This window comes from Dermochelys coriacea, chromosome 3 (genome assembly GCF_009764565.3).
Source record: "Dermochelys coriacea isolate rDerCor1 chromosome 3, rDerCor1.pri.v4, whole genome shotgun sequence".
Taxonomy (NCBI): Eukaryota; Metazoa; Chordata; order Testudines; family Dermochelyidae; genus Dermochelys; species Dermochelys coriacea.
Genome location: NC_050070.1, coordinates 70,485,408 through 70,629,586, shown reverse-complemented (window position 1 = coordinate 70,629,586; position 144,179 = coordinate 70,485,408). Strand labels below are relative to the sequence as shown.

General features: G+C 40.9%; 1 protein-coding gene across 10 annotated transcripts; it reads left to right on the top strand.

The window, feature by feature from the left end:
• The first annotated feature begins 46,995 nt into the window (after positions 1-46,995).
• MAP3K7 (mitogen-activated protein kinase kinase kinase 7) lies at positions 46,996-118,871 on the top strand. 10 transcript variants are annotated; one of them, XM_038394696.2, is made up of 17 exons: positions 46,996-47,630; positions 67,398-67,508; positions 69,753-69,818; positions 70,674-70,719; positions 71,308-71,446; positions 72,355-72,479; positions 75,873-76,001; positions 77,971-78,101; positions 79,401-79,482; positions 80,849-81,000; positions 86,621-86,780; positions 90,752-90,832; positions 99,368-99,432; positions 109,694-109,808; positions 111,810-111,871; positions 112,454-112,569; positions 115,738-118,871. In XM_038394696.2, exons 1-17 carry the CDS (start codon positions 47,541-47,543, stop codon positions 115,916-115,918), a joined length of 1,851 nt encoding a protein of 616 aa, XP_038250624.1. In that variant the 5' UTR covers positions 46,996-47,540; the 3' UTR covers positions 115,919-118,871. The 10 variants fall into 10 exon arrangements, with proteins under 10 accessions (XP_038250624.1, XP_038250623.1, XP_038250626.1 ...); XM_038394695.2 differs by having other exon boundaries at positions 46,997-47,630; positions 99,365-99,432; XM_043510660.1 differs by lacking the exon at positions 46,996-47,630 and adding an exon at positions 70,155-70,254 and having other exon boundaries at positions 67,433-67,508; positions 99,365-99,432.
• Positions 118,872-144,179: the final 25,308 nt, after the last annotated feature.

Genomic DNA, 144,179 nt, shown 5'->3' with positions numbered 1-144,179 from the left:
GAGCCCAGGCTCCCGCCTGACACCAGAAATCTACACAGCAATGAAACAGCCCCAATGCCTGAGCACTATGAGCCCGAGTCAGCTGGCACAGGCCAGCCATAGGTGTCTAGTTGCTGTGTAGACACAGTCTGAGTATCTCTACGAATTATGACAATATTAGGGAATTTATGCTAATTGCTACAATTTCTTATGTAATTGATTTTCTCAAAGAAAAATATTCCCAAAGCAGTTCTGCTGCTTTTGTAAGATGTTGAGCACCTCAGGTGAGTTGCTCACTGCCTGGACCACCCATTGACTTCAATAAATGCTCAGCATCAACCAGGATCAAGGCCCCACAGGATGCATTTTTGTTTGTTTTTCCCCTCATAATCCTCAGAAGCTGAAGCTTTTGTAGAAAAAAATTAACCTGAACTTGGTAACTTAACCTCTGACTTTGTCTCTCAGAACTTAAAGGAAACAAGAATGAGGTAATAAAACCTGTGCTGATTAGCTGAACAATTCAAACTCAGTTATTGTTTCCATTATATCGCTAATGGTTTCTTGTGAACAGACTTGTTTTTTTTCTCTGTTTGTATTACAGCCAATTTGCAGTATAAGATTGGTATTGTTTATTGAATGCTACACCCTGCTGCAAAGGTAAAAGTCTGGCATGCCTGTAAAAATGTAATTAAGCTACTTTGAACATAAGGATGTATGGATGCTGTAAATTAGATTTAGCAGGTGTTAGTAGCCTGGAGAATGGTCAAATGAATGCTCCTGTTCCATGAAGCTGCCTTGTTCCCCTCGTGGTGGTTGAGTATATTTGTGGCCTGAGTCCTGCTAACAGTTATTTTTTTAAAAAAAGAAAAGGAGTACTTGGGGCACCTTAGAGACTAACAAATTTATTTGAGCATAAGCTTTCGTGAGTTACAGCTCACTGCAGCTCACAAAAGCTTATGCTCAAATAAATTTGTTAGTCTCTAGGGTGCCCCAAGTACTCCTTTTCTTTTTGTGGGTACAGACTAACATGGCTGCTACTCTGAAACCAGTTATTTTTAGATATGTGAGTACTCCAAATAAAGTCAATGGCACAACCCACATGTGTAAAATTAAGCATGGGCAAAAAATGTTTTCAGGATTGGGGCCTATTGAACTACCTCGTTAGGATTTTATGTCATTGACCCACCTGACTATGCCTTCCTGAAGCATGTATGGGCTCAGGAGCAATAGAAAGTTTTTCTGTGCTAAAGAAATAACTGAAAGTTCTGTCCAGTGATGGAGTAAACTTGATGTAAAGTTATTCCTTTTTCTTTTTCTCAAAATCTTTTTGTCTTAAGTGCCATCCTCAATTTCTCTACTTTTTTTGTTAAGATTTTTTATGGACAACTCTGTCCAATGTCCTCTTTGACCATTTGATTTTTCCGCAGGCTGCTAATAGCATACACCATTTGATACAGTCACAGGCCATAACTAACCTACCTGACCTTTTGAGGTGCTGTACACCTCCCTAGAAGGTGAAGAGTGCCTCAGTTCTCATTGATTTCACTCAGAATTACAGTCACTCAACACCTTCCATAAGGGCAGGTACGACTGTTCATTAGGGGCTAGTGAAACTAATAATACCAGAGCTGTCAACTACTCTACAGCCACTGTGAAGTGAGGCTGATGTACTGCTGGGGGTAGTACCACCAGCTGTCAGGAATAGATGCTTGGGATATGTCTACAGAGCATCTGTTAGCAAGCATCCCAACCTGGTCCACAGACTTGTGCTCGCAGGGCTCATGTTAGCACTCTAAAAATAGCTTTGTTGGCATTGTGGCTGGGGCTGAAGCTCAGACTCCAAAGGTTAGGGGAGAGGATGGGCTTGAGAGCCCAACCTGCAACATCAAAGCACCAGCTACACAGCTATTTTTAGAATGCTAGCTTGAGCCCTGCTAGCATGAGTTTGTGGACCCAGGCTCGGAGGATCACTCTCAGGAGCAGTGTAGACATGCCCTTGGTGGAGCTGAAGCTGCTCCAGCTTCTGGAGGCTGAAGTACACCTAGTTGCCAGCAGGGTGTCTTGGCCCTGGAGCACAGGGAGGAAGTACAGGGTAGGACATACAGGCTTCTGTGAGGCTTTTATGCATTAGCCTACAATGGCAGAATACGGGGTACCTGGCAGCCACAATCCTTCTCTGCCGCTTCTGCTCCTTCTTCTCCACATCCAGTAACAACGGGGGGAGGGCGGGAGTGCAACAGAATGCACCCCTGTATTCACACCCTACACACTGCTGAAATAATCTTTGAGCAATATATGCCTTGTGAGGTAAAATTTAAAAGCTAATAACTCACTGGCCAATGTTATCACGGTGAACTATATGTAGCAACATCGTAGATTAAGATATAAAATTCTCCTGTACAATGTTATTAGCATATGTTCAAAACCCCACAACCCTGCCCAGGCAGGAGTCGGCGAACTGGCCTCTCCTGAACAAAGGAGTGTATGCTTGCCTTAATTTACATTTAAGCGGTAAACAGAGTCGTCAGATAGAAAGGGGGAAGGGAGGAAACAAAGGGAAACCTACATATGAGCATACACTGGTGAAAGAATCCACCAGGAAGCCTCCTTCCACATCAGGCACACTGTGTCCTTATTCTCAGTTGGAAAAGCTTCTCGAAAGGGGGACTGAAAAAGGAGGGCAAACACCCCAAATTACTCTCTCACCCTCTCCATATCATTCTCACTCTGAGAAGATCAAACAGCTATTGGACTCTGAGGGGAGGGTCAGTAATGCTGTTGGGAACATGTGGGTAAAAGCTATGCCTTTAAGTAAGTTTAGTTTGTCAAGTTTAGCATTAGAAAGCATTTTATCTTTATCTTGTAACTTTTTCTGACTGTATTGCCTATGCTTATTCTCACTTAAAATCTATCTCTTTGTAGTACATAAATTTGTTTTATCCAATCCATTTTGTTTAAATTAAAGAGTTTGGGTAACCCCATTTTAGGTGGCAAACTGTTGTGTATTATTCCCTTAAAGGAATAACAGACTATATATTTGGACGGTCCAGGACAGGGCTGGGCAGAACAAGACATACATTTCTGGAGGAAAATCTGGGATGGGAGTATGTTGGGATCACCCTGCAGTATAATCAAGGCTGGTGAGAGCCAGGGTGTGATTGGCAGGCCACAGTTACACAATCACGTCTGGGAATGAGCTGCATGCTGGCAAGCTGTTTGTGAAAAATCCAGGTTGGGAGCTATAACAGTAAGGCATTGCAAGGCACCCCAGGTTGCAGGGCAAGGGTGACAGCCCACCACTGATCTGAATTGCACCCAATATATCACAGGGAGGTTCTGAACCTGGGGGTCTGTTTTATAAATGAGTGGTTGTGGAGGAGGAGTATATACAATCTCTTTTCCTTTTTTTTTAAGTCTAAGAACCTTTTATAAAGATTTTCCCCTTTTTAATAATACTGCAATGAAGGAGTGTAAATAGAAAAGACCAGTGTTAGCAGAAGCTTTTCTTTCAGGTCCACTGAAACCTGCAATGTAAATGAGAATTAAACAATCTGGACAAATAGAAGGCTGATTTTCCATAACTACAGCTGTGAATCCAAGGTAGCAAAATAAAAGTGCCTCCTTAATTTCAAAGGTATCCAATTAAATTGCTGTTGATAATGATTGTTTTATCCAAAAGCCTATTATAAAACATGTCATGCTTCTTGAAAGGGAAGATGTTGCTGAGCAATAGTCCCCATAATTGAAAGAATCATAAATGGAACAATAATTTTTCTATGACTATAACTTGCACAATTTCTTCTTCTCTGCAGGGACTTTATTTTAAAAGATCATTTGAACAATCAAGCTATTATAGTGTGATTCATATTTAAGTCTACAGTCAGTGGGCTAACCTCAGCCCTGGTGTAACTCCACTGAAGTTAACTGAAATTACACCAGGAATGAATTTGGCACTGGTTTGTCTCCTGTGGCACTATAGTTCAAGATGCCTATGCTCTCCACTCTGATAAGATATCTTTCTATAATCAATCAACATTTTTGACAGAGGGTTAAATATTAATTGTAATATTGCTTTTATCACTGAAAGCTGCTTCTTTATTTTTGTGTTTCAGTCATATCTTTGTCTCCTAGCAGCAAACAATAGTAAATGTGATAAGCTTCTATTTAGGATGAAAATATGTGATGTGTACAAACTCTTAGAATAATCAAAGACTGAATTGTATTAATTATGATTTATGCTGATTAGATATGAATGGTATTCATATTTAAGCTTAACAAGATGCCAGGAAATCCATTTTACTCTAAAAATTCTACTGGAAAAGTCTTAAATTAGCCCCTATCTTCAAAGAATAAATTCATATCACAATGATATTCTTATTGTGGGGGAAATTTAGTTTCATCTGTCTATGGGGTGCTATTTATTGTGTGAAAATGTTGCAATTTTGTTACTCTGCATCCCTTATACTCCAACGTGGCTAATTTTTGATTTCTTACTTGCAGATAATACAGTACTTAAACAGCAAAAAGGGGGAGCATTTCTAGCTCTAAATGCTTTGAAATGTTATATGTAAAGAAAGAGAATATGTTGTTACACCCCAGACACAGCAATATTTCCCATGTCATTGAGTTACAAAGGGGTAACATGTACTTGTTTATTCTTTTTGGTATTTCATAAGAAACACAAGACCTGCATTGCATTATTCATTACCAGAGCTGAACTCTGAGATATAGAGGCCCTGAGGAAAAGTAGAAGAATATTGTCACAGTCCAATATTTTTGTACATTTATGTATGTCTTAAAAATTTTTGTATCCACTGTTGTTGTAGCCATGTTGGTCCCAGGATATTGGAGAGACAAGGTAGGTGGGGTAATATCTTTTATTGGACCAGACCTGAAGAAGAGCTCTGTTTAAATCAAAAGCTTGTCTCTTGCACCAACAGAAGTTGGTTCAATAAAAGATATTTCCTTACCTGTCTTATAGAATCATAGAAGATTAGGGTTGGAAGAGACCTCAGGAGGTCATCTAGTCCAACCCCCTGCTCAAATCAGGACCAATCCCCAATTTTTGCCCCGATCCCTAAATGGCCCCCTCAAGGGTTTGAGAGGGCCATTTGAGGTTGCCATTTAAACACAACCCTGGGTTTAGCAGGCCAATGCTCAAACCACTGAGCTATCCCTCCTCCCCTTGTCTCTTGAAATAATTTTGTCCATTGTGAAAAAAGTTAAAGAAACACAACATAGAATAATTTCTGTAGACCCTGCATTGCCCTACATGGAATAGAACCGGTAGCATAAGGTGTTTTGCATATCACATCAGGAATTACTACATGTGTGGAAATGACTGTCTGCCTCCTGTATGGCATGCACATCCTTGTTCTGCTCCCTATACACCCCAAGTACACTATATCATGATATGAGGGAAAGAGGGCAAGGTGTGGCAAGACAGTGTACTGTCCATGTGTTGATCACCTTACTCGTCATTCTAGAGCTGAAACTCTGGTATGCAGTAGCCATTTTGTTTAGAGCATGTTACTCCGGTATCTTTTGTAACTGTACATACACACCTGAGCTGTGGTTAATGTCAACTGAAACAGGAGAGGGCGGGCTCTCTTGTCACATCAGCCAAGGAGGAGGGGGAGTGAACACTATTTAACTGAGCCTGGGAGAGGAGGCAAGCTCCTGTCTGCCTTTAGCAGAGGGACCAGAGCTGTGCTCTGCCTGGTCTGCTTTATTTTAGCCTTGCACCTGAGGCAGCCAGCATGGAGTGAGTGAAGAGAGGAGCTTCCACTTGTTCCAGGAGGTTGTATAGTTCCCATGCATATATGAACATCTTCTCACCATCCCTTATGTTTGGCCAATGAAGGATCTGGCCCCATATAAATAATATTTATGGGGTCATCAAATAAGTTATTTTCTCTGTCCCCTTTTTTGCTTTAAGTTAAAACAACCTCTGTGTAATATATTCAAGTATGAACAAATGAGTAGATCTGTAGGTTGTGCATCTTGATGATGCATCAACAAGGATCTACAACCTATCCTGAAGGACGACCCATCACTCTCACAGATCTTGGGAGACAGGCCAGTCCTTGCTTACAGACAGCCCCCCAACCTGAAGCAAATACTCACCAGCAACCACACACCATAACCGCTAACCCAGGAACCTATCCTTGCAACAAAGCCCGTTGCCAACTCTGTCCACATATCTATTCAGGGGACACCATCATAGGGCCTAATCACATCAGCCACACTATCAGAGGCTCGTTCACCTGCGCATCTACCAATGTGATATATGCCATCATGGGCCAGCAATGCCCCTCTGCCATGTACATTGGTCAAACTGGACAGTCTCTAGGTAAAAGAATAAATGGACACAAATCAGACGTCAAGAATTATAACATTCAAAAACCAGTCGGAGAACACTTCAATCTCTCTGGTCACTCGATTACAGACCTGAGGGTGGCTATCCTTCAACAAAAAAACTTCAAAAACAGACTCCAAGAAGAGACTGCTGAATTGGAATTAATTTGCAAACTGGATACAATTAATTTAGGCTTGAATAGAGACTGGGAATGGATGAGTCATTACACAAAGTAAAACTATTTCCCCATGTGATTTCTCCCCCCTCCACCCTACCCCCCACTGTTCCTCAGATGTTCTTGTTAACTGCTGGAAATAGCCTACCTTGCTTGTCACCATGAAAGGTTTTCCTCCTTTCCTCCCGCCCCGCTGCTGGTGATGGCTTATCTTAAGTGATCACTTTCCTTACAGTATGTATGATAAAACCCATTGTTTCATGTTCTCTGTGTGTGTATATAAATCTCCCCACTGTATTTTCCACCAAATGCATCCAATGAAGTGAGCTGTAGCTCTCGAAAGCTTATGCTCAAATAAATTTGTTAGTCTCTAAGGTGCCACAAGTACTCCTTTTCTTTTTACAAAAAGGGATGAAACTGCATAGGAAAATGTACTTTGTAAACAATATTAATCCTACTGTACATGGGGGTGTATCTAATTTTAGTGCTATTTGCATAATGATTCTTGCAATTCAACCATTAAAGGACACATACGTTCAAATCAAAGTTTAAAAAAAGTCAAAATTGTGGAGAGGGAAAGAAAATCAGTATATGCAGTAACTACACTATCTCATTTCCATTTTCCATGTGATTTTGCAAAAGTTTTTTCAATTTCAAAAGAAAAAAAAGACAAAAGCATTACAGATACAATTTGTATAAAACTTATTTCTCCCCATTTTTAAAGTCCTTATTTTAAATCTCTGGGGAAGGATGTAGCAGGCTCAATTGGAACTGATAAAATAGAGTTTTGTGCAGCAAAGGAAACTAGCATAAATCTCAGCATTCAGACTACATTTGTGTTTGAAAACCCGTACATGTGCAATCATGTTATTATGAAGTGCCATGCCTTAGATTTACAGTTAGTAAAAATAGCACAAGTGTAGTTAAATACACCTTCAACTTCAGTAAATAGATACTCCTGAAAACATCTATTACCCTTAAAATTTGATACAAATTATACAGAGGCCAATTGACGGCTCCATAATGAATATAAGACTTAATTTCACTGGAACAGCTCAACTGGAGTCATAAGCTATGAGAGCTGAGTGCATGTGGTTTAGAAATGGCAGCAGAGAGCTAGGCATGAGTTCATTTGTTTTCAGTTTGGGGCCAGCTGTTATTTCTAACATATACTTTTTAACTTTAACCTTGTGATCTTTGATATTTTCAGATTTTTTTTAACTTTTACAGGTGAAACATCAAGTTTTTAACAGCTCCTGATTATAAATTTCTATGATATCAGCAAAAGATTATCATCACTTTCAGCAACATTAATGAGGATTTATTAATTTATGACATGAGGTTTACACAGAAATAAACCGGGACATTATGGAAAGATGGTAGTTTCTCCATAGCTAAGGTTGTGACTAGCTGTCTATTGCAAACCTGATTCTGACCTCACCTCCCCACCCTCCATGTAAGTTCACCAAACCCAAACCAAATCAATCTGTCTGAAATGTCATATATGTTGTGCTTTGCTAGAAGTTAATTCATTGGGAAAGTTTGTGGGTAATCAGACAAAGTTAATGTGAAATAAGGCAATTTGAAAAATGAGGGGTGTTTCACATGGCAAACATCATTCTGTTTTAGTTTTCTTGGAATGTTATAACTGAAAAACAGTTTTGTTAAGAAACTCCAAGTCCTAACCAGTGAGGAGCTGAGCCCTCCCTGCAGGGATTAAAGCTAGATTAAAGAGCTGTCTACCATCAGAAATTTCCTCCCCATGTAGGTACATGTAGACCATGATCAAGTCACCTCTTAATGTTTTCTTGAATAAATGAAATAAATTGAGCTTAAGTCTCTCTCTATAAGGTATGATTTCCAGGCCTAGAATCATTCTGGAAGCTCTTTTCTTTACTCTTTCCAATTTTTCAATATCCTTTTTGAACTGGGAACACTAGAAATGGACACAGTATTCCAGTAATGATCTGACACCATATACAGAGATAATACCACCTAATTGATATTCCTTTGCTAAAACACCCAGGATTGCATTAGTCCTCTGACCTACAGCATGACACTGGGAACTCATGTTCAATTGCTTACAGCATCTCCTGTGACCCCTAAATCTTTTTCAGTATCACTGCATTGCAGTATACCATCTTCCATCATAATGATCACTACTGGCTCAACTTTGTCACCCTTGTTCATAGTGAGCAACCCCTTGGTGCACAAAAAGTTCCATAATACAGTATTACAGAGTGAGAGAGGCAGTGTTTCCAAATGGATAGAACAACAGACAGGGACTCGGGAAACCTGGGTTCTATTCCCAGCTCTGACCTGCTGGGTGACCTTAGGCAAGTCACTTCATTCCTCTGTGCCTCAGTTTCTCCATCTGTAAAATGGAAATAATCGTACTGACCTCCTTTGTAAAGCATTGTGAGATCTACTGATGAAACATTATATAAGAGCAATTATTATTCAAAGGTCCAGATTACCAGCTGGTCTAAATGGGCATATCTCTATTCAAATTAATGGAGCTACACCAGTTTAAACAAGCTGAGAATCTGACCCAGTGTGAGGGAGGGTGGCAAAAATAGGCCTTTTATATCCATATGTAAATATAATGTTCTTGATTCTCCTCTGTCTACTTCATTCTGCTGTCACATAACACAATCCTTTCTATCAGACAATGGAGAAGGGTGAGCAAGGGTACAAAGGGATGTCTTGAGACCATACTAGAAATGTAGTAAATGTAGGTGGGAGTTCTCATCCTATAGTTAAATTATGCTCCGTATATATGGATAAAGGGAAAGGAGAGAGAAATGGGAGCCTATTCCCCACAGTGTACTCAAGCTGTAGCAGAATAGGATACTCAGCACTGCTCAAGAGAGCAGTAAGCAGGACCTACCTACCAAAGCCTCCCTGTGGGATTTAGTCTGCCAGTTCAAACCTCGACTATCTCATCAAGTCAGCACCACAAAGTGACAAACTAATCATCCTAGGAGATTTTAGTGCAAGAGTAGGTAATGATAACAACAACTAGCAAGGTGTCATTGGGAAAAATGGGATAGGAAAAATGAACAAAAATGCTCTCCTACTCCTAAGCAAGTGTGCTAAACATAGCCTGCCAATTACAAATACCATCTTCAGACAGGAAGACAAATATAAAACTACATGGAGGCACCCCAGATTCAAACAATGGCATCTAATAGATTACATCATTGTCGGACAATATGACCTAAAGGACATCAGGATCATCAGAACCATGTGTGGAGCAGAATGTTGGACGGATCATAGAATGATTAGGTCAATACTGAATCTACACATTGTACCCATACGCCTGAAACACCCCAAAACAATCAAGACGTGCCCTGATATTGTTAAACTAAATTATTCCTATCAAGACAAGCTACAAAGTGCACTAGAAGCCAACCTTGGTGATAACCCTGTCTCATGGGAGGAATTTAGAGAAACACTACAAAAAACTGCAACTGACATCCTTGGCTGGAAGAAAAAGGCTCACCATGACTGGTTTGATGAAAATGATGAAGAAATCTCAGTACTCTTGAAAGAAAAAAATTAGGCTTTCCAAATCTGGCAAAATGATATTCAGTCCTCCTCAAAGAAAGACAGATTTAAACACCTGCAAATCAAGGCACAAAGACAACTACGCTTGATACAAGATAAATGATGGGACAAGGTAGCAGAAGACACCCAAATGTACGCAGAAACAAATGAAACAAAGAAGTTCTTTGATTCCTTGAAGCTAGTTTATGGATGTTAAAATGTGGGCACAGGTTCGCTCATGATGGCTGATGGCAGGACAGTCATCAAAGACAAACATAGCATGGAACAGAGATGGGTTGAACATTTCAGCCAACTACTGAACAGACCATCCTCAATTGAAACAAGTGCTATTAATCTGATACCTCAAAAGCCTATTCAGCACCACCTTGACCCACCACCCTCACTTGAAGAAATAGAAAAGGGAATCAGTTTGATGAGCTCAGGAAAGTCCTCAGATGGAATACTGGCAGAAATATATCAATCTGTGGGTCCAAAAGTGTACAAAACTCCAGAAGATCCTTACTGTCATCTGGGATAGTGAAGAAAGGCCAGAAGACTTTAAAGATGCCTCAATTATTCCTTTATTTAAAATTAAAGGCAGCAAAATGGTCTGTGATAACTATCATGGGATATCTCTCCTATTGGTCGCTGGAAAAATCTTTGCTTGTGTCCTCCTGAACTGACTGATTTCATCTGTCTCAGAAGCCAATCTATCTGAGATCAGTGCAGATTCAGACCTTGTCGTAGCACCATAGACAGTATCAGGCAAATACAAGAAAAATGTATCGAACAAAACATGAATCTGTTCAGTGTTTTCATTGATCTGACAAAAGCATTTAATACAGTCAATAAAGAAGGATTATGAATGATCCCCAGCAAACTTGATTACCCACCAAAACTGGTAAAGATCATTTGTTTATTTCATGAAGGGATTCAAGGTCAGGTGCTTTTGAATGGAGATCTCACTGACTCCTTTCCCATTTCAAATGTAGCCAAACTAGGCTGTGTCCTTTCCCCTGTATTGTTCAACCGCTTCTTCACCCAAATTCTCAACCATGCTACAGATGAGCTCAACAGAGGCATATACATCAGATACAGACACGACGGGTCAGTCTTCAATCTTACAAGACTTAAAGCAAAAACAAAAGTAATGGAACCACTAATAAGAGAAGCACTCTTTGCAAATGATTGTGCTCTCCTAGCACACACAGAGGGAGATGTCCAGTGCATTGTAGATCACTTTGCTGAAGTATCAAAATTGTTTGGCCTCACAATGAACCTGGAGAAAATTGTGGTGTTGTACCAATCATCTTCACCGCTCTGTGCCATATCCCCTAGCATATCCATTAGTGGAAACCAACTAAAGTAAGTTGACAGTCGACAGCAACATCTCCCATGCTGGATCTCATGACAAAGAGATCAAGAACAGGATACAGAAAGCTTCTCAGTCATTAGGAAAATTATGTAACAAAGTCCTGAAATCCCACAAAAAAAATAAAACTTCATAATTCTTTTGCGCTCACATCTCTCCTCTACAGCTGTGAGACCTAGACACTGTACAAATGGCATATCAAACAGCTAGAGGCCTTCCATATTTGGACTCTACACACCATTATAGGGATCCACTTGCAGGACAAAATTACCAACCTAGGGGTTCTCCAAAAGTCAAATACCATAAGCATCGAGGCCATGTTGATTAAAGTCCAACTACGCTGGGTTGGATACGTCATTAGAATGCCTGAAAATCAACTTCCCAGAAAAAAAATTCTATGGAGAATTGGCACAAGGACACCAGAATCAAGGCCACCCCAGAAAGCTTTACAAGGACAGCATCAAAAACAGCATACACTGTGGTGCAATAAAACCAATGATATTGAGAAGGCTGCGTTAAATAGATCAGCAGGGCAACACACAGCATTCAGAGCTTTTCAAGCCTTTGAAGAGGACAGAAATAATCTATTTTAGCGGCAAGGGAAAAGCATCACATTATGGCTATAGCTACCAAGACGCTCACCAATGCCTTTGTCTGCCCAGTGAGCTCACGAGCATGCAAGTCACGCTTTGGACTTCAGAGTCACTCCAGAATCCACAAAAAGAGAGAGCATGAAAACGTCATTGTCGAACAGTCAGACTACACACACACATTAGTTTTCATATGATGAGGTACCTCAAGGCATATTTTGTACAAATATAATTGCAGTAGTGTGTAGGATGTGAATACAGGGGTGCTTAGAATCCTGCTCTGCTTCACCTGAAAGAACTGTCAGACTTGGAAGGGTCAGTTAACAAGAGAGAGCCAGACAGCTCAGCTGAAAGGAGACTTCGAAGAAAGGTAAATCTCTTGTGCTAGCTCCTTGAAGGAAAGTCTGGTTGAGGCCAGGACCAACCCAGAAACTGCTAGATGCCAGAGCCTCCCTCAGGGAAGGTAGGTCTGACATGTTACTGTTAGGTTCACTTTGTTACCCAAGACTATTTTGATCAGGGGGATTTTGTTTCCTGTTCTACCCAGGACCTGTTTATGGACAACCGCAGTTGATGTCCTCACTCCTCCCACCCTACCCAAAGGGGATGACTGCCTTAATAAATCTCTGGTGGTTTTCCCCTCTTGGAGCCCATGCAGTGACATGACATGAGCTCTGAAGTAATGTAGTCACAAGAAGGGATGCTTTTTTGTAGAGTAGCAGTAGGGTTCATCCCACCAAATGTTCTTTTCACACCATCATGATAGCAGTACTCAAAAATGATTATCTACCTTATAAAATACTTACTTACATTTTCATGTAGCTCAGCTGAACACAATGTGCTTTTATGCCTCCTTATAGTTTCCCTGAGTTCCTACAAAGAAACAGTTTTGTAAAGCTCACCTTTAACTGTTACTTTATAATCTGAGGTGGTTATCTGCTCTCAATCCTTGTGCTTAATAAGGGTCATTAGCAGACTAAGGAGTGACTAAGAGGTGGTTTAATGCAAAATCAGAGACATCCCTGAAAAGCAGGGACACTTGAGAGGTCTGCCAGGACCATGCCATAGAAAATAATGGACCCACCTTTAAAAGTTATGGCCCTGTTAAAGCATGAAGATATTGCACTGAAGGTGTTAAAATAACTAATTAAACATGCAGCTCTAGTCCTGCAAAAATACCAGGCACTTCTGTGGAAAAATTACTATCGACAAGAATGTGCCATAACTACTAGAAATCAAAATAAATAAATACCTTTAATTGGAAAAGGAATACTTCAGACCACAGTGCATAGTTTTGTGGGCAACATGAAACCATTAGCCAATCTTTTTATAAGCCTACATTGTGCTGGATTCAGTGTAGCTTTTCTGTGAGCATGGACATACCTATTAAAAATTTAATATACTTCTAGCAGAGCCAGAATGGTATAAAGAAATTATAAGCAAAGACAAAACCAAAAAAAATTGTTTTATTTTTGCAGCTAGGTCGTAAATTAATGGAAAAAACCTCTGTCACCATCACGCTAAGTCTGAAAACATTAAACACACAGAATTCAAGCCAGGTTTCCAGAGTAATGCTAACTTTGCTATACTGCACAACACATCTTACATGTTTCATTTTGGATTATTCTTTATGTTAAAGACCCATATGCAGGCTGATTAAATGCATTGCATCTTCAGAATTTTTTTACTTTTGTTCATCTACTTTTAATTTTTTTATAATGATTTTAAAAAAATAAAGGGAAAAAGGTTGGCACAGTTATTTAAGCAATTGCATGTTGTGAGTATGTGGGCTAGTGGTCACATATGATAGATCACCATTGAAGTTGGGGTGGGGAGAAGACCTTTGCACTGTCTAGTCCATCCCTGTGTCAATGCAGGTGATAGTCTCTGATTAGTCCAGATTTTCCACTAAGTGTAGGCTATGGATTCCATGGTACTTAGGGTAAAACTTTCAAAAGTGCCTACATGACTTAGGAGCACAAATGCCATTTTCAAAAGTTACTTTTACACAATAAGAAATTTACATCTTATTGCAAGTCAATAGCACTAAAACTTATAAGTGCCTAAGTAAGTTTTGAAAATACGACTTAGGCTCCTGAGTCATTTAGGCATTTTTGAAAGTGTTACTCCTAGCCTACTGGGTTGGGCTTCCCCATGTCTGGCCTTCATTGATAATAACTGTGATGTGATAAAGAGGATCATAGCATATTTGTTCCCTATGGACCTAGTCCTAAGGTACTTAGTTTGATTTTACTCAGTGATACAATGAGAGTTTGCCTGAGTAAATAACTGAGTAAGAAGTTTGCTTATTTACTTTTATTCTTATTCATAGCATGATAGTGCCCACAGAACTCTATCCAGTTCTGCTATAAAAATACCTTAGTAAGAGGCAGTGCATGGCCCCAAAGAGTTTACAGTCTAGGTAAACAATATGAAATGTGCCCAATTACTCCAGTAATGAGCTCTATATAAATTTATATCATAATAATAAATAGTAAAAATTGCAAGTGCTTTGCCAGACATATAAACCATACTCCTCTCTTCAGTTTCTCTCTCATTTAATTATGTGTTGATAGTTTCCCTGATTTCAGATGCTTTTGATACAAGACTGGCTTTTGGAATTTGGCATGTCATATTGCCTGACTCTCTTTTTCCTTCCCCTCAAGATCCCCTAAAATCACCTCATCTTCTCTTCCCCGCTCCTCTGTTTTTCAGCCTAAGACTAGACACAGCTAGTAGAGATCCAGTGTGCTCAGATGGCAGTACACTTTTCAGTTCTACATTACATTTGACACACTCATCCAAAATTGGAGGTTTTGTAGATACCAATAGACAGCTCTGGACATAGGCCGAGCTCCACCTCTGATAGAGGCAGTGGTTACTGGAGGGATTTGGGGATCACCACTGAGGTTATTCTTGGAGTTAATCCCATTCTGTCAGCTCTCCTTCTACCCCTTCCACAAATCTCCCAAGCCTCCTCTCCATGTATGTGCAACAAACACAGGAATGCCTCACCAGGTGAGAAGCTGCTGTTGAGAACATTACTGCCTGCCCTTCTCATTGAACTTCCATTCTTTTTCTTAGCACATGTGCAACATGCCTCAGGTGGCATGCGACCAGGATTCATCACCAAATTTGTCCGCTGATTGGATCATTAGCTTCCCCGGCCCGGGTACTGATGAGGAGTGCAACGTGAACACTGATCAATGCTCAGCATTGAACTTCCATTGAAGGGTAGGAAAACATAAAGTCAGTTTGCATCCTTCAGGTCATGTAGATGGGAAAAGAGAAGGATATGGATGGTAAATGGAGCTCTATGAGCTGCTGTTGTGTAAGGGTGGAATTGATCCATTCCTGAGGCCTTATCACCACCTTTCTCATCCAGCATTCCTTGCATGACCATAAGTCCACATTAAGCAGACTGAGGCAGCAAAGCCAGTCTGCCCTTCCCAGATTATTTATTCAATACCCTCCACCATAACTGAGAGGATCCCATTCCTTCCTGAGATGCACTGGTGGAAACAATGACAGAAAGACAGAGAATTGTACCACTAAGTCTCTTCCCCAGCTATTTCATTAACTTTCTCATTAATCAACAGACTGATGGAATTTCTTGCTTTTCTTTTTTACACCAGTATATTTATAAAATATTTATTTTTTGCTACCAGTTCCTTTGGGCTGTCTCCTTTAATTTTTATAGCTGATATTATGACAAACAGTATGTTCTTGCTGCTGCTTTCTTCATTATTAATTTGTATTTTGATGCTGCTTTCAATTAATAATAATAATAATGCACTTTTCACCCATACTGTACTTATCCTCCATTTTGGACCAAAGTCTCACAAAATTAGTTTGTGAGATTTCAGAGCCAGCAAATTAGTAGTAGTAGATTTTTATCTTATGGTAGTACCCAAAGGTTATATACATGTAGAAAAGAGATGATCCCGACTGTGACACTCTATACTTCGGGGGAGCACCTTTTAACCTCCATATTCCTCATTTATATATAATTGTGATCTTGCATATAAAGCATGCCATGTCAGGTATCGGGGAACGGTTATGATCTGTTGAAAGTCACTGTTCTATCTAAATATGTGTATCATCAGTGCATATGAAGTTATGAAATTGTGTTGTATGGATGTCAGTAAAACATGCTGTAAATTGGGGAATTGGCCAGATATTAGCTCCCCAGAGACATCAACAAGGAAAGTAACCAATGCCTGGGTGGGTATCAAACAACCATCAACAACCATTGTCCAACAAGGGAGTTACAATTCAATGACTCACCTGCACAAGGCCACACCAGGGGAATTGTTCAACCTTGCCTGGGTCTTCAGTAATGCCCACCAGACATGCCTGGACTTGTGGTCTCCCAAGCACATGGACTAAGCATATAAAACAGAACACAGGGGCCCCATACTTGGCCTTTTCTCCTTCGCCACCTATGCTGCAAGAAACAAAGACACTCAGAAGACTGAAGATTCCAACAGAAGGGACTGGTTGAGGTTTCAAGGGTGAAACCTGTGTACTATTAACTGCAATATCCAGTGGGGTGAGAAAATCTTTTTAATCCAGATGTTGCCCAGTCTAATCGGGGGTTGAGAGTTTAGACTGCATGTTTGTATTTTATTTTCTTTTGGTAACCACTCTGACTTTTTGCCTATCACTTATAATCACTTAAAATCTATCTTTGGTAGTCAATAAACGTGTTTTATTGTTTATCTTTACCAGTGAGTTTGCCTGAAGTGTTTGGCAAATTTTCACAGTTTTACACAGGCTGGTATATATCCACTTTCCATTGATGAAGTGGGGAACCAATTAATAATCATCTTGAGCAGTACAAGACAGTATATCCCTTAGGTACAAGGCTGGGAGCGGGGGGGATTTGGCTGATGCCTTTCTCTGTGGGATTCATGAGTGGATCTGGGAGTATTATTGCAATCTAGCTGTTTGTGGGGCTCCACATGAAGTTGTGCTGAGTGATAACAGCGCCTGGAGGGGTTTGGTGTTTGTCACTAGCGAAACATTGTGAGAGACAGCCCAGGCTGGAGAGTTTAGGGGTCACAGCAGTCCCACAGTCCCAGGCTGCACCCTGGGGATCCTGTCACACTGATTTTAAAGCATTTCAAACCCTAGACCTGTTTGGGCCTCTAACCCACACCCTATGAACACCTCCCTCAGTCAGCTCTACCTCTGATACAACCAGCACACTCAGTATTAATATTTGAGTCCTGTGATTTACTCCACCTAGTTTCTCTAATGTCAGCATGTCCGCTAGGTTTTACTCCCCCCAGTGCTATCACATCATAATCCTCTTATTTGTTTCTCATGAACATTTGTATATGGAGTAAGATGTTTGAATCCTTCTCTGATGGAATAATGTCCCTTCCTTTTGCTGCTCTTCATTCTTTACTTTTATCTTTTGGACCATCACAATTTTTATCCAATTTCTCTGCCTGAACTTTGATGGTCTGATTATTAAAAGCAATTGACATTTTTTCTTCCTCACACATCTAGCCTAGTTTAAATAGCCATATCCCTCCATAAAATGAAAACAAAAGTCGTAAAAGCAGCTCTTACCTAATCTTTGCCACTCACCATATTAGATAAAAGCAATAACTCCAATCTAAACAATAAAAAGCTTTCATTGTTTTTTAAACTCTACTATATGATGTTTCAGTTCCCAGGACGGAGTGGGCAGGCAGGGATGGATGGGCTAGCACTATCAGGGTCTAGTCAAGCTCAGACCACAGCATGCTTTCCACAAATCGAAAGAGAAAGACAATAAAAAACATTTCTGTCAAGTGTCTCTAAACAACTTGGGCCAGATATTGTCATTTTTAACCATGGCCAGTACTGGAGAGGATGCAGAGGTCGTGGGCTGCAATGAGAAGTTACCAGGAGAATATCTGGCTACTGGGATCTCCAAGAAGCACATATTACAGCAGCAGCTCCACCATCCCTTCAATGGATGCAGTGCATGCTCCCCTTTCCACCATGACACTTTTCTCACTGTCCCTCCCTGCCCTCTTTCAGGTCACTGGCATCTGTGGGAGCGCAAGCATGGAATAATGCCTGAACTCCACAGTATATTGTGACTTGAGCTGTTCAGGGATGCAAAGAGTATAAAAGATTTGGTGCACCCTCTCCATCACCCTTTGAGCATTTTATTAGTAGCAATATTTTATTATTATTGGTATTATGGCAGTGCCTAGCAGCCCACAGTTGTGGACCAGGACCCCTGTGCTGTGCACAGAACAAAAGGATGGCCCCTGTCCCAAAGAATTTACAATCTAAGGGGTTCTCTACACAGCTAGTTAGTTCATGGCAAGCTTGAGTGTGAATGTATACTATACTAGCCTACTGCACACTAACTGCCATGTAGACCCTGCTGCCGTGCACTGAAAGTTCCATGATGCACTTTGACCTACTGCTGTTTGAAACGGGAGTAGGTCAAAGCACACTACAGAACTTTTAGTGCATGGTAGCAGGGTCCACACAACCTGCAGTCAGACTAGTGCATTGTACATTCATACCCCAGCTTGCCACACACTAATAGGTCTTGTCTATATGGCCAAAGTATCAAGAGACAACAGGTGGGTACAGCTAGGCTGACAAAGGGTGCAAAAACCAATGAGTCCATATTGGTCAGCATGAGAGGCAACCAAACCATTGTCAAGGTGCACTGATGCAACACCACTCAAAATACAGCATTTAGGATTGGAATTACCCCAGCTGTGCTATGTCAGATGAGTGCCCTCAGCATCTAAATATGGCCTGCCTTGATTAGGCACATTTCACCGCTGAGAAGAAGCAGGTAGGTTCAGGGGAAGTTTTTGGAAATGGAAGATAAAAGGAAGTTGTGAGTCTTGTTTCACTTTCACTGCTGTAAATTGTAACTATCTCCATTCTAAGTCCATTGTGCTACACTGATGTAAAACTGGTATAAGTGAGAAGACCTCGGAGAAGTAAGGGGCCAGAGGACAGTTATCTTGTTTGGAAATTACTATTTGTCTACACTAGGGGCTAAGTGGTGTTAGTTAACATATTTTAAAGCACCACTCATTTTCCTAATGTACAGAAACCCTAAAGATATTGGTATTTGAAGTACAGGGACTAAGAACTAAAGAATGAGGTTGAAAATATTTGTCTGTGGTTTAGTCAGTGTCAATGCCATCACTGTTGTTACTTTTGTGCAGGGATTCATGATCATGAACATGATCAAGAACAAATGATACCAAAGTACCTAATTTCCTTTTTTGAGAGGGTTACAGAAATTAGGTTGCTCTGGCATGATTTGAGAGGGTTACTGAGTGAGGTTTGGTGGCTGAGTGATTAAGCACTCCTGAAGATTGGGGCTTGAGACTTGCTTGATCTCATGCTGAAAGGCTGCTGTGAAATGGGTATTTGTCTCTGTCTCTTGCTCACTCACTTTTTCAGTTGAGAAGAGAAAGGAACCAGCCTTTAGACTTTGGGAGGGATTCTGACTTTAGAATTTGGTCCGCTCTATTGCTGAGAACATGGGATAAGGATTTTATCTTGAACCAAGTCTAGCTTGTTAAGTTTTAGTTTACTGGAAAGCATTTTAGCTTTATTTCTCTTGTAACCATTTCTGACTTTAGTGCCTTTGATGAGTACTCACTTAAAACATATCTCTTTGTAGTTAAATACACTAGTTTTATTCTTTAAACAAAACTAATCCAGTGCTGTCTTTAAACTGAATTGTTTGGTAGCAAAGAGGAGAGGACTGGACAGGCAGAACACATGATTTTGGGGGTGGAAATTGGGACTGGGGGTGTGTTGGGGTCATCCTGGAAGTAGTAAGCCAGGCTGGAGGAAGCCAGAGAGTGACTGATGTGTGGCTGGCAGGCTGCAGCTATACACACACACACAGGGTGTTACCTGAATGCTGGAGGTCTGTTTGTGAATGTCCCAAGTAGGAGCTATAGCACCAAAGCATTCTGAGGCACCCAAGGTTGCAGGGCAGGTGGTGACACAATCCCTTACTAGTCTGGATTGCACTCCGGAATGTCATAGTGGGTACACAACTAGTTGAAAGACCACAATCAAAGAGTACGTTTCAGAGTAGCAGCTGTGTTAGTCTGTATCCACAAAAAGATAAGGAGTACTTGTGGCACCTTAAAGACTAACAAATTTATTTGAGCATAAGCTTTCGTGAGCTACAGCTCACTTCGTTGGATGCATTCAGTGGAAAATACAGTGGGGAGATTTATATACATAGAGAACATGAAACAATGGGTGTTACCATACATACTGTAATGAGAGTGATCAGGTAAGGTGAGCTATTACCAGCAGGAGAGCGGGGAGGGGGGGAAACCTTTTGTAGTGATAATCAAGGTGGGCCATTTCCAGCAGTTGACAAAAAAGTCTGAGGAACAGTGGCGGGGGGGGGGAATAAACATGGGGAAATAGTTTTACTTTGTGTAATGACCTATCCACTCCCAGTCTTTATTCAAGACTTAGTTAATTGTATCCAGTTTGCAAATTAATTCCAATTCAGCAGTCTCTCCTTGGAGTCTGTTTTTGAAGTTTTTTTGTTGAAGAATTGCCACTTTTAGGTCTGTAATCGAGTGGCCAAAGAGACTGAAGTGTTCTCCAACTGGTTTTTGAATGTTATAATTCTTGACGTCTGATTTGTGTCCATTTATTCTTTTACATAGAGACTGTGCAGTTTGGCCAATGTACATGGCAGAAGGGCATTGCTGGCACATGATGGCATATATCACATTGGTAGATGGGCAGGTGAATGAGCCTCTGATAGTGTGGCTGATGTGATTAGGCCCTATGATGATGTTCCCTGAATAGATATGTGGACACAGTTAGCAACGGGCTTTGTTGCAAGGATAGGTTCCTGGGTTAGTGGTTCTGTTGTGTGGTGTGTGGTTGCTGGTGAGTATTTGCTTCAGGTTGGAGGGCCGTCTGTAAGCAAGGACTGGCCTGTCTCCCAAGATCTGTGAGAGTGATGGGTTGTCCTTCAGGATAAGTTGTAGATCCTTGATGATGCGTTGGAGAGGTTTTAGTTGGGGGCTGAAGGTGATGGGTAGTGGCATTCTGTTATTTTCTTTGTTGGGCCTGTCCTGTAGTAGGTAACTTCTGGGTACTCTTCTGGCTCTGTCAATTTGTTTCTTCACTTCAGCAGGTGGGTATTGTCATTGTAAGAATGCTTGATAGAGATCTTGTAGGTGTTTGTCTCTGTCGGAGGGGTTGGAGCAAATGCGGTTGTATTGTAGAGCTTGGTTGTAGACAATGGATCATGTGGTGTGATCTGGATGAAAGCTGGAGGCATGTAGGTAGGCATAGCAGTCATTAGGTTTCCGATATAGGGTGGTATTTATGTGACCATCGCTTATTAGCACCATAATGTCCAGGAAGTGGATCTCTTGTGTGGACTGATCCAGGCTGAGGTTGATGGTGGGATGGAAATTGTTGAAATCATGGTGGAATTCCTCAAGGGCTTCTTTTCCATGGGTCCAGATGATGAAGATGTTATCAGTGTAGCACAAGTAGAGTAGGGGCATTAGGGGACGAGAGCTGAGGAAGCGTTGTTCTAAGTCAGCCATAAAAATGTTGGCATACTGTGGGGCCATGCGGGTACCCATAGCAGTGCTACCAATTTGAAGGTATACATTGTCCTCATATGTGAAATAGTTATGGGTGAGGACAAAGTCACAAAGTTCAGCCACCAGGTTTGCTGTGACATTATCAGGGATACTGTTCTTGATGACTTGTAGTCCATATTTGTGTGGAATGTTGGTGTAGAGGGCTTCTACATCCATAGTGGCTAGGATGGTATTTTCAGGAAGATTACCAATGGATTGTAGTTTCCTCAGGAAGTCAGTGGTGTCTCGAAGATAGCTGGGAGTGCTGGTAGCGTAGGGCCTGAGGAGGGAGTCTATATAGCCAGAGAATCCTGCTGTCAGGGTGCCAATGCCTGAGATGATGGGGCGTCCAGGATTTACAGATTTATGGATCTTGGGTAGCAGATAGAATACCCCTGATCGGAGTTCCAGGGGAGTGTCTGTGCAGATTTGTTCTTGTGCTTTTTCAGGGAGTTTCTTGAGCAAATGCTATAGTTTCTTTTGGTAACCCTCAGTGGAATCAGCGGGTAATGGCTTGTAGAAAGTGGTGTTGGAGAGCTGCCTAGCAGCCTCTTGTTCATATTCCGATGACGACAGCACCTCCTTTGTCAGCCTTTTTGATTATGATATCAGAGTTGTTTCTGAGGCTGTGGATGGCATTGTGATCTGCACGGCTGAGGTTATGGGGGAAATGATGCTGCTTTTCCACAATTTCTGCCCATGCACATCGGCAGAAGCACTCTATGTAGAAGTCCAGTCTGTTCTTTCGACCTTGAGGAGGAGTCCACCCAGAATCCTTCTTTTTGTAGTGTTGGTAGGAAGGTCTCTGTGGGTTAGTATGTTGTTCAGAGGTGTGTTGGAAATATTCCTTGAGTCGGAGAAGTCGAAAATAGGATTCTAGGTCACCACAGAACTGTATCATGTTCGTGGGGGTGGAGGGGCAGAAGGGAGACACCCCGAGATAGGACAGATTCTTCTGCTGGGCTAAGAGTATTACATTGGAGTAGATTACATTGGCCAAACTGGACAGTCTCTACTTAAAAGAATAATTGGACACAAATCAGAAATCAAGAATTATAACATTCAAAAACCTGTCGGAGAACACTTCAATCTCTTTGGTCACTCGATTACAGATCTAAGAGTGGCTATTCTTCAACAAAAAAACATCAAAAACAGACTCCAACGAGAGACTACTTAATTGGAATTAATTTGCAAACTGGATACAATTAACTTAGGCTTGAATAAAGACTGGGAGTGGATGGGTCATTACACAAAGTAAAAGTATTTCCCATGTTTATTCCCCATCCCCACCCCACCACTGTTCCTCACACGTTCTTATCAACTGCTGGAAATGCCCACCTTGATTATCACTACAAAAGGTCCCTCCCACCCCCCATTCTCCTGATGGTAATAGCTCACCTTAACTGATCATTCTCATTACAGTGTGTATGGTAACACCCATTGTTTTATGTTCTCTGTGTATATAAATCTCCCCCACTGTATTTTCCACTGAATGCATCCAACGAAGTGAGCTGTAGCTCACAAAAGCTTATGCTCAAATAAATTTGTTAGTCTCCAAGGTGCCACAAGTAATCAAAGAGTAGTTATCAATGGTTTGCTGTCAAACTGGGAGGATGTATCCAGTGAGGTCCCACAGGGGTCTGTACTACATCCAGTACTATTTTCATTAAATGACTTGGCTCATGGAGCGGACTGTATGCTTATAAATTTGCAGATGACACCAAGCTGGGAATGGTGCGAGCACTTTGAAGGACAGGATTAGAATTCTTGATAAATTGGAGAATTGGTCTGAAAGCAACAAGATGAAACTCAGTAAAGATCAGTGAAAAGTATTACATTTAGGAAGGAAAAATCAAATGTACAAATACAAAATGGGGAATAACTGGCTAGGAGGTAGTACTGCTGAAAAAGATCAGGAGTTATCATGTATCACAACTGAATATGCGCGAACAATGTGATGCACTTGCAAAAAAGGCGAATAGCATTAACAGGAGTAAGTCACAGGAGGTAATTCTCCCACTCCACTTGGCACTGGTGAGGTCCCAGCTGGAGTACTGTGTCCAGTTTTGGCCACCACTAGTTCTAGACAAATTAGAGATCAATTGTTCTCCATATACACTGAAAATAAGACAAGCCCTAAATAATCTCCTTAATCTGCAGCAAGTGAGATTTAGGTTAGATATTAGGAAAAAATGTCTAACTATAATGATACTTAAGAACTGGAATAGGCCTGCAAGGGAGGTTGGGGAATCCCCATAATTGGAGATTTTTAAGAACAGGTTGGACAAACACCAGTCAGGGATGGTCTAGGCATGTTTGGTCCTGCCTCAGCAAGAGGGAGCTGTACTAGATGACCTCCCAAGTTCTCTTTCAGCCCTATGTTTCTGTGATAATATCATTGTCAGAGCTCGTGGATGTAGATCCAAAAGCTGACTACAAGAGAATTTATTTTATAATTTCAGAAAGAAAATTGAACGAATCACACTGTCTTGATAAAATGACCATTTCATTTATAGACAGTGGTCCAAATGATCCCTCTAAAGATAACATGTTTCTTTCCCTCTAGCAAATGCTTTGAGAGAAGTCACATTAGGTTGAGCTTCCCTCCTTCCTGATAATTATTATCAGCAGATACAAACGATGTACATACACTAGCAATAATGGTACCAAATATCCAACAATGGTGTTATCTCAAGTGTTGCCTGGATACAGACATTTTTACCACCATGTCATCAGTTTAAAAGAGATATAAATCCTCCTGTAGAATTTGCTGCTGTAGGAATCTAGTGAATGATTTAAAACCTAAAGAAACTCTATTATTAAATTCTATAGTTTTTTTTAATAATACTATTAAATTCTGTTACATTTTTATAGAACCTGCTTGGTTTCTTCATAGAGTCTTAGATTTTAAGGCCATAAGGAACCATTAAATCATCTAATCCAGGGGTTCTCACAACAAATTTTTGAGTGGCCTCAGAGTGCGGCCACTGTTGCTGGTGACCACTCTGACTATTTGTCCTAAAATACTTAATTAAATTTAGGAAAAACAAATAAATATGTACATAGACATGTCCAGATCACTGTTATTTATTTATGTGGGTTTTTTATTGCAAACTCAGTAATAAAAATAATGTACAGTTGTCTCTATTCTTTACTGGACTTAAACAGAACAGAAAACCTGAGAGGGCTTGGAAGAGGTGATATTACTGGCACGGACAGTTATAAGAAAACTTTCTAAAATGGAAACAAATATATTGAGAGCTTCAAAGGAATTCAGTGTAAAGGTGGGAGGGAAATAAGGGAAGAAGAAAAATTAAATTTATTAAAATTATTAACAACAATCTGATGATGCTGATCATCCAAGAATAGAACCAAGGGTAGCGGGTGCATGTTACTACTATGCCGCCCCAACTGGTGTTTATGCGCCATCTACTGGTGAGAGAGTTTCTTTTGCCACATCCATTAATATCTGAGAACCCCATCCTGAAACTGGCTCTGGGAGCAAGGGGGACTCCTTTGCCTGCATGGCTCTAGTTGCAGTATCATGACCTAACACTGAGCATTAGTTCCAAAAGTGGTGTACTATTTTATAGAAATTTTGAAAATATAATAGCCATATACAGCCCTCAGATATGTTCCTTGGAAATGTGTATCTCTAAATAATATTTATAGAAAAGACTAGTGAAAAACACTAGAATAGTGCAGAAGTCACTATTTCCTAAAAATGTTTTCAAAAATAGCAACTAAATTTAAATCTGAATTTGTGTAAGTGGAGTCACTTTGATCCTTTGTCCCTGCTTTCTAATAAGGGCCACACCTGGTCTTGTAAAATCAGCATCTGAACAATAGCTGTTCCAACAAGATACGCTATAATACATGGCTGGATACTAGGTGTCAGGATTAAGTCCTTAACATTACGGTGAATAAAAGTAGTAGAAAAAGCAGGAATGTTACAGATGCTAATTTACGGAAAATAAAGCTCAACCCTGAAAGGAGCATTCTGGGTCAGATCCAGAAAATCTCTTAAGCACATTTGAACTTTAAGCATGTGTATAGTTCCATTGGCTTCAATGGGATTGTGCATGTCCTTAAGTGCTTTGCTTTGAATCAGGGCCAGAGTGCTCCATACCTTGCAGAATCAAACCACAAGGGTCTGATTCAAAGGCTATATAAGTCAATAGAAGGACTCCCATTGATTTCCATGGGGTTTGGATCAGCCAATATTGGTTTTGATATCATAATTGGCAGGGGATCTGTTGTGGGGAGAGAAGGTTGTGTTCTGCTGGCTGTTCAATTTGATTTAATTTTTTGTTGTTTGTTTTTGGAATTAATGTCAGGTTTTTACTTTTTTTACTATTTTTTTTAATTTTGTGCAAATCTAAAACCAATGAGTTAGAGATCAGTTTTTAACTAAACTTACAGTAAATATTGTTCATGTGCACAGTTTTGGCAGAGAAAACACTTTTAAATGGTCTGACTGGACAAATAAAAGGACTGCCCATAAAAGATTAAGAAATTAAAACCAATATTGAGAAACCGTTCCAACAATTCTATCTTGTAATAAAAAAAAATTTTTTTAAAGAATTGAAAAGCAAGGAGAAGTGAGCACACTGAAAACAGACTCAATAGAGACTCAGCAGAACTTCTAAATAAGAAAGTTTGTCTTGCAACTGCCTTCTGTGCTTTCAAGTGATTGAGTCTTCTATCCTAGATCAAAACCTATCCTAAAAACACTTGCAGAAGCTTTACAGAAAAAAATTAAACAACGCAACAATGGGATTTCTATAACAGAAGTACCACAGTACCACCTTGTGGGGAAATAAAAATGTATTTATCTTTAGTGCTGATTTCCTTCCCTGAACAGCTAGTTACCGAAAAGGGAGAATTAAAAATCCCAATTTAGGAAAAAAATATTTAGGCATTATGAACACGTTTAAAGTATTATTTCTGCCAATATCAAATTACTTTTTAAAAAAACAAACATGTTTTCATCAAAATCTTTGGTAGGTTTTCAGTAAAAGCTTTCAAAAAGAAAAATATCTCCTTTTATATATGCTTGGATTCTTTTCTTAACTCCCATTCATTGTACATTTATTTCACTTGGAATATGGAATAAAAAGAAATAGAGATTAGGTAGTACAAATGCCCCACCACCACTAAAAATAGTTTAAAAATACTGACATAAACCAACTAATTCCAGGATGTTGAGACTGATTTTTCTTATTGCTCCTCTGAAATTGATGTAGAGATTGGAACCAGTAGTATTTCTGAGCACCTTTGAAGTAATATGAAAATCTGTCTAGCACCATTGGCATTAGAAGATAACTACTTCGACTTCTGCCCATCTCTAATATAAAACACTTATTCAGTGAAAGAGATTTGTGATTGTGACTGCTGCCCACTACCCAGAATTTAAGGGCTCTGTCGGGCATGTTTTTTCTTAATTTGGTTTTTCTTAAATTCATGAGTGGGTTCAATGCTCCTAATCGTGAGAGATAAATAGCACTGACTTATGTAAGTATACTTCATGCTGGGCAAATACTGTGCAGGCTTCCCCACAAAGTTTTATCGATGTACATGATTACTGACATAAGATACTTCTGCTTTTTCATTTCTGGGCATTTCTTTAGTGGATACTGACCAGTGTATTAATTTGTGAAAAACTGCTGTGAATTTTTTAATATGTGCAGAAAAGGCTTGCTTCTGTTCCCATTCAAGCCAATGGAAAAACTCCCATTGATTTGTATGGTCAAGATCAAGCCCATTAGAAGTAGAATGAAACTAAAATCATTCTTACTTTTCACTGAACTACAGTTTGAAGTCAGATATCTAGAGCTTACAAACTGCATTAATAAGAGGTTGCTCCAACTCCCATTAAATTCCGTGGAAAGATTGCCAGTGACTTTAGGATGACACCCTAAATGCACTACCGATTATAGGTTTTATCCCTATCTTTGAAAACTGATAAAACAATTTATAAAGGAGAAATGGTCTGAAGTAAATAGGATGAGGACAATAACAATTGTCAATAAGGACAAATGCAAAGTACTCCGCTTAGGAAGGAACAATCAGTTGTACATATAAAAGACTGGGAAATGACTGCCTAGGAAGGAGTACTGCAGAAAGGGATCTGGATGTCATAGTGGATCACAAGCTAAATATGAGTGAATGGTATAACACTGTTGCAAAAAAAAGTAAACATCATTCTGGGATGTATTAGCAGGAGTGTGGTAAGTGTTGTATTCTCATGGAGGATAGGTCCATCAATGACTATTAACCAGGATGGGCAGAGACAGTGTCCCTAGCCTCTGTTTGCCAAAGCTGGAAATGGGTCAGAGATCAGAGATTGTTACCAGCCTGGAATCAGGAGGCAAGAGTCCAGGTCAGAGTCAAGCTGAGGTCAGAGACTGGAGATAAGAAAGCATAGTGATGGCAGGAGTCAGAGCAAGCCAGGAGTCGGTATGGTTGCCCAGACAACTTTCTGGACCCTTACTGGGTAACATAATGAGCAAGAACCAATCAGAAGGCCACACAGTGCTGTCACTCTGGACCCTTTGGGTGGTACTTCCTGCAGCACCTAATCTCTACAGTAGTCCCTTAATGTAGCTCTGCATGACTTTGTGGTGTTGAAGTGAACATCAGCTGTCCCAGAACCCTACAGAATTGGGTTCTAGTCCTTACCCCCGTCCCCTTCATGTAGCCTTTTAAAGGTTATTGCCTCAGCACCTATCTTGCTAGGTTTATGTTAAAATGTAGGGCTCTGTGAGGTCATTGATTTAACACTTCTATCTTGCTGGGATTATTTGAAGACCCAGAATTCTGTAAGATCTCTAATTTCAGCACCTCGAGCTTGCTGGCTTGGTACCCCAGAGCTAGATGGTTTTATGTCATGGGGATAGCTAGTATGATGCCAAGGAGCAGTCCCCTGACATCATTGGCTCTGCACCTGTAGCCTGGTGGTCTGATGTCAAGAGGAAGTACTCTATGATGTCATTGGCTCAACACTTCTGGCTTGCTAGTCTGATATCAATCTTTGTGCTCCATATGAGTTTACTGGTTCAAAAGCCACAACTTGCTGAGGTGATACCAAGGGTCAGGCTCTGTCACTTCTTTCATGCTGGGTTATGTTTAAGAGCCAAAGTAATGTCAGAAGAACAACTGTTCCTGTAAAGAGTTTCTTCACTGATTGGTCAGGAAGCATCTAACTGTAAGGTTTCAAAAACAATGGTTAAATTTCAGAGAGCAATTTTTCAGTTCCTGTAGCATTGTGCTCTGTGGTCCTATCTGCTGACCACTGCCTTGGGAGTCAAAAATTCTAGAGCTCTGGTAGTGTCATGCATCTTATGCTTGAGAGCGGAGACCCAAGAATGAGAATCCAACCATATCATATCTTCAAACAAGTAGAATTGCAATGCAAGCAACTTCTCTTTTTATTCCATGATCATATTAGCTTTATTGTTTATTAATGAGAATAAGAAATATAGTTGTTTTAAGGTTCACTTCCTTTCAGATATTGTTCAGAAAGATATACCATATGAATAATGAATTCTCTGTTAGCAAAATAAAAATTATAGTCATTATCATAGTATGCTACAATATGTTTATTTGCACCACTTTTGTTTGGTAAAATATGTAGATCAAATATTAACTAGAAATGGCTCAAAGAGGCATTATTCAGTTAGGGATACAATTTAAGTGTAGGTAATGGTTCAGTGTCCAGGTTCAAAATAGAATCAGGGTTAGGATTTGGATTCAAGTTGAGGTTTGACATCCACAAAATCTCACAAGCTATTCTTTTGAAATTTTAGCACAAAATTGAAGTTACACAAGGACAGTTGATTATGTAAGATTTCCACCATGTTGACTGGCAGAAATCTTGCAAGATTATATGTTCTCATGATCTTTTGGATGCATCTAAATTGGCATCAGAAACACTCTTCTTTCAATTCTGGATCCCAACTGGAGCTAAAACTTTAGGAATGGATTTGAATGCAGGGATCTGAATCACACCTGACTCCCCATAATCTGAAAGGACCTGGTTTCAAAGTTCCAGTTTTGGCTCATCTCTAATATTCACAATCAACAAGAGAAAACAAAATTAGTCTTGTGGTCTTCCAGGACTATTCACATTCTTAAAGTTAGAACCTTATTATCAGAATCATAGAAATGTAGGGCTGGAAGGGACTTCAAGAGATCATCTAGTCCAGCACCCAGTGCTGAGGCAGGACCAAGTAAAACTAGACCATCCCTAACCTGTTCTTAAAAATTGCCAATAACAGGGATTCCAGAACCTCCCTTGGAAGCTTATTTCAGTGCTTAACTATCCTTATAGTTAGAAAGTTTTTCTTAATACATAACCTAAATCCCCACTCCTGCAGATTAAGTCCATTACTTCTTTTTCTACCTGCAGCAGACATGGAGAACAATTGATCACCATGCTCTTTATAATACCTCTTAACATATTTGAAGACTATTATCGGGTCTCTCCTCAGTCATCTTTTCTCAAGATTAAACATGAACAGTTTCTTTAACCTTTTCTTATAGATCAGGTTTTCTAAACATGTTCTCATTTTTGTTGCTCTTCTCTGAAATCTCTTCATTGTTTCCACATTTTTCTTAATGTGTGATGCCCAGAATTGGAAACTGTACTCCAGCTGAGGACTCACCTATGCCAAGTAGAGCAGAACAATTACCTTTCATGTCTGACATACAATGTTTCTGTTAATACTCTCTAGAATTATAGTAGCCTTATTCTCAATTTCATGATATTGTTGACTGATAATTGATTTATGATTCACTATAACCCCCAGATCTTTTTCAGCAATGCTACAGCCTAGCCAGTTATTCCCAATTTTGAATTTGTACATTTGATTTTTTCCTTCTGTCATGGAGTCACAGGCCTGATGCTCTGGAATTGCTCTGTATGAAGCCAGACAGGACTCTGGGCTAGCATGACTCCACTCAGGATATGCTGTCCAGGGCAAGAAGCCTTCTCAGTTATGACCTTCCTGGGTCTGACCTTGGAGCATTCAGCATCCCTGTTCTCACCATGCACTTCTCGCAGCAGGTCCACATGGACGAGACTCCTGGGGGAGCCAGAGGGGCCCTGCATCCCACTTCACAGTCAGCAATGAGTCTCAGCCAGCGAGTAAAACAGAAGGTTTATTAGTCAACAGGAACACAGCATAGAAAAGAGGTTGCTATGGTATGCTATACAAAGCACACGGGATCTTTTATAAGAGAGAAGGCAAATACACCATACTTATTGAAAATATAACAGTTAGCATATGCTTTTCAGTCACACAACATACACACAATTTCAGTCACACAACATACACACAAACACACACGCACAAGTCCTGCACATGGTCTTTTTAGTTACCAGTCTGTTGTAGCTCAAGTCAATCTAATGGACAGTTAGTTTGAGCATGAGTGAGGAGCTAGGCTCTGTCGGTCGCGATCCGATGCTCTGAGGCTTTGCAGGACTGAACCCAGAGTTCCATGGCAAAACACCCCATCTTTATAGTTGTAAATTCCCATTTGAGTCCATGCATTTTGCAATGTCATCCTGTACAAGGACTGTAATCATTAGTCCTTAAGTGGTGTTAATCTTGGGATTTTCTGCTGTTATCATTTGATGGTTATTGTCGGGCTTCCCATCGTTATCTCCTATTTGTTGTCTCGCCTTCGGGGGTGCCTGCGTCACCTCTGAGGTCGTCAATGCTGCTAACATGTTTAGCCTCAGATACAATGGATATTTTCTGATTGTCTCCTGGTGTTTCCAAGTCTCTCACTTTTTCTTGACCATCTAGACATTTGTGATGGCTTTCACACCTTATCTTTTCCTGATGCATTTCTCACTCACACAGTCTCTCTCAAAACCTTCAAAGGTATACAGAATACATTGTAAATTAAGTCTTGCTAAATCTTATAACTAAAACAATTTACATTGGGGCTTCAGGCCCTCAACATTTCTCTAATCTATTTATCATAGACACAATACAAAATCCTGCCTTTTACTAACTTTATAAACTTTATAACAGGTCCTAATTATAATGCATATGGGAAACAGGATCCCAGTCTCAGACAGTTATTCCTTTCTGTTATTCAAAAAGGGTGGCTGGCAGAATGAAATCAAAGTTTACATCAATTCTTATAGTACAAGTATAAAATTTAGCCCTTACAGCAGAACAGAAATCAGGAACTTTCAGTAAAGTCCATATTGGGGGGATCCAGGGCCTGGGGCCCCTGGACTCTCCCCTCGAGTACCAAACAGGAGACTCACTTGCTTCCAGCGGCCTGATCTCGGAAATGCCCATTGCCCCTCCTCCAGTCTTTGTCTTGCTTCCTGGGTAATGTGTCACCTGGTCACATCTCCCTCCTGGTTCTCAGGTTACAAAGGCATTTGGCCATCGCTTACCTGCAAGCAGCTGGAGCAGCCTCACCTACCCCTGAGGGTCACAGAAAAAGTCACACACCCTTATTTCCACCACCTAGGCATTGATGTAATACACAGGGAAACTAAGGTACCATACAATATTCATGCAAAACAGTAAGACTCACGTATGCCTACCTACAACATAAAAAGGGGGAAAAAGGGGGAAAACCCACTTCATCACACCTTCCAAAGTGACATATTTTGCACTTGTTTTTATTGAATTTCATCCAATTCATTTCAGACCAATTCTCCAATTTGTCAAGGTTGTTTTGAATTCTAATCCTGTTCTCCAAATTGCTAGCAACCCCTACTAGCTTTATAAAATTTGTGTATGACACAAACATGCTCTCCACTCCATTATCCATGTCATTATTGAAAATATTGAATAGTACCAGATCCAGCACAGACCCCTGAGGACCTCACTTCCACTTTATAATCATTTCATCTTCTAGATCACATTTCCCTAATTTTCTTGTGGGACTACATCAAAAGCACGGGTGTTGGAACCAGGGGGAGCTGGAACCAGGGGGCCATGCTCCTCACTTTTTAATAAATGAAACATAAGCACAGACTCATGTCCCCCACAGATTTTTCCCTCCTGCAAAATAATAGATTCTGCTGGGGAAGCGCTGTAATTACACCTTTTGCCCACCAGGGACTGCTGTGGCACCAGAAGAGAGGGCAGATGGCTTACCACCAGAGCAGCCAGCCCTGCAAAGGGAGAGGGAACTTTGGCCTTGCCCCCCCCCCCACTTCTACAAAGGTTCCAGCGCCCTTGATCAACAGCCTTACTAAAATCAAGATATATCACATCTACTGCTTTCCCGAATCTACTAGATTAGTAACCTTGTCAAAGAAGGTAATTAGGTTGATTTGGTACAATTTGTTCTAGACAAATCCATGTTAGCTATTACTTATAACCCTATTATCCTCTAAGTGCTTACAAATTAATTGTTTAATCATTTGTTTTAGTATCTTTCCAGGTATCAAAATTAGGCAGACTGGTCCTAATTATCCAGGTCCTCTGTTCCCTTCTCCAGTCCTCTGAGACCTCACCCATCCTCCATGAGGTTTCAAAGATAATCACTAACGGTTCACAGAGTGTTTGAGCTAGTTCCTTAAGAATCCTGAAATGGGACCTTAAACTGGTTTACCTAGGGTGACCATATTTTCCCAAAGGCAAAACAGGACACCCTTGGTTCCAAATGGAAAATGGCACACTCCTGGGCCAGCCTGCCGTCTCCCCCGCACACAGGGCCATCCCAAGCCCTCCCTGAGGTCCCCCAGCTTCCCCATTTGCAGGGCTGCCAGAGGTCCTCCCTTGGCCCCCCCAGCACTTGGGCTGGCCTGAGCCCTCCTTGCCTCCCGCCCATGCGGGGCCAGCCTGAGGTGCTCCTCCCCACTGGCACCCAGGGTTGGCCTGAGCCACCCTGCCACCTGCCCATGTGCTGGTCCTCCGAGCCCCCCCTCCACCCGCTGCCCATCTGCAATCCCCCCGCGGTCCCCTTTCCCCGCAGGTGCAAGGCTGGTCCGAGCCCCCCAACCACACAAACGCCAGTGGGGCTAGTGGTCCGAACCCCACCGCCATCACATGCCCGCACATGGGCTGCTTTGAGCCCCTCTCCCTAGCCCTCCCTTCAGTATGGGACTGGCATTGCCACTCCCCACACCGCATACCTCCATGCCCCACTAGGGATACCACCTGCAGGGTGGGTCAGCAGTGAGATGAAATGCTGCTTTCAGCCTGCTCCCCCTGCCAGAGGGCCAGCGGAGCCCCTCTGCCCTGGGGAGCAGGGACCCCCATCCCTGTGGATTTCCCCAAGCACCAGGCAGGGTGCACAGCAGGTGCACTGAGGAAGGGGGGGCTGGCTACTCACTCATGCAAGGAGGGAGCTGACAGCAGCGCAGCGAGGGACAGAAGCAGCAGTGGAAATGGCGGAGCCTGGACTGATTCTGGGCGTGTTCTCGCTGCCCATCCCCGGCACTGCTGCCGCTGCCAATGCTGCTGCCGCTGGAGGAGGCAGCAAGGGAGACTCCGGCATGGGCGCAAGGTGGCACGAGCAAAGGAGTGGGGGCACAGCTGCTGCTGGCTCTATGCTGTGATCCCAGAAAATATGGGACTATTTGACAGTATTTAACAAAAAATCAGGACGCCTGGGAGAAGGCTTAAATAGGGGACTGTCCCATTAAAAACGGGACATCTGGTCACCCTAGGTTTATCTTTACCCTTGCTTTTTATAGGTGGCAGAGGAAGCAATGCATATTAAGACCATTCAACTCTTTTCAGTATAATACCCTGTTTACCATTGCTATAACTTAGTCAAACTTTAACTATTTGGGCTGAAAATTTCTACACAGGCTGTCTGCCTCCGGCTGATTTTTTAAAATGTAATTTAAACAAAAATAACTCAGCTGTTTCTTTTGAAGAGGGTGGGGGATTGTTTTTTTGGAATGAGATTAGAGAAAAATACATTATTTTGCCCCTGTTAAAAAATTGCTATAATTGTTTCATTGAGAAGAACTAGTGCCTCCATGCTTTGAGGCTGGGACTTCAAATTTGGCAACGGGAGAGCAGGATAGCTCTGGTGTCAGAGATGTGTTTTTTGCTCTCCCCATGAAAATTTCCCCAAATTTGCCTAAGGAATGTGTGACACTGAACCCCATATTCTTCACAGATATTCTTATGATATGGTTATAGCATAATTATGATGCATTTTATGCAAGATGGGTCATGTGAGATGTCATTGAAAAGGTTATGATTTGCTGACTATGATTATCCTATTTGTATGCATGTATCATTTTAGTATCTGAAGTTATGAATATTGACTCTGCAACTGTACTTCAAATGTAGTTACACCTGCGTAATACCCACTAGACAAGATGCTTTCAGTCTAGATAGCTGGTTGGGAAGGGCCTATGCATGGCAATGAGCCATTAAAAAGAACAACAGACCTAAGAGAAGCTTATTTCCCACCTGGTGAGACTTCCTGAGAACCCTACAGACAGGCTGTGAGTGATGGCTGCTATGACTCTACAAGGATATTTGATTAGGCCACATGATGTTGGACTCCATCTTGGGATGTCAGTATTTTTCCACAGCCTGGTCTGGGAACCGAACTTTGGAACAAAGGGTTCCTGCCATATGCAAATGCGATATAAGGGAGGGGGTGACATCATCTGTGGTTCTTCACTCCCCGCACAAGAAGACTCTTGGAAACATCGGAGTAACCAAGACTGAACTGGGGGAAGTGCTAGACCCAGGCTAAAGGGATTTCTAGCCTGTGTATGATACACCTGGGGAATCCAAGCTGTAAAGAAAGTGCAGCTTGCCCCTTAAGAATCTGCAGCCTGCTTGTATCATCTTTTAGGGTGAGAATCTGCTAATTCATATCCAGTCTCTCTAATATATTAAGCTTAGTTTGTGTTTTTTGTTTATTTTCTAGGTAATACGCTTTGATCTGTTTGCTATCCCTTATAATCACTTAAAATCTATCTTTTGTAGTTAATCAACTAGTTTTTGTTTTAATCTAAACCCATGAGCTTTGACTGGAGCTCTTGGGGAAAATCTCAGTTTGGTTACCACAAGTGTGCATTGTTCTCTTCACATTGAGGGAAAGGCAGACCGGGTATTAAACCCATATACTGGCCAGATTTGACAAAGACAGGATGGTACTGCTCTGGGGTCCCAGGCTGGGAAGCTGGTGGTTAGAGAGCCTGTGTATAACTAAAGGTGGGTATGTCCCTACCTGTATGAATTTTCCTAGATGCGATAGCTGATAGATTTCTTCATCAAGTAGTTGCTGAACCAACTAGAGGGGATGCCATTTTAGATTTAATTTTGGTGAGTAGCGAGGACCTCATAGAAGAAATGGTTGTAGGGGACAATCTTGGCTCAAGTGATCATGAGCTAATTCAGTTCAAACTAAATGGAAGGATTAACAAAAATAAATCTGCAACTAGGGTTTTTGATTTCAAAAGGGCTGACTTTCAAAAATTAAGGAAATTAGTTAGGGAAGTGGATTGGACTGAAGAACTTATGGATCTAAAGGTAGAGGAGGCCTGGGATTACTTTAAATCAAAACTGCAGAAGCTATCGGAAGCCTGTATCCCAAGAAAGGGGAAAAAATTCATAGGAAGGAGTTGTAGACCAAGCTGGATGAGCAAGCATCTTAGAGAGGTGATTATGAAGAAGCAGAAAGCATACAGGGAGTGGAAGATGGGAGGGATCAGCAAGGAAAGCTACCTAATTGAGGTCAGAAGATGTAGGGATAAAGTGAGAGAGGCTAAAAGTCGAGTAGAGTTGGACCTTGCAAAGGGAATTAAAACCAATAGTAAAAGGTTCTATAGCCATATAAATAAGAAGAAAACTAAGAAGGAAGAAGTGGGGCCGCTTAACACTGAGGATGGAGCGGAGGTTAAAGATAATCTAGGCATGGCCCAATATCTAAACAAATACTTTGCCTCAGTCTTTAATAAGGCTAAAGAGGATCTTGGGGATAATGGTAGCATGACAAATGGGAAGGAGGATATAGAGGTAGATATTACCATATCAGAGGTAGAAGCGAAACTGAAACAGCTTAATGGGACTAAATCGGGGGGCCCAGATAATCTTCATCCAAGAATATTAAAGGAATTGGCACACAAAATTGCAAGCCCATTAGCAAGAATTTTTAATGAATCTGTAAACTCAGGAATAGTACCGAATGATTGGAGAATTGCTAATATAGTTCCTATTTTTAAGAAAGGAAAAAAAAGTGATCCGGGTAACTACAGGCCAGTTAGTTTGACATCTGTAGTATGCAAGGTCCTGGAAAAAAATTTGAAGGAGAAATTAGTTAAGGACATTGAAGTCAATGGTAAATGGGACAAAATACAACATGGTTTTACAAAAGGTAGATCGTGCCAAACCAATCTAATCTCCTTTTTTGAAAAAGTAACAGATTTTTTAGATAAAGGAAATGCAGTGGATCTAATTTACCTAGATTTCAGTAAGGCATTTGATACCGTGCCACATGGGGAATTATTAGTTAAATTGGAGAAGATGGGGATCAATATGAACATCAGAAGGTGGATAAGGAATTGGTTAAAGGGGAGACTGCAACGGGTCCTACTGAAAGGCGAACTGTCAGGTTGGAGGGAGGTTACCAGTGGAGTTCCTCAGGGATCGGTTTTGGGACCAATCTTATTTAATCTTTTTGTTACTGACCTTGGCACAAAAAGTGGGAGTGTGCTAATAAAGTTTGCAGATGATACAAAGCTGGGAGGTATTGCCAATTCGGAGAAGGATCGGGATATTATACAGGAGGATCTGGATGACCTTGTAAACTGGAGTAATAGTAATAGGATGAAATTTAATAGTGAGAAGTGTAAGGTTATGCATTTAGGGATTAATAACAAGAATTTTAGTTATAAGTTGGGGACGCATCAATTAGAAGTAACAGAAGAGGAGAAGGACCTTGGAGTATTGGTTGATCATAGGATGACTATGAGCAGCCAATGTGATGTGGCTGTGAAAAAAGCTAATGCGGTTTTGGGATGCATCAGGAGAGGCATTTCCAGTAGGGATAAGGAGGTTTTAGTACCGTTATACAAGGCATTGGTGAGACCTCACCTAGAATACTGTGTGCAGTTCTGGTCTCCCATGTTTAAAAAGGATGAATTCAAACTGGAGCAGGTACAGAGAAGGGCTACTAGGATGATCCGAGGAATGGAAAACTTGTCTTATGAAAGGAGACTTAAGGAGCTTGGCTTGTTTAGCCTAACTAAAAGAAGGTTGAGGGGAGATATGATTGCTCTCTATAAATATATCAGAGGGATAAATATAGGAGAGGGAGAGGAATTATTTAAGCTCAGCACCAATGTGGACACAAGAACAAATGGGTATAAACTGGCCACCAGGAAGTTTAGACTTGAAATCAGACGAAGGTTTTTAACCATCAGAGGAGTGAAGTTTTGGAATAACCTTCCAAGGGAAGCAGTGGGGGCAAAAGATCTATCTGGTTTTAAGATTCTACTCGATAAGTTTATGGAGGAGATGGTATAATGGGATAATGGGATTTTGGTAAGTAATTGATCTTTAAATATTCAGGGTAAATAGGCCAAATCCCCTGAGATGGGATATTAGATGGATGGGATCTGATTTACTATAGAAAACTCTTTCCTGGGTATCTGGCTGGTGAATCTTGCCCATGTGCTCAGGGTTTGGCTGATTGCCATGTTTGGGGTCGGGAGGGAGTTTTCCTCCAGGGCAGATTGGAGAGGCCCTGGAGGTTTTTTTGCCTTCCTCTGTAGCATGGGGCATGGTTGACTGGAGGGAGGCTTCTCTGCTCCTTGAAGTTTTGAACCATGATTTGAGGACTTCAATAGCTCAGACATGGGTGAGGTTTTTCATAGGAGTGGTGGGTGACATTCTGTGGCCTGCGCTGTGCAGGAGGTCGGACTAGATGATCAGAGTGGTCCCTTCTGACCTTAGTATCTATGAATCTATGAATCTATGAATGCTGGTCAAAGTGCAGGCTTTGCAACTTATCACAGCAGCACAGTGTGAGCGGGAGACCAGGCTGGTGAGTCAGGGGGCTTAGTGGTATCCCAGTTTCAGTGGGCAGCCCGGGGGGAAACCCATCACAGTATGAACCTCTGAAAATCTCAATTTGCACATGCATGGTAAAAATGTTTTAGAGTGTGGTACTGAATTTGCCAAAGATTTCATCAGCATGGAGCCCCTGTCCAGGGTTTAAGGGACTAACCAGTACTTACCTTGAAGTAATCAGGGACCACTGTGTGCCAGGCACTTGAACTGTCAGCAGGGAGTCTGCCTCTCCATCACTCTCAATGCTTTCACTGCTGGTACCCAGACAGTGAGCAGCAGCAGGAAACAGCCTGACTGAAATGGAGAGGGGTGAGGAGCTGGGCCTAGGGGTGGGACAAAGGACTGGGAGATACTGGGATGAAGAACCAAAGTGGGGAAACTGGGCCAAGGAGCCAAGTGGGGGGAGGGGACTGGGCCAAGGAGATGGTGGAGGAGAGGGACTGGGATATGGAGCCATTGAGTAGGACACTCTGATTTAATGTTGAGTGAGAGGGCACGGGACCAGGAGCCAAGAAGGGGTGGGAGGAGAATAGAATTCCAACAATGAGCCAAGGAGGTCTGGTGGGAGACTGGAACAAAGGCAAGCTGGAGAGGCCAGGGACAAAAGGGGCCAGACTTGAGGGAAACTGGAGCAGAAGGGTCTGTAACCACTACTGTATACTCCAGTCAGAACTTGGAATAGAACCCAGGATTCCTGAATGTCTATATTTCCTGCTGTAACCAAATATCTGTGAAATCCACTAACAAAATGTGTGCCTTATCTCCCTTTAGGAGAGGATGACAATCTACTACTGCTTTCAGTTACTCTAAGGGCTTCAGCCCTGCTGGTGAACCATGTGGATGCCCATGGTTCCACATGATCGAATTTCTGTTTTCTAGTTTCTTTTTTTTAAACCTTAGAAATTTCATACAAAATGACATTAAGGTAGCAAAGTCAAGCACTCAAAAGTTAGGAAAAGCCAGAAATAAGATTGTGTGTGCAACCTTAATTAGGCCTCCTTGTGCATATGCCTTATGAGACAGTCCTTAATTACATGATCACATACTATGTTTTTGCAGGATCTACTGTGTGAGAACAACAAAATCATAGAACTGGCCCCAGGATGAAGGACCTGCAAACAGCTCCTTTGTGGCTATCTCTATCGTAGGTACTTATTTGGTGTGATGCTTCCTGGGGGTACCCCAGGTTGTGAGGCACTTTGCTACCATCTGCCCTCAGAGTGTTTCCTTGGAGTGCCCAGACCATGTTTTAATAGGCATTCACAGTATTTACAGATACAATAGTCCCAAAGGAACAATACACCTCAGCTCATAGGTGCTGACTTCCCCTCTGCTCTGTGCGTGCTTGACCCCCCCCCGGTCCCACCCATGCCCCGTCTCTTCCCGCCCCTGCACTGCCCTCGCCCCACCCCCATTCCACCACTTCCCCAAAGTCCCCATCACACCCCCCCTTTTCCCATCCCAGCACCGCCCCCTTTCTGCCCCCCATTCCACCCCCTTCCTCCACATCCCTGCCCCTGCCTTGCCTCTTTGCCGCCTCCTCCTCTGAGCACACCGCATCCCTGCTCCTTCCCTTCCCTCTCAGAAAGTCCTAAGTGCTGCCAAACAGCTGTTAGGCGGCAGTGGGAGGGGACGCGGTGCACTGGAAGGGGGAGAAGAAGGTAAGGAGTGGGAAGATTGGCTGCCAGTGGGTGAGGAGCACCCGCTAATTTTTCCCCCTGGGTGCTCCAGCCCTGGAGCACCCACGGAGTCGGCGCCTATGCCTCAGCTTACCAGTTTCACTTTAGGATCACTGCTCCACTTAACTCACAGCACTTAGATTGGTTTATAGTGAAAACTAGTATAAGTGTATTTAACAAGGAACAGAGATCAAGTAATAACAAGGAGGTAGAAGAATTGGAAACAACTGGTTACATCTAAAACAAAATCATGATACGTCTTCTAGAGCCTGGACTTAAATAACAAGACATCCTCCTGTCTCATAAAAGTTAACTCACCCAAAGTCTTTCTCCCAGCCAGGACAGCTGTGACCCTCTGTGGCCCCTTCATATGACAAGCATACTGGAAGCTTGTCCCATAGATGAAGGATACTATGTGTCTCCTTATGCATTCTCTTGATACACCAGACTAACTCTTTAATCTTCATCATAAACAGGGCACCCGCCTTTCCTGTAGTTTCTGTAATCTCTTGAAAAATTCACAATCTTCATTAGTATGCAAATAGAGATACATTGCAAGATATCCAATACGCAATGACCAGCCAGGGAGATAAATATCTACTACCCCTGCCTGACCAGAACTTATTTATCACCTACTGGTAACCTGTATTAACTTACATACCATAAGAACACAGTTTTCAGTATAGATACATAACTTTTTAAATAATATTCTTGCATACATTTTGCACAGTGATGTTGGAACAATTTTTATGGGGGGGGTGCTGTTGGTGTTTAATAAATTTGAAATGTCCTTTTTCAGTGCTATACAAGCAATATTTAGACCCTGGCAACAGCGCTCCAAACTCATCATACTTTTGCCAGTCAAAATGTTTTTAAAAAAGAGTAACTTAAACATTATAACATCCTGTCTGATCTTCACTACAGGGACATTCTATGATAATGATTATGATTTTGCGTTTGCAAACCTAGAACTCATTATTAGGGTGAGTATATATATTCTACATCAATTTCTTACCTTACCAACAACTATAACTGGAATTCATTCCTCTGTGTTCCTTGCTGTCATCAACAAAAATAAAGATAGCATGATCACAGAAGAAAAACACAGCTAAAATATGAAAGGTAATAACTGTTACTTCCTTGATAAGTATCCTCAAAAGAGGCCAAACCCTGACAACAAGTCTAGTCTGCAATTAATGTGATGAGTGCCTCCGTTTTTCTAGAATATCTGGTTTTATATTTTCTGGAAAGAAATCCATACTCTAAATCTTATAAAAATTGATTACCTACCCTGGTTTACTAAACCACCTGGGCAGAATTCATGGTGCACCAGATGCAAAAAGACTCACCTCTCAGACTCCGTGTTATATATTAAAAATAATGCAAATGGCTATGGCACAGTCTGCCAGAGAAGTGAAAGGGATGTGTTCTTATAAATTTTGCTTCTGAAATGAAAGAAGGGGACTCAGGTGAGCAGCTTGACAGATGCTGGAATGGAAAAATATCTAACAGACATTTAAATAAACAGAATATTGTAATTTATTGATAAGATCACTTTTGTCATGTGGCTGTGAGCTGTTAATCTACGGATGCATTATTTAGAGTGACTGTAGAAGAGTAATCTGTATTTGCCATTTTGTAATAACTTTGAAGAATGGCAAATATTGTCCACATTTTTTCTATTTTGACTAAATTTCAAACTCTTCAAAATATTAAAAAACTTTGTTATAAAATAAAAGAGTTATTCCAATGCCACCTGACTGTATTGTGCCAACTCAGAACAACTGGTGGATGGCACTGGGTCAAACAAATGTGGAACCACACCGTGGGACAGTGCAGGAAAACAGCTCAATATCTACGGCTTGAATTTCAAAAGAACTCAAAACCTGCTGTTGGGGTCAGATTCTCAAAAGAAGTCAACTTCCATTTAGGCACCAAAATAAGTGGCCAGATTTCCAAAAAGAGCTCATCATGTTGGCTCTTTCGATAAGTTTCACAATGAGAACTGCTGGGTGCTGAGCACTTGAAAGTTTGGTCTTCGTTGACCTAATGGCATTGGAAATGACACAGAGACTTGAAAGATTGGATGGGAAAATCAACAACCTGCCTCATAATGAAGAAAAAAAACTGTAGAAAAGAATATATATTTTGTATATATTTCAAAGCGCCATGACACATTTAATGGGATCTGACTGGAAGTACTTTTTTCTTTTCTTTGTGACTTTTCATGAGGAGAAAAGTATTTTATTAATAATAATTATTATCATGTTAGCTGTGGTAGCACCTACTACTAGTTAGGTGCTTTCCAAACATTCAAAAAGAGTGGTCTCTCCCTGCTCCAAACTGTCTTCCCTCCTTCCCTTGCTCCCCCCTCCCCATGACATCACACCATAAACTAAGGACAGACAGACAAGCAGGCAGAGAATAGGGGAAGGTGGACATGTGAAAGTGTCTAACCCTTAACATGCCAGTCCAGACTGCAGGGTGGGAATCTAAGTGTAGGGCCCCACACCTGGTGATGACACAAAGACAGGCAGCCAGTCACAGCCCTCCTTTTATAGGGGAACTGACACTGGTTGATTCCCAATGTTTCTTACAAGTTATGGGCTTGGCTGTCAGGGTCTGAGAACAGTCAATAAAAGGGAGATGCAGGAGAACATCCCGCTCCAACTTTACTTTCTTCTACCCTAAACAACAGTGAAAAAGGATATAAGAAGTGTTGCTAAAAAGGCAGAGGGCCTGATTTATCGCTGTATTATGCTAGTGTTATGCTGGTGTATGTCCACTGATTTTGCTGGCATTAATCTGGAGTAATATAATGATGGATCAGGCCCAAAAGAAGAGTGCCTGTGGGAAGGCAAAGCTCCCTATCCAAGCACCAACTAGAGCTCGGCAACATTTTTTTCACTGAAAAACCTTTTTTTCACTGAAAAATGTTGATTAGGATCAACTGAAACATTTCACTAATTTGTGCCAACTTCAATATAGCTTCAGTCTAAACAAAAATGAAAAGTGTCTGCCAAAATGAAACATTTTGATTTTTTACGTTAGATTCACAAGAGGATTTAGGTGCTATTCACAAATTTTGAGAAGGAGGTCCCCTTATATCAATAGCCAGTGCACTCATTTGGGAGACCTAGCCTTAAATCCCTGTTCTGGAGCAGAGAGTTTAACCCAGGTTTTCCCATGCTAGGGAGTATCTTAACAACTGGGCCACTGTGGGATCTGTTTCCTTTAATAGCTCCTGTTAAAGCTGTTCCACTTTGTATAAAATACTTCAGTACTTCTTAAGCCACGGAGTATGACAATGACTCTAGCCGGCTGGTTACGGCACTTATCTAGAGAGATGCAGGTTTTAGTCCCTGCTCTCGTGAATCATTAATTATTTATACAAAGTGGAATAGTTTCAACAGAAGAGATTCCCCCCTCAGAATAGCCTAGTGCCTTATTATTAGAGTACTCATCTGTAAGAGGGGAGATTCAGGTTCAAATTTCTGCTGCAGAGTAATGATTTAAATCTGGATATCCCACATTTCAGATAAGTGCCCTAACCACTGATAAGGGGAGGGGTACCATCTTCTCTGTTTTGTAAAGGGCACCTAAATCCCATTGTGAATCTAGCCAGAAAAATTGAAACATTTCATTCTGACATTTCAGAATTTTTTTCTTTTTTCATTTTGACTGAAACTATTGATTGTGCCCTTCCTGAGTCTAGGAAGGGCACAATCATTGCCTCTGACCCTCAATAGAGTATGACTGTGTGGCATCCTGTACTTAGGAGACACGCACTTCCCCTGCCGCTGTCCATGAGGGATATGTAATTCCCATTATAATTAATGGGGTTGAGATTGAGACTAAACATGTATAAAGGTGCAGTCAGTGGCCTCTGATATACAGCTGTCTGACACACTCCATGGAAACATCATCCCCCCACATTCAATAACAGTCCACACCATGGGTTGGCAGCAGGATGGAACCCAGGAGTCTAAGCACTACCTGAGGTAAAAGGCTACATAAACATGTTAGTACTGGTAGGCTCTTATCATTTAGGTAGGCTATCTATGCTTAGCTAGTGTATTATAGTCTGTCCCTATGTAGGGCAGAGGGATGGAGGGGTGGTCACCACTGCATGCATTAGTGGCTTCCCCCTCTTTTTATTCTGCCTTCCCATCTCTCCCTCTCTCTTTTGAGGTCTAAAAGGAAGGAAGAAAGTTGGCTGTATGGGTTACAGCCTTTTCCCCTCTGTGTCCAAAAGCATTCAAAAGAATCCTCTTCAAGGGTTCACTGGAGTATAAAAGAAAGGAGAAGAAACCCCCAAGTTATATTTCTCTCTTGAACAGAAAAAAACAAAGGCATCAGCACCTTTAGGCCTCTGGAAGAGATCTTGACAGAGGAGAGGGTCAGTCACCATCTTGCTGGAAGACTGTGGATAAGGAAGTCTATCTTGAACAAAGCCTTGAGTAGGGTTGCCAACTTTCTAATCATAGAAAACCAAATACCCTAGCACTGCCCCTTCCACCAGACCCTGCCCACCGCTCATTACATTCCCTCTCCCTCAGTGGCTCACTCTCTCCCACCCTCACTCATTTTCACTGGGTTGGGGCAGGGTGCAGGAGGGGGTGCGGGCTCTTGGGTGGGGCTGTGGATGAGGGGTTCAGGGTGCAGGAGGGGGCTGCGGGCTGAGGAAAGGGGTTGGGGTGCAGATGGGGGTGAGGGCTCTAACCGGGGGTACGGACTCTGGGGTGGGGCCAGAAATGAGATGCTTGGGGTACAGGAGGGTCTCCAGGCTGTGAGGGGTGCAGAGGGGTTCAGGGTGTGAGAGGGGGCTCTAGGCTGGGGCAGGGGGTTGAGGTGCAGGGGAGGTGAAGGCTCCATCTGGGGGTGCAGACTCTGAGGTGGGGCCAGAGATGAGCGGTTTGGGGTGCAGGAGGAGGCTCCAGGTTTGGGGGGGGCTCAGGGCTTGGGCAAGGGGTTGGGGCTCGGGGTCAGTGGTGCAGTAGGGAGGCTAAGGCAAGCTTCCTGCCTGTCCTGACTCTGTGCTGTGCCCCGGAAGCGGTCATCAGGTCTGACTCCTAGGAGGAGGCGCAACAGGTGGCTCTACACGCAGTTCTTGCCCCGATTCTCAGCCAATGGGATTGCGGAGCCAGTGCTCAGGGTAGGGGCAGCCCCATTGCCCCACACCTAGGAGTCCGACCTGCTGGCCACTTCCGTGGTGCAGCAGGGAGTCAAGATAGGTAGGGACTAGCCTGCCTTAGCTCCGCAGCACCGCCGACCGGACCTTTAATGGACTAGTCAGCAGTGCTGACTGGAGCCACCTGGGTCCCTTTTCGACCCGGTGTTCCAGTCAAAAACCGGACATCTGGTCACCCTTGAGCCAAAGCTTGCTAGATTAAGTTTTAGACTTTTAGATGCATTTCTTCACTTTTATTTGTTTGTAACCATTTCTAACTTTATAGCCTATACTTGAGTTCACTTAAAAGCCCATCTTCCTTAATTAACTTGTTTTATTTTTTAATCTAAACCAATCCAGTATTCTGATTAAACCGAACTGTTAAGTAACTTCAATTAAAGTAGCAAACTGTTGAATATTGACTCTACACAGGAGCAACAAACTTTCAATATCTGACCTGTCCAGGAGAGGGCTGAACAGTGCAAAACATGGGGAAAATCTAGGACTGGGAGCTCGTTGTGATAATTCTGCAAGTAGTAACCGAGGCTGGTGGAAGCCAGTGTGTGACTGCAGTGTTATTAAAAAGAGGAGTACTTGTGGCACCTTAGAGACTAACACATTTATTTGAGCATAAGCTTTCGTGAGCTACAGCTCACTTCATCGGATCCAATGCATCATGCATCCAATGAAATGAGCTGTAGCTCACGAAAGCTTATGCTCAAATAAATTTGTTAGTTGCTAAGGTGCCACAAGTCCTCCTTTTCTTTTTGTGAATACAGACTAACACGGCTGCTGCTCTGAAACCTGCGGTGTTATTGACAGGCTGCTGAAGTCAGACCTGCTGGACCAGGATTGCAGCTATACACAGACACTCAGGGCGTGACTTGCACGCTAGTCGGCTCACTAGGCTGGTTGTGAGCAGCCGAGGCTCGGTGTTACAGAAGCAAAGCATTGTGAGGCACCCATGGTCACAGGGCAAGCAGCTGGTGCAAGCCCTCACGGGGCTGCACTGCACCCTGGAATGTGACACCCTCTCTCTGTGAGGTGGACGATTGAGGTAGCGTGCGGGGGTATTGGTAGAGACGGTGTGTCAGGAGACGACAGGACGTTACATGCGCCTTTCCGTTTGCTGTGGGGTGGGACGGGAGGGTTGCTGTGTGTGTGTTGCCGTCCCTCCCAAGGAAGGTTGGGATGCCCCTTGTAAACCAATCCCCTAGGGCATGCGCCGCGTGCGTGGGTGGGAGTGTGACGACGTCTTCCCCCGGCCTCTGCTGTGCCCATTGCCCCACTCCCCTCCCTCGCGGGAGGCCCGGTGCACGGGGACCCCGCGCCTGCTTCACGCGCGGCGGGGCCCTTGCTAGGCGCTCTGCGGCGTGTGTCCCAGCCGCCTGTGCGGCGCGGGGGGCGGCTCTCGCTGGCGGGCGGTCGCCGGCGGGGCGGGAAGGGAGGCGGGGCCGGAGCTGGGACGCCGCCGGCCTTGCGCGGGGGGAGGAGCAGCCGCCGCCAGGCCATGGCCCCGCTTCGGCGGCCTTAGCAGCAGCAGCCGCCGCCGCCGCCTCACCCCCCCCCTTACCGCCCGGGCAGCAGGAAGCGGCTCCTCTGTCAGCAGCGGCGGGCGGAGCGCGGCTCTGAGCGGCTCCTTCCCGTTTCGTTCCCTCGCCGCCGGGGCAGGCGGAGGCGGCGGCTCCCCGCCCCCGGGGCCGTCCCGTCTCCTCTGCTGGGGACGTGCCGCCCAGGCGACTCCCAGGCTCCGGGGAGGCCGCGGCCTAGGGCGGGCGGAACGCGCCAGGCGCAGGATGCGGAGCGAGGCCCCCCCGGCCGGGGGCTCCGCGCAGCCCCAGTAGCCCGGGATCGCCGCGGATGCGGCCTCGCCCCGCGCGGCGGCCCAGGAGGCGCCTCCGCCAGGCCCTCGCTCCCCAGAGCCTGTGCAGCTGGGGGCCGCCGCGGCGGCCCGCCTGAGCCGCTCCTCGGCCCCGGGCCGGCCGGCCCTGCTTTCTCCTGCCGCGGTTGACAGTGAAGGGATGTCTGCTGCCACCTCCGCTGAAATGATCGAAACGCCCCCGGTCCTCAACTTCGAAGAAATTGACTACAAGGAGATTGAGGTGGAAGAGGTGAGCGAGCCCCCTGCGGAGCCGGGGATGTTCAGAGACGCCCCACCACCGCCTGCCTGGACCCGGCTCGTGGGGCGATCCGCTAGCTATACAGCTCCTTAGAGCTTGTAGGGCAGCTTTTACCCATCAGGCCCCCAAAGCACTTTATAAACTACATAGGTATTGCAGCCCGGGCACTGGTAGGCGCGGGGGGGGGGGGAGGAGGAGAGGGGAGGAGAGTGGCAGTCAGCTGGCACAAAGGTGTCCCGGTGGGAGGAAAGATTCTGCTCCTAGAGACTGAGGCAAAACCCTACACTTATGAGAGAGGCTGTGGGACCACTAACAGGCACTAAGAGGCTGTCCCTCTCTGATCTATATAGTAAATTCTGTGCTGTTCCCTCTCTCAGAAATGCCTAAATAGTGCAATAATGGGCACAGTAAATATTTATAGATAAACGAAGAGGTGTAAACCTGAGCTGCCAGGGAGTTTAGGTATTCCAAACCTGAGGCACTGATCAGCTTTTTTAAGGTGAATTTTCAGTTAGTCTAAATTTAATCCAAACTTTGGTGGCAGTTGATAAATTTAAATTAATTTATCACAGTCAAATGGAGAATTTTTAAACTATATTGTAATGTTTCATATAATGTGTCTGTTTTTGTAGGTCTCTGTTCTCTCCCCCATCCATCCTATTTAATGCACTTATAATACATCCATTAATATGGTATCTAGCTGCTGATCGTTATTATCCAAATTTCATATTCATATATTATCATGTTTAGGCATAAAACTCTTTTTTTTTTTAAATGTATTAAACTAACTTAAGTGATGCTACAATCCAGTGGCTGTTACATTAACATCAGTACTGCATTTGTGATCCATATTACATCTTTGGTATTGATTACATATGAAGTAAATTCAATTGTCCATTTACGCTTTACTTAATTTGAAGAAAAATGTTTCCCACTTGAGTATTACGTTGAAAGGTTAGCTGTAGAAGAATTGCCTTAAATTCTTTGCAGTTGGTATGTAATTGATTAAGAAGGAGTTCCTAAGAGTATTTGTGGATCGGTTTGTTTTTTTCTGTGGAGGCAGAGTGGATTTTCTCAAGAGCAATCTATGTGCTTTCCAAAAAGGTTCAATGGAGATACAGTATATTAACTTGCTCATTAAGGCCCTTATCTTGCAAGTTGTTCATACAGCTGGATCCCTCTGCCTTTGTGAAGTTCCTGCTTAAATCCAGGTGTTGTGTGCATGAGCAGACCCCCCATTTAACTCAGTAGGATTTATACACGCAGAACGACTTGCAGAATCTAAACTTAACAAACATTGGCATCATTACAATCTTTGCGCTGTTAACTCCTTAGCAGATTAATTACTGCTGAAAGAACAAGATCTTTTCCTCTAAATAGAGTAACCATACAGAAGTGAACTTAGCCTTTTATAGCACCTTTCATATATAAGATAACCAGTAGTTCAGAACTTTAGAGAGTCACTTGCTAAATACTGATAGTTCGCCTGTACCTACTGAATTCTGGTCCACACGTAGTCTTGGAGACTATAAACAGTTTTATTGAAAAGGAATGTTTTCCAAAAACTCTATGTTCGAAAAGCATCATGGTATCTTGACTTCCGCATTGAGTCACCAGAAATCTATAGAAGGTACTTAGGCTTTAATCTCTCTTCCAAAGGATTTCCTTTTCTATAAACACAATAATGTAGGTCCGAGGTTCTCAAACTGGGGGGACGGACCCCCTTTGGCAGGCGGACTGCGGAATGTATTCTGGGGGGGGCATGAGGCACTTTAAGGAGGAAAAAAAACTTGCTGCACACATTTACCTGCAGCAATGAATACAGTAGAACCTCCGTTACGAATACCTCAGGAATGGAAGTTGGTCACAACTCTGAAACATTCGTAACTCTGAACAAAACATCATGGTTTGTTCTAAAGTTTACAACTGAGCATTGACTTAATACAGCTTTGAAACTTTACTATGCAGAAGAAAAATGCAGTCAACCTGTGGAACTCTTTGCCAGAGGATGTTGTGAAGGCCAAGACACTAACAGGGTTCAAAAAAGAACTAAATAAAGTCATGGAGGATCGGTCCATCAATAGCTATTAGTCAGGATGGACAGGGATGGTGTCCCTAGCCTCTGTTTGCCCTAGCCTTTGGGAATGGGCAACAGAAGATGAATCACTTCATGATTACCTATTCTGCTCATTCCCTCTGGGACACTTGGCATTGGCTGCTGTTGGAAGACAGGATACTGGGCTAGATGGACTTTGGTCTGACCCAGTATGGCTAATTAGTTCTTATGCTTATGTTCTTATGCTGCTTTCCCTTTTTTTTTTTTTTTTTTTTTAAGTGGTTTACATTTAACTGTATTTGCTTTTTGAGTGTGTGCGTCTGCTGCTGCCTGATTGTGCACTTCCGGTTCCAAATGAGATGTGTGGTTAACTGGTCAGTTTGTAATTCTGGTGTTCATAACTGTGAGGTTCTACTATAGTCCATGCCACCCTTACTTCTGTGCTGCTCCATCCGGGGCTTAATTTTGTCCCCCAGCTTGCTGGGCTGAGTATATCTGCTGTGAAAAGTGATTTTTGTTTATTTGTTAATCTCGCTTTTTTTTCACTGTCTCTCAGCTAGCTAGCAAGTCTGCTTCTGTGAAAAATATTAACAAACATATATCAACTTTCACAGCAGCTAGCTTACTTACTTACTAGCTAGCAAATCTTTAAAACAAAACAAAACAAAAAAACCCGAAAAGGCAAAAGAAAACAACATGCAAAGCACCTTATTTTTGTTTCTATTCTGTCTTGATCCAGTAAAGAATAGGGGAAACTGTACGTTGTTGTTGAGTTTGCAAATAAAACACTGCAGAAATAAAATACATGTCCAAAGCATTGTAAATGTGCATATTTATTTTTTCCTAAAGTTAATTAAATTATTTTAGGAAAAATTGTCAGAGTGGCCACTAGCAAGAGTTGGTGGCCACGCTGTGAGGCCACCAAAAAAATTGTTGTGAGAACCCCTAGATGAGATAGTCCTACCTTTTGTGCAGGAGACTGGACTAGATGACTTACTGAGGTCCCTTCCAGTTCTATGTTTCTGTGACTCTATGAAATGTGTGTAATTCTGACACAAGACACCTCTTCCTTTTAAACATTTAATTCTATCATTTCTAAACAGTTTTTCTATATTAAGGTATTGGAAGTACTTTTGTATTTGAAGAAGACTCTGAAATTTGTTTGTTTTGCCTATGGTCAGTAATCAAACAATTAAGTGTCTTTTGAGATATGGCTTGTAGCTAGCCCTTACCCTATGGAAAAAGTTAAGGTTGTGGTAATTTTAGAGATCATAAACAGGTGCCCAGTGAAGACCCATAAAAGTGAGTATCACATAGCAAATATAATATGTTGTACTTAGCACTTTGAACAAGTAAAATACTACACAAATGTTTAATCCTCACAACACCTGAGGACTGTAAGAATTATGACCTCATTTTACAGGTGGGGAAATGCAGGGCCACACAGTGTCTAACTGGCATAACTGGGAGGTAGAACTCTGAGGCTTGATATACAAATCTTGGCATCCTCTTATGTATGAACTTCTGTATGCATGCTGACACCTGCACAGGCATGATTTGGTGCACCAAAAATGTGTACCCAGATGGTGCCTAGATTGAGGCCTCAGCAAGAATTAAACTATAGGAGTCTTGAGTCCTAATATACTAATTAGTTTACTATATCACATTGTCATCCTGAGACTTGCCTCTCAATCTGAAGAAAAATGAAGATGATACATTCATTTTAAGGCCCAGGGAAGGGGACTTTTGCCAAAGGGTAGGGAGAAATTTTGTTAACAGTTGATTTAGCATTTTGAGTTAAATGTATGTGGCCCGTGGATACCACAATGCTGAGTGTAGTAAAAGTGCCTAGAGGATAAACTCATATTACTGTAAACAAAAACTGCTTTGCAATGGAACAGGTGAACTAGAAATATTATGAAATTCCAAGATATATGAACCCCTTCCTTGTCACCCCTTTCTTCTTGTGCCTTCATTGATTTCACAATTGCTAGTAACCATATTCTGTAACTGATGACATAGCATTGTACACTAGAAGAAAACTGTGAATGCTTGATACCTAGAGATCAAGAATTCCAAAATCACCCTTTACAAGGAGTTAAAATGGTTAAGTTTTATTATAGTATGTAGACATCAGTTAGATGTTCCAAGATGAACATCAACAACTCTAAACTGAAAAATGCAAAAGAATTCTTGTATAATCCCAGCTTTGCTCTTGTATTATCAAGGTTGTCTGGTCAGCAGATAGCACTGCCACTAGTTTATTAATAGATTTAAGTTCTGGAATAGTTACAGGCCCCAAGTCCTAGCTAATAATCATAAGATCTGTGCTTGTGCTTTCAGTTTGGTTTGGCTAAGTTTTTTACTGGATAACACACGAATATACCGTATTTTGTTCATCTACATGGCTATAATTTGTGAGGTGAGAGGCATACACAAGCCAAACATATATCCAACTTCCAAGTGGCATTTTGTTGTTTAAAGTTCTTGAGTTGGGATCGGGTGGGTACATAATTATCATGGGTGAATAAAAGTCAACCCAAAATTAATGTGCCATAAAAGAATATTCAAAGCAAGAATGTAGAACAACTTAAAACTCAGGTTCAGCAGCAACCTTCCTTTCCTTTACCCCTGGGAAACTGCTGATTACTTCTGTGATTCTTATTTTTAACTCAAGTCTTCAGATACAAAATAGTCTGAAAAAGTGTTAATAACCAGGGAACAAAACTATAGACTTTACCCTAGATTTCAAACAGCAAGCAAAACAGCAATTTTTCTAAATTTTGTGTTCTCCACACATCTGTTTTATGAGGCTAACTAAATTACAGATATCTCGTTTTAGGAGTTGCTTTGAAAATGTGGCTTTAAATTTGCTTGAAAAATTGTGGATAAATAAACCTTTAAAGGAATGATATGTGGTGCCTTATGCTACATTTTAGAAAAATCCAGAAGGATTTATAAAACAATATATAATTCTGAAAGTTTTTGGAAATGAACTGAAAAGTTTTGTCTAGAAAGTAGTGGTGATAGCAGCAGTGCAGATTCAGTTGTCGAATAAGGGCCCATCTGATTAAATACTTAGTAATAAATGGTATCTCTCTATTTGGGAAGTTCAGTTAACAGGTGCTTTGCAATACAGTGTGTGGGTTTTTTGATTTTTTTTTTTAAACCTGATCTTAAGGGAACACACATAGAAAAAGGTAAACTTGGCTTCTAATTATTTTATTTGTTAAAGTATATTTGCCTTCCTTTTTTGATGCTTTGTTCCTGGAGTATTGTCCTCTTGACTCCATTCCATTCTTTTCCCTAGTTAATTTGTTTCTGTCACCATACATCCACTGTAACTAAATACCATCTGTCTGATTTGAGCACGTTTTGGTTGTTGTCTGTTGGTTTGAATAGTGCAGAATGTACACAGCTCCCTTTTATGTTATATGAGCCTTGGCACCCAAATCCTACAATGCTGACCACTCCACTATAGAAAAATCTAAGCCCAGTACTAGGAGTGGGTGGGTGTGTGTGTGTGTGTGTGTGGTGATACAGCATGGCCAGAAGGCAGCAAGAGTGATATAGGAGAGATGTGTAAGCCCCAGGATGAGGAGAAGCTTTATTCCCTGTAGAGGGAAGAAAGGTTTCTATAGATTAATTAAAAGCACCTGAAGACAGTTAGAGCACTGAAGCTAGTCACCTGATAAAAAAAACCCTGCTTCAATCAGCTGGGGGAAGGAGTTGGAGCAGAGTGGTTTGGAGTTGGAGCAGAGAGCAGTTTGAAGGAGTGCCGTGGCTGGCTAGAAGATCAAGACCCTAAGTAAAGAGACACCCGGCTTGTGCAGAGAGAGAGGGGGCAGGAAGCCCCACAAGCTGAAGAGCAGGAGAGGGAAGTAGCCCAGGGGAAGGAAGCACTAGTTCAAGTGGCTTACCACTATCCCTAGGGCCCCTGGGCTGGGACCTGGAGTAGAGGGCGGGCCTGGGTCCCTCCCTCTCCACTACCCTTCTCTGGGTTACTAGTGGGACAGTAAATACCCTAGTTCAGGGGCAGGAAACTGCAGCCTGAACCCCCTCCCCCCCAAGAAGAGGAAGCGTGGGACCCCCCATAATCGTACCAGCAATTTGCCAGACGTGGTATCAGTGGTGGAGTCTCTGCGCTGGGGACTTAAACCAAAGCTAACCAAAATGAATGGATGAATCAGGCTGCCCAGGACCGAGCTCTGCTACAGGAGCTGGCAAACCAGATGAAGGCCCTTATGGAGAACCACAATTGCAACGGAACCCAGACTATACAGGCCAGTCGCTGCCTACAGAAAATGACACGGGAGGATGATGTAGAGGCATACCTCCTGGCATTTGAGAGAACAGCCCTGCGGGAGGCCTGGCCCCAAGATCAGTGGTCTGGTATCCTTGTTCCGTTCCTGTGTGGAGAGGCCCAGAAGGTCTACTACGATATGGCTGCAGAGACGGCAGAGGATTACCTCCAGCTGAAAGCAGAGATCCTGGCCAAATCCGGAGTAACCACGGCGTTGCGAGCCCAGAGGTTTCATAAATGGCAGTATACAGAGGACAAGACACCCCGATCGCAATTGTTTGACCTGATCCACCTGACCTGGAAATGGCTGCGCCCTGAGGCCCTCAGCTCTGAAAAAATGATGGAGCTCCTGGTACTGGACCAGTATATGAGGGGTCTACCACCAGACCTTCGGGCTTGGGTTGGCCAGAATGACCCCTCTACCTACGATGAGTTGGTCTCCCTCGTGGAAAGACAGCTGGCAGCTCGTGAACTGTTCCAGACCCCAGGGGGTGAGACACGACAAACCAGGAAGACAGCGCCAAACCCAAGGCCCCGGATTGTCGAGAACTACAGAAGAACCATAACTGGGATGAAAGACACTGAGGAGTGGCCTGAGGCCAAGAAGGGACCTGGGAGTTTGGGAAGAGAGGGCTGGGGGAGGGGGGGGGCGACCAAATAGCCCCAGGCAGAGGGTGGCAACCAGGATAAGGGATCGGTGTTACGAGTGTGGGGAATTGAGGCATATAGCAACCCAGTGCCCCAACAGAGAAGAGCCTATGCATTGCAATCTGGGGGATCCTGGGGAACAATGTGGCCTATTCAGCCTGGTAGGGGTCGCAATGACCTCACATGGGTATACAAGGTCAGTAAAGATGAATGGTATTGTGACCACAGCATTAGTAGATTCTGGGAGTGCTGTCACACTTGTCTCAGGGAAGTTGGTGGGGCAAGACCAACTAACCCGGGCCAAAACCACGGGGATAACGTGCGTTCATGGCACCGTAAATTTCTGCCCCACAATCCCAGTATGGATTTAGATCCAGGGTAACTGCAGGAGTGGTCCCTAGGCTCCCCTATCTGGTCTTAATTGGTAGGGTTTGAGAACTTACTCCCCCCAGTAGAGCCAGGGGAGGGTAGCAACCCCTGGGCTGAGACGGAGGCACCTACAGATAGCCTCACCTCAATTTTTGCCAAATTTGCCCCAGAGCTATTTTCATCCCCCAGGAAACCCCGAAAGTCTAAGTGGGAAAAGAGGGCAGATAAAAGGCTAGGGACCAGGATTCTAGCAGAGAACCAGAAAGCCTTCCTTGTTGGTAACCGAGCCCGTTCAGGAGCCCAGGAGACAATTCAGGCCAGTAAGGACTTGGAGTCGGTTCCTAGCCCAAGTAGGGGCAACCCAAGGGGCGAAGAAGAAATAGGTCCCATGGAGTTAGGTCAAATCGGTACCGCATGTGAGAATTTCGGGCAGGACCAAGCCAATGACCCACTATATGCGAATGAGAGGGAGGAGGTAGTGGAAGTAAATAGTGTACCTGTGGAAGGAAAGACCAAAGGTCCAAGGCCGTATTATGTGGTCAAACGTGATCTGTTGTACCGAATAGTGCAAATTCGAGGGGAAGAAGTAGAGTAGCTCTTAGTCCCTTGGAAACACACAAGGGCAGTACTAGAGTTAGCTCACAGTCATTTATTTGGGGGACATCTAGGAGTAGACAGGACACTTGATAGAGTCCTAAGAAGATTTTATTGGCCAGGAATATGCGCAGAGGTCCAATGCTATTGTACCTCCTGCCCGGAATGCCAGTTGCATAGCCCCCGACCTCACTTGCAGGCCTAGTACCTTTGCCTATTATTGAAGTCCCTTTCGAAAGGATAGCCATGGACCTAGTGGGCCCGCTGGAAAGATCAGCACGGGGCCACCAAAATATATTAGTCATCCTTGACTATGCCACACGGTATCCAGAAACCATTCCTTTAAGAAACCCCACATCCAAGTCAATAGCAAAAGAACTACTTCAGGTTTTTGCCAGAGTGGGCATCCCTAAGGAGATCCTGACTGACCAAGAAACCCCTTTCATGTTGAAATTAATGAAGGATTTATGTATCCTCCTCTGCATCCATGCCATACGGACCTCAATCTACCATCCCCAAACAGATGGACTGGTAGAGCGGTTTAACCGCACCCTTAAAGGTATGATCCGGAAGGTGGTAGCACAGGACGGAAAAGACTGGGATACTCTTCTACCGTACCTAATGTTTGCAATACGGGAAGTCCCCCAGGCGTCCACCAGTTTCTTTCCCTTTAAGCTACTATATGGATGCCACCCACGCAGAATATTAGATTTCACAAAGGAGGACTGGGAAGAACAACCCAGGAAAGAATGTCATTGAGCACATGACACAGATGAGAAAGCAAATAGCTCAAATAACCCCTATAGTATGAGAACATTTGGAAAAAGCACAGGAGACTCAGCGGACATATTATAACCATCGGGCAAAAGTACAGAAATTTCAGCCAGGAGAACGGGTGATGGTGCTAGTGCTGACAGCGGAAAGCAAACTCCTGGCCAGCTGGCATGGGCCATATGAGATAGTGGAAGCCATTGGGGAAGTGAACTATAAGGTCAGACAACCAGAGCAGATCTATCATGTAAACTTACTGAAGCCCTGGCGTGACTGAGAGACATGCCTGGTCGTTCGGAGAGCTCCACTTCAGATGGATGACCCACAGGAATAGGTCAGGATATCCCCTGAGTTAGCCCCAGAACAACGAACAGAGGTCATTGATATGATCCAACGGAACCATGATGTGTTCTTTACACAGCCGGGCTGTACAACACTGGTCCAACATCATATCGTCACCAGGCCTGGAATAAGGGTGATAAGACCATACCGGATACCGGAAGCTAAAAGAGAGGAAATTAGGACAGAAGTGAAGAAGATGTTGGAACTTGGAGTTATTAAAGAATCCCACAGCCAGTGGTCCAGCCCTATCGTCCTAGTACCCAAGCCTGACGGCACCCTGAGATTTTGCAACGACTTCGGAAGTTGAATGAAGTATCCCAATTCGATGCCTCAGATACCAGGTGTCAACGAGCTAGTTGATCAGTTAGGCAAGGCCCGATACCTAACCCCTCTGGACCAGACCAAAGGATATTGGCAAATTCCCCTGGCCAAGAACGCCAAGGAGAAGACTGCATTCTCTACACCTGATGGCCTGTTCCAATACGCTGTCCTCCCTTTCGGACACCATGGGGCCCCTGCAACATTCCAATGACTTGTGGATAAATTGCTGCAACCCCATGCCAGGTATGCCGCCGCCTATTTAGACGATATGGTCATCCATAGCCCTGACAGGGAAACGCACCTAGGGAAAGTAGAAGTGGTACTAGACGCCCTGCGGAAGGCTGGCCTCCCTGCCAACCCTCTCAAGTGCGTGATAGGACTAGTTGAGGCCAGACACCTCAGGTATGTAGTAGGGAGAGGCTTGGTAAAACCCCAGTAGAACAAAGTGGAGGCAATACAAGATAGGCCTCGGCCAGTCCGTAAAGAGCAGGTCAGAGCATTTCTTGAGTTGATAGGGTACTATCGGAGATTCAGCCCTCATTTCGCCACAAGAGCAGGGCCATTGACGGACCTGATAAAGGCTTGGGGCCCCAAGATAGTAAAATGGTCTGATGCAGCAGAAGGAGCATTCGCAGATTTAAGGACAGCCCTTTGCTGCCATCCAGTACTCATAACCCCAGACTTCAAGAAAGAATTTGTCCTACAAACAGATGCCTTGGAAATAGGGCTAGGAGCTGTCCTTTCGCAGATGGTAGGGGAGGAGGAACACCTGATCCTGTACCTCAGCTGGAAGCTCCTCCCCAGGAAACAAAAGTAAGCCATTGTTGAAAAGGAATGTCTGGCGATAAAATGGGCCATGGAAACTCTACTACGGCGGCAATTTACCCTGGTAACAGACCACGCCCCGCTCCAGTGGATGCACAGAAACGAGGAGAAGAATGCAAGAGTGACTAGATGGTTCCTATCTCTGTAACCCTTTCATTTCTGAGTACAGCATAGGGCTGGAAGCCAACACGGCAATGCAGATGGCTTGTCATGAAAGCATTGCCTCTCATCCCAAGTAGCCCAACCCCATGGTGTTGAGTTGGGGGGGGGTGGGGATATGTGATACAACATGGTCAGAAGGCAGCAGGAGAGTGATACAGGAGAGATGTGCAAGTCCCAGGATGAGGAAAAGCCTTATTCCCTGTAGAGGGAAGAAAGGTTTCTATAGATTAATTAGAGCGCCTGAAGCTAGTCACCTGATTTAAAAAAAACCCCTGCTTCAATCAGCTGGGGGAAGGAGTTGGAGCAGAGAGCAATTTGAAGGAGTGCTGTAGCTGGCTAGAAAACCAAGACCCTAGGTAAAGACTTGTGCGGAGGGAGGGAGGGGGCAGGAAGCCCCACAAGCTGAAGAGCAGGAGAGGGAAGTAGCCCAGGGGAAGGAAGCACTAGTTCAAGTGGTTTACCACTATCCCTAGGGCCCCTGGGCTGGGACCTGGAGTAGAGGGCGTGCCCGGGTCCCTCCCTCTCCTTTACTCTTCTCTGGGTTATTAGTGGGACAGTAAATATCCTAGTTCAGGGGCAGAAAACTGCACCCTGACCCCCCCCCCCCCAAGAAGTAATGTGTACACTATACATAATACATTTTTGGAAACAGCTGAATATGATTTCATCTGCCCACTGGGGCCTGAATTTAGGGTTCTTTGTCTTCTACAGCTGAGCAGGAAATGGTTTTCTAGTCCCATGAGATATAGAATATTTTTCTTGTCCTGAATCAGGACAAGAAGTCAGTCTCAAATTTTTGTGAACCAATAATCCAAAAACATTTCAGATCAGGTTAATTGAAATACTTAATTTTGATTTCCTGTCTTATTTTTAAATACTTTTTAGTATAAATTAACTAAAATTTCCAACGGAAGTTATTTAGAAACAAACCCCTTCATTTAGAAAATGTCAAAACATCCCGTTTTAACAAATTTTTTCCAAAAAGTTTTAGAATCAGGGTATTCATCAAAGCTGATCCTTTTTCCTGCTAACAATTTTGGTTTGACAAATTGTCATTTTCTGATTATAAAAAAAAAATTGTCTGAAAATTCCTGACCAACTTTGTTTTCCTCACAGCTGTTGATGGCGTGGAGTCTTAACTGTGGTCTAAAGTCTTGATCCTGTAATCATAGAATCATAGGACTGGATGGGACCTCGAGGTCATCTAGTCCAGTCCCCTGCACTCATGTCAGGACTAAGTATTATCTAGACCAGTGCTTCTCAAGCTATCTGATGTGGGGAACCGGTGATTTTTTTTTTCCAATGTGCGCGCAGACTGGCAGCTGATGGCTCGCTGACCGGCACCGGTCCACTGACCAACACTTTGAGTAGCACTGATCTAGACCATCTCTGACAAGTGTTTGCCTAACCTGCTTTTAAAAATTTCTAATGATGGAGATTCCACAATCTCCCTAGACTATCTATTCCAGATCTTAACTACCCTGACAGGAAGTTTCTCTCACCCTGTTTACGCCACAGTGGCAGCTCCTGTCCCACAGGGCTGGGTTTGACTCCCTACTCCGGGCATTGCAACCTAATGCACATAGTCACAGTGCCACTGAAGTTTGGTACATCCGCCCTGCCATAGATGGACACGGAGGCGTGGAGGGCTGTATTGCAACACCACTTAGTTTGGGGACGTTTTATTCTGATTGTGGATATTTCACAGACTTTATTCAAATTCATTGTTTCCATGATTAGTGTGGCAAAATCGTATGCCTATTCATTTTCAATAACCAAAAGAATGTGAGCCCCCAGTGCAGTGCTGTGGCTAAAAGAACTAAGGTAGTTCCTTGTGTATCCAGGAACATTGAGCAGGAGTATGGAGGTGATGTTAAGTTAGTGTATAGCATTGCTGAGACAACTACTGGAATATTGTAGCCACACTCTTTAAAAAGATATTGAAAATTTGGAAAATCATTCAGAAAAGATACAAAAGTTATTTGAGGTCTGGAAAACATGACTTATAACAAATGGCAACTGACTTTCTGTATGCCCAGTTTGAGACAATCAGGTCCTGGTTTTGAGGAGTGCAGTGTACTCCAGTTGAAGTCAATGATAGCTGTAAGTGCTCAGCATCTCTGAAATATTAAGTTCTTGATGTTTTAAGTTGGGCAGCACAAAACAAAGACACAGGAAATTAGTAGACACTTGAAAATTTTGATTTTGATTTCTGTGGCCTTGGTTAAATTCAGACATTTCAGTGGTTTAACTTAAAATCAGTTTTTAAACCCATTGAGTTAAACTGTTGGGAGTTTGTGTGAAGACACTTAATCTGGTTTTTTTAAAAAAGTTTCAACTGAAATAAGCAATTATTGAAACAAAATAGTATTGTCTTGGCATGGCTCCCACATGGGGTGCCCTCTTGCAGCAGGCTGCACCATGATAGGCAAACCTGCCTCAGTTTCCTTCCTTCAGAGGCTCCGGTAACTGCATGACCACTCCCTTGCATAATAATACACTTCCTTAGGGTGGTTTATTATCAAAATATAGTGCAAAATAGTTCATAACAAGTCCCCAAATATAGTCCATTGATCACTGTCTGCGAATGCATGGCATGTAGTCTTTAAAATCCAACATCTTCTAGTCCATCAACATAGCACATATCCTTCTCCTATGTCTTCCACCACACTCAAGCTCTTTGATCCCCTTCTGTCCTTTTACCAGGACAGCCACTCCAGCCCTTCTAGCTTGAGTGCAACCCTTCTCTTCCCAGCAGGAATCCCCCACAGCTTCCCTGCTGGGAGTTCATCCTCACTAAGGGAGCATCCCTAACTGTCCCTGACTCTCTCATTGTTCCCCTGGATGCAGCTTCCAAGTTGTAGAGACATGAGCAGGTAAGCCCCTATGCTGTTCCTGTTTTTTCAGCCCTCAGCATTGACTTTTAGCCTTGGAAGTCAGCAAGCAGTTCCCTCTTGCTGTTCTGCTCCCTTCAGCCCTCTGGTTCCTCTTCTCCTGACTCAGCAGTTCTTACCTGCTCCTTTTCATGACTGACTCAGGCAGCTCTTAGCTGACTCATTTCCTCACTGGGCCTTCTGTCTCGGTCTGTATCCATTTATATGGCTCAGGTTCCTTTTCTTAAAACCCAATTAGCAGTCAGCTGACCATTACAATTGTACTGGCCTCTACCCTCTTAAATGGCCAGTGTCATCCTGCAAGGAAGTGTCTATACACAAGCAGTTTAACTAATCTGATTTTAAAACATAGTTGAGTGTAATTTTTTGTGAAGTTCCCTATCTGTAAAATGTGGATAAAACATCTCTCTATGTTAGAGTACTAAAAAGTTGAATGCAACAATGAATGCAGGGCGCTCAATATTATGGTGATGAATGCAAGACAAGTGAGGAAATAATAAATTCTGTGTTCAGTGGAGTGAATGATGAGAGGATAAAAGAAAATCCTGAACGAATGCCTTAGTCTCTGAGCATTGTCCATCTTACGCACGGAACATGCACAGGGTCCTGTGGAGAAAAAAAATGTGATTTGGGGCCTTTGGGTATCACTGAATAGTAGTAATAACAATAAAGTGCACCCTTTTTTATAAAGCTCAGGAGGTGTATACATAATTTACACACACACAAACAACTTCACCTCTGTTGTAATAGAGATCCCCTTACCAAAAAAAACCTCCTTGTTCCCACCCAACTTCCCTCTGAGAAATGCAGGCAAAATTAAATGGATCCTGCAGTGTGCATTGAAGGCCTGTAATGTTGGCTCTATCAGACTAGCAAGGGGACCGAGTTCCAGAGTTGAGTCCTCTGTCAATAATGCCTAGGCACCAGCCTTTAATGTTTAAATCTAGGGCCTGTTAGTTTGAGCACCTCAGATATCATGACAGAGGATAATAATCCATTCCAATATATGGAAAACAGATTTTACCCCAATATATTTAAATTACTACTGGGTATAGTGAGTTTAATCCTTAAAACAGATTACTGTACATTAAGTTTTAAGTTAACTTATTTTTTTAACTGTCTTTTTATGAGGTTTTACCCAACCTTTTTTGAATACATAAAATGTACTGGGGTCTAAAATAACCCTTTGCTGATAAATTGTTACCTCAGTCTGGGATACAGATGCTTCCTGGAATGAGTAAACTACCTAAATGCTAATAAACTCTTCAAAAAGAATTGAGTTTAGACCAAGCAGGGAAATGGCTGTTGTTTTAGAAATGCTCCACTCTTTCATATGAGCATGTAAGCCTTAATATACAATTACATAGACTCTTTCATATGAGCATGTAAGCCTTAATATACAATTAATATACAATTCATATGAGCATGTAAGCCTTAATATAAATTATACTTTGAAAAGGAAACTCCATTGGAAAGTATGGATTTGGGTGTTCTTAAACCCCCACTAAGACCTCAAGATCATAATTAAGTTGATGTCTTATGGGCCTTCTTTTGTAGTTAATAAGTAGAATTTTCCAAAGAATACTAAAGCAGTTAACTGGAGAAGTTTTATATTTTATTGTCCCTCTTATGCCCAGCAAGGCCTCTTTAGAACAAACAGCACTGTACATCTGAATAAGAGTCGAAAGTGAAGAGTTGTTCTTATTAATAAATGTATGAAATCTGTTAGTCTCATGCATTTTGGAGAATAGTAAAAATATACGTATTGGCTAATACAGTTCAGAAACAGCTGAATTCTATTTTTCTTTGCTCCTGGACTTGAGAACTGGGATCTAAATAAACATGAGTTCATTTTTCCTGTTTTACAGTATGAGTAACTAGCATTAAGAATATCCTTTTAAGATGAGAGAGAATTTTAAAGACCTTTAACCTAGGACCTCTAAAATATATATATCACCCATGGATTATACTCCGTGTATTTTCAAATCAATGTGTGGTGTTAAGCAGCATTGGCAGTGTGCTTAATGCTGTATATACACAAGAAAGCTACAATCTCTGCCCCAAGCACCTTTATATAGTTTCTAATTCAAGGCTTTATTTAGATTTTTTTAAAAAAATGTTAGAATGAATTACATTGGAAAAAGTATAAATACAACTCTTCTAAGTTGTATGTAATCACAGTTTTGTTAGTGTAGTAAAAGAGGATATTCCTCTGGTATTCTTTTTTGTAGGAGATCCAGTAAGGAGCAGAGAGAAAGGGAGAGAACCAAAAAACAAGCTATGTAGATTAATGACTCTTTAAAACTTTCTAAACAGCCTATACTTGTTTCTTGAACCACCTATTTTATTATTGACAGATATTTGCTACAGAAAAAGCAATGTGCACTATATACTGCTCATTTCCTCCCCTCCCCCCTCCTTTTCTCTTATGGTACCCAGAGGTAAAGGTAAAGAATCTTTTTCAGACCAGTATGTTTATTTTAGATCATCTTCCAAGACTCCAGTGCCACAGAGCAACTGCTGTTAATGAAATTACTGAAGTAACAAGTCAATAATGTGGGGTTCATGTAAATTGAGAATGTGTACTGTTACCAGTCGCATGTAGTTGTACCAGCAGTAGGAGATGTGAAGGAATCAGTGTGAAGAAACTAAACTTTAGACAACTCTTCTCTCCTGTGGTATTAAAATAATTGGTTCTTGTGCCTATCAGAGATGGAAGCTTTATTTCTAATGCTTAAATTATTCATGCAACTTTTAAGACTTTCCTTTCAAAAAAAAATTGGAGGGAGAATGCTAAAAGTAACTAGCTATTTTATAAAAATTGTCCGTGAATAAAATAGTTCTCCCACATACTCCAGTATCATCTTCTGCTCTATCATACTATAAATCTGTGGGTCTTATTGGATCCATCACTACTTCTGTTTAATTTGTAATGGTGTCCCAGGGCTCCTTTCATTCATGGCTAGCCAAGAAGCTGAGAATGTCTTTCGAATGTGGACCTAAAAATGGTAATTCCTTTATCTGTAGCCTAAATCAACATATTATGCATTTGTGTGCTCTCCTTAGAACTCAAATTTTGGCATTAGCTTACAGCTCACTACTAGGTGCAATAGACGATGTTGACACATTGTTTCAAAACCCTGACTGATCTTGTACACAGTCATTCAGTAATTTATATTGGCAAACACTTGGATGCTATATATTTCTCTGACTTCCTCTCGTGGTTCTCCATTGTGCCCATTAAGAGATTCTGGGAGACTCTTCCTCTTGGCTCCTGACACTGACCTCTCCGGAGCCATTGGCTGGACTTACTTAGTAAAGGGGGTCTGCCTTTTAGAATTTATTCTCCTTTTCCACTAGAGCCTATTTGTAGTGAGTTTCATGGCACAAAGCAAAGCTGGTTCAGTTAGCATACACAACCGGAAGATAAGTTTCCTTTTTCCTTAACAGCATGGTTATTTGTGTTTCTGGCCGTAAATGTTTTAATTATTACGCAGTTGAAGCAGATTTATTTAGACTTAGAAGCTTGCATATAAATGTTCAGGTTCCCTGGTGATGAATGCTCTTAAGGGGCAGATTTTACCATAATTAACACAGTATGCAACTGACTGGGTTGCAGAATTTGTCCATTAGTTACTTACAATTAAATTAAAGGGATGTTGTCATCTTTTTTAAAATTGATTAATAAAAACAAGTTTGAGTTAGCATAGTAAGTTTCAAAACTTTGTAACTCACTCCTTTTAAAAAATAAATAAATATATATATAATATTTATCACTTTTTTCTGCTGCTGTGCTGATTTTTGTAAGGGCCTTCTCAGCAAGAAAGGAATGAACTGACTAAACAGTAAAACTGACTACTCCAAATTCTGTCAAATGCACAGTGTAAACAAACTGAAAAATAAATAACATTTTCACTAAATTCTTCTAGTTACAATCAGTGTTCCCTCTAATTTTTCCCACTCATATTTAGAATGAATTTTGTCACATGCACCAATATGACGAATATGTGTAACACATCACCTCCATATTGGTGCACGTAACAAAATTCATGTGGTGGCGGTGGGGCCAAAGAGGTTCAGAGTGTGGGAGGGGGCTTAGGGCTGGGGCAGAGGGTTGGGGTGCAGGATTGTGAGGGCTCTGGCTGAGGGTGCGGGCTCTGGGGTGGGGGTGGGAATGGGGATGAAGGGTTTGGGGTGCAGGAGGGTGCTCTGGGGCTACGGCAGGGAGAGAAGACTCCCCCAGTGCTCTGTGCCCGCAGCAGCACCTGGGTTGTGGGAGAGAGGCTCCTCTCCCCACCATAGGAGCTCTGGGGCTGCAGGATAGGCACCCTTTCCCCGGCCCCAGCAGGTCTGGGCCGGAGGAGGGCTGCTCAGACCACACCTGGGTTGGGCCGAGATGTGCCTAGGGCCATGCCGCTCCAGGGTTGGGCTGCTCCGGCTGTGCCGCAGGCTGAGTTGGTGGCTGGGGGAAAGGTGCCCCTCCAATGGTCAATTGGGAGCCGGGGGAGGGGCCCCCCTCCCATGGTCGTGGCAGGTCCCTGGGCGGGGTCCCTGAGTGCCTGCGCAGTGCAAAATAGGCTGCTTTGTGGCCCCGCAGCTTACAGGGAACTTGGGTTACAATAATCATAGGGGTCACTTGTAACTATACTTACTGTGTGCAACATTTTCAGACAGATTTTTTTTCGAGTTGGTGTCCATCACATGTTTATATTAGCATTAAAGCAACAAAAAAAGAGGATAAAGAGAGGAGAAATCTTTTTTAAAAGGCCATTTTCTAAGACATGCTCACCAAGTAAAATACTAGAGATAGTTAAGTCTTTGAACGTCTTATTACTGCTGATATGTACTCATACCCAATGTATACAGCATAGAAAGCCTGAGAAATCGGAAATTTCCAAACGTTGTTTCCACTGAATCATTAAACTCATTACATAGTAATTTGTGTATGTTATGTAACATTAATAGTAATAAGGCCTTGCATTTAATAAGGATATGAGAAATAGAAATTAATGCCTTTATGCAATGTAGTAGAAGTAACTTTTCTGTAGAAAACTTTCTTTGAATTTCAAAACTTTTTTGTACTGTTTGATTTCTTTGCAACTTAAATAACATTCATTTTTGTTTTGTAATTTCTTTTTTAAGGCAAATGGTGAAATCAGATTCTATTGTATGTAATTATAATAACCCCCAATCATGTATAGCATTTGAAGCGTTGGCCTTTATCACTGCAACACAAATTGCTACAACTTGAACTATAGGATTAACTGTGTTAGCCAGCATCAACAGAAAGCTATGATCCAGGAGGCTGGGATGGACTTCTGGGGCCAGGTGTTAGGTTTCAGTGCTGGTTGATGGTGGTTATTTTGGCATGCTTCCAGGACTTTCCTGAGGAATGCGAGCAAGAAAAGGGAAATTGAACTTTTCAATAGTTTACATCTCCACCAAACCTGAATAGAATTGGATGGGTCCAAGGAAAAGGCATTTCTATTCCTAGGGGGCCCCCCTGCTGGATTTCAAGGGCCTGCTCCAAAAAATGGAGGTGTTGGAGCTTCTCCAAAAAAAAAAAAAAAAAAAAAGACTCAAGGATCTCTTATGGGAAGTATTGTGAAATCTAAATATAGGGTTCTCTATCTAACCCCTTCTAGTGAAGTCAAAGTGCAGGATTATGATATCTACCCAATATTACAGAAATAATAGTAAAAGTTAAAATTCGGTATTATGGCTTCATTAGAGGGTTAATTGGAGGTAAACAACTGTAATGGAGAAAACTTTTTTTAGTGCACATTTTGCTCATGAGAGGGAGTGTTAAAGGAAATGACTGGCTAAAGTTCTCATTAGTCTGAAAATACCAGTTTTGAAATTATTGGGCGGGGAGATACCTTGACCATATCTGACGTATATCCCTTACTCTATCTTCTGCCACACTTCAACAGAGTGCTAGAATACATGCATTTATGTACTTTTATTCCAGAGGTCAAACTTTGTATAACTAATAAGCAGGAATATGTGCAATAAGATACTATTTCCCAGACCAAGTTTTATAAAGGTAAACTCTGCATAGGAAGGATGAAGAAAAGAATTGGGGGGAAGCAACTATTTTTCCTTTTTCCCAGGTTCTTTTTGAGTAGATCTTATATGAAATAAGTAACTTTACAAATTTGTATGCAATATAAATATTTCAGAAAACATGTGAAGAATTTAATGCATGTAGTTTACTGTTTTTCCCTGTAGGTGATCTATGGGAGAAGCCGTATGCACATGACATTTATGAGAATAGCCCTATAATTTGTAGCTATGCTTTATGATTACATAAAGTTAGTTTTGTTATAAACTTGGACTTCACTTTATATGTCTGATATCTTTATACTAAATTTTTGATGCTGCGTAACATGTTTCTTTAAATATTTGTGAAGTGCTACGGGCAAGCTGGAATTGTTTTCTTAACTACAGTATTCCTTGCTATCTTGATCTAGGTTGTTGGAAGAGGAGCCTTTGGTGTGGTCTGCAAGGCAAAATGGCGAGGAAAAGATGTAGCCATTAAACAAATAGAAAGTGAATCTGAAAGAAAGGCCTTCATTGTGGAGGTACAGTAAGCTTCCTTCAAAAGAAGTTATGGGATTTGGAATGTTATCTCTTTCCCCCCCCCCCCCCCAGTAATGTGGTATGGCTTTGCCACTACATACCCCGTACCCAGCCACGCCACTTCCATGAGAACTTGTAAGAGGGTACTCAGAGGATGGCCTGTGGCTGTCTTTTCCAGTTCCTGCACTGAAGGAATTCAGTGTGGTCTGGGGTATTTAGAGCTTCTTTATGACACTCCAACCATTTTAATCTGTGTAGTGAGACCAAAGAAGGAGTGAGAATCTCATCCAGTGTCACTTAACATTGGGGGGGAGGAGCCATGCTATGAAAAAGTTTGGTTTGTTTCCATTAATGTAGTAGTTTATTTTTAATTAAAATTGTAAAAATCTAGAAGAAAATACATGTAACTCATGAATTTGAGAACAAATCCCTCATTTTCTCCATTCCACCTCTTAATTTGGCACCTTACACATAATTCGTACATTTCCTAAAGGAGAGAACATTCTAGGATCGAATGTTGATACTACGTAACTTCAATAAACTTTCATTATGCCAAAGTTCTGTTTGTTTGCATTTAAAACACAGGTTTCAGAGTAGCAGCCGTGTTAGTCTGTATTCGCAAAAAGAAAAGGAGGACTTGTGGCACCTTAGAGACTAACAAATTTATTTGAGCACTACAAAAGGTCGCCCCCCCCCCCCCCGCTCTCCTACTGGTAATAGCTCACTTTAAGTGATCACTCTGGTTACAGTGTGTATGGTAATACCCATTGTTTCATGTTCTCTGCGTATATAAATCTCCCCACTGTATTTTCCACTGAATGCATCCGATGAAGTGAGCTGTAGCTCACGAAAGCTTATGCTCAAATAAATTTTAGTCTCTAAGGTGCCACAAGTCCTCCTTTTCTTTTTATGTAAAACAGATGGTAGATAAAAATTTAGGATACCCAGGATATATGGAGTAAAATGAGAATAAATCCCGAAAGTGTTACAGTTCCTTTAACCATACTACGATTTTGTAACTAAAATGTATTTATAATACATCTCTCTGCTAACGGAATATGTATACTGTGCTTATTGTCATGGTATGTGAGTGCAGAATAACATTCACATAAATCTAAACATGGCTGAATGGTAAGTCCTCTTGGCTGGGCTTTATGTGAGAGAGAATCTAAGAAAGAAAATCCTCAAATTATTTTGAAATGGTTTCAAGATATTACATTTTTTGAGTTCTTGCACTGTATAGATTCAGTTCTTTTCTAATATCACTTCAGACTATATATAAAGAATTTCTAGGAACATAGGGTCATGTGCCCTATCGACTGGATAGTGAAATTCAGAGGGTACTATTAAAAACTCCTTCAAAAGTCTGTGAAAGTCAAAACTTCACACTTGGTTTGATTTTCTGCCAACTTGCAAAATAAAAAAATGGTTCTTAATTTCTTCAATGGGTGTATCCACACATGCCTACTATGAATTACTACAAGCAATTTTTTCTCATGACTGGATGGCATAAATGTTAACTTGTAGAATTTATTTTATAGTTCATTTTTGTGGCATTACTCCATTTTGCATTAAAGTGAACTATTTTGCCCATAAGATTTTCTGTAGTGATTCAGACCATTTGTCTCTGAAGTCAGGTAACCTTGCTTCCAACTGTGAGCAATAAACTATGCTACAGAAGTATTTCAAAATCCTCAGAATGTCATATCTAGTTGTGCAATGCTGTACTTGGAAAGTGGATGATCTGCTTGTTCAGCAGCTTACACTCTGGCCCTGAAGCATGAGACTTAATTATGTTCTTAACATGCATAATCTAAAAATTTGATTTCAGTCATGACATTATCTGACCCATTTTAATAGGACTGCCTGGTTAATATAATCTGTTATGAGACAGGGGAGTGCTATTATTTCCATTTTACAGATGGAGACCTGAGGCAAAGGAAAACTGTGATTTGTCTTTCCAAGGTCATGCACGAAGTCTGTGGCAGAGCCAAGGTCCCAGGTCTTCCAAGTTCTAGGCTAGTGCCCTAAGTATTGGATTTTTAGAGGATGGTCCAGATTTAAAATCCAGGCACAGTATGTGACATAAATTTGTTAGTTAGTAATTATCTAAGACATCAACTTTTTCATGCGAATGAACCATGCTAAGTAAATAATTGTTTGTGTTGATTTAATTGTTAACTGTGTATATGAAACCAAATGAAGTATTTTGTGGTTGAAAAAAAGTGGTGAACTTTTTGTTGCAGCTTCGACAGTTGTCACGTGTGAACCATCCTAATATTGTCAAGTTATATGGAGCCTGTCTGAATCCAGTAAGTTATAATCCTCCAGTTTTTGTCACCTTGATAAAGCTCACTATAATCAAGCAATAATGCAAGAAATACATTCAGCCAATATACTCACCTTAGTATTGTGTCTCTAAAATGGTTTCTGGTTTTGTTATTAATGGGTTGATTTTTTTCTAAATATTTTTTTTTTACTTGAACCAAAGTGTAGCCTCTAAAAACCTATTCACACTTCATCTTGTTCATTTGTTCTCCCTATGCTGATTTTTTTTGATTGCAAAGAAATTAGCGTGGTATATGTATGTAGTGTGCAGTCCCCATATTGAATCCAAATCAGCACTACAAAAAATGATTTATTTACAGATGACACACATGATTGGAAATCAATTCCTTTACATTTACCTGCCAAGGTCAGGATTCTGTTTTTACCCTGCAACAGCTGATAACCCTACACATGCCTCAGGTGATGCAGCAAGTACTGTAGCAGGACAGATATGAAATCTTGAACTCACAACATGGTAGGCTAACTTGGACATATTTTATTAGTGGTCTGGGATATTAAATTGGTTAAAATAAACTTATTCAGATCTAATAAAAATTGGCAATTTTAGTTAATCTTTTCCAATCCACTCTTGCAGTACATCCATTCTAACTGAAATTTGAAGGCAACCTTAGCCTTAAGGGGTATACAGTGATGCATCCTCTCCTCTTTGCTACTCTTTAATAGGATCTAAGCATCAACTTAATTCTGCATCTGATAGATCAGTGCATCAATTATGGACGCTTTGCAGTTCCTCTCAAAGAACTTTCCTTTCAAATTACTATTGTCCGCCCCTACACTGCACTTTAAAACATCCCTATTTTTTGTCCCCTCCCCAAAAGGTGTGTCTTGTTATGGAGTATGCTGAAGGAGGTTCTCTGTACAATGGTGAGTATCATTTAAACATGGTGTCTCCCTGCAGCTGAAGTGTTATAGTTAGGAGAACCTTTTCTTAAAATATAAAATGGGTTTAATATTTATTTTCAAGAGCATTTTACAACCAGCATAGTTTAAAAACGTGTTTTAATCATCTGATTTTTTGGTATCAAATAAATGGTTTAAATTTTGTGACTCCTTTCATTTTTTCCTGTAAAAATCTCTGACTTTATTAAGTGACTACTTTCAACTTCTTGTCAATTTCTTGAGTGATCATTTAATATAGACCACACTAGATACAGCTGAAAATGAGTGACTTTATTTTATAACTAGCCATTAAGTGGCAGAATTTTTGTGTGTAAATATTTGCTAATGAACTAAGTACCATTTTAAAAACTTTGGAAATCACTATTCACATAACTTCCATTAATAGTGATATATAAAGTTAAACAATGTAAAAAGAGATTTCAGCAGCAACGCTAAAGGATGAGAGTAAATAACTAGTTGAATGTCATACAGCTTGTTACTGGTGTGTTAATTCCATTGTTTCTATGGTAATATGCAATAAAGTTCTTTTTAGTTTGTGCCTTTGTTTTGCAGTACTGCATGGTGCTGAGCCTCTGCCTTATTATACTGCTGCACATGCAATGAGTTGGTGTTTACAATGTTCCCAAGGAGTGGCGTATCTCCACAGCATGAAACCAAAGGCTCTAATTCACAGGGACCTGAAACCGCCAAAGTAGGTTTCTTGTCAGTGTTAAACCTTTTTTTCTTAAAATTGCAATTTTGGGGTTTCTCATTATCCTGTTACTTCCAGTGGATTTGGAGGAAAACTTTTAATAACTTTTATTTATTAGCTCTAAAGTAAATGAATCTAAATACTACAGGTTTTAAATTTCAGTTATAAAATCAAGACACGCTGATTGTTTTGTGTACCGCTAACTGTGTGTTCAGCACTGCATGTTATGCAGACATAAAGCCTTTTCTTGCCCCATATCATGGAAGTGGGTTTTTAGTAGGGACTTGGTTACCTGAATGGGGAAATTAAAAAAGCCTTGAGGTCTACTTCTAGTGGCCTGCAGTGTTTTGCAGGAGAACCTACATTTGATGCTCCAATTCCTTCTTCCTTCCCCAATGCTCAGCTATAGGCACTGAGACCACATGGTCAATAGCAACCCTTCCATTTAAAGAAAAAGCAGCATTGGCTGGCTCTAATGGGAGTCCTGATCATTCCCCTTCTGGCAAGATAGTAGCCATAATGGCTGGGCTTCTGTCTGCAGAGCCTATATAAAATGTTTATGAATTAGCATATAAATGGCTAATTTTGTCTCCATTAGTGGATTGAAATAATTATGCCTAAAGAAACTGTTTTCTTTTTAAATATATTTCAAATAGAGCTATAAAGATTAAAAATTAAAATTCAGCAGTTTATCATAATTAGGAAGTCACAACCTACTGACATACTATAGTAATTTTTAAGAATATTTTTATACTTAGATGAACAAGTTACTGCCAAGTTACTATACACTAATATAGTGTGAAGCAAGGCCTCAAGTGAAAGTTGTTGGAATAAAATAGTAATGTTTTATTATTGTAACAAGACTACTGAATTCTATTTAAAAAAAAAATCTGGGATTTTCTTGACAGCTTGCTGTTGGTAGCTGGGGGGACAGTTCTAAAAATCTGTGACTTTGGTACAGCCTGTGATATTCAAACACACATGACCAACAATAAGGGAAGTGCTGCTTGGATGGCACCTGAAGTTTTTGAAGGTAACAAAATAATGTACAGTTTAACATGTATTCCTCTACTTAAGGACATTATTTTGAATGATTTGAGATAAGAAATCAGTTGAGAGCATCATTTACATACATTGTTTCTGTTAAGTTGCATTATAAAATATAGAAATAAATTTTAAAGATTAAAAATAACTTGAGGGGAAGTCTTTAATGTACATTTAAAAACTAGGGACAAAGACTGCTGTAAAGTATCTTTAGGAAAGGAATTCACACAAATGGGGAAAAGTTTGATACTTGAAGTTCACAAATGGCAAAACTGAATAGACTGTAATGGTAAATTATGCATCTTGTTTGGTGTTACCATCATGGGATATTGTTGTTTCTGAGATTACAAAATAATCCCAGATTCTGATTGTACTTAAATATGCCGTCATTCCTTCCACCCCATATTCTGATATGTGTCGAACAAGCATAGCCACCTCCATTTTTGATCCCTCCCTACCTTGTAACTCTGCCTATTCCCTTTTTTCCCCTATATCTCCCTTCTCTTCCTTATCCCTTGAAGTTTAGTTCACCTCCTCTTCTCCTCTCACCCAATACGTAATTCATGTTTAAAAATTAATTTGTATTTAATATTTAAGTGGGGAGAGGAATCAAAAGCGATTTGTTGGCATATGGTGGGGAAGCCCAGTGATGGTAAACAATAAAATCACAAGGATTTTTATAATTACTATGTGGTTAAATGGTTAATAGCTCGGTCATTATGCACATCAAATCACCTTCAGACCAGCGATTGACTGGTGTTGATTTTGCCCCCTGTGAGTGAGTAAAAGTTTCAATAAAAGTTTAATTATGGATGGATAGCGTGGGTTTTTTTTGAGTTTGTGTTTTGTTTTTCCCTAGAGGTCTTAATAGTGAATTAAGTTCTCCAGAAAGGTATCAAATTGATAATACTGTAAAAAGAAAGTCTGGGTAACCACCTGAAAAAAAACACAGACGACCACCTGGCTTTAAAGCTTCTCCACAACAATATCAGTAGGCTCTGGTCAGATGTTCAGGACTCCTGAGCATGAACATTTTAGAGTATGTCTATGCTATTGAGACTGTACTGTCATACTGACATCACCATAGCTATGCCAGCATAAACCTGTAGTGTTGACATAACCTACACTAATGGAAAAGGGTGTTTCCATTGTTGCAGAAGCTGGTAGTTAGGTCAATGGAAGTATTCCTCCATCAGCATAACTGTATCTACACTTGGGGTTAGGTCAGCAAAGCTACATTGATCTGGAATCAGTTTAACACCCCTGACCCAATGTAGGTATGTCAACCTAAATTTTAAGTATAGATTAGGCCTCTAGTTAAATTGCCATAGTCATTCAGTCCTTGATCTCTCTCCTAAGAAGGCAATTTTATGTCAGTTTCTGTGCTACAGATACCAGATTACTAGAAACTGTACTGGGCATACCTCCTTGTTCACTTCAGATATTGGCCAAAACTTATTCTTAACGTTCATTTACCACTAGAAGTTCGTTTGTTTTCCTTTATTTAAAAAAAAAAAAAAGTTGATCTGATTTTTAAAAAGGGAAGAAAAACGCAGGAAATCCTGATTTTTACATTGGATTAAGGGCTACATTTAAAAGCCTTGCTGTTGCAAGGAATTCCAGTGCAAATGCTAAGTCATCCACTTCTTAGTGACTCTCCAGTCCATAAATTCTACTAAGTAGGAACATGTAAAATTTCAGTTCTAAATTTCCTGCTTTTAGTACTGCAGCAAGCTTTCTGTACAGCAGTTTTTATATATTTTTGTTTCCCCAAATTTGTATTGGCACCATTGAAACACATTATACAGAATGATTGAATACCTTATGTCTAAAAATGGTGGAATGTAAAATTTCAAATTAATATCTTGAAATACAATTGTCATTCAACTTTATTAAACCAATGTTAAAATGTTAATATTTAACAGTTTATATGCATTAATTACTACCTTAGATATAAACAATAAAATCAGAACAAAACCTAGGCCTATCTACATCTAACTCAACAATTTCTAAATTTTCTTATATCTGTTTGATGGGTCTTTGGAGAAAACTGAAGGTATTCTTATCAGAATAAGAGTCAAAAGATGCTTTTATTTTGTAAATGGCAGACTGTCAGAATTCCTTTTGAAATAATTACTTCAATGGGGCTGGGGTTTTGTTGCAATATTAAATGTGTGTCTGGGTTCCTAGAGCTTTATATATGTGCCTTCTTATTATTTAAATTTAAATAAATAAATGTCATTCTAAAGTAAGGAGGGAAGAAGTACTATAAATTCAAAACTGTTTCTAGAAGTAAAGTAGTTGAGCAAGCTGTAGTGCAGTGTGTATATGCCACTATCCTATGTCACATGGTGTCTTCCTATATAAAGAAATTCCATATAGAAGTGTCTTTAAATTATTAGATTGTTTTTCCATATGCTTCCTGAGAAAACAGAACAGACTCTTTATTAGGTGTTTAATGTCATTCTTGTTTCAAATATTGACCGGAAAGGATAAATCATAGTGCTGACTGTTGTTTACATACTTTGTCTTGAATTTGTTTATCATTCATGTCTATTTAAGATATTCATGGCTTTCTCTAATTAACAAAGTATTTATCATTTTGTAGTCTCTTGTCTCCTTCTCTGAGCTTTATTATTATTCATTATTTTATATCACCCAACATCTGCTGTGTGCTTCATGAGAGACGTAGAAAGGCTCAATCCCAGCCCCAAAGAATTTTAAACTAAATTTTAGGCGTGAGAATAATAAACAGGGAGGCATTGGGGTGATGAAGATGGAGATACAGTGAAATGATCACATGGTTACTTAGTACAGACCTGGGCACATCTTGCTGGTTCTTTTAAGGACATCTTGTTTTTAAATGTAAAAATGATAGATGATGGTGAATGATGACTGACTTACTGTGGCCATCATGGAAGAAGTGAGTTTAGGAGAAAGATTTAAAGGAGGCACAGGTAGTCAAAATGACAGTGAAATAATGCTGAATTTTGAGAGATTGATGATCATAATAAAATCACATTTGATATTTCAAAACAAGACTGTCCTAAGCATTGTTTTATAATTTCAGTGCAGGTCCAAGCTGAAGGAACTAGTTTGCAAAGAGGAGAGCTCTTAGTTAAACATATTGGCAATAATAGCAAAAGGGTTTTTTAAAACCTTGAAATATTTTCTATAAACGTTTTTTTCAAACTTACTTTGGGTGAATTAGAAGTTTTAAAAAAATTGGTGTCAGACGGCTTTATGATTGCTGTTTTCTCTGTGTGAAAAACAAAAAGATATTCTACTCTGAAGGAAAACTGAACCATACATAGCTATTTCTCTAAACTTGTCGGCACATATCATGTAGAAAAGACCAATTATATTGATTGATTTTTTTCAGGTAGTAATTACAGTGAAAAATGTGATGTATTCAGTTGGGGTATTATTCTTTGGGAAGTGATCACCCGTAGGAAACCTTTTGATGAGATTGGTGGCCCTGCTTTCCGCATAATGTGGGCAGTTCACAATGGTGAGTTGAAAATTAATTTTTCATTTTGGTGCATTTAAAGTTAAATTGTATATTTGACATATAACATTATTAAATATTTAATCTTTGCAAAACTAGTCATTATTCAGTAGGTGGCAGTTTGATACCTCACTGTAGATTGTGTTGTCATTAATAATTAATACTTAAGCACTCTTGCTTCTGAACCAGTTCATTTTTGGTTCTCTTTCTTGTCTGTTAGACTGTGCTTACTGACAGTGCTACATGTAATTATGATGTATGAATTAATAGGGAGAAGAACCATAGATTTATTTTTGTTGTTGTGATGAAGTATTCCATTCATCCTGAGTGAACAATAAATGAGATCCAGATCACTATCTCAAAAAAATAAAATGGCCAAAATTGAAGTTGAATGTAATGCTAGCTAAGATTTTCAAACCAGGACACCCAAATTTTGTGTCCTGAGTGCTAAATAACTGGCTTGGTTTTTCAAAAATGCTTATTTGATTACGTTACTGGTAAATCTTATTGCTCATCACTTCTGAAAATCTAGCCATTTACCTATGAGACATTCCCTGCAGAGATCCACTAAACTAACTCATTTTCCTGCTTCAAATCCCTCCTTAAAACTCTACTTTTCTGTGAGACCTATTAAAAAAAACCTGACAACAGTTAGACTACTGTTGTACTGAAACCACTGGTTATCATGATGACCAGTATTGTCTTGTTGTTTCCCTGTATCTTCCCAACTCTCTGTATCGATCTGTTGTCTCTTGTTTTAGACGAAGTTCTTTGGGTCAGGGACTATCTGTGTTTGGATATCACCTAGCACAATGGGATCCTGGTCCATGACTTGAGGCTCCTAGGTGCAACAATAATATAAATACTAGTTTGAAGATGTAAAGCACTGTTTGCAGGGAAAGCTAGGTGAGGAAAACACTATCTAAAGTTTCAGAGTAGCAGCCGTGTTAGTCTGTATTCTCAAAAAGAAAAGGAGTACTTGTGGCACCTTAGAGACTAACAAATTTATTAGAGCATAAGCTTTCGTGAGCTACAGCTCACTTCATCGGATGCATTTGGTGGAAAAAACAGAGTAGAGATTTATATACACACACACAGAGAACATGAAACAATGGGTTTATCATACACACTGTAAGGAGAGTGATCACTTAAGATAAGCCATCACCAACAGCAGGGCGGGGAAGGAGGAAAACCTTTCATGGTGACAAGCAGGTAGGCTAATTCCAGCAGTTAACAAGAATATCAGAGGAACAGTGGGGGGTGGGGTGGGAGGGAGAAACCCATGGGTTTCTCCCTCCCACCCCACCCCCCACTGTTCCTCTGATATTCTTGTTAACTGCTGGAATTAGCCTACCTGCTTGTCACCATGAAAGGTTTTCCTCCTTCCCCGCCCTGCTGTTGGTGATGGCTTATCTTAAGTGATCACTCTCCTTACAGTGTGTATGATAAACCCATTGTTTCATGTTCTCTGTGTGTGTGTATATAAATCTCTACTCTGTTTTTTCCACCAAATGCATCCGATGAAGTGAGCTGTAGCTCACGAAAGCTTATGCTCTAATAAATTTGTTAGTCTCTAAGGTGCCACAAGTACTCCTTTACTATCTAAAGTGCTGCTGTTACTATTTTTTCTGTTTTCCTCGTCATTTTAAATATGTTCATAAACTGACCAGACATATAGTGCATTCAGAGCATTATTGAAAGACAACTCTTTTTACTTATGCTTACCTAGATGTAATTTTCTAATTTGTACGTAATACAAACAAATAAGAAAAAAATAGAATAAACGATTGGTGATTCTATTTTTTTTTAAATAATTAAATGCAGGTTGGTTTTCTCCAGACTATAGCTATCATGCATCTTTAATGCTATTGTTTAAAAGGCAAAATAAGTGGTTTAAAAAATTCAGGCAATGACAGAGTTTTCAAGAATAGTTTGATTATATAAATTAAGATTTGTCTAATTTTAATTGTAGGTACTCGGCCACCACTGATCAAAAATTTACCTAAACCTATTGAGAGTTTAATGACTCGTTGTTGGTCTAAGGATCCTTCACAACGACCCTCCATGGAAGAAATTGTCAAAATAATGACACATTTGATGCGGGTATAACCTTTTCTTTTAATCTGTAAATATTTTAACAGCGGTTATGTTGTAGTATTGGCTTTTGAAGGTATGCCTTCCATGAGCCCAGTGTTAATCTGTTGTTCTAAGTTGTATCTCCAGTCTCTAAAGATTTTTCCTCAATGCTTAATCACATGACTTGCTGAAAAGACTCTTAAAAACAGTTACAGGCTGTTTGATCATGTGAGAGGTTTTTTACAGATGTTCTGGTTTGACCTTACAAAGTTATAGTTACTCAAGTATTTTACTATTTTAGTTTCTCTGCCATTTTTGTGAGCATTGAGATGTTGATAGCTGCTCTGTAGTTTCAGGACCTTTATTGGCTCCTTTAAGGAAAAAATGGGCACTAGCATGGTAACTTTGCAAATTTCAAGAATAGAATCTATCTAAGGGTTTATTACCTATCTTTGTCAGTATCACTGCTATTTCAACTTAATTTCCTTCAGAAATCTGATCCTGAAGAATAACAGTATTCATTTGTTTTGCTAAATCTCAGAAATACAAATCAAAATCAAAATACATTAGCTAAACCAAACAAAATGCTCTTCATAGAGGTAGCACATATATTACTCAGACATTTGCCAATATGAATATCTTTACACTGAATGCAAGTGAACAGGAATAATTGGAAGTTTAAAAGTAGTTTTTATTTGCATTATTAACCCCAACAGATTTGTTTGTATTAGTCATATTGGTGATCAGGTTCACAGAAATTTAGCCATTTTTTAGGTAGTGAGCACTACTCAAACTAACTGCCAGGTGTCTAAATAAGCTAAACGAAAACAGTGTTTGAATGGCTTGTGCCATTAAGCCATAGAGAGTTTATTCATAGACGCTTTCAGTTCTCCATCCTCTCTTCTTAACTGCTACCTTACTTTCCCTGACAAAACTCCCTAATATCCACTAGAATTGAATGTGATTCATTCCATCCTTATGCTGAATTAAACTATACGTTGCCTGATTTATGCCATTGTAAGTGGCTTCCATTATGCTACATTGTTCTTAAAATACATTACATGTCTGTCTGAAGGCACTTAATAAAGATAAGTTTGTGTTTGTGTGCTTTGTTTTTGAGAGGTGTGGGGAAGGAATGTTACTGAAAAGTAAGATGTTGCAGGTGGTTCTGCAGTTAAACAAAATAGCATTCTCAAATTACCTTTTTTTCCTCTGCATTTATTCAGAGAACTAGGATCTCTTGAGATGTATGCTATCTCTATAGCTGCTATATGTACTCTGAAACCATTAATTATGTTAATATATAACAATTTACCCTCTACACAGTACTTTCCCGGAGCTGATGAACCTCTGCAGTATCCTTGTCAGTATTCAGATGAAGGCCAAAGCAACTCTGCCACTAGTACAGGTATGATTGTATAAATATAAGGGGGGAAAAAAACCAAAACACTTCTTAAAGGAGATAAGCAGAGAAATGAAACAGATCCAGGAATGTATTATAAAGCGCAGCGTGCAACTTTATAAACTTCAAATTTTGATGGGGGAAAAATAACCCCTTCCTAAATGCCTGGTTCAGTGCTGTGGTAAAGTGCCTCATAACAAATATTCAAGTTTTGCTTCCTTCAGCCTAATCCCAAACTCTGAATCCCCTTGCCCTCCTCCCACAACAGAGAATGAGGGTACACATGAAGGATAATTCAGTCTGCAAAGACTTTGGGTCTCCCTTTCTTCTTGAAGGTTTTTAGGGTCCAATAGCCATCTCTCAGATCTTACTCATGTTTGCCCCTATCAGCTGGTCCTTTGAGCCTCTCTTCTGCACTGGACCCCCTCATCAGATTTTGATGAAATTACAGATTCCACTGATTAAACTTGCAACTTTTCTTTACTTCCTATTAACCTAAAAAAAGGCCCTCAGGGTGCCATGAGAGAGGCAAAAATACCCACCAGACATTCTACCAATCTTGACCCAAGAGCAAAATTCTTTCCTAGTGCACAAAACTGGTCATCACTCAGACCCACAGCATTTTGCATGGGAAAAAGTTTAAATGCTTCCTTATGAAATTTTGCCCTATTTTCCTCATTCCTTGGGTTCTTGTAACTTAACTACAGTTGTCCATACCCGCCTTCTTCCCTTTGCCCCAAACTCTAAATTTTTCTCTCGCACACAGAATATTTTGGACATAAGGTACTTTTGAATTCACCTGTATATTTTATTGCAAAATCCCATCAACTTTGTCATATACTTGATGGTCTTCTTTAGCCAGACTACATGAAACATGTTTAGCACATAAATTTAAAACGTACTTAAGAAAATAAAGTCTTAAATCTATTACTTGCAATTTGTAAGGTAATGTTTTAATTTGTTTATCCTACAAATATATTTTCATTATACAGTAGGATTCATAATGGATTTTATGAGCAAAACTGCCAATCGTGCTCATAATCCAAGATTTTTGTTACCGATTTGAGATTTATAGCTAAAGCTTGTCTTTAAGATCGGGGTAAACTTGCTGTTCAACATCTTGTTCTGAATTGGTGTTTTGGTTTTTTGTTTTTGTTTTTTTGCTTTTGAGGTATATTTGGATTTATTTTTTTAAACTGCCGTGCTGCAGTTTCTTTTGTCAAATGTTTTAAAAATTTACTTTAAAATTATAAGGTTGGTATTAGGGAACGAAGAATGGGTAGCTAAAGAATTTTAGTTTGATTTAATGTTTTCAAAGAAGTGATTTTAAATACAAAAAATGTTTATTTTGGGGGGTTGGACTTTTAAATAGGCTCATTCATGGACATGACTTCTACAAATACCAGTAACAAGAGTGATGCTAACATGGAACCAAGTGACTTTCAAGGAACTGCTACCAATGATACCATTAAACGCTTAGAATCAAAACTGGCTCAGCAAATGAAAAATCCAGCGAAACAGTCGGTAAGCAAGTGAATAAAATCTTGTGCCTTAATGAAGAAATTGCCATTAGATGGATAAAATCACTATAATAAAACCACACTGCTCTAAAATACAGGAGGTTGTTTTTCTTAACAATAAGCTTTTCTAGTCAATAAAGGGCAGTAAGTAATGCTAAGGATAATGTAGTACATCAGCATCTCTAAATCTGTGGTCCACTCTGCACTTACTGGTGGTCCATGGAGAACATATGATGCTGACTCCCATCTACAGCTTCTTTTACAAAAAAAATTCTTACCAGTGGTGAGGCTATCTGTAAAAGCAGAAATAAGGAGCACGTCTAGTTGTCTCCATAGAAACTAGTGGTTCAAAGGAGGAAGAGAAGAATGTAAACAGTTGTCCCCTTCAGGGTTGTTGGCCACCACTGAGAGAAGAGCCAAGAGATTCCTCAAGGGAGGTATACGAGTGCGGGCGGTGGGAGAGTAGAGTGCAGTGGCAGCCAGCCAGTTAGCTAGCATGATCATGGTAGCGGGGAAGGAGCAAACGCAAAGCAGCAAGTGCAGGGGAGCAGAAAAAGAAAGAAGATGAGAAAGTCAGGGTGAAATTAAGAGCAAAAGGAGATTGTTCCTTCAGTGGGGAGAACAAAATGCATCCTATTACATAGCTAATCATGGAGGCATGGGATTTCTTAGCTCAGGGAAGAGAGGAATAAGGGGACATGAAAGAGGTATGCCAAATCAGAAATGATACTGGAGCTCCTAGTTATCTTTTCTCATAGTACACATTTGGTGAAAGCTTCAGTCAGCAAATTTAAAATTGATGAAAGGAAATGCTTTATAAATAGTATGTAAATGACATGTGGAACTCGTTGCTACAAGAAGGCATTATGACTAGAGACTGGTATGAGTCAAAAAAAAAAATTAGACATGTATTTGAATAATGAAAATATATCCACAGTTTATATTAGGATGGAAAAATAGAGCTAGAGTAGAACCTCAGAGTTACAAACACCTCGGGAGTGGCGGTTGTTTTTAACTCTGAAATGTTCGTAACTGAACAAAACGTTACAGTTGGTCTTTCAAAACTTTACCACTGAATATTGAGTTAATACAGCTTTGAAACTTTTCTATGCAGAAGAAAAATGCTGCTTTCCCTTTTTTAGTAGTTTACGTTTAATACAGAACTGTATTTGTGTTTTGTGTCTGCTACTACCTGATTGTGTATTTCCTGTTCCAAATGAAGTGTCTGGTCGACTGGTCTATTCGTAACTCTGCTGTTCATAACTTTTTGAGGTTCTACTGTAAATCTTCAATCAGAAGATATTAGTGAGAGCAGAGTTAGGCCAATGCTGAGTGTTTTTCAAAATCACAACATATATGGTGCTATCTGTATATACTATAATATTGGTTACACAATTTTTGTTTAAAAAATATACAGTTTAATTAAAAATACCACAGTGTAGGGGTTCTCAAACTGGGGGTCGGGACTCCTCAGGGGGTTGCGAGATTATTACCTGGGGGGTTGCAAGCTGTCAGCCTCCACCCCAAACCCCACTTTGCCTCCAGCATTTGTAATGGTGTTAAATGTATAAAAAAGTGAAAAAGTTTTTAATTTATTAGTGGGGGTCGCACTCAGCAGCTTGCTATGTGAAAGGGGTCACCAGTACAAAAGTTTGAGAACCAGTGGTATAAGTATTTGCTACAGAAATATACTGGGGATATTTCTCTTATCACTATCCTTAACTGCTGATTTCTGAATACAAGTGTAAGCTTAGAAGTCACTTGTTAAATCTTTTGGAGAAACATTTGTTTTAAAATTAGGGCTGTAGATTAATCACAGTTAACTAACTCAAGAAACTCAAAAGTTGATCTTGATTTTAAAAAATCAATCATGATTAATTACAGTTTTAATCGCACTGTTAAACAATAAATACCAATTGAAATTTATTATATATTTTGGATGGTTTTCTATATTTTCAAATATATTGTTTTCAGTTAAAATACAGAATACAAAGTATACAGTGCTCACTTTATATTTTTATTACAAATATTTGCACTGTAAAAATGATAAACAGAAGAAATAGCATTTTTCAGTTCACCTCATACAAGTACTGTAATGCAGTCTTTGTCCTGAAAGTGCAACTTACAAATGTAGATTATTTTTTGTTACATAACTGCACTCAAAAACAAAATAATGTAAAACTTTAGAACCCACAAGTCCACTCAGTCCTCCTTCAGTCGATCACTAAGACAAACAAGTTTGTTTACGTTTACGGGAGATAATGTTGCCTCCTGCTGCTTAACAATGTCACCCGAAAGTGAGAACAGGCATTCACGTGGCTCTTTTGAAACCAGGATCTCAAAGTATTTATGTGGTGGATATGCTAAACCTTTGTACGGATGCCCCTTTGTGCTTCAGCCACCATTTCAGAGAACATGCTTCCATACTAATGAAAAAATGTGGTGTTTGTTTTGTGACTGAATTCCTTGGGAGAAAATTGTACATCTCCTGCTCTGTGTTACCTGCATTCTGACATATATTTCATGTTATACCAGTCTTGGATGATGACCCAGCACATGTTGTTAGTTTTAAGAACACTTTCACTGCAAAAGGCAAAGAAGGTACCAATGTGAGATTTCTAATGATAGCTACACCACTTGACCCAAGGCTTAAGAATCTGAAGTGCCTTCCAAAATCTGAGAGGGATGAGGTGTGGAGCATGCTTTCAGGAGTCTTAAAAGAGCAACACTCTGATGCGGAAACCCACAGAACCGGAACCACCGGAAAAAAAAAATATATCAACCTTCTGCTGTTGGCATCTGACTCAGATGATGAAAATGAACATGCATCAGTCTGTACTGCTTTGGATCTTTGTCGAGCAGAACCCATCAGCATGGACGCGTGTCTTCTGGTATGGCGGTTGAAGCATAAAGGGACATATGAACCTTTAGTGCATCTAGCACATAAATATCTTGAGATGCCGGCTACAGCAGTGCCATACAAATGCCTGTTCTCACTTTCAGTACACAAGAAGCAGGCACCATTATCTCCTGCGAATCATAGAATAGAATCATAAAACTGGAAGGGACCTCGAGAGGTCATTTAGTCCTGCCTTGGGTGCAGGGGTCTGGACTAAAGTATTATATAGACCAGTGCTACTCAAAGTGGTGGTCCGTGGAACAATGCCAGTCCGCGAGCCATCGGCTGCCGGTCTGCACACACATTGGGGAAAAAAAAATTGCCAGTCCCCCACATTGGATAGCTTGAGAAGCACGGATATAGACCATTCCTGACAGGTGTTTTGTCTAACCTGCTCTTAAAAATCTTCAATGATGAAGACTCCACAACCTCCTTAGGTAATTTATTGCACCCTGCTTAATGACAGGAAGTTATTAAACCTAAAACCTCCCATGTTGCACTTTAAGCCCACTGCTTCTTGTCCTATCCTCGGAGGTTAAGAAAAACAATTTTTCTTCCTACTCCTTGTAACAACCCTTTACATACTTGATAACCGTTTTCATGTCCTCTCTGTCTTTTCTTTTCCAGACTAAACAAACCCAAGTTTTTCAATCTTCCCTCATAGGTCTTGTTTTCTAGACCTTTAATCATTTTTGTTGCTTTTCTCTGGACTCTCTCAATTTGTCCACATCCTTCCTGAAATGTGGCGCCCAGAACTGCACACCATACTGTAGTTGAGGCCTAATCAGCGCAGAGTAGAGCGGAAGAATTACTTCTCGTGTCTTTCTTACAACACTCCTGCTAATACATCCCAGAATGTTAGCTTTTTTTGCAACAATGTTACACTGTTGACTCATATTTAGCTTGTGGTCCACTATGACCCCCAGATCCCTTTACGCAGTACTCCTTCCTAGGCAGTCATTTCCCATTTTCTATGTGTGCAACTGATTGTTCCTTCCTAAGTGGAGTACTTTGCATTTGTCCTTATTGAATTTCATCCTGTTTACTTCAGACCATTTCTCTAGTTTGTCCAGATAATTTGGAAATTTAATCCTATCCTCCAAAGCACTTGCAACTCCTCCCAGTTTGGTATTGTCTGCAAACTTTATAAGTATACTCTGTGTGCCATTATCTAAATATTGAACAGAACCGGACCCCTGCAGGACCCTCTCTCTCTCCCCTCGTTATACCCTTCCAGCATAACACTGAATCACTGATAACTACACTCTGGGAACAGTTTTCCCACCAGTTTTGCACCCACCTTCTAGTAGCTCCATCTAGGTTACATTTCCCTAGTTTATGAGAAAGTCATGTGAGACAAAAAGAAAAGGAGTACTTGTGGCACCTTTGAGCCTAACAAATTTATTAGAGCATAAGCTTTCATGAGCTACAGCTCACTTCATCGGATGCATTCAGCTGTAGCTCACGAAAGCTTATGCTCAAATAAATTTGTTAGACTCAAAGGTGCCACAAGTACTCCTTTTCTTTTTGCAAATACAGACTAACACGGCTGCTACTCTGAAACTGTCTCACATGACAGGTATCAAAAGCTTTAATAAAGTCAAGATATACCACATCTACCACTTCCCCTCTATCCACAAGCCTTGTTATTCTGTCAAAGAAAGGTATCAGGTTGGTTTGACATGATTTGTTTTTGACAAATCCATGCTGACTGTTACTTATCACCTTATTATCTTCAAGATGTTTGCAAATTGCTTAAATATTTGCTCGATTATCTTTCCAGGTACAGAAGTTAAGCTGACTGGTTTGTAATTCCCTGAGTTGTCCTTATTTCCCTTTTATAGATTGGCACTATATTTGCCCTTTTTTCAGTCTTCAGGAATTTCTCCCGTCTTCCATGACTTTTCAAAGATAATTGCTAATGGCTCAGATATCTCCTCAGTCAGCTCCTTCAGGATTCTAGGATGTATTTCATCAGTCCCTGTTGACTTGAAGACATCTAATTTGTCTAAGTAATTTTTAACTTGTTCTTTTCCTATTTTAGCCTCTTCTGATCCTAACTCATTTTCACTGACATTCACTGCGTTAGACGTGCAATTACCACCAACCCGTTGGTGAAAACCAAAACAAAGAAGTCATTAAGCACTTGTGCCATTTTCATATTTTCTGTTATTACTCAATTAGGGAGGAAAAATGGGCCTACCATGTCCTTGGTCTTCCTCTTGCTTCTAATGTATTTGTAAAATGTTTTCTTGCTATCCTGTATGTCTCTAGCTAGTTTGATTTTGTTTTGTGCCTTGACCTTTCAAATTTTGTCATTTTATGTAAATAAATTTGTTTGTCTGAGTGATTGGCTGAACAAGTAGTAGAACTGAGTGGACCTGTAGTCTGTAAAATTTTACATTGTTTTTTTTAATGCAGTTATTTTTTGTACATAATTCTACATTTGTCATTTAAACTGTTATGATAGAGATTGCACTACAGTACTAGGTGAATTGAAAAATACTATTTTATCATTTTTACGGTGCAAATATTTGTAATATAAAGTGACCACTATACACTTTTTTCTGTTGTAATTGAAATCAATATATTTGAAAATGTAGAAAACATCTAAAAATATTTAAATTAAAAGGTATTCTATTCTATTGTTTAACGGCACAATTAACGCAATTAATTTTTTTAATCACTTAACAGCCCTGTTGAAAATATAACACTGTTTTAACAGGGTGACCCTGGCCGTTTGAGTTTACCTCCATCTCGCGGGAGCAGCGTGGAAAGCTTATCAGATGTTCGTGGACGACCACAGTCAACTCTTGTTTCAGGAGAAGGCAAGAGAATGAGTGCTGACATGTCTGAAATAGAAGCAAGAATTACTGCTACTGCAGGTAAAAATAAATAAAGTTAGGGGGCAGAGAAAGGTGAAAGGAGCTACTTCTAATAAGATGAGCCCTGTGAGGTAACTCTTAACTGGGCTTGGATTCTTTTATTATTAACTTGTCTGTTACTTTTTAAGAATTTATATGAATAGGCTTGGCAGAATTTGATTTATTTTTTTGTAATTTTGACAGTTCTTGTTCATTTTTTATTTTTTATTTTTTATTCTATTTTTAACTTTATTTTTAAAGTTGCAGGAAATTAAGGGTGGGTTGGAGTTAGGGCAGTGCTGAAAACAGAGTTGCAGAGGACTCCCTGCATGGCCAAGGGGCCCAAGACCCCCTAGTACATGGTGCAGATGAGGCTGTGGTCCTGGCCAAGGGTCTCTGCTCCACCAGGACAGGGCTCTGCGGAAGAAGACAAGCTGTCGGGGAGGCCACACTGGTGCTGAATAGCTCTTGCCCAGAAATGGCCTCTGTGCTCCTGGCTGCTGAGTGAGTGAGCAAGGTCAGGAGGGCCGAGCTGCAGAGGACTCCCAGCACTGCTGTGGAGCCGGGGACACCCAATCTCTGCAGGCACAATACACAGGGAGGCTACAGTCCTGGTGAGGCTGAGCAGAGACCCCTTGCACTCCAACTGGTGAAAGAGCGTAGCTGTAACAGTAGGGCTCCCTACACTGCTGAAGGGCAGGTGACTCCCAGTCCCTGCAGGCCCAAGGTACAAGGAAAGTTGTGGTCCTAGCCAGGCAAAGCAGAGAGCTCCTCACCAATACTGTGGGGAGGAGGAGGAGGATTCCTTGAGGGAGGGTTACCCCACTGCTGAATGGCTCCTACCTAAGGACAGGTTTCAGAGTAGCAGCCGTGTTAGTCTGTATTGCAAAAAGAAAAGAAGTACGTGTGGCACCTTAGAGACCAACAAATTTATTTGAGCATAAGCTTTCGTGAGCTACAGCTCACTTCATCGGATTGTAAGTCTCAAGGTGCCACAAGTACTCCTTTTCTTTTTATCTAAGGACAGACATTCAGCAGCAGCATAGCTTCCCCCCACAGCCGGGGGCTTGTCCTCTTCCTCCTTGCAGTCCTGGCCATGGGTCTCCATTCTGCCCCACATGGACCACAGCCTGCAGTGTCACGGGCCCCACATCCTTGCAGAGGAGCCCTCTGCAGCTCTACTGTCATGACCCCACTTGCTCCCTCCCATGACAGCAGGGCTGCAGCGAGCTCTCTGTTGCTGTAGCACCAGTGAGATCAATTCCTGCAGGCACAAAGTGTGGGGGAGAAGCTGCACTTGTGCCAACTGTTACTGATGGATATTTTTTCCTCAGTTTTAGTGTGTCAGCTGACCTCTGTCGATTTAAATCAAATCCTGCAGTGTCTAGATATAAAGAGACCAGCTCCTTTCACATTTGTGCACTCAGGTCTGAGAGGAATTTTTTTTTTAAATGCGTGTAGTTTGAGATTACAGAAAAGATTACTTTTGATTGCCTCTAAAATGGTTAAATTACATGTTGCTTGTATTACATAAATTTGGGATTCTTTGGAATGAGCCTTGTTTCATTAATACAAGTTTCTCTTTGCTTCTGACTGAGTGTTATTCTCCATCCATTGTCATTTTTATTTGAATTACATTTCATTCAAAACTACATTCAAACTATTTTAATATTTTAAAATGCAGTAGATGGATTTAAAAGCAGTATTATTTCCACCGGTAAATTGAAAAACCAGTTTTGACAGAAAATAGGTGCAAACTGATGATTTAGTTATGTCGTTGGAAAGATCAGATATAAATATAACCTTCCGATTTCTCCCCAGAGAAGCAGAACTTGGATGTCTTTGTAAAGAATTTTAGCTACACGTAATTTGCCAGGTTGCAAAAGCTGCCCGTTTTATTTACATGGTGGATCGTTGATGTAAGATGAAGTTTAGGATACTAGCAACATTAAATGCATAATTTTATGGTGAAAGCTGAGTGAGTGTTTTTTCCCAATAAGCAAATTAACAAAACATTATACCTGGCAGGCAAAAACTGCTTTCTAGTCCTCATTTTCATTGTTTAACTTGTATCATAATTTTAAATGGTCCTTTTTATTGACCTACATCCTTAGATTTACAGAATCCAGGCACAGCTACCACTGCTAAATTTTATCTAAAATTTGTGTGTTTATTTTTTTACATGTTGGAATATATTTGGTGTGCTAACTCTTTTTTGTGCACCATAGCTATTAAACTTTTTTTTTTTTTTTTGCTGAGTTGAATAAGAGTTTTTTACTTTGGTAATGTCTAAAGGCATGGTGTGATAGGCACTGTACATACACATGGGATGACCTAGTTCCTGTCCTAAAGAGTTTACATTCTCATTTGAACATTATAGTATCAATCCAGGATGGATTATTGTTTTGTTTTTTTTATTACTCTTATAGCTAGTTGACTGCAAATACTTCTTGATAGCCTTTGCCCCTATATTGTTCAGATATGTATTCATGAAGGGTCTAGCCACCACAAGGCAATTGTGTCCTTACCCAACAATAGTCTGAGGGGTTTTGATTTATTTTAATATTCTGGGCCTCATTCAAGTCTCTCATTGGTACAGAACAAATGAAACTCATTTGATCACCCAGTAAGAGTTTGGAATCAGCCCAGTCTACCTTCCTTCACTAGATTATTTTAAGTATTGCCAGTAATTATATCCAAGTACGTTGTTCTGAGATTTTGCTATGGCTGTTTTTGTTTTTTTTTTATTTAATTTTCTTTGAACAAAAGAGAGTTGATTTGAATGGGACAAGTATAAGGGAACAGAGTTCATTTCAGTTGGTGGCAAACTAGTAGAAATCGGGCCACATTAGACTAAGCAAGTTTTTGTGACTTAGGTTGAAAACAGCAAAAACAATGGTGGTTTCTTAGTCTCATTAACTATGTTACAGAGAACAACATACTATGATCCTGGACAAAGAAATTGTGTTGCTCTGTGAGGATAAGGCTATTGTCAAGAATAAATACACCAAAAATTATTTTAAGAATTGCCTAATCCTCTTGTTCCATCTATTATTAGACTGGTCATATAAACAAATCAGGCAGTGCACATTTCTCAGTCACTGAGAGTTCTTTAAGATAAACATGCCAGAGCAGTTTTCCTTTGGGATATGCATTCATAAATCTATTTCAAATGGGACATAGTTATTTAATTTTTAAACTACAGACCTTTATTTTGCCACCGCTTCCTCTTACCACATGTGGCAAAATTAACATTTGTAAGTATGTTTTATGATGTTTGATGTGATTAGAATAGATACAAATTCCACTTCAACAAATATGAGGGTTTTGGGGTTTTGTTTTCAATAGTTCCATGAATGGGATGCTTAATTCTAAAGTATTTAGGTTGGTATGCAATTGCCATTTTTACAAAACAGCAAACATTTAGTCAGAGGGCACCTTACAACGCTTGAAGCAATTCTTCAAATTTTCTCATATTAAAGTGAGCTTATCTTAGACATAGATTTGATTGCACTTTACAGGAAATGTCAATTAAAGAAAATGAAAGCATCCAACATGAAAATGTAAACTTGTTTATAAAGAATTTTAGCCTGAGACTAGAATAAAACTAAGGAGGAAGTATTCTATAACTTAAAACAATTAAGGAAATACATTTATTAGTAATATGCAGGTGAATTGTAAGAAGTCAATATTTGTCTTCCATTCTGATGGTTGCACTTTTCCCTTCCTCATTGCCAGGCTGCTTTGTCTGTTTGAGTTTTATGTTGCTAACTACAGCTAATTATGTTGTATTGACAGCTAGTTCTGTTTTGCTTTTAACAATTTCTTTACTATTTTTCAGCATGAATAGAAAGCTATGCAGTTTGTTCTGTGTGACATGTTTTGCATGTACTTTAGTTTAACAGTATATGAGAATTGCTGTTATGTATTTAATAATCTGTTGTTACCATTGTAGCAGTTTGCATGTGTATTGTGTATGTGTATTTTTTCAGCCTATTCCAAGCCTAAACGGGGCCATCGTAAAACTGCTTCATTTGGCAACATTCTGGATGTCCCTTCAGTCATCATACCAGGTATCACAGACCATGTGAGCGGGTCTATTGACTAAGATGCTGGAATAATGATCACATTATTAAAATAAAAAAATACTTTTTGCTCCAGTTCATATAGGGTGCAGATGGAGACCATCCAGTAAGATTTCTCATGATATTCTTGGGTTTTTTTAAGAAAAGAGAAGGGGGGGAGGGAAAGCTTGTCAGTGTGCAGTCCTCTTCTCCTTGTGTCTCATAGATAGGATTGAGCCCTTGGCTGAACCCATCTCTTGGTACTAAAACCTGTCTCACATATGAAGCAAAATTGCAGAGAAATCCTGTATGTGCAGTATTTTATATATACATGTAAACATATATGTATAGTCATTGAAGCAGGGATTTGAACTTGTCTCCCACATCCTATGTGAGTACCTACCCACCACATTGTAGAATCATTCTCACAGTCTGGCCCAATAGTTATTCGCTGTCTCATGAATGACCACATTGCACTTTTAAGCCGGGGGGGGGGGAGGTGTATTTGGCTGGCTGGCTAAATGAAAGGAACAGTGCTTTATGTCTGGAGCTTTATGCTGCAAAAGGGTCAGTGTAGTCACTGACTCATCCCCTGGGAATGCAAGGTTTACAAGGGGCAGCTCAGTGCCTGAAGCCTCCCTTTTACATGGAGCAGGCTGAGGCAGGACCCACCCTCCCTCTACTTTAGGTGGTAAAATTCCATGTTTGGTCAAGACCTGCTGTGGGTATTATGTTAGCCACCCTTTTTTAGGGGGATTGGGAAGGAATTCCCCCCCCCCCCTCTTTTTTTTCGCCTTCCTGACAGCGGGTTCAGGAAGGGCTCTGTTCATGCATGGAGTGAAGGGCAGTAGGCTGTATCTTGCAACTCCTTAAGTGTAGGGTGGATGTCCAGTGCAGGTACTCCATAGGATCGGTATACAATGACCAGAGAAATAGCTTGGAAAAGGACTTAAAAGATGTGTGTGTTAAAGGAACGAACAAGGGGAAGTTGTTGACCCCCATTCTTATAGCCTGCCTTAATCCTCCTACGAGGGGAGGAGAGTGATAAGGTACCAGCAATGGATTTGCTGGAGGGACCTGGATGGAAAAAGAGGGGGAACTGGTAAAAGCCCCCTGGGTAATTACAGAATAAACACAGCATTACCCACACTGTACACTTTTATCCGCCGGGTAGTCCTAGACATCTAATATTAAAGTTGCGGCCTGATTAAACCCATGTCATATATCTCCTGTCCTCCTTTCGGTATAGCCAGACAATGACTATGAATGACGATGAATAGTAATTGGGCCAGAGACCAAGAATGGCTCAGTGGTTAGAGCATTTACCTAGGATGTGAGAGATGCAAGTTCAAGTCCCTGCTCTAATGACTGTTTGTTTTTTCTTTATGTATCATGGAACAGCTTCAGCAAAATAGACGGAAACACCCACATCAGGATATTCCATTTCCTAGTGTTCAGGGCACCTCTCTTGCGATGTGGGAGATCCAGGTTCAGATCCCTTCTCCACAGCAGGCAGAGGAGTAATTGAACCTGCTAAGACCACCATCTCTGGCAGTTCCGTGACACCAGCCCAAAAATGTTAATGTTGAAACAAACCATTTAGTTTCAATATTACTGAAGAGAATATTTCAAGTTTTTGTTTCAGTCAAAAAAAAATTTTGTTTTGACAAACTCAACACAGATTAGTTTCAGGTCACCCAAAACTGCATTTATCAGCGAATAAACTATTCACTGAAATTTTTTCCCAAGTCTAGCTCAGACTCAGTGTTATCTTTAAGCCGTATATTGGGTTGCAAACTGTTACAGTGCAGCCAGGTTTTCCTCTAAAGCCCTCAAGATGGCAGCCCCAACATGCTTTTATTGTTTTAACCCCTCACTTTCCCTTTCCAGAAAGCCTACCCTCTCATTTAACTTCACCTTTTAACAAAAATACCAATTTTGTTTCAGACTTTCCCCAGTGTTGAGATATTTACTAAGATCATTATTAAGAGACTGACATTTTGTATATACTACATATAATCATAACTTTTTTTATCCAAAGAGCTTTGCAAACTAGATATACCGATCTCTTCCACTGAAATACAGCATTGTCCAGGGTAGATAACAGTAAAACTTTACTATGCTTTGGGACAAAGTGAAGACTACCCTATTTAAATAAAGCTTTTGGAGGAATTTGATGTAGACCAAATATATTTTGCCCGAGCTAGAATAGGGCTAACACCCCTGCTCTTCTACAAGTGTTACAGGATTTCAAATGACCACAAATGATTAAGAACTTCATTTTGCATCTTATTCAAAAGATTACAAAGGTGCTCCCTAAGGAACTGGGAGAGTACTGACTTAGTACAAAAGCTACCTCCTGAATCACCATTTCTTATATCTATGTTTTCCTTGGAGGCCTTTCATTCATGGACTAATCAGGCTGCTTAATTTATTTAATGTAAGTATGCAAAAATTCAAAGTGGTATGTTTGCAAGATAAAGAGCTTGATGTATATTTTCCAAATGCCCATCCTTTCTAAACACTTTTTGAAATACCCTGCATAAGTATAATTCTCATTTATTTGAGACCCTCACATTTAAAGTAGGTAAAGCCTGAGTTTTCCATTAGTGTGCAAAGCTTTTAAAAAAAAAAAAAAAAAGTAAAATGGATTTGAGACTCATTTCCGGTTTACAGTTTGGTAGCTAATCTTCCAGGGTTATTATAGGCATGTATCTATATGAACATACAGAAGAACACCTTTCTTATTTTTCATTCCAACAGATATAGCAGAGACTCTGCAAACCAGCATTTTAAAAAAGACTTTAAAAAAAGAAAAAAAGCCTGACCCACCAAAGTTTTAATAGCCAGGTGTTTTAAAGTATGTATTGAATGACCATGCACAATATAACCAAGATAAGTAGGCAAACAATTTTAAAAAGCTAGTCAGTCAGGAAGTATCTGATAAATCCTGTTTACATTACAGTATTCTGCACTGGCAACTCCATTTATTAGACAGTTTATGCATATACATTATGTGCTTTGGGCTGTATGTTACATCATCAACTAAAAATGCTAGACTACCAAAGTGAGACTTATTGTATTTATAGTACTGTGGTCCTTAGTTTAAAAATTTGATTATCACCTCTCTATTAGTAGCACTGTTTTCATACTATATTCCATATTCCAAATGGCCACAAATAACTGCAATAAGGCTGATTTTACCTAGGCTCTGTAGTTTTAAATTTTTAATAGTGGATCCTCTACCTAGTGCCATGTAAAGCATAATGTGTCAAACAACAAGGTCACTGCTCCAAAGAAGTTAAAGTCCCAAGTCAGTGCAATACATAAGTGCAGCACAGAATAAATAAAAGGAGTATTTGTGGCACCTTAGAGACTAACAGATTTATTAGAGCATAAGCTGTCGTGAGCTACAGCTCACTTCATCACTTCACTGCATCAGATGAAGTGAGCTGTAGCTCATGGCAGCTTATGCTCTAATAAATCTGTTAGTCTCTAAGGTGCCACAAGTACTCCTTTTCTTTTTATGGATACAGACTAACACAGCTGCTACTCTGAAACCTGACAGAATACATACAGAGCTTTGCTGATCTTGTACAACATCGATGCTATAATCTCACATGTGAGTCTTGGGGATGAAGATTAAGGGAGTTGGTTGATATTATTCAGAATATCTATAGAAAGGCATAGATGCTTTAGAGGCTGCTATGCCAATTTCCATAATTTTGTCAATCAGCTGATAGCATTGTTATGTCGTCATCAGTAGTACCTCCAGTTTTTCAGTTTAAATAGCTTTAAACTTTTGGTACACCATGAAAACAAATGTTCACAACTAAAATTACACCACTCACTGCTAAATGTGATTTGGAGATAAATTATGCAGTCAGCAATTAATACAAAAATAGAATATGCTTTTATAAATTTGCATTCCTTTTATTAGAACGTTCAGCTTTTCCCCCTTCAATACCTCTCATTTACAAATGACTTAGCTTTAATGGTTTTTCAGGTGAGATATAATCTTAAACAAAATCTTTTACATAGATTAGTTTTAAAAGAAATAGTTAAACCAAATTATTAGATACCTCATTAATATTACATCAGGGCTTTTATAATGTCCAGGGTAGTTTTGTTTGTTTTTTTTCCAGTGCCTTAAAAAATGTTCACCACGTTTTCATGAATATTCCCTTTTTAAAGAAGGAAGTATAAACTTTCAAGCCTCCTTGAATTGGATTAACATGGAAAACTTTGTGTTGGAAGCATAATTTTCTGCAATGGGATGCACCTTAGGAGGTGCACAGGATGGGGAGGAGGGGACCCATTTCTATGGATATAAGGTCCTTAAGACAGAACATGCCTTCTAAAAGAATGCAGTAAAGGAATCCTACTACCACAGACCTATGGTTTGCAGGAGAGGTACTCCTCTTCTTTGTACTTAGAAGGCATGCCAGAAAAGGTGCCCTGAGGAACACCTGAATTAAAATAATTGTATATTACTGGCATCGGGGTGTGTGTCAGGGAATATTTTCAGGAGAAAGTGCCTGTCCATTGGAGCTTCAAGCTCCACAAAAATCAGGATCTTACTCCAAGTGAAGTGAGGACTTCCTCTTTATGTAAAAGTTAACCACGTTTTATGGCGAGATTTCCTTTGTAGTGTAGATTAATTTAATATTGGCCTTATGCAAAATACGTAACAGCATTACCATTTAAACAAACCCCAAACCCTATGCATTAAAAAGGCTGACAATAATCTGCTAATGTAACCTATTGCATACAGGAAAAAACTACCTTAAAAACATTAAGGTTGCAAAATGAAGCATTCAGAAATTAGGAAATGTTAGATTTAAGGTTGCCTGTGCAACCTTATTTCTCCCCTCTTGTGTATATGAACTATGATAATGGGAAGTCTGTAGCAGATCCAGGAATAGAATTCAGCATTTCCTGGATTCCAGATTCATGCCTTTAAAATTCAAAAGAACACATGATTTTTTCTCTTGTAATCCTGTGCTTCATTCACTGACTATGCTGCATTGAATGAGGCGTGGGTCTTTCTAGAAAAATAGTGTTTGTGTAATTAAAAACAAAACTAAAGGAGAGTGAAAAGGGAGAGAGCTTGGAGAAAGGAGAGAATCTGGGCAGGAGACAAAACTCAAGGGAGATTCTGTGGAGGACAGAAGCAGATGGGTGAGAGCCTTGGGAAGGTTAGAAGGGGGGAGAGTGTGTGGGCATAGGGAGGATCTATCTGTGCAAGATGGGGGGAGGAGGAGGCAGCATGTATGAGAGTTGTTGATGGAGCAGAGAGAGAACGAGGGGAAGCTGAAGATATCAGTTAAGGAAGATTGAGTTGCGTGTGGATGCACTCTTGGGGTATGTCTGCACTGCAACTTGGAGATGCGATTCCCAGTGAAGGTACACAGATTTGAGCTAGCATGCTAAAAACTGCAGCATAGACATCAGAGCATTGGCGGTGGCTTGGGCTAGCCACCGAAGCTCAGATTCAAGGATTCAGGCAGGTTTGGACTTGGGCGGCTAACCCAAGCCACTGCCAATACCACAACATCCACACTGCTATTTTTGAGCTAGTTCAAGTCTATCTACGCTGGGAATCACACCTCCCAGCTATAGTGTGGACATATCCTTAGAGGCTAAGAGGGAGCACGTATAAAATTTTTTTTTTAAGAGGGTAGGAAGTGTTTTGGGGATTTTGATGGGCAGGGAAAGTGTGAATTTTTTTGGGCAGAGAGGCAGGAGAAAGGTAGAAATTTCCTCATTCTGTCAAATTTTTTGTGTATTCACTTTTTACCCTTACAGTTTATACTTTGTTTAATGGCAGTATTGACATGTATATGAAAATACACCATACTCATTCCAGTAACCTTAACTCTGACCCACAAGATTTATGTAGACTCTCTTGACATATGCATAACTGCACAAAAATTTAGAAATAGTCCTTGCCCCAAATATCTTACAAACTTTTTGTTACCTCAACTACCATACCATAAGTGGTATATACTGCTCCACTGGTTTAGTTGCATGTTGGTATTGGCATCCCTTTTTTTTTTTTTTAAAGCCGCCTTTTCTAGTTCATGAGCAAACACATTCCAAAGAACATTTTATTTCCTCACTTGGTGATTCAGGCACCTGAAGTTCCTTTTTCATTACATCTGCCTTTTTCAAACCAGATGAGCAATTGGTTGACAGTTGAATTGTAATCTTAAAATCCAATAAATTGTTGAAATCCTGCCACTGTGCATCACTTTCTGCCTTTAGGTATTGTACATAACTGATGTGAATTGACTTTTTGTCAATTTAATGAAATTATTCTCGGTTCCTGTAAAGAGAGAGTTTTAAACCAGTTACTTTAAAAACTAGAGTAAGAGCAAGTTCAAAACAACTTCAAAACATGTACAAAGACTAGAACTAATTATTTAAAGTCAAGGAAATGTATTCCATCTTCATATTCCTAAATTGACATTAATCTTCATTCTGGAGCAACAAGTATTTGTTAATTTGCTGTCCTTGTTTCTGCTTTGTGTGAACGATTTGCCAGATGTCTATAGTAGTTATACTAATTAAAATGACATTGCATAATAGAGCTTGCTTTTGCCTCACTAACTTGGAGATCTCTCATTTAAAGGCATTCTCATTCACTATAACAGTCAGTTGGTCTCTTCCTACCCTCAAAAAGTGTTGATTTTTACTTCAACCCAACCCTGATTATTTTAACTTTTTGGCAACCATGATCTAATGTTTCAGCAACACATGTGCCGGGTTCTTTAAATTCACAAATGTTGCTAATCTGAAATGAGAATTCCAGATATTTTTTGCAAGCTTATTTCAGACAGGCTAATTTTAGAATGGTGCTGTTGAATGAAATGTGCACATAATTGTTGTATCAGTCATGAGTAGATCTGTATCTTGAGTTCCAAGATGAGTTGCAGCTACTATCAACAGCATAATTCTTCCATTTATGAATAATCCTGTTTTTAATGGCTAAGTAGTTATATTAAATGGAAGAGTTTAATAATTCTCCCCTCGTGCCTTACGGGATCTCTGGTCACTTTACAAACCTTCATTAAGCCTCACAACATCACTTTTACATTGGTAAGTATTTATTTCCCCAAATTACTGATGTAGAAAACTAAGTTACTGAGAGGTTATAACTCATTTATGGTAATACAGCAAATCAGTGTCAGAGCTGAGAATATAACCCCAATTTCAGACAGACTTGTCCAATTCTCTAACCTATAAACTGTTCCCTCCATTAAGTACTTTTAGAATTTCTTGAATTTAAATGTCAGGTGACAAATTGGAGAAGATGGTACTGAGAATTTTTCACTTTCTGGTAGTATGTTTCTAGAACAGACAGAACTGCTGCACAGAACTACTGGTTAAAGGACTTCATAATTTGTGATATCTTAAACTGTGTAGATGAGATTAGGTAGCCATTCTCACTTTTTTTGTTTTAATTGATGTGCAAATTATAAGTTCTATCTAGAAAGGCTGCTAAGTCATATTGAAATGACCCAGCATAAATATCTAAGAGTTTAAAAAATGAGCCGCATGTTACAAAACATTGATTGAGTACTGACTGTTGAATACTATGGGAGTACGAGACTGTAACTGTTATAGTACATGTTCTAAATGCTACCTACTGGTAGAAAAGTTACATAATGCAGGTTGAAGACCAAAAATTTTGAGCATTGTCAGCTGTTACTCATGATGTTTTGGTGTTTCCTTTTGGACAGCTGACCCGACATCTCAGGAGACACTATTAACAATATTAATAAAAATCAAAGTACCAAGAGAAATTCTGTTACATAATCCATTGTATTTTTACATAAGACTTAGATTCATAAACATTTCCTTGATGGACTAGCAGTATTAAAATTTAAACTATTTTCTATAGCTCTCAGTGGTAGATAATTGCTAATGGGTGGAAAGAGAAGAGGAACGATTACACCGTTGTGTTCAGTGGATTGATAGCAAGATGTGGTTTAGCTAGAGACCAACTTCTTGCCTTGATTTTTAGAATATGAAGTATTTTTGCTCATAAGATGACTAAGAGCTTTCAATTTGACTTAAAGTGAAGTAAGTTTTCTTATAGCTTCTTAATATATGTGAAAGGAACATAACACAGACAGAACGCTTTGCTGTGTGCTACTTCAAAGAACAACAGGTTAGAGCTGGCAGCATCTTATTGTACAGCCTTGCTCTAGTAATGCCCATAACGTAACTCACTTGAAATAGATGTCGTCATCAGCCCCAATCCCCAAGTGCTAAGCCTGTTCAAACATGTGACAGAAGATGGTGGAGTAGAGTGCAGAAGCTATTCATGTGGAACAGTTATTGTATTAGGATATACTTTCTCTTGACAGACCAGCATTTTTTGAGTTAAAATTCTGCAGCTGTCTCTCTCTCTCTCCCTCTCTCACTTTCTCTCTGTGGATTTGTACAAATTCCAAGCTCCTGCTGCAACAGTCGCACCCTTCTTATTTTGTTTCTGAGCAGATTTTAGTGTTTTGTTTTGTCTTTTTTTCCAAGCAGGAAACGGACAACAGAGGCGGAGATCCATTCAAGACCTTAGTGTTGCTGGAACAGAATCCAATCAGGTAAAATCTTTCAGCCTACGGCTTCTTTGTCTTTCATGAACATTTAGGTGAAATCAACAGTAAACATACTGTGTAGAGCTAGTCTTTAAAACTTCATCTATGTGATTAGGGATCATTTAATTTACAAAACATAGTGTCTGCTGTTTTACCATCTAAAATAAAATCTGTGAAAGGGCAGCTTATGAAAGATGTCTACGTGACAAGTTTCTTGATTACAACTTGCCTAAGCAGCATATATAATATTTATTAAAAAATACATTTTGTTTGTGCATGCTGCATAATTTTGTATATACTAGTAATGAACCTCAACATAGTAGTGTATCTCAAATCTAAATGGTTAGTTATGGTGGTCTCTCTACTTTTTGGAAGAAAATGTAATAGCAAAGTACTATAGCAAGGTCTTGTTACTAAGACTTCATTACTTTTACAAGATATTTACTTGTAATTATTGCTTTTTGTATCATGATGTCTAGATACCATGGTAACAAGCATAGTGATGCACTCTGAAGTATGAAATATTAAAATTAAACAAGATGTCTCAAATGACCAAAGTACAGTTAGTGGTGCCTTATCCTTGTTTGTTTTTGTGGTGTTCATTTAATTTCTAATTTGTCGATGTTAGTAATTCACAGTAGGTTTTCGATCATTAGTGTGAATTAGCAAGTTTCTACTGTAATTTTAAGATCCCTGCTGTAGTTTGAACATGGAAAAATAGGAACTCAGTGTGTTAATCAGGTTAATGAGGCTTCCATATTAAACAGCCTACTGTAGTAATTCAAAGTAGGTGGTAATTTTAGGGGTATACACTCATCAAAGAGATTAACATTTGATCTCTCTTCAGTTTCATACAACGTTGTAGTAACAGAAGCCTTGTCCTTCCCCCAAAATCTAATTTGTCTGGTTTATTTGGGAATATGTGTATACATCAGAAGAAAGCATCAGAATCAATTTTAAAATTTCAAAACGTTTTTATTACATATCGAACATAGGGCTTTTTAAATAAATGCATTCTACAGATACAAGCACAGTAATAAATAAATCTACATTTATTTAGTCAAGCAGTGTAATTAGAGAAAAAACTTGAAAGAAAATTGAAACAATTTTGATTTATTATTCTGTAACGTTTAACTATTTTATGATTAAGGTTTCAATGCACTTCTGTCACACCAATATGCCATTTTTATGCAATATTAAAATATTCTTATGTAAGTTTTTATTTGTAACTTTCAGTTCCTACTGTTACCTTTAAAAATGATTGTTTGCAGATACCAGATTATAATATTACTAGACTAGATATATAGCATCTGTACTGGAACTTTTTAACTTTCATGTATCCTGCCTTTGAAAGCTGCAATGTGCTACTTTCTTAGAGATTCTAGCTGTGTTCCTGCCAAATAATTGCTCCTTTGACCAGGAATAACAGCAAAAGGCTTTTTCACCTCATAGTTTTCTGCTGGTACCTTTGTTTACACCAGAGAGCAGAACGTGATGCTGGTGTAGCTTTCACCATTTTCCTTTTCTTCCCTCCTATCTGTGCCAGCCTAAGGGTTAGAAATCTGTATATCTTTTGTTTTACATTTCTACTAGGTCTGTCTGAAATCCTATTCATATTCAATTTATATTTTGAAATACAATTTATATTTTGCATTTTGAAGTGGCCTATTTCAAGTATGAATCATAGTGTAGCATACAGGGTAAGCAAAATAAAATAATACCTCAAAGGTCATAAATACATTGTGGATAATGTTAAGTCACAGGTTTTTGTGTTCTTGCTTTTGAGGCCTGTGAATGGAAGTAATGGAAAAGTCTAAAAACTAATACTCTCAAACTTGTATTACCAAGTCAGAACTTTTCAATTACACAACACGTTAGTGTGGAAAGCAAGCAAGTTTGTCTCTTAGATATGCCCACTGCAGTCTTCACACGAGTGGGTCTAGCTGGAAGAAAGTGGTGATGTGCCTTCATCCGCTCCCTTACAGCAGGTGGGGAGAAGGGGAAAAGTTTACAGAGGTGGACAAGAAGGGCAAGAAGCATTTGGGGCCATATCAGGAGAAGGTCACTGCATTGTCCTTCCTGCTGACCAGAAGAGTTTGGAGAAGGACAGTGGTAATTACTGCCCATGAAGCCCTGGAGGACTTCTTTACTAGGGCTTGGGGCACCCATGTTTCATATAGTAGGGAGCCAACCCCCTCCTTTTCCTAGCCCCCTTAAAGCTTGCTGAGGAAGGGGGTTTGGTTTCCTACATCTGGAAAATTGGGGAGCCAAGCCCCACCTTCCCCTCCTCCTTCCTGCACTGTACGATTCATTGCCAGGTACTCCGATATTTTAAGTGAATGAAGTTGTGGCCTAATAAACCACATTCATGGCCTCCTGTCTTTCTTCAGGTATGAATGGACAGAAGGACCTGAGACTGCTCCTAAAGTTCAAGGCCTATATTTATGGATTTCCATAACTCTCTGAGCTGAGCTCCAGCTATCCTTGAATTTTTTAATTTAAAGCTTCAAAATAATGATTAGCAATATAAACAACCTACTAGATAAAGGAGAAAAATTCAGTTTATAAAGAGATTAGAAATCCACACAGTTCTGATCAGTTCACTGTGTTTCTCCACATATACCATTTCAAATTTATATATAAATGTTATCCTTCCCCCACCCTTTACTTCATTGCAAATATCCTTATTCTCTACATCTCTGTAGTCTCTCCTTAAACCCACTTCTTTCACCTAGCCTTCATCACCTAGACTTCACCGCTGTTTGCGTCCATTGCCATGCCCTTTAAACCCTTGTACTCCACACACTGCATTGGTTGCCTGTGAAGTGACAGGTGATTTTCAGAATGCTGGTTACAATCTATAAAGCCTTAAATGGCGTAGGCCTGCTAAATTGGAGATTGCTTCTCTCTCTCTCTCTCTCTGCTCTGTCATGCTATTTCACTATCAATTCAGAGGAAAAAATTGGCAGGAGTTTGCAGTAGGTTATTCTCCATACCTAATTGCCTGCTCCAGCATTCGTTCTTATTAGAAACCCACTAGAGCCCAAACATGGGAAAACTTTAACAGGAGATACAACTTTTTCTTCAGGCTGAGTAAACGTAAATGCTGGAACCAGCACCTCTTCTGTCATTCCCAAAATAGGGCATGTATCAGTCTTATCCTGGAGGAAAAATATCAGTATTTTCTTAATGATGGGAAGATGTTGCATTGTTCTCTTTTGAATGTAGTTTAAATACCATAGTGATTACTCCCTTTATTAATTGTATTTGTATTGTCCAATTTAGATCTGTAAGCTTTTCCAGGCAAAGAGCGCTCTAAACCACATATTTTATTAAGAATGACGCACAACTGTGGTGCTATAATAAATAATCCAATTGGGACAAGCAGGATCAAAATGAAAGTGCATATAATCCAGGCTAAATTTAGTTTGTATATCATTTTTTGAAAAACTATTTTTAATTTTAGTTTACAATGTCTCCATATACATTTGTACAGTGCCTGCACAATGGAGACTCAATCCTGATGGGCGCCTCTGAGCACGACTGCAGTATAAATATTAAATCATGCATAATCTTCATTGTCCTATAGTTCCTTCGCAATTCCTCATTTCACCATTGTGATAACTGAAGAGCATGCATCATCTGGCCCATGTGTAGTTGTGTTTGGAAAAAACTAATGTGCAAGAGGGAAGTCTATTTTTTTTCTCTGACTGATCACAGCCGTCAGAGATTTAGTGTTTGTATTTTGCTGATTTTTGTCAAAGGAGATCACTTTTTCTCGCCCTCTCAACAACAAAATACAAATTCTGGTGTGTTAGACTTGATTTTCACCATTTGCAGCTGGAGTACTATAACTATTGTATTTTATTGTATTGTTACTGTGATTAGAAATGTTGTCCAACACTAATTCCTGGTATTGAATGGCATTATCAACATGATCAGTCTAATGCTCTGCAAATAAGGATTTGCTGTTTGGCTGAATTTTGCATCCAGGGTATGAACAACTGAATGCACAAAGCCAGGGTCTTTCAACCTTTTCCAGTTTGTGACATCCCATTTCCCAATTAAAAAAAATTGGGACATCCACTCCCATAAAGAAAGGGTGGGTGGATCCTCTGCACCTCTTGACAATCCATGCACTGAGTCGCATTTTGTTCTAATTTTCTCCAGCACAGAATTCTTTAAGTGCTTGCTCGTGTCAATTCCATTTTAGGTGTGGGCATGCCCACATGCACAGTTGTCTGAGACTTTTGCCTTAGCAGTATCCGTAGGGCTGGCTGTGGCACCCCCTTGAGTCCCACACTCATGTGTCAGTATATCAAGCACTGCTGGCCCTGTGGCCTCTCGGTTCCTTCTTACTACTTCTGGTAGTTGGTCAGAGCACCTCTTGCCCTTGCTTCACAAGTGGTCAGCGTTTTTTTCCTACTCAAATCTCTGGTTCCAGCTGTAAATAGTTTGTTTATAGTAGATTTGTTAGTAAGTACTGTCAGGGTCCTGGCAGGGACTTTGCCCCAGGACAGGGCATACCCAATCTCCGAGTTTTAAGCCCTACTCTGACTGCAACAGGCTTCCTATGCCTGTTAGTGACCTGCATGGTAGCTGTCTGAAGTGCCTGGGGGAGTCCCATGTTAAAGAGAAGTGTCGCATCTGTAAGAACATTCGTCCCAGGATATGGAACTAACGTGACAATTGCTTGAGGACCCTCCTCCTGGAGGCCGCTCTTCGCCCAGCCTCGGAGCTGGCCCGGACGCAACGCCTAGCACTTCACCTCAGTATGTAGCACACCCCGGCTCCGGGTTCTTACCAGCACCAATCCACTTCACCGGTGCCCAAGAAGAAGACTAAGAGGGACCCTGTACCAAGCAAGTCGGATCAAGGGGCATGGGGCACAGGAGTCTGCTCGGGCTGTCCGCCCACGCTGGAGCCGCAAGGGGGCACGCCCCTGAGGGGACCTTCTTCCCCTCCTAAGGGATCCACCACCGACTCTGGGGAGCAGTAGGGGACCTAGGCTGACGGCACAGTCAATGCACTCCCAGCACCCAGAGAGCAACGGACTCTCCCACCACAGCCAGCACCGCTTATGGTGATGGACCCAGCGAAAGATCCCTACAAGGGCAAACCAGCCGTGAAGGCCTCCCAGAAGGTGAGTGAGCACCACCAGAGTCAAGGCAGAGCCCTTTTTCGCCACATCCTTTGTCTCTGTGTCAGCTCAGGCCACCAGTTTGCCATTGCAAGTCGCTGGCACCGTGCTCTGGTCTGCGCCCTTGCGCTGGGCCTCACTCAGAGGGAGACGCTGGTCGCCTTACAGTCAGCACCGGTCATCTTCTTGCCAACGGTCGCCATCACCAAGACCTCACGGATGCTCTCTAACACGGCGTTGCTCCCCATGCTCCCAGCACCGGTCTAACGATTCGAGGCAATGGATAGCCACCAGACTCGGGTGTCGATGGTCTCGCCCTGGTCACCGGAGGAGGATTTCTCTAGCACGGAGAGGGAGTTCAGCCCCTTGCCAAGACAGCACCGTCGCAACTGGGCTCCGGGGGTTGCATCCACCACAGTGATGCCAACTTGGCAGCAGGGCCAGTGGCCAGCGCAATGGCCTTTATTAGAACACCTGGTGCATGCCGGTTATGCTGATGGCCCCCATTTTCAGTCACTGCGGTGGACAAACCCCAATTGGCACCGGTGACACCAGGCTCGGTGCAGGAGGTGCTGACAGGCGCTGTGGTGGAGAAACAGGTGCCCACCCGGAGACCTCCTTCCCCTGCAGGGGACGATCCCCTGGTTCATTCATCATCGTCCTCTCCAGACAAGGCAGTAGCGTTGCCCTCCTATGCTAGCCCACCGGACGCCTTTAAGGAGCACCAAGCCTTGCTCCGACAGGTGGCCACTAATGTAGGCCTCGAGGCGGAAGAGTTGGCGGAGCAATCAGATACATTATTCAGTGTACTTTCCCTGTCCATTCCCAGTGCACGAAGGGGTCCTGAACATTGCCAAAGCCCTCTGGCAAACCATGTCCTCCATCCCGCTCGCTTCCAAGAGGGCTGAGAAAAAGTATTTTGTCCCGAAAAGGGGAACAAATACTTATATACCCACCCACCCCTGGGGTCGTTGGTTGTGTTGGCTGCCAACAAAAAGGACAAGCAAGGGCCTGCTAGTTCCACCCCCCAAAAAATACAGAGGCTAAGAGACTGGATCTTTCTGGAAGAAAAATTTATTCCACGGCCAGTCTCCAGTTCCGGGTAGCGAACCACCAGGCTCTTTTGGCATTATAATTTTAACCTGTGGGACTCCCTCCATAAGTTTAAGGACCCCAGGCCCCAAGAGGTGGCCCAAGAGTTCCTCTTATGGAGGAAAGTACCGTAGCAGCTCGGTGCTCCCTCCAGATGGTCTGGGATGCGGCCGACTCGGCGGCCAGGGTGGTCACCTCGGTGGTAGTCATGAGGCGCAGCTCCTGGCTTGAACCTGCTGGCCTGTCCCAGGAGATGCAGTCCTCCATACAAGATCTTCCGTTCAATGGAGTCAGGCTCTTTTCCAATCAGACGGACGCAAGGCTGCACGGTCTGAAGGACACTCTGGCCACCCTCTGCTCCCTGGGGATGCATACGCCTGAATCTAAGGACAAAGCCATTCCGGTCACTGTCGCCCTTTCTCCTCCCTTTCACCTGTGCAACCTGGCCTGGCAAAACACCATGGAGGCCAGAAGCAGGTGTTTTGAGGGTGCACTCGAGAGCGATGCCCCAATCACATCCACGGATCCACCCCATCTTTTCCTCAGCCATCTCCCTCCCTACCATTCGGCCTGGTTGAGACTCCTCTCGAACCCTTGTGTCACTGGGCTACACCCTTCCATTTTTGGGCCCTTCCCCCACACCCTTCTTCCCCCATCCCTCCTCAGGAACCCTTCTCACAAGCAACACCTCATTCAGGAGATAAACAACCGCCTGCAACTTGGGGAAGTGGAGGAGGTCCCTCAAGAAATGTGGGGGGAAGGTTTCTATTCCTGCTATTTCCTGATCCTGAAGGCAAAAGGGGGCCTATATCCCATTCTGGACTTGACACGAATCAATAAGTATCTCAAGAAGTTGAAGTTTCACATGGTATCCCTGGCCTACAGCATTCCTTCCCTGGATCCGGGAGACTTGAAAGACACTTTTCCATCTCTCTCTCTTCCAAGGGCACAGACTGTTCCTCAGTTTTATGGTGGGCCAGTGCTATTTCCAGCTCCCCGTTAGGGAGCTCTTTACAAAATGCATGGCCCCACTACCCACTTACCTGAGGCGTCGGGGAGTCCAGGTCTACCCTTATCTCCATGATTGGCTCATCAAGGGCAGATCACGGTATCAAGTGCAGAGCAGTCTCGATCTCCTGCAGTCCACATGATGCACCCTGGGCCTGTTAGTGAACAAAAAAGAAATTGACCCTCGTACCAGTGCAACATACAGAGTTTATTGGTGTGGTTCTTGATTCCATGCAGTCCAGGGCATTCCTTCAGGAGACCTTTCTGAGCCACGTTAGACGTAATCTATCTTGTGAGGGACCACCCACTCACCAACCCCCCACACTTGCCGAAGGCTACTAAGCCACATGGTTGCTTGTACTTACATGATCCATCATGCCCAACTCCACCTCCGGCTGCTGCAGACATGATTGGCATCGATCTGCATCCCCAACAGGCACAACCTGGAGCTGGTAGTCAAGGTACATCCGGGCATCACTGGCATCGGTGTTGCAGGCAGTCCCCTTGGCAGCCCCAGCCACGTTGCTAACTCTGGTGTCCGATGGCTGGCCACCTGGGCGAGCACAGTACACAGGTCTGTGGTCGTTGGTTGACCGCATCCTCCACATAAGTGTCGGGAAGCTCAGGGTGGTTGCCAGGATTTTCAGTCCCAGTTACAAGGCAAAGTGGTTCAAGTTCTGGCTGTCAGCATTGCCACAATATTTTGTATCAGCAAGCAGGGTGGAGCCAGGTTGTCAGCCCTCAGACTATGGGACTTGTGTGCAGCATGCCATTCATCTAGTGGCAGCACACCTTCCTGGAACCAGAAACGTATTGGCAGAACCTTCTCATCTTGCCACAAGTGTTCTCTCCACCCCGATGTGGTCAACCAGATCTTCGGAAAGTGGGGGTCTCCTCAGGTGGACTTGTTCGCGAGTCGCAAGAACAGGAAGTGACACTGGTTCTGCTCTTTCAGGGAGTTGAGGGGCTCCCTGTCAGACACCGTTCTACTTCCTTGCTCAGGGGCTCTGATGTATGCTTTCCCGCTGGTGCCATTGCTTCATAAAGTCCTCATGAAGATCAAGCAGGACAAGGACAAGGTTATCCTGATAGCCCCAGGTTGGCCTCACCAGCACTGGTTCAGCATGCTCATGGATCTGTCAGTGATGATGCTGATGCCACTGACCCGCTGGCCAGATCTCCTGTAGCAAAATCATGGCCGGCTCCTGCACCCAAATCTGGCAGTGCTGCACCTCACAGCTTGCTGAGTTAACTACTGAGGAGCAGGAATGTTCAGTTCGAGTCCAACAGGTCCTACTGGGGCATAGATAGCCCTCCAATAGAGTGACCTACCTGGCCAAATGGAAACAATTCATTTACTGGGCCTCAGCCCAAGAGGTTAGGCCAGAGCAGGCCTCGCTGCAGCTGATCCTGGACTACCTTATGCATCTCAAGCTTCAGGGTTTGTCCCTTTCATCAGTTAAGGTCCACTTGGCCACTATATCTGCCTTTCACCCTCCATTCCAGGACAGATCAGTCTTCGCTCATAGCATGACAGTCCCGTTCTTAAAGGGTCTGGAGCAGCTCTGCCCCCAAGTCTGGGACCCAATCCCTCCGTGGGACCTGAATCTGGAATTTGTGCTGCTCATGAAAACTCCCTTTGAGCTCTTGGCGTCCTGTTCCCTTCTTCTGCTCTCCCAGAAGGTCTCATTCCTGGTGGTTATAACTTCTGCCTGACGGGTCTCTGAGATTAGGGCACTTACATCGGAGCTGCCCTATATGGGGTTCTTCAAGAACAAGATACAGTTGCGGCTGCATCCAGCTTTTCTGCCTAAGGTGGTTTTTCAATGTCATAAAATCGTAGAACTGGAAGGGACCTTGAGAGGTCATCTAGTCCAGTCCCCTGCAAGCATGGCAGGATTAAGTATTTCACACAAGCCAGGACATATTCTTGCCAGTCTTCTGCCCAAAGCCTCATAAGTCTGAGGAGGAACATAGGTTGCCATTCCTGGATGTCGGGAGAGTGCTAGCCTTCCACATCAAGAGGACGAAGCCATTTTGCAAGTCGACGCAGTTGTTCATCGGGGTGGCAGATAGGATGAAGGTACATCCATTATCCACCCAGAGAATTTCATCTTGGATCACAGCCTGCATCCAGGTCTGCTATGATCAGGCAAAAGTCTCCATCAGCAATCGTAACCACTCACTCAACTAGAGCACAAGCCTCGTTGGCACCATTCTTGGCCCATGTGTCAATTTCTGACATCTACAGGGCCGCCACGTAGTCGTCCGTATATGTTTGCATCTCACTACACGCTTAACTTTTGAACTACTTCCAGCTGTGTGCAGTTGTTTAATTTCTTATTGCTGAAACACTGGAAATGAACTGGGTTCCTTAGTTTTCTCAAAGCTGAAGCTGACATTCTAATAAATGCAGCTTCTGACTCGACTGTGATAATTGTTATGTAGAATCATAACAGGATGCTCAAAATGCAACCTCTTGAGTACATTGTATAAGGCCAAGCCCAGCCGCCCGGGGAGGTGGGGCTCAGGCTTCAACTTCAGCCCTAGGTGGTGGAGCTCAGGTTACAGGCCCTCGGCCCATGGAAGAAGCCCTTGGGTTTGTCATCCCCGTTTCTTTCCCCTTCCTCCCGCCTTCTCCTCCCCCCACAAAGGGCAGTAGGGCTTGGGCAGGCTCAGGCCTCAGACTCCCCTCCTGGGGTCGTGTAGTAATTTTTGTTGTTTAGAAGGGGGTCGCGGTGCAATGAAATTTGAGAACTGCTGTTCTACTTCAAAGATAAATTTTAGGTGAGGGTGAAATGATTCCTATATAACTTCTATATATGCTTGTAAAGTTTATCAAGCATTTTGAGAACTTTCCGGATAAAAAGAAATATAGAAATGAATGTTCTTGTTTCTTTGTATCAGCCAGCTCAAAAAGGGCTAAAATAAAACAAACTCTTGAACCAATCTTCCCTTGTTTTGATTTTGTCACTGTTACATGAGAATATCAGTGTCTTAGTTAAAAATCTTGTTTTATTTGTGCAGGAAAGCAGAAACAGCAGTAGGTCATCTAGTCCTAGTGTGAGAATGATCACTACCTCAGGACCAACCTCTGAAAAGCCGGCTCGTAGTCTTCCATGGACACCTGATGAATCTACAGGTGGTGATTGGTTTTTTTTGTTCTTTTGTTTATTCTTGTCTTAAAGCTCTAAGAGAGGTTTATTTTATAATTTATTTTGATTAAGATCAATGTGTGTGTAAACTTTACAAAGAACATGAATAATAGAGCAATTGATTGGTTTTAGTTTTCAGACTCATTAAAACCATTACTGTATTTGCTCACTGGTTGTACAAATTCTTTAAGTAGACTCAATGAAATTTAAATAAAGTCTTAACTATAGTTCATTAAAAGCAAAATATGCAATTTTCCTATGATGCTCCTATAAATAGAATATTCTACTTAACAGTTTTGAACATGAATTTGGATGCTAATTTTTTAAAACGCAAGGCAACAGTTTATTTGTATGTGTACATTATAAATACACGTGTCTAGATTTCAGTGAGCCACCTTTTTGGATAAAGTACTACTCAAGATAAGTAAGGATGGCAGATTCAGGCCCATATTTGGAGAGGCATGGGGGGAGGAAAAAGGCATGTATACACGTGCTATTGCAAGGTGTTTTGCAAAAAGTTAGCATAAGGTTTTATTTCAGAAGTGTGTAAAATATTTGTGTACCAGAGTATCACTCTTCGTTATAACACATGGTTGAGTGAGTGTAATGTAATAATGGAATCTAGTTAAAGAATTCTTGTATGCTTAGTCCAGTGCTAACAAACCATTATAAAAGGATCAGAACTTCAACACACTAACACCATCAGTTCTCTGACATCCTAAGATCACAAGTGGGAAGACTTTCTGACATATTTGCCTCAGAAATTATATGTAGCACTGGAGCCCAAAGTTTCAGCTCCTTTTCAGAAACAGTCTTTAGTTCTTGCGTAAATCTGACTGGGGGGGGGCGTGGAATATATCAGAAAAACTATTTCAAAAAGTTTTAATTTTAAGGCAAGGTTGGTTATACCATGACCTAGGATAGCCCTCTTTTGGTACTCACTGTCTGCATGCGAGTCATTATCCTTAGTTCTCATTTTGCTGTTTGTTAAGGAGAAAGGCAGTTTCTCTTTTCTCACCCTCCCATTTCCTTTACCTTTTTGAAGTTGTTTTTGGAGATGGGTAATCTTTGGGAGGCAACACCTTTTCATTTTTGCCGCCACCACCCACTACTTTATGGCAGATGCTTTTGGGGCAGCCCACTTCTTTCCCACCTATCCTCTACCATTTGCTCTCCTGATAGCAGTCAGTGAGTGCTGAACCCAGTAGTTTCTCCACTTAACCCTACTGCTGTATTTTAAGATTTAGCAATAGGCTTGTGTCCCTCAGATCTTGGGCTTCTAAAGATACAAGCATGTGAGATTCCAGAAGCATTCAATGTAGTTTGGAGGGAAAGTTTTGGGAAGGCCCATGGTATTACTGTTTTGGAAGAGAGCAACAGCAGCCCGGTCTAGCAGAGCTGTTATAAATTTCCCACATTACTTATCTGCTATCCCTAAGAATATTGGGGAGAAAGGTATCCTATGGCATATTGGGTGGAAGACTTGGTATTTGCCAAATCTTATAGGTTTGGTTTCATGTCTGACCAAAGTCAGTCATGTCATAATTGAACAAAGTTTTTGTGTTCATTTTTGTTTTTCAGAACTGGTTTTGCCCAGCCTTAATTTAAATTCAGTTGATTGGCTGATCCCTCATAAGCAAGAATGGCATAGCAAATAACTTTGTAAACAGACACGCAGAATGCAAACTGTGTGCAAAAAACCTATGTTCAACTAAAATGGCCTCTAGAAATTTATAAAAGTGTAATATTTAATTTTTGTTTCATTTCGGTACAATAGATCATACTCTAATAATGTCATTCTCAACTAACTTTACAAAACACAAACCAAAAAAACTGATATTTCCATATACCATTCTGCATATTGATGTTTAGTTTTGTTTAAATAATCTTTTTTGCTAAGGAAGTATAGTGTCTTATGGATGTCGTACATGGAAATGTACAATTAACCCAATTGAAAATATATTATAGTTGTGGTATTGTTGTTACAGATACCAATGGGTCAGATAACTCCATCCCAATGGCATATCTTACATTAGATCACCAGTTGCAGGTAATAATTGTATATCTTACGAGCAATCGAATTTTAAATTCAGTCTAAACTAGTCTAAAAGCGTTTTCATCTTTTTATTTTTCCTGAGTAATATAAAATATTGTTTTGTATATTCACTGATGTTTATGTCCTGCCTAGCTTTTGAACAAGGTTAAAAAAAATTATTCTGTAACCTGAGATTGGTTGACTCAGATTTAATCAAGCTATTAAAAACAAGCCCTGGGAAATATGATCCTTAAAACAAATTGAAATCTTAGTTTAAAAGTATGAATAAGAAATTAGCTCGAGGTCATAGAATAAAATTGCTACAGTCTCATCCAAACTTTATTTGTTCTATGGGTGATCAACTAGTGCTTTGATCATCATCCTTTGTAACAAAGAATGTAACAAATAAATGTAGATGTTAGGTCTGATTCAGTTTTGGCAACAGTGCACTAAGATTTTTCCAGGGTATGGTTTAGCACTTATTTTTAAAAGCTTACTAGTTTCTGAAAGCTGGTATAAATATATTGCAGACACATTCTAACACACTATGTATTGAGATATCAGTTGATTAGATTTTAACGTCTGATTTATTTCCAGCCTCTAGCACCATGCCCAAACTCCAAAGAATCTATGGCTGTATTTGAACAGCACTGTAAAATGGCACAAGAATATATGAAAGTTCAGACAGAAATTGCATTGTTGTTGCAGAGAAAGTAAGTAAAATGCTTGTAAATGCTTTCTGTTCTCATGTACAGATTCCTTTTGCACCAGCATAATAATCCTAACTAATTATGTTGTATTTTAATGCAATAACTTCTCCTACAGAAAAATCAATGCACCATTCCCAAAAATACAGAATATTTGTGCTCCTGACATAGATCTATTAGTAGTAGTTGACAACTTATTAAATGTCACAATTTGTCTTCTGTACAACTTTTACATTAAAAAGTTTCACGCCTATGTATGGCGATCAGTAACACCTGTTTATATTAGCTGGAGGTCGCCTTTCTGTTAAGGCATATTGCAATTTAATGTAATAGTTACCATATATACTCAATCATAAGCCGGCTTGTTTATAAGACTACCTCCCTCTCCCCCCAAGATGGATAAGTAAAAATAGTAAAAATTGTATGACCCTTTCATAAGCCGACCCTATATTTCAGGGTTGGCAAACTTCGGCTCCCAGCCCATCAGGGTAAGCCACTGGCAGGTCAGGATGGGACGTTCTGTTTGCCTGGAGCATCTGCAGGCCCGGAGCCCCTCAGCTCCCAGTGGCTGCGGTTTGCCATTCCCAGCCAATGGGAGTGGCAGAAAGTGTCGCCACTTCCCGCAGCTCCCATTGGCTGGGAACGGCAAACTGCGGCCACAGGGAACTGAGGGGCTCCACCCCTGCAGACGCTTCAAGTAAACAAAACGACTATGTATTAGATATTCAATTCAGTGCTTTCATAGAGTTGAGAAGCAGTGTTGGGGAGGTTGCATGCATGGAGCATTGAAGTTGGAGATGGGAGTAACCAACAAGTTGCCAACCAGTGGCTGAGGTCAGACAGGTAGGAAGCATGAGGCTTTCAACCCTCTAGAAAAGGAGGCTGTCTTTTTATGTTAGTTGGGGGTGGACCAGAGAGGAGAATAGAGGTGTCTAGGGCTCTTGTACAGTGGAGATAGCAGGAGCCAGGGTACAGACTGGGATTTCTGATTGCCTGGTTTAAGAACAGGAGAAAATATGGGCAAAGTTTGCTCCTCTGTTTTTCAGCTTAGCATCCTGAGGACAAGGTTTCTGAAATATTTGTCCTTGGGGTTCTGAGTTTTAAAACTAGATAGTATTTTTTAAATAGTATTGATTCTGAAAATCCTTAAATTACCTATTGTGTAAAATGAGTTTCATTTTCAGGATGATTTTTTTTCCTAACTTTAGGATCTCACTCTGCAAGAGTATAGTTTTATTCATTTCACCTTCCTTTTCCAGACAGCCCAAACAGAAAATTCGTCCATTTTTATTGAAAAATAACATTTTGTTTCTTCTTTCCTTTTCCATAATAAATCTATCCATATGTATTCAAAGAAAAACATTGTTTGTGTTAGTGATATTGTGTCTTGATATTGGTGAATGAAGTAATTTAAAATTGTGTGTCGTGGAAAATATTCCATCTTTCATACAGTAATTACAAATCGTTCAGTGGGAATTAGCATCGCTAACTTTCTTCTTTACCATTTTGTCTTTAAATATTGATGACAACTTGCTTCCCTCCCCCCCATCAACCCATAAACAAGTGGTAAAATAAAGTACATTCTAGTTAGCTGCCAGATAAATGATTTTGTAAAATAATTTGTAGTCAGCCTACTGGAGTTTTTTTGCTAGTCTAAAAATAATTATTGGAACGCATTTTGAATACTTATTGCATCAATTATCTGAAATGAAAGTTGTGAAAATAGTCTGCCTGACCCTTGTTTCCACTATTTTAACAAGGGTGCAGCTCAAAATAGAGAATTGCAGTGTAAAAATGAAGAGATTTAGTTCAACATTTTTTCCCAGAAAGAGTTAAACAACTTTGACGTCTTGTACTAAAATGTCTTCCTTTTTTTTTTTGCATGTCTTTATACCACACTACTTTTTTAATGACTCTTGCCATAAAATTAAACTTTCACTTCTTGCCAAGAGGAAAAAATAGATTTAGAAATAGTGAGATGAGACAAGTGAAGTGTATCTTTGTGTACTGGAGTATTATATCTCTGTCTCGGTACCTTTCATTTTTATGGCTTTATTAGAAAGAAGGGTTTGAGTGACAGAGAATAGCAGTTACTAATAAATATTCATTGAAAAAATATTCTTAAGTGGGAGTGTTAAGATCTAGTGAAGACCCGCTATATTGATGGCAGAGCGCTGTCCAGTCGACCCCAGTACTCCAGCTCTCCGAGAAGAGTAAGGGAAGTCGACAGGAGAGTGTCTCCCATTGACTCAGCGCCCTGAAGACATGGGCAAGTCGACCTAAGCTATGTCGACTCCAACTACATTATTCACGTAGCTGGAGTAGCGTAACTTGGGTTAACTTACCCCCGTAGTGAAGACAAGCCATTCGTCTGAATAAATTGTGGCAAGACATTTGGCTCCAGTTATGCAATGAGCTCTGAGCAATCAGACTCCTTCATCCATGTCGATTCCTAGTGATTTTGAGTGATAGTATTTAGGATGCAGGTCCCATTGCATGAACTTCATTGTAAGTTTGGAGCCTTTACTTAGTGAGATTTTTAAAAAAATTTACAGATTAGAATAATATATAGAAAAGCTATGTGTTTGCATTCAGTATTCAGTTCATGTAATGAGAAGTATAGAGAATAATTTAAAAACCAAATCTGCCATCTCATGAGTTCAGGTTGAATCCCGTATTTCAAAAGTTGAATGGATTTTAAAATAAACTAACATCTAGTTTAAAAATTTGGAAATGTGACTTATTTGCTATGAATCTGGGGAAACTGTGGCTAAATATGTTTAATGAATTCATCTGCAGTACTTTGGGTTCAGTTAAATTGAACTTAAAAGCTATTATAAAAAGGCATGAAATAAGGAATCAGGATTTTGCTTTGCAGTTAGTTTTAATTGCATAAATGTAGCTTTGATTTTGGAATAGATCATTACTTCATATGTTATATCCAGACTGAACCAAAGATTAATCAAGAGGTTTTGGTTGTTGTAAACTCTTAGGCCTTTCTGTTGTACTAAATATTAGATCTGAGACGTTCTTCATAAACTCATAGTGACAAATGAAATAAAAATTTTAATTTGGTTAAAAATAATATACAATAGTGACTACTCACAAAAACAAGCAGGTTATGGATCTTCTCAGACTCCATAACATTTTAATGCTAACGTTTTTTGTCTTTAGACAGGAGCTAATAGCAGAACTGGACCAGGATGAAAAAGACCAGCAAAACACATCCCGTCTGGTACAAGAACATAAAAAGCTTTTAGACGAAAACAAAAGTCTTTCAACTTACTACCAGCAATGCAAAAAACAGTTAGAGGTCATCAGAAATCAGCAACAGAAACGGCAAGGAACATCATGATTCACTGGGACCTTTCAAATCAAAAATATGCACAGAAAAGACTTTTGTATTATTCCTTATTATGACAGCTCATGAGTGTTAGCTTCTTGATGTGTTCAGAATGCCTATATTTGTCTGCTGCACTTAGAACGTCATTTATTTTCCTTTTCTTTTGGTGGATATTCAGTTCAACAGGTTTATTGAACAATGTGGGAGAACAGTGACTTGAATTAATCACCAGCACTCAGCTTACACAGTGAATACAGTGAACTGTGGCTGTACACGTGCTCAGTGTGTGAAGGCTAGCCTAACAAAAGCATTAAAATGGCTGCTAAATTATAAGATCTTGTTTTAATTTCTGATGTTACCTCAATAAGAGCAAAACAAAAACTTCTGTTTTAGAATGGTTTTGTTCTTGTGTCTCATCTCAAACAAATTTATGACAGTCATTTTCTCATGCACTATGTTGCTGATGTTGATTGACCAGAGTAATTCATGATGCATTAGTGATGCCTTTTACCTGTAGATTTAGTGCATTTTTCCACATGCAAAATGGTAGTCAGACTGATGCCAACATCACTGGTTCAGTGCTTGATAGCCCTGCATTTTGACTAATATGTTTCTTGTAATCTTGCATTCATAAAATATTTGAAGCAAAATGCTGTATTTTCTTTACTTTTTTTGGGTGAGGAGTGGGGTGTCATGCAGTTTCACCTAATCATACTGGACAAAAAATTATGACAGTGATTCATGGAGCAAAGTGAGTCTCTTGTATAAAAGAAAAAAAATCAAAATGTGTGGAAGCGTGTGTTAATCTTTAAAGCTTTAGTGCCTGTAGCATCTTTGGAAGTCAATTCAGAAAGCAAATGAATATAAAGTTCTATGTAATCATTCCCTTCATATTAGTTATTGGGATCTTTTTGAACCCTTACTGAAATGCTGAAAAGAAAACATTCATATTCACCATACATGTAAATAAGTTTGTTTTGGATAAAGAGATGAGGACTTGAGTGATTTTTATTTATTTTTAAATACAAAAACATGATATGAAGTAGGGACTGCAGATGGATGAAGCTGGTAAGAAAATGAGAGAAATGGCATAGTCTCCTTCGTGAATCCTAGTTATTTCAGTTGTTTGAGAAGTGTTCAACGCAAGCCCGCCACAGAATGCCTGCTGCCTTTGTGACTGAAGAGTTGCATTTAACAAACTCAAACAAAACATGGAATGGTCTGTATCTGTATTTGCCATGATTATGTAGGAAGAAATCAGCGAAATTGTTTGGATTATAAACTAACTTTCAACTGTCACTTTTTTTTTTTTTACTAGAATCCTAAACTATTAAGTTCTCAGACTCTGGTTTTAACAACATTAATCTTTTTTGCAAATATAAATTTTGCAAAGAGAAAATATAAAATGAAAACGTAGTCTCTGTATCATCAAAATACCAGCAAGATGATCAAAAGTTTATTGTGATGATTTAGTTGTTGGGCTTCATTTCAGATGAATAAATTAGTGCAAGAGTTCATTAGTAGCGCTTGGTAAAATACTTAGTGGTAAAAAACTCATAACTTTTCTCTTCCCCTCTTCTTCCTATCTGAAAAACGTTGACATTATTGTGAATGTATAAGAATATCAAAGATGAAAGATAACTTACTGAACAGTGTCATTCTAACTTTAAAATAAACCTATTATTGGCAAGCCTTTCTGGAGTTAAAACTCTTCCCTCACTTTATTTAAATAAAGGAAGGGTTATCATTCCCGAAACCTTAGCAGATAATTTGATTAGTTGGCTGAAACTGATATTGGGATCAACTTAAGGGCACACATATTTATAGCAAAATGTAATTGGCAAAGAAAATAACTGTAGTATTAGAAATAGCACAAGTGATCCAAAGCATTGCTGTTTGCATACATCTGTCCATCTACCAAAATGAACACAGTCAGTGTTCAGCAGCTTCTTAGCATGTGTTTAAGCATGAAGTAGAGTAGAATGAATACTAATGCTTGACTTCACATGCATGGTTAGTAATTGCAAAATCATTTCCCAGGACAGTTATTGAGGTTCTTCTGTGTCATAATGAAACATGTTTAAATAAATTAATACTAACACTTCTTGTGCAAAGTCACTTTATGGCAAAATTTGAATAATGGAAGGAAAAGCAATGCTAACTTCATTTAATGGTACATAATACAAAAGTCTAAGTTAGAACAGTTGCTTATAACCTTTTAAGTTTACATTGAAGAAGGTCTCAGATTGTAAAATAAGTACTGTACTGTGGAATTTAACTCCATTCACTTCTTAGATTGTGTTGTCATTCTAACTACATTTTCCAGAGGGAATATAGAGTTCATGTCCTTTTGCCTTTCAATCTTCCCTTCCCTAATTCCACCAAAAATCTGAACTATTTGCCTCCACTTTCTCAGTGAAGTCTTCTGTGTGGGCAAAATCCTTGTACATCTTACCCAGCAAACCTAGAGGATAGCAATGGCTATTTGAGCCAAGGAGAATTAATCTATCTTGTGACTACAGCATTTTCAAAAGGTTTTTGTTTTAAAGTTGTTTGCAAATATACTTTTATTTTTTCTATTAAACTATTTTGGAGGGTTCAGGACATAGTTTTCACATCTTTTACTCAATTAAAGCTATCCCTCTAGTCATGGATGTGAAATATCTAGTTTTGTCTGGGCGCTACTTCCTCATTCTCAAAACAGTAACAGGTTCTGCTTTTTGTGAAAGTATGTGTTGTGTAAGACGTGTAATGAAAATATGCTTCTGTATACTGTGCGGTTTTACCAAAAATGCTTTTTTTAGGCTTTGTTTTTTGATGAAAAGTTGAAGATTGTAATTCAAAACTTGTACATAAAATGGTGACTGATTTCATATGATGTGGGAATGAGCAGTGTGGCTTTCTGCTACGTGGTGTATTACATTATCAGGAATCAGATTAATAAAAGCTGAGAGACTTTGACAGACTTGTAATGCCCCACCACTTGCCATGGCATCTTTGATCTGTGAGGGAATCCTACGGCTTGTGGGACACAGCCATCGGTACCACCAAGCGAACACTCTTCTGTTCATTGCTGTTTTCCTTGATGCATGCTAAGGGACAGCTATGGACAAACAGATCCCACTTCAGCTGCATGTCAACACTGAATCCATCTTGGACAACCCTATCCTGGAGACATTTGCCTGGTTCTGTTCCTAACACACACTTCACCCATTTGTGTGAGAGGCTTCACTGGAATACATAAGCAGTTGCAATCAATCCATGGAGCATCCTGTCTCCCTGGATAACAGTAACTTTATCCCAACTCTGTCCCATTGCCCCTGGACTGCCTTTCCTACCAAGGGGTTCCCAGATGCTGTGCTCAAACACATATATATTTTAAGTAACAGTAGGAGCAGTGTGGGAATAGCATTCCCAACCCCTGGAATAGGAGTTCCCCACACTAGTGGTTGGGGAGAAAAATCCTGCAAAGCCAGATCTCACATACGTGTGTGTGATGCTGTTTAAAACAGATTTTTTTTTTTAAGGACTTAAATATATTCCAGAATTGATTGTTGTGAAGTAAGGTGTCTGTAGTCAACTTTAATACTTTCACTGGTTCAGGTGCATGGGATTTTTTTTAAATTTAGTACCAGTCATTTGCTGTTTAGGCTCTTTATTTAATTACTAAATCCTGACCATATGGAGTTATATCAGGAAAAGGTGCTGCAGTTGTTTGCATTATGCTTATCAGTAAGAGTGTGAGTTTATTATTTATGAGCATTTTTAACACCTATAATCTGGCAGATTGAGGAATTAAGTCAGTTTAGTGTGCAGCAATTCCTCCCATCTGCTCTACACAGTTGAATTGTGATATCTTTCCCTTCCTCCTGTACTGTACATAGCTGGCTGTTTTAATCAGTGTGACACAGCAGAATTGAATTTAGACTAAATAATGACTTTAACAATACTGTCCTACTGAAATCACATCAAATTCTTATTCACAGTTTGTTTACACCTTGTAATAGGTTTGTGTTCATTAATTTATGCTTTGTAATTACATTCCTGGATCTCAAAAGTATTTTGCAAAATTAGTTAATGGAGCCTCAGAAGGGTTTTGGTCTGATTTACATATGGGTCAATAGAAGCATGAAAACATTAAATGACCAACATTATATATGGTCAGTGGCAGAGCTAGGAATGAAAGCAGGAAGATCTGAATCTGTCTCCTAGTTGTAAGAATGGACTAGTCTCCCTCAGTCTAGTTTCAGTACAATTGGAGGAAATCAAGTTGGGTGGGATTGTTCTTCTAGATGCACTCGTATGGAACAGAAGGGTCTGCTACCTCCTGAGCACCAGCTGCCCGATCTGTGCCTATAATAGGTTTTGCATGGATCTAAAGATCTGTAGTAGGATAGGACTGATGCACTGCTTGATTATGCCATCACTATAGAGGTTGAACTTGAGAATGCAATTTCTTCTGCAAAAATGCCCACATCCTAGAGCGGCTACCAGGACAGGAGGCAATTATGACAGTCACAATCTGCCTCCAGCTTCCACTAGTTCCCAGATGGGGAACATACTCTGAACCTCATACAGCACAAATCCATCAGCACAGGAGTACCCAGCTGCTGTGAAGTCAAAGTTCGTCCTATTCTTTGAGTGCTTGCTCATGTCGATTCCATTCTAGGTGTGTGCGCGCCCACATGCACAGTCTGAGATTTTTGCCTGTAGGGTCGTCACTGGTGCCCACTTGAGTGCCACGTTTATATGCCAGTATATCAGGCACCGGTGACTCTATGCCCTCTCAGTTCCTTCTTGCCATCTGTGGGGATTAGTTGGAGTGCCTTTCCTTGAATTGCAACGGTTAGCAGTTTTTCGTCTACTGACTTCAAGCCTTAGGGCCGTGTAAATACTTAGTTTATAGTAGTTTACACTTGGGGGAATTCTGCGCCAAAAATCCAAAATTCTGCACATTTTTTGGCAAAATAATGCCAGTTATGGCGATGCCCCCTTCACACTGCTCATTGCTGCCACCTCAGAGCAACAGTTGGTGGCACAGACTGCACCAGGCTCAGTGCATGAGACATGCTCGGAGATGGAGGCAGAGGGAACTGCACCCACCCCTAAGCCTTTCTCCCCTGTGGGGGGAAGATGCCCTGGATCCTCCCCAGCAGTGCAGTGATCATCTTGGCTGAGAACTTGGGCCTGAAGCTGGAGGAAATGGCTGAGCAGTTGGACACCTTGTTTAATGTCCTGTTAGCTTTTACCTCAACCCATGTTGCACTATTGGTGCATGACAGTGTCATAAGATTGCCAGGGCCCTCTGGCTTCCTCCATTCTTCCCATCTCAAAAAGGAACGAAATGAAATACTTTATCCCGGCCAAAGGGTTTGGATACCTCTACACCCACCCTTCCCTGGGCTCGCTGGTGGGCTCTGCGGCCAATGAAAGAGACAATTGGGCATACTAGCTCAAACCCCCCCTCCTACCCCCCCCCAATAGAGACCAAATGGTTGAACCTGTTTGGAAGGAAAATTTATTTGATGGCCAGTTTGCAATTCCATTGGCAAACGATCAGACTCTCTTGGGCCATCCCAATTTTAATTTATGGGACCCCCTTCATAGGTTCAAGGAGTCCCTCCCATGGGGTTTGCCCCAAGAATTTGGAACCCTGGTAGAGGAGGGCACTGCAGCTTCCAGGTGCTCCTTCCAGATGGCATGTGGCAGACTCAGCAGCCAGGGTGGTCATATTTGCAGTGGTAATTAGGTGCAGCTCTTGGCCTCAGACCGCTGGACTCTCCCAGGAAATGCAGACCTCCATCCAGGGCCTCCCATTTGATGGGAACGGTCTCTTTTCGGACCAGACGGATGCTAGGCTGCATGGGCTAGAGGACACCAGGACCACCCTTTCCTTGCTTCGCATGTGTACACCACAGCCTGGGAGAAAGCAGTTGCGGCCACCCCCACCTCCTACGCCTTGGCAGTCTCATCCAGGTTCTGCAAGAAGAAGGGACAGAGATGTTCGTTTCAGCCACAGTCATCCTTCCTCCTCCCGTTCACCCATGCAGCCCGGGGCCTGGCAAAACACACCAGTGGCCAGAAGCACTCATTTTGAGGGTGCAGTAGAGTGACGCCCCAATCACCTTCCAGGATCCACCCCACTCTTTCCTCAACTGTCTTCGTCCCTTCCATTTGGGCCAGTCCCAAGCCACCTTGGACCGTTGGGTGCTGGACATGGCATCTCAGGGTTACACCCTGCAATTTACACCTAGAATGGAATGGACAGGAGCAACACATCTCCAAGACCAACAGTTACGAAAGGTAGGGAACAGTTTTTCCCCAGCCACTCCCACCCACATATGGGGGGTGGAGGGGGCGGGGGGGAAGAGAAGGGAATATAACAGCTGCATGCATGTTGCTCTCTCCTGGCTATTGAGTGCAGGAAATTAAAGAGCTTTACATCTGCTTGCACACCATATTGGCCACAATCTAGCTGCTAACTGAAATAGTGAAAAATTCCCTAGTACTACATGAGACTGAGATAAATTTGACAAGGGGGTGTGCCCATTGTAGCTTCTCGCTGGTTCCATCCTCACCCATTTCCAGTAGGACACTAAAGCATATTGCTTGCATACAAGGGTTTCTTTACATGGAGTGGAGCATGCTTTAGAATCACTACATTCATGTGATTCTTCCAGATCTTCCTCATGCACTGCTGCCATGTCTACAAAAGTTTTGCCAATGCAAACCACAGTATATTGCTTGTGCATGTGCATACTTGGCCCCTTGCATCAGTGCTGCACATACTCACCAGAAGTGTTTGTGTTGATGAATAGTGCAGTGCACCATTGGTAGGCATCCTAGCATACAACCTGCCACCGTTCATTGTGCTATCTCTTGGGTAGTTTTGGCAATGCATGGTGGGACAGAAATGACTCAGACAAGAGTGGTTACCTGGGGTTTTATTAAAAAGAAAAGGAGTACCCGTGGCACCTTAGAGACTAACAAATTTATTAGAGCATAAGCTTTCGTGAGCTACAGCTCACTTCATCGGATGCATTCCGATGAAGTGAGCTGTAGCTCACGAAAGCTTATGCTCTAATAAATTTGTTAGTCTCTAAGGTGCCACGGGTACTCCTTTTCTTTTTGCGAATACAGACTAACACGGCTGCTACTCTGAAACCTGGGGTTTTATTGTACACGTGGTCAGTGTTCCCTCTAATTTTTCATATCTATGTGCGGAATTAATTTTGTTATGCGCACCAATATGGAAGTGATGTGTGGTTCGGGGGTGGGGCCATGGGGTTTGGAGTGTGGGAGGTAGCTCGGGGTGGGGCAGAGGGTTGGGGAGTGGGGGAATGAGGTCTCAGGTGGGGCTGGGGATGATGGGTTCAGGATGAAGGAGGAGGCTGAGGCAGAGGGATGGGTAAACAGGGTGAGGGCTCCGGCTAGGGGTGAAGATTCTGGGGTGGGGTCGGCGATGAGGGGTTTGGGGTGCAGGCTGCCCTGGGGCTGTGGTGGGGAGAGAGTACAAACAGTAGTAAAAACCTACTTTTGCCAGTAAGATATAGGGAGCACAGATGTGGAATAGGAAGTTATCATTTTTCCATAGTCACTTTTCTGTGTACAGATGCACTGATGGAGTGCAACAGGAGAAAGTTAATAAACAGACATATTGGTAAAGTCGCATCAACCACAACCCCAGCTCTAAACTGGAAAAGGGATTGGGGAAGCTTGGAGCTGTATCTAATTTTATGGTTTGGGTCCATCACTTTTGTGTCCTCAGAAACTATGCTGCAAGATATGACTGATTAGAGCTTTTTGAAAACTAAGAGTAATGTCATGAAACGTATGAAAGACCTCAATCCTATTTACTCTCTACCTTTCCTGAAGCTCAGGAAGTGTATCTGTAGCACTGGCTACAAACTTAAAATAGAGTTAGGTTTGAAAAGCGAATTGGTAAAAAGGGCACGCGTGGGGGTTTGAATACATCTACACTCACCCTTTCCTTGGCTCACTGGTGGGCTCTGTGGCCAGTGAAAGAGACAAACGGGCTTACTAGCTTGACCCCACCCCCAAAATAGAGAGGCCAAACAGTTTAACCTGTTTGGAAGGAAAATTTATTTGACGGCCAGTTTGCAATTCCATTTCTATGTTTGTCTCTCAATGATACTATGTTGAATGTACTTGCTTTACAGATGCGAGGAGATATCTTTAACCGAGAGCCCCGCAAACTTCACATGGGATCAGAGTGTCTGGGATCAGAGCAATAAAGGAACTTCAGACCAAGTTGAGCCCTCAATCTCAGCAGTGTAACTCCCATTGTATTCAGATTGCATTTTCAGTGACACCTGTGCAACTCCTTTGCCATCTGTGGCTTTGTCAGATGTAACTGATTAGAAAGTAATAAGCCATTCTGTTTGATGCATAAGGAATAGTAGAAGACGGCTCGCTCTCTGTAAGTTGTGTTGGCTCTGCATTGTTAACTAGCAATAGCAGTAAAAAAAAACTGTTTTCCTTAAACTCGGCAGCTCTGGCTCTGAATATATAAAAGGAACAGTTCTGTTTGGCAAGGTGCCCTTTTTACATAGCTACTTTCTAGAGCAGAACTGTACTTATAAGTGATCTTAATCTAGTTTGAATTTTTTCCTAGAGTGACGAGAGACCACTTGCATCCAAGAAGGCTAGGATTATGAATCTGATACAAAAGAAATAAAGTCTGAGAGCTCTAAACTGTCTTTCCTCTGCTTAAAACCCAATCACATAGCAAGAAAAAGATAGATAACTGGTAAGAATAGCCTTTCTAGCCAAATATATACCCTCAGCTATTTATATCCTTTTACAAACAGTATCGGGGGTTTCTTGTAAAAGATTCTCTCATACACTGACTAAAAAATAATAATAAAAACGGCAACGAGGATGGCTGCAGCAAAGGAAATCTTACCATCTCAGAAGTTTAACCTTCCTTAATTGATTTATTTGGGGCAGCTTTTGTAATAGTAGTTTTGATCTCGTGTGACCAAATTTAATGTGAAACTTCAAGACCTTTATAACATCCTGAGGAGGGACAGTATCAGAATCTGTATACAAGATATGTTAGATTTTAAAAATGACCTTGTGTGCTACAAGTTCTAAGGCAGTACTGCATTTCCTGTCTTTCCCTGACCAAATTATTATTTATGTTACACTCTGACAATCTCTGCTAATTAGAGCTGGTTGGGAAAATGGAGTATCAGTTTCACAGTGAATGTAAAAATCCTTGTCATGGAAGGATCATGGAATCATAAAAGTGTAGAACTGGATGAGACCTCAGTGCATCATCTAGTCCAGTCTCCTGCACTCAAGACAGAACCACGTAATAACTAGACCATTCCTGACAGGTGTTTGTCTAACATGTTCTTTAAAATCACCAATGACAGAGATTCCACAACCTTCCTAGGCTATTTGTTTGGAATGAAACAAAATGTTGAGATTTAAAAATTTCCTGTCAAACAAAAAATTCTGACTGTTTCAGAAGGAAAAATGTGGAAGTTTTCAATTAAAAAATGAATGACATTTCTTGTATTTGACCCAATTTGGTATTTTGACCCAGATGACCAAGAATGACTATTTTGAGTTTATGAGTGAGCAGAGAAGGGAGGCAGCACCTAAACTGCACCAAATCAAAGCAAAAATACACCGTAGTATGTAGTGGAGATGGTGATGTGAAGGCGGTGGTGGATGGGGGCAGTAGCACTTTCTCCTAAGCCCGGGGCAGCAGTGGCACTCCACTGTCTGGGAAAATTTCTCTGTTGAGGGGAGTTTCCATCCTTGGATCTGCAGAGTGAAGAACTAGTTAGCCTGCATTAACCCATTGCACCAGCAAACCTTATTATGCCCAAATTCTCTCAAGAGAAGTATTTTCCAGAGTCACTTTAAAAGACAATGCACAGGAAAGGGGATGTGTTTAGCAGCCTGATTAGATAATTTTGTAACATTTCATCAGCTTTCAATACTGATTTTCAGGGCAATGCAGTGTGAGAATTACTTACAAAACCCCAATTACATGGCTGAGTCCTGCTGGGTGCTCTTCTGCTGGGTACAGAAACCTTTCAGTAGACACTCAAAGCCTTACAGGATCAGGCCCATACTTAGAAAAAGCTGAGAGATTTAGCCTGGGCTTAATGTCCTTCTAACTCTGGAATGAATGAACACTTATAAATTAAAGCCAAAATATGGAAAATCTCTAGGAAAGAAGTTTACAAGCCTGGATTTAAGCCAAGATAACATCATCTCTGCATGGGGAAAATATTTGTGGGATCAGCACAATGGACAAAGCCATTCTCAAATAATGTTGTTACCAACTACACTGTTTGTCCTGTAGTCCAGCCTTATTGTGTTAAGCCTGGAGGGGAAGAGGGGAGAAGCAGCTGCCTCCAAATACAAGTCAAAAATTGAATGTAACACTAAACGTTGCTGTGGTTATTTGCATGAAAGCATAGAGATACAGAATGACCAAATGAGTCATTTATAGACTATGTCTTCACTTATTAACTTGGCATAAATACAAATCCCTTAAGAGTAAGATGATGAACACTAATCGCTTTGAGCTCTCGTGACCCTCTATGATCCCGTGTCTGGTATTTACTTAGGCTAATTTTCCCAACGGTATCTGAATAGACCTAATCATTGCTGTGTGAGTTATGATAGTGCATGGCAAAATATTCAGTAATAGTGTCTCTTTTCCTGTTCTTTTAAGCCACTCAGTCCAGGCACAAAATATTAAAGTTCTCAACATGTGACACAGTTTAAGAACAGGCTGTGGTTCTGTGATTCAGGCATGGTTCCCTGTAGCTTGGAGATTCTTCGTAGCAAGGTCAGGGGTGGATGGAAGGAAGTTCAGATGTTGCATCATCAGAAATGTGCAGTCTTAGCCATGGGATGGATCAGAGCTATAAGAAAGAGATACAGGGTTCCCTTTAGTGGGTAAAGTATGATTTGAGACCCTGGTGTTTAATTCCCATTTCTGCCACTGTGGCCTTGGGCTAGTCACTAAAACTCTCCATGCGTCAGCTTACCCCACCGGCAAAATAAGGGTAATACTTGTACTTATCTGAGCAGGTTGGGCTGTGTTTGCAATGCATAGAAATAATCTGACAGATCAGAGAAGCAGAAATTAGTGGGAATACTACTAATGTACAGGACAAAATTAGACATTCAGCAGGTCTGATTAGACTTTACATTAATTAAAAACATGCAGTTAATACTTTTAAGGAAATTCTCTATTTATCCACATAACTGGTATAACATGGGGAGCAGCCAATGCAGAATCTCCACTCAACCAGCATGTCTCAGACACCAGTGCAAGAGGGACCATGCATACAAGAGAGAGACTAGTTCAATCACCATGCAGATGGAGTCTTTTGGCCTGGCCCTTCACACATCCAACAAAGTTGTCTGGTTTTGTGATGTGACTAGCTAACAACTAGACTAAAAACTCCAGTTCATTCCACACCAGCCACAAGTAGATAAATTAATGGTATTAGTCACTACCCAACTGGCATTAAATAAACTAGTGACCTAGACATGAAAGGCTCCATATCCAAATTGTTTTCACTAATTATACTCTGGACAATGACAGATTTAATTCCAAGGACAGGAATATTAACTTCAATTCACCTCCTTAATCAAGTGTGGAGATACAAGAGGCATAAGCAAAGGAATCATGACATGGATCATCAGCATTGTCATGTGCTTTCACAGGCAGCAGCATCTTGTGAAAATGTCACTGCAACCACCAGAAGCCAAGAGTTTCCAGGGCAATGTGTGGAACATGAGCAAAAAGAAGACAGAATCCTGGGCTACATTTTCAAAGGTATTTTGGTGCCTAAAGATGCTGGTAGATGCTTTTGAAAATCCCACTAGGTGCCTAAGTGCCTGTGCAGTCCTTATAGATTTCCTGGTTCTCCACAATTACCAGAGGGGATGAGAATGTGTTGCAAGGGGAGTATAATAAACAGAGAGATTTCCTGGTCGGGGAGCTCTCTAGTAACGGCTTAAGGCATGGCTTTTTGTGTTTATGTTGACACACTACAGTGCCTAATGGGAGTTAGGACTTTGGTGCTTTTGAAAATCCTATTAGCTGCCTATGTGCATCTTTAGATGCCTAAATACTTTTAAAAATCTGGCCCGCTATGTGCTACTACAATTCAGCCATCAAATGTTGCAGTCAGCCTTTTAATGGTTCAGCAGGTCCAAATAAATAATCTGGAGAGGTTAGACGTAGTGAAGCAAAGATAACGCTCATGGTGTTTGTTTAAAAAAATGCTGATTTTTGTTTCATCTTCTAAGGCTACCTACCCACATCCACCAGAATGTTATTTCTTACCACCCAGCAACCAGTTCTGCCACTGTAACGAGTCACAAAAAAGGAAGATCATTTTGCAGTTCTTATCCAGTTTTAAACATCATAAAATAAAAGACTTGAATTCAGTGATTAAAGCTTTCCTCCTTTGCATACTAGATTGCGGAAATGCATCTTTAGGTACATTGTTTCATAATGATTGCACAGCATGTTCCTATAATAACATGCAGTCATACAGGAGAAGACCTCAAATGTATAATGCATTAATAGCTCTCTAGGAGCCCCTTATTTCAATCAGAACCTTATTTTTAATTTTTAAAATGCTTTTACAGAATTTTTAACAAGTAGCCAAGTTGCTCTCTTTTGGGTTTGTTTTTTTTTAACTACCCAATCTATAAAGCTTTTTGGGCCTTCCCAAAATATTGAGTCTTGAGTTATTTTATATCATTGTCATTATTTCACAGAGACTTAGTGGGACAAGTCTCCTGACTGGAATATTGGTATAGAAGGGCATAGCTTGTTCAGGAGGGACAGGTGGGATGAAAAGGGAGGAGGTGTTACATTATATGTCAAGAATATATACACTCGTTTTGAGGTCCAGAAGCAGACCAGTAGAAAGTCTCTGAGTAAAGATATAAAGGGTAAAAATAGGGTTGATATCATGGTAGGGGTCTACTGTAAACCACCAAATCATGAAGGAGGCATTTCTAGAACAAGTAATAGAAATATCCAAAACACACACGAAGACCTGGTAGTAATGTGGGACTTTAACTATCAAGACATCTGCTGGAAAAATAATACAGCAAAACTCAAAAATTTCAGTAATGTAGATGACTTCTCATTTCAGAAAATGAAGGAAGTAACTAAGGGGAAAGGCATTTTGGATTTGATTCTGACCAACAGGGTAGCAAATCTGAAGGTGGAAGTCATTTAGGGTGAAAGTGAGCATGAAATGATAGATTTCATGATTCTAAGAAAAGGAAGGACAATGGACTTCAAAAAAACAGACTCATAGACTTTAAGGCCAGAAGAGACCATCTGATCATCTAGTCTCACCTGCACATCGAAGGTTACAGAACCTCACCCACCCACTCCTGAAATAGACCCCTAGCCTCTGACTGAGTTACTGAAGTCCTCAAATCATGATTTACATATTTCAAGTTACAGAGGATCCACCATTTACACTAGTTTAAACCTGCAAGTGTTCCGTGCTACATGTTGCAGAAGAAGGAAAAAAAACCCAAAAAAACCCAGGATCTCTGCAAATCCAACCCAGGGGAAAACTTCTTTCCTGACCCCGAATATGATGATCAGTTAGACCTTGAGCATGTGGGCAAGACCCACCAGCCAGACATCTGGGAAAAAATTATCTCTAGTAAATCAGAGCCTTCCCCATCTCAGATTCAGAGAACTGGTAGGTAAGGGCCCATGAGAAGAAAATCTAAGGGAAAAAAGAGTGTAGGAGATCTTGCAGTTTCTCAGAGAGATAATATTAAAGGGATAACTGCAAACAATCCTGATGTGAAGGGAAGATAGGAAGAATAGTAAGAGGCCAATTAAGCTCCATCAGGAGTTCTTTAGTGGCCTGGAAATCAAAAGCGGATCCTACAAATAGTGGAAACATGGATGAATTGCTAAGAAGAAGTATAAAAGAACAGCACAAGTATGTAAGAACAAAATCAGAGAGGTAAAGGCACAAAATGAGTTATACATAGCAAGGGACTTAAAATGCAATAAGAAGAAGTTCTTTAAATACTTTAGGAGCAAGAGAAAAATGAAGAACAATGTAAATCCTCTGCTTATGTGGGAAGGATCACTAATAGCTGATGACAACAAGAAGGCTGAGTTGTTTAGTGCCTCTTTTGTTTCAGTCTTCTCTAAAACATTAAGGGTGACCAGATACTCAACACAATTAGTATTAACAACAAAGGGGAAGGAACACAAGCCAAAATAGGGAAAAATCCAAATATTCTTTAACCATTAACTTAGATTAGGTTAAATTCAAGTCAACAGGACCTAATTAATTTCATCCTAGGGTACTTAAAGAACTAGCTGAAGCAATCTCACAACCATTATCTTTAAGAACTTGTGGAGGATGGGTTAGGTCCCAGAGGATTGGAGAAAGTCAAACATAGTACCTAATCTTTAAATGGGGGAATAATGAGGACCCTGAGAATTATACACTGGTCAGACTAACTTCAATACCTTGAAAGATACTGGAACAAATTATTAAACAATCAATTTGTAAGCATCTAGAGGATAATAGGGCTGTATTAGTCAGCAAGGATTTGTACACAACAAATCATGCCAAACCAACCTAATTTCCTTTTTTGACAGGGTTACTGTCCTAGTGGCTGGGGGCAAAGCAGTAGATATATTATATCTTGATTTTTAGTAGGGTTTTTGACACAGTACCACATGACATTCTCATTAACAAATTAGGAAAATGTGATCTAGATGAAATTACTACAAGGTGGGTGCACAAATGATTGAAAGACCGTACCCAATGGTTTGCTGTCAAACAGGGGGAGTGTATCAAGTAGGGTCCTGCAGGGGGTCAGTGAGGGTTGCTGTAATATTCAATATTTTCATTAATGACGTGGATAATGGAGTCGAGAGTATGTTTATAAAATGATGACACCAAGCTGGGAAGGATTGCAAGCACTTTAGGGGGGATAGGATAAGAATTTTAAATGACCTTGACAAATAGGAGAATTGGTCTGAATTCAACAAGATGAAATTCAATAAAAATAAGTTCAAAGTACTTCACTTAGGAAGGAAAAATCAAATGCAGAAACACAAAATGGGGACTAACTGGCTAGGTGGCAGTACTTCTGAAAAGGATTTGAGGGTTAAAGAGGATCACAAATTGACTGTATCAGTCAACAATGTGAGGCAATTGCAAACAAGGTTAATACCATTCTGGGTGTATTAAGAAGAGTGCTGGATGTGAGATATATGAGTCCCACTCTATTTGGGATGGCTGAAGCCTCGTCTGGAGTATTGTGTCCATTTCTGAATGCCACACTTTAGGAAAGATGTGGAGAAATTGGAGAGAGTCCAAAGGTATGTCAGGCCTGGCCTGACATGAGTAATTAACATATGGAAGGAGGCCTCATTTTTTGGAAGAGAGAATTAGGGAAGGAAATGAATCATCAGTTTGAAAACAGAACATTTGTGCTAAATAAGATAAGTAAATAGGTCAGTAAGCTAAGAAAACAGAATGCCTAAGCCAACTAAGATAAGAGAGAGAACATTCAGGGAAATATTTACTATAAACTAGATAATTCAGGAAGTTAAAAATGTAGCGATGATGTGCATGCTGCACAGGGATTGGTTCTTGCAAAGTAGACAATCCAATCCAAAAATGTGTGATGCAAATGCAATGAGATGTGTATAAAGGGGAAAAGGTTTCTGTATAACTTTGTAACTGTGATGTACCCTGCATCCATTCCTCCAACTGAGCATAGCATAGCTATATGCCAAATAAAGATACCTGAATGATGAAGGCTGGAGTCAAACTGAGTTCATGGGAAGCTGAGTGGAAAGAGGTCTCGGAGGGAGTCCCAACACCAAAGGAGAGTGACAAAAATAATTAAAGTTTAGAAAATCTGACATCTTGGGAAAGATTAAAAGAACTAGGCATGTCTTCTCTTGAGAAAAGAAGACTGAAGGGTGGCCTGATAACAGTCTTCAGATATATTAAAGGCTGTTATAAACAGAATGGTGGTCAATTGTTCTACACGTCCAGTGAAGATAGGACAAGGAGTAATGGACTATTTAGCTTACGTATTAGGGAAAATTTTCTAAACATAAAGGTAGCTCAACTCTGAAATAGGCTTCAAAGAGAGATGGTGGAATCCCCATCATTGGAGGTTTTTAAGAACAGATTGAACAAATACCTGTCAGGGATGGTCAAAGTTTACTTGGACCTGCCACAACTCAGTTTAAATCAACAAACTGATGACTTCTCAAGGTCCCTTCCAGCCATATATTTCTGTGATTCTATTATTGCTTTTAGAATTCCGAGCAAGACCAAGCTGAATTACCAGTTCCCTCATTCTGTAGCAAACCTGAGACCCATGGTCTTACATTAAGACATGTTGGTTAGCATAAACATACAGTTCTGGTATTAAAATGTTACAAAAAGAAGGTCCTGTCCTACCACCCAGTTTTGTGTGTGCCTAAAGTTCATCCCCTCACTTATTACTGTCCTGCAGATGCAGGGTATAATACTATACTACATATTTTATAATTGGTTGATTTAAACTAGTTTAGGTTTTTCTTTGTCTATTTTACATACTTTAGTTGAAGAAGAGGTAAAAAACTTTCTGACTAGAATGAACAACACTGAAGTCAAGTTAAATGATACCAATCCTGATTTATGCTGGTTAACTGCTCTTTAATGAAGCAATGGAGGCAATGTGGTCCGCTGGATAGGAATCAGGCTAATTCTGCTCCCATTATCCTTTTTGTTTGTACCAGTGTAGCGCCACTGACTTCACCAATGATTTACACTATATAAGTGAGAGGAGGGTGCACTGCATGGCTGGAACCTTCTCCGTCGAACATAGCCGTAGATGTAATCTCGTTGACCAGCTACTCAGTTTGTTGACTTACTTGTATAATGAATTTTTCTTCTTCTCAGTACAGTTTGAAAAGAAGTAAATGGAAATATTTTGTTTGATTACAGTAGGCATTTTATTTTAAAAAACACTAAAATGCTGTGTGTGACAGATATGACAATCTTGTTTAATTAAGTTAGTGTTTTAGGAGTTGACTGTATAAAAATGCAAAAGTTTATATACTATTGAAGGATTGTATGTATTTCCAGGAGGAGGGGGACCAGAGCCTTCTAGGAACTAAGAACAGTAGGAGGTGATTAGGCAAATTCACTCAGGTTGTAACATCTCCAGAGACTTACCACCATTGGAAAGAGGCTCACATATACCGGTTCAAACTGGATTCTTCAGGGACCAACAGACAAAGAAAGGATTTTTGATTAAATAGCTTGAGTTTAAACTGACTCAGGGCTTCTTTCTGATCCAGCAAACAGATAGGACCTCTGGTCGAAGTGGGGTCCCAATCCTTAGGGAAGGATTGGAAGGTCTTTGGCCTGCTGAGGCCCCATAAGACTTAGAGTTTAGTTCTCAGCAAAAGCAATTATGAACTGGTGACCACAGGAAAAGCCCTGAGTGGGGTTTGAAGGGCTAAACTCCAACTAGAGCCCTCACTGGAGTTGGCGGGTGATCTCTGGTAAGCTTATTAGCATGTGTGTGTAGGTTCTTTTATTGTTTTTAATATGTTTTCTTTGTAATGATTTCACCTTAAGAATAAAAGAGCTTGCTTAGCTGTCTGGTAACTTACAACTCTTGGCGATTACACTGTCTACCATCTCTGAGGAGAGAAGTGAAGCAGGTCTGCTTAGGCAATCTGTCTTTTGCTGGGGGAGGTCACAGTACAGTCAGTCAATGAAATGGTCAGCCTGGAAATACCCCTGTTAGAAGGGAGAGACATGCATAGCTCCAACTAAGGGAGGTGATGGTTCAGGAGCCAGAAGCCAAGAGTGGGTGCCCTTGCTGGACCACTGAAGGGGAATATAGGTGCAGTTGCCCTGAACTTTGAGACTGTGCATTAAAAATTACCAGGCTAAAAGAGCTTCTTTACAGTTATATTGCAGGAGTGGCCAAACTCACTGGCTCTCCAAGCCACATATGACAACCTTCAGAAATTTGAGAGCCAGGGCACACCGGCTGGGGCCCAGGTCTCAGGGCTTCAGCCCCACTCCTGCTGAAGCCTCGAGCCCCAGCAAGTGTGCCCTGCAGGGCTGAAGCTCTGAGACCCGCGCCTCCCTGCTGGGCAGAAGCCTCTACCCCACCACCCCACTGCAAGGAAGAGGTCTCGAACTCCCCCACCCCTGTCTGGTAGGTGGGGAATGGGGGGAGCTCAGTGAGCCACACTTTAATGGTAAAAGAGCCACATGTGGCTCCCAAGTGACAGTTTGGCCACCCCCGCTCTATGGGGTCCTGATCCATGTCTATGGCTCTAGGTGTCATGGTAATACAAATAAGTAATAACAATAATAATTTACACCAGGTGAGGATCTGGCCCACCATCTACTTTAAAATTGTATTCACTTTACATATCTATATATACTTTCAAAACACATGAACTGCAACTTTGAAAAAGAGAAGATGAATTTCATAACAAACTTTTTCATGCAAATGTAAATTTAAAGTGCAGCTGCAGGACAACAACATAGTTAATTTTACTCCTGCATAAATGCTTTCATCATTAGTGATTTTCAGTATTATTTTGGATATTCTCATCCACCAATGTTTCATCTTTTAGTCTTTCAACATCAGCATATTTTGTATTGTGCTCTACAAAAAATATTGTAACTAACTATTATCTTTAAGGTCAGCATTCTAAACATAGCTTTCTTGCAGCTCCAACGTACTATAAATTGTTTAGTAAGCATGAAGCTTACAACTTAGCCAACGATTATCATCTATCATGTATAAAGCTTGTTGTGGTTTCCCGAAAGGAATGAAACTTGACCTTTTTCTGTGTGAATGACTAGTGATTGCAGTGTCAAGACTGTGATGTGTCTCATCACTAATCACAATCCAGATTAGTTTAGAATTTTGTTCAACAGAAAATGCTAAATTTAGAGTTTTATAGTGGAAAGAAAATGCAACCTGCTGTAGTCCTCTGGATGGTGTCCTTTAATACAGTGAAATACAGAATTTTGAACCCTACTATTATGAAACTTGATTCATAGCAAAGTGGAAACAATATCCAAATGCTGTCATAATGAAGTGGTTCTGTGAATGTGGAACGCTTCACTTCAAAAGAGTTTCCCTGAATTTTGAATGGAAAAACATATTGTGGAACTATTTCTATTAACTTTAGTGCTATAAGTTAGTAAAAGAAATGTTCTAATTAATTTCAAATGTTATTGCTGTTCAAAATATGTCCAGAAGGAGACATTGTACTGTAGTTTGTAGGCAAGGGGTGCCATGAATCCTGTATAGATGTTCATCGTTTCTCTGAGGCACAGGGGATGTCTATTCTATAAACCTTTTCTTTTCTTGGTAGCGCTTTTGTGGATTTAGTGTAGATCTGGACTCCATCAGGTAAATGAGGAGGATTTGCACATCCCTGTTTTCTGGAACGATTATATTGGAAAAGCTGATATGGTCTTGTTATCCTGAGAAAAAGGCTGAGCTCTTAAAGTCACGTTTATCCTCCCTGTTACTATGTATGGCTCTGTTTCTCCAATCTGTTCCACTCAGGCAGACCATTATGCCCAGGCAGAATTCCATTGAAGTCAGTGGAACTCTACCCAGGTGCAAGGAGTCAACTACGTGGATTAGGATTTACAAAAAGAAAAGAATTAGAGTGTTGGGTATTCCCTCAGTCATCCAGAGGAGGCTTCCTGGATGATCCAAGAGACTGTGAAAGTCTGGTAATACTTTGAATAGAAAGAAGAAATGTATAACAAGATCCTGTGGCCGGAAGTTGAAGCTAGACAAATTTAGACTAGTAATAAGACACAATTTTTTAACAGGGAGAGTAATTAACCATTGGAACAATTTACCAAGGGTTGCGGTAGATTCTTTATCATTGGAAGCTTTTAAATCAAAATATATTCTACTTCAAACAAGAATTAGTTCAGGGAAATCCTATGGCCTGTTTATGAGGAAGGTCAGACTAAATGATTGAAATGGTCCCTTCTGGCTTTCTAATCTATTAATCTAAATCTAGAAAGGGACCAATAAGTGCTTTTATGATGAGTATTTTTTTTCTCTGTATTTGTATATTTATTTTTATAAAGTGTGCAGTGTTTATAGTTCTGCTCTTGTATTAGCTGCGCACTCTGTACCTCAAAGCAGCACCCCGGAACCACTATATTCACCACTGTCGTATAATTAGGATATATTTCATATAAAGCATGCCATGTAAGATAGCATAGGAAAGGTCATGATCTGCTGAAACCCATTGTTCTGTCAAAATATGTATATAGTTAGTGTATATGAAATTATGAGATTTTGTTGTATGGTTGTTACTGAAATAGGATATACGTTTGCTAGTGACAACGAAGGAGGTGATCCATGCCCAAGAGGGTGTTAAACAACTAATAATCAGCAGGGGAGTTGTAAACAAGGGATTTACAATACTGAAAGAGCGCTGCACAAGGATCACACAGTGAGGGATTGCTCAACTCTGTGACATGTCTGGGCTATTGTTTTCTAGGCCCATGGACTGAGGATATAAAATAGGCAACAGTGGCATCATTATTTTGGCCTTTCTCCTCGCGCACCTACACTGGAAGAAACAAGAATGCTGAGAAGATAAAGACTTTAACTGAGGAGACTGGTCCCAGGCTTAAAAGGGGAAGCCTATGTATTAAGAACTGTAATATCCAGTGGGATGACAAAAACTGCTTGATCTAAATACTGCCTAGTGTAATAAGGTCTAAGATTAACTTGTGCAATTACCTTTTATTTTCTTTGGTAATTATCTCTGACCTTTTGTGCCAATCACTTATAATTACTTAAAATCTATCTCTTGGTAGTTAATAAATCTGTTTTTGTTTTATCTAAAACAGTATGTTGTGGTTAAAGGGCTTGGGAAATCTCAGCTCAGTTTACAAAGGCTTGTTTGTGTCCTTTCCACATTGAGGGAGGGGCAGACTGGGTAATGAACTTACACCAGTCAGGTTTCCGAGGTGCAGAGCTGAGAAGCTGGGGGGGGAATTGGCTGATGCCTTTCTCTGTGTGATTCATGAGTGGCTCAGGGAGCATTCATGCCATCTAGCTGGGTGTGGGGCTCCACATGCAGTTGTGCAGAGTGATAACAGAGCTTGGAGGGGTTTGCTGCTTATCCCTAGCAAAGCATTGTGAGAGACAGCCCAGGCTGGAGAGTTAAGAGGCACAGCAGTACCCCAGTCTTAGGTTGCCTCCTGGGTATCCCATGGCATCACCTGCTGGTGGTCTTCCTACTTAGTTTGTAATTTAATTAAACTTTGTTTGGGCTCAGGCTGAAGCCTGAGCTGTGGGACCCTGTGAGGATGCAAGTATGATTGTAGCTTGGGTAGGCATACCCATACTATCTTTAATTTAATAACAATAGCAGATAGCAATCAGAGTTCAAGCTCTCCAAGTGCTCTAGGTATGTAGCCTGGTTGCTAGCCCATGCTGAAGCCTGTGCCACATCTACACTGCTGTTGTTACCAGTACTAGCTAGATTAAGCATGCAACAATCACACCTTCATTTCCAGTGTAGATGTACCCTTAGGTACTTTTGAAAATTTTACCCTAGATTAAAATCTCCCAAAACTGATCAGGATTGCATAAGAGTTATGAAACCTAGTGAACATTTTTTATAAACATAGTCAATGTTTTGAGTCTGTAATGAAACCCCTGGTTGGATTTTACCTGGCTTTGGAGTTCCTTGTAAGTACTTCTCCCATCATTCTTTTACCAATAGATACAAAGAATAAAGGATCAGCTTTTTATTGGGAAGCTCACTTTCTGGGATGCTTCTGAACTCTGCACGAGTTCAGAATGAGGTCTTGGATATAGCGAGGGAGAGTGGTTGCTGCTTCCGTCTACCCATGAAACCTTAGTGAGAGTTTGAAAAAGAGCTGTCTGCTTTATTTCAGTGAATCTGTATTAAATCAGGTGGGAAACTTTAAACCTACAATCCATTTTTATAAAGATTGTTTAAACAACAAGAATGCCTGGAAGCATCTTAACTCTAAACAACTGGAAATCATTTTCCAGAGCCTCTTGTTCAAGGAGAGTCATTTAATTCTTTGAAATGTAGGCCATTTTCAAGTCATTTAGTACAACAAATGGGACCAGCTCAATCTGTTCTTCACATTTTAGTAATTTAAAAGGACATAACTGAATTTTATTTTAATGGTAATTGCAAGTTCATGCAGAAAATGTAAATGCACATTTCACAATTAGCTTGCAGCATAAACCATAGCTTCTATTAATGTATTCCAATTTGTAATTCTTTGCACAGTTTGAGATTTGAAAGCTGTGATTAAAATTAATTAGGTTAAGTAAAGTTTATCCCCCCAGAGCACTGCTGTTTCAAGAAAGAAATGGTAAAACACAAGCTACATCTGGCACTGCAGGAAGTTAAAGCTTCACAAGGAGCAGCAGCATTGCTTTTTCATAGAAATTCCATGCTGCTTATTTGGCACACCTAAAGAGCTCTTTCAGGAGCTAATTGAACTATTAAGCTACTCTTTGCCACATGTCAAAGCTTTGGAGGTAATAGCTTCACTATCCATCTGTAGCTATGGGTATCAGACAAATTAATCAATGTTTGTAACACAGTGGGTCACAAAACTTTATGTATTTGATCATTTCTATCTGTTTTAGGGTTTTATGCTGCCGCCCATCACCATGGTATCTGAGCTTTTTCCAGGTAAAATCAATAGCAATAATGAAGTCCCTAGTAGACTTGATGGAGTCTCCAGCATTTCTCCCCTCTTGGGGTAAAAACTCTGGGGTATTTTTTCTTATTAGTTTGTTTGGTTGTTGGTTTTGGCTGGTTGATTTGTTTGTATTACAGGAGGGGTAGAGGGTTTATTTCTTCATGTGGTGGGAGCATTTGGGCAGATGAGGTGATGTGAACATTATCCTTGTTATGGTGGAAAGGATTTTTTCAAAGAGGAAGGTTTTGCAGTGTTTCCTAAAGACAGTCAGAGTCTGGATTTACATCATTTACTCTGGAAATTCATTCCATCGACTGGGTATCCTTTATGCCTAGCTCTCATGTGCTATGTCCTGGCCTTTGTGATCTGCATTGTCTCAAAGATTCATAGATTGAAATCTGGTCATTCATGTAGCTGAGCCTTGAACCATTAAGTGCTTTGAAGATTAGGATCAAGGTCTTACTGGCATCTGAAACTGACTGGAAGCCAGTGGAAGGACTTGAACACAGACCTGATGTGCACTCAACCGTGGAGGCCTACACCATAGAAAAGACAGGCAGCCACATTCTGTACCAGTTGGAGCTGTGTATCATCTTCACGTTCAGCTTCAGACACACTGAATTACAGTAAACCAGCCAGGAGGGGATGAATGCATGGATCACTGTAGTCAGGTCCTCATCTGCGGGTAAGGTTTCCTACAGAGCGGGAGGAGAAAAAAGACACTTTTAGATACCGCAGCTCCCTGGTCGTCCAAGCTTAGAGAGGAGTCATACAGGACTCTGAGGTTTCACACCTCTTTGGTGAATGGGAGCTGTTTGCCATCAGTGAAAGGTGTGAACAGTATCTCAGCTAGATCTTGAAAGTGTTTTCCCTTTTCACCCAGCATCACCTCCATCTTGAATAGATTCAGCCTGAGCCAGCTGCTCTTCACCCAAGAGCTGACTTTCTGTAGCCATTCTGATATCTTTCTAATGGTAGTGGTTGCATCAGTGGCAAATGAACTGTAGGGTTGGGTGTCATCTGCATATTGTTGGAGCTCAATACTTCTCCCAGTGATTTCATTGAAGAGAGGCAAGGATAATATGGATTCCTGTGGGACCCCGTGGATGAGAGTCTTCAGAGAGAAGAAACAGTTACCCATCACCACTCTGCATTCTATTGGAGGGGAATGATTGGAGCCACTGTGGTGCTGAGCCATCTACTTCTGCTATGTCATGTAGATGGGTTAACAGCAGTACCTTGTGGGCACTGTGCCAAAGGCTGCCGAGAAGTGCAACAATATAAACATGGAGATCTGCCTGTGTCCATGAAGAGGTTGTCAGTTAGGGTAACTAGGGATGTCTCAGTGCTATGCCTTGCTGGATCTTGGTGATTATTACTTTCTCTATTATTTTATCCAGGAATAGGGGACTGGTGATGGGATGGCAGGAGAGGTCTTCAGGGCAGAATGTTGGCTTTTTGAGGATTGGGTGGACTATTGCTTTTTCAAGGCATTTGGTAGGTGTGTGTATCTGAAAGAGGTATTAACAATTTCCATGAGACAGTTTTTTCTTTGCTAACTTTTACCAGCCAGGAAGGGTACAGAGCTGTTTCACATGTAGTTATGCTGACATTTTTCAGGGCGCTTGAGCTTTGGCCAGTGTGATGGGGCCAGACTCAGACAAGGAGCCCAACCCACAGGGGAGATGGGGAGCATGCAGTTCCTGAACTACAATTTCCATAAGACATAGCAGCAGCTCAGGCAAACACAGACATCAAATTGGCCCCAAATAAAAAATTTTGATTTAGTACCACAAACCAAAACATTTCAATTTGAGTCAACCTGACCCAAAGGAAAATATTTCATTTAGATTCTCCCAATGGAAAAATCAAAACATTTCTGAAAAACTGAAATTTTCCTACATAACATTTACATTTTGCTCTTGTCAGCAAAGTACACTGACAGCTCTTCTGAGCAGCAGCTGCTCACCTCCAATAGGTGGGCTGTGCAGTCTGGGTTAATTAGCCAGTTAACTATGCAGAATAGTTCTTTTGGTGGTGTTTCTGCTGCCTTGATTGCTGTGTAGTAATAAAGTGTATTAAATAATTTTGTGATCTTACTTGCTGTGAAATTATGAGTAATAAAAAGAAACCCACCACCATAATTAACATTAATTGGACCCTTGTTGCCACTCTAAAGGTGGGTACTGATATGGAATCTAAAATACACTCATTCTCTGGAGAGGCTGTGTGGTGTAGGGTGGAGCACTGGCTTAGGCCTCAGAAGACTTGGGTTCTATTCCTGGCTTTGCCATTGGCCTGCTGGCTGACAATGGACAAGTTTACTTTACTGCTCTCTGCCCCAGTTTCTACATTTGTAAAATGGGGATGAAATACTGACCTTCTTCCTAAAGCACTTCAAGATCTACTAATGAAAAGTCCCATATAGGAGCTAGGTATTATTATTATTTTACTGGTGTTCCATCTAGGTAGGTAGTGAGGCACATTGTAGGGAAGCTTACACACTCCTGCATCTCTGGTATTGCCTGGATATCTGGTTAAGAGAGAAAGAGGGTTCTTGACTATCTTTCTTGCTCAGCATGGTTGTGACGTTCCCCTGGTGTTATCTGGATCGGTGATCTGCTAGGTCACTCCAGTCCTCAACTCTGGGAGCCAGCCTTACCCTTCTCTGCTGTGAGAACCCCCACTCCGGGGTTGTTCCTGCACAGCCACTAGCTTGTAAGCTATTCCCAGCTACGTGAGTGAGCACTTTTGGCTAGCCATTCTTGGACTGTGCAACCGAATGATACTAGTGAGTATCTCCAGTCCCAGACACAACCCTAGGAACCTCCGTCTTGCAATGTCCAGTTATGCCCACTGGACGCTGCAAGCTTATATGAGCTTATAACTATATGAGCTTCTTTAACAAAGAAATTGATATGTACCAGGCTTGTTATCCCAAGGGGAGTCTCCAACCGCTTCAAAGCAAACGCACTACTTCAGGTAGAATAAACAAACAAAATGTATTAACTACAAAAGATAGATTTTAAGTGATTATAAATCAAAGCATAACAAGTCAGATTTGGTCAAATGAAATAAAAGCAAAACTCGTTCTAAGCTGGTCTTAACTCTTCCAGTGCCTTTACAAACTTAAATGCTTCTCACCATAGGCTGGCTCATTGCCCTTCAGCCAGGCTCTCCTCTTTGATCAGTGCTTCAGTCGCTTGGTGGTGGTGTCTGTAGATACAGGTGGAAGAGAGAGAGCATGGCAAACATCTCTCCCTTTTATCATGTTCTTTCTTCCCTCTTGGCTTCCCCCACACACACACATCATAGTCCCAAACTGGCCAAGGGAAGGGGGGTGACTCACTGGGGAGTCTGACAGATCCTTTGTTGCTGCCTAGGCCAGTGTCCTTTGTTCATGTGAGGCTGGGCTGGGTTTGTCCCATATATGCCCTGATGAGATGTGAATGGCCCCTTTGCTCCTGGAGAGTTTTACCTGGGCTTGTTTTAAGCCATGAGGACACATTTTCAGCCTCATAACTATATACATGAAATTACAACCTATAACATTACGATAACAACAAAGCTCAGTGCATCATGAGCCTTCTGAAGACACCCAACATGACAAACTTTGCATTGGAAACCACACAATCATATTTTAAGGATGAACATGGGATGCAAGGTGTTTCCCCAGGGTACAGTGTGTCACAATGGTATAAACACATACAGCAGTACACAGTGAATGTGGGTGCATTTTGCACACTGACATATTAACACACCGAACTTTCAGAAGTCAGGAGAATCATACAACACAAAGTCCCAGTGAAAATATGCCTAGCCATGAGACTGGGCTACTGTGAATGCAAGAGGGAAATAATCACTAGATGTGACTCCAGATGAAGTTTCTTGTTTCTGTTTCTTTGACATGTGAGCAGAATAAGCAGAAAAGGAAAGAGAAGCCTCCCAAAATAATAACACCATTCACTTTCTTATCATCAGGAATTGCTATTTAAGATTTTCTTACTCTCTGTGCTATCTCTGGATATATAAAGAACAATGAGAAACTGTGCACTCATGTGATCCTTTAGACAGGCAGCCATAAAAGCCAATGGTAATATTCTTATAAACAAAAGGGATTGGAATAGGATTGTGATGAGGCATCCACCCCACACTGGCAGGCAAGAGATTAATAAAATCCTAGGGAGGCTGCTCAGGAGGCAGCCAATAGGAGAGGACTGCGAGGAACAGCCAATCAGGGCCCAGCTGGCCCATATAAGAAGAGCTGCAGGGCTCAGCATCATCAGTTACTACCTGGAGGCCAAGGAGGGAGGACTGGGTACCTTGCTGCTGTGTGGAAACTAGAACCCTGGACAGAGCAGTGCTGGGCAGGAACAGGGGAGTGAAAGGGAGCTCCTGTCTGGCTGCTAGGACTGGCAGACTGAGGCTCTGAGGCAAGGACAAAGAATGTGCTGGGACTGTGGGGATGTGGCCCAGGGAAATGTACTGAGGAGTGGCTGCCATCTTATAGGGTCTGTGGTCCAGAATCTGGAGTTGTGGGTGGGCCTGGGTCCCCCCCACTCACCACTGGGGAAGTGTCTGGACAGTTGACTGCAGTTGCCACTGGGGATGGGGTGAGCACAGGTTGTGACATGGTTGGAGGGCTGTGTCATGAAGAGGATGCTGCAGTCCTTGGAGAGACGTGCGTCCAAGTGCTGACATGGCAGTGGGTGAGGCACCATCAGGACAGGGTGTAATCACCAAGATGGCCAACAGGAAGCGCCAGTGTAGTGAGTGGAGCCCTGTCACATGGACATTATAGAATTGTAGAAAGAAGTTGAATAGATTGTAAGGCCAAATGGGGACCTGACTTTCACTACATGACCATATAACCTTACCCAGTAATATCTGCATCAAGCCCATAAGTTCTGTTTGAGCTATGGCATATCTTTTAATCAGAAGGCTGGTCTTTGGAAGAATATCACTGTACTTGACACTATAATAAATTCTTACTCTCAAGTTGGCAAAAGATGTGCTGTCTAATATGTCCCCAAGTAGATTGATGACCAAAAGAAGGAATATCTTGGCATTCTATGAACCCAATACTGATCTTCATTTTCATCTCATCCATGAACATGTGGAATTCTCTCTGGCTGTGTCTATCTTCTTGGCTTCCAGCTGGAAAATGTGAGTAGTTTTACTTTTTAGGCGTGTGCTCTCCTGATAGTGGTGTTGTTTATATTGTGGCAGTGCTCAAAATAAGCTAGAAGATACTTTCCAATCTCAGTACAATAAACCCTGCAGTATATCTATAAAAAGATATAGCGTGAGATCCTGTGCTGCACCTCATCACCCAGGTGTGGGAGAAGATAGTGGAGGGAGCTAAGATGGCTTTAGGCAACCTTTGTGCTAGAGCTGGTCAGAAAAAAATTGAAAGAAACATTGTTTTGTCAGAATTTGCTAATTTGGCAAAATTGAAACATTGTGCAGAGGTGGTTCGATTTCACCAA

Excerpts from the sequence above, each read along its gene's own strand:
- MAP3K7 (XM_038394695.2), top strand. The coding sequence starts at position 47,541 with ATGTCTGCTGCCACCTCCGCTGAAATGATCGAAACGCCCCCGGTCCTC. Across the intron at positions 76,002-77,970 it reads AATGTGGGCAGTTCACAATG|GTACTCGGCCACCACTGATC; the intron begins GTGAGTTGAAAA and ends TTTTAATTGTAG. Across the intron at positions 78,102-79,400 it reads TAATGACACATTTGATGCGG|TACTTTCCCGGAGCTGATGA; the intron begins GTATAACCTTTT and ends CCCTCTACACAG.